Source organism: Lipotes vexillifer, unplaced genomic scaffold, assembly GCF_000442215.2.
Source record: "Lipotes vexillifer unplaced genomic scaffold, Lipotes_vexillifer_v1.1 scaffold283, whole genome shotgun sequence".
Lineage (NCBI taxonomy): Eukaryota > Metazoa > Chordata > Mammalia > Artiodactyla > Lipotidae > Lipotes > Lipotes vexillifer.
Window position 1 is genome coordinate 452,968 of NW_006789004.1, and position 128,856 is coordinate 581,823.

General features: G+C 38.5%; 2 protein-coding genes across 3 annotated transcripts in view; both read right to left on the reverse strand.

Moving 5' to 3' along the window:
* Positions 1–1,196, reverse strand: part of ARPP19 (cAMP regulated phosphoprotein 19) — a 15,149-nt gene extending 13,953 nt beyond the window's left edge. The window contains exons 1-2 of one of the 2 annotated variants that reach the window (XM_007461909.1): positions 1,111–1,196; positions 812–866 (exon numbers count right to left, since the gene is read on the reverse strand). In XM_007461909.1, the coding sequence (XP_007461971.1) occupies positions 812–856 (45 nt within the window). In that variant the 5' untranslated portion in view covers positions 857–866; positions 1,111–1,196. Of the gene's footprint in view, positions 1–811; positions 993–1,110 lie in introns of those variants that run through there. The other variant, XM_007461910.1, reaches the window with a different exon arrangement.
* A 7,031-nt stretch (positions 1,197–8,227) lies between these two features.
* Positions 8,228–95,384, reverse strand: ATOSA (atos homolog A; the record flags this gene model as incomplete). Its single annotated transcript, XM_007461913.1, is given in 13 exon segments — positions 8,228–8,381; positions 10,430–10,629; positions 12,950–13,018; positions 17,874–18,032; positions 21,564–21,672; positions 22,393–22,472; positions 25,660–25,776; positions 27,908–29,759; positions 30,538–30,663; positions 30,944–31,146; positions 32,314–32,498; positions 95,277–95,300; positions 95,303–95,384. Coding segments are annotated over 13 exon segments (3,360 nt in total), but the record flags the coding sequence as incomplete, so codon positions are not given.
* Positions 95,385–128,856: the final 33,472 nt, after the last annotated feature.

Below are 128,856 nucleotides of genomic sequence, written 5' to 3' on the forward strand. Positions count from 1 at the left end.
TCCCTACATCAGCAAGGTATTACAAGTGAGTTTACAAAATGTTCCCATGTTTCCACGAAACACGTGATCAAGTCAGCGGGCAAAAAAAAAATTTAAATTCCAACCTTTCGAGTTTTAGTCAAGCACCACAGGCGAATCCCACCGGCACACATTTCGGAGCACACGCTGCGCCAAAGCGGTAAGTTATCCACCACATTTAAGCCTCACAACAACTGTATCCAGCAAGGACTATTATTCTTATTTTACAGATGACAAGACTGAAGCTTGAACAGTTTAGTAGCTGACCAAAGTTACACGGCTAACAATGACTGGACCTGAAATTCCAACCCAGGTCTAAGTCACCGCCCCAACACGAGATACCGCCTTTAGAGTTAAGAACACGCAGACAATACAAGCAGTTGGACAGTTAGTTCTTCGAGGGAAAAATAAACGTTCATGAGCCAAGTGTAGCCCACGGAAAAACTTAGGCTCCACGCATAAGGACCAAGTCACGGGCTCTTGTGTACAGTTGAGTATTAAGGGAAACCCCGACACACCCAGGCGCTAAAGGAACGTTTCAGCCAGGACGCTGAGAACCTCCAACTCGCACCACGCCGGCGCTAACTACCCGAGCTCCTGCGGGCGGCCGATTCTGGAGTGTGTGGCCTTGCCAGGTGAGGAGGAGCGGCACACCGGCTCTGCACCGGCGCCGGGCTGGCTCCGGCTGCGCCCCTCGGCCCGCGGTGGGACCAGGCCGCCGCCAGGCCCAGCCACCGGCAGCGACGGCCCCGGGCCTTGCGGGCTCCCCGGCCCGCTCCACGGGCACACTCACCTTCTGCTCCTCCGCGGAGGCTGCCTCGGGGACTTCCGCGGACATACTGCTCCCTCTGCGGACAAGGGGCCGGGAAGAGAAGCAATTACCGTGTGACCAAGGCCGCCCGCCCGCCGCGCAGCCTCAAGCCCGCCCCGCTCCCCGAGCGCCCGCCCGGGCCGTCTCTGCCCGCAAAAATGGCCGCCGCCTTATGACGACACGTAGCCCCGCCGCGGCCGGAGGGCGGCCACCACTAGGGCCAGCCGCCGGCCCGCCGCCCCTTCGGCCCGCCGCCCCTTCCCCGCCGCACCCTCGCCTACCTTAGCCCGTTTCTCCCGCTCTGCGACGCCCAAGCACTTCCTTCTTTCCTTCAAAGGTCGCGGCTCGCGCCTCACCTCACATCCGTCCGCTGAATGCTTCCTGGGAATTGTAGTTTATGAGTGGAGCCGCCTCTCCCCTCCCTTACCTACCTAGTCTGGTCCCTTCGGTTCCAGGAGCGTTCCTATTTTCACTTCCCAGGCTCGCCTGGTTCCGCTCTCCTCCTGGCTCTCCGCGCTGCGGCCATACATACTTTCTTTTGGGCGCCCCATAGCTCTGTGCTCCACAAGTCTCTCCCCACTCTGCTTCGCCTTCTTAACCCTATTTTTCACATCCTCAATACTACGTCATCGCCTCGGGCTTTTACTGAGACCCTACTAGGTCAAATCCACCTCTTAAATGCTGTCACACCTCTGCATGGTTCGACAATGCACGCTTTATCATTAGACAGTATTTGTTGTGATTACTTTATTAATGTCACCTTTCCTGTTTAGATAAGCCACATCAGGGCAGGGACTTCGTCCATATTTGCTTATGTTTTGTTCCCAGAGCCCAGAAATTCCTAGATAGTTAATAAATATCTGATGAAGGAATTCAGCTTCTACTCATTTGTCAACTCCCAGGGGTCCACTCCCACAAATTTACTCAAACTGCTGGCACCAAACTCCTCCAATGATTTTTTTTTTAATAAATTTATTTTAGTTTTGGCTGCGTTGGGTCTTCATTGCTGCACACAGGCTTTCCCTAGTTTCAGTGAGCGGGGGCTACTCTTTGCTGCGGTGCACAGGCTTCTCATTGCAGTGGCTTCTCTTGTTGGGGAGCACAGGCTCTAGGCACGTGGGCCTCAGCAGTTGTAGCACACGGGCTCTAGAGTGCAGGCTCAGTAGTTGTGGCACATGGGCTTAGTTGCTCTGTGGCATGTGGGATCTTTCTGGACCAGGGCTCGAACCCATGGCCCCTGCATTGGCAGGTGGATTCTTAACCACTGTGCCACCGGGGAGGTCCCTCAATGACTTCCTTAATTGCCAAATCTGTTGGCTTTACATTGAATCCTTATTCTACTTGACATCTGAATAGATACAGGCAATATGCGGTGGTTCCAATGAAGCATCTCTCAGAAACTTGGAAATAAGATTGCCCTCTAAAAGTTAAACTAGTAAAAAGCAACAGATTATGAATGCAGTTCTGTGGGAATTTGGAAACCATAAAAACTCAACCAGGTTGTCCTACGTAGACTCTCAGGCAGGAAAAATTGCACTGGGATTGCAACTTGAAAAACAAAAAGTGCACTCCTTTTGGAGAAAGAAAAGAAGGGGTTTGTCAGGCAAGGGAGCATTTAAAATACAAGGGTTCAAGAGACTGAGCTCTTTCTTTGACAAGTATATCCCTTGGGAGTGACTTAAGCTGGGCCAGCTGAGAAACTTCATAAGATCAACTAAATATTTGCTCTCATTTCATACTCACAAAGTAACCTACTGAAAATTTGCCTTTCTTTTATGCAGACCTACAGGGAGAAGGCAGAATGCACTAGTCAGGCTAACTTAAGCATCTAATAGTTTTATTTTTATTGAGTTGACATTCTGGCATATATCCTACATCAATGTATTTGTGAGCTAAAATCTGATAGATGCACATATATAGAAAATCAGTATATGTAACCTTATATAAAGAGAATCTGTTCCTGAAAGATAGTGACACTCACATGAGGGCAAGTTTGGATTTCTGGGAGGCAGATTTTGGTCAATGGAGAATCCACAAAGGCCAATGTCCCACTGTGGGGACTGTCTGAGAAGCCATACTTCCCCAAGTAATATTCCTTTTTGCATCATCAACCATGTACCTTAATGTTTAAAATTACACAGCGATCACCAATTCCCTGTTCCTCAAAACTTTCTTCCCTTGACGTTTAGGATACCACTCCCTTATTCTCTCTTACTTCTCTGGTCATTGCTTCGCTGAGTCTTTACCTGCCTCTTAATGGGAGGATTTTAACAATTCTGTCCTTGGATCCCCTTCTCTTCCAGTTTTATACTTTCTGAGAAATCATTTCCATCCTCATAGCTTCAACTGCCATTTATATATCCTAGATCAGTGCTGTCCAAGAGAACCTTCTGTGATGATGGAATATTCTGCATCTGTGCTAGCCAATACAGTAGCCACTACCCATATATGAATAATGAGCATTTGAAATGTGACCGGCACAACTAAGTGAATTTTCAATTTTATTTAATTAAATTAAATTAGCTACAAGGATTAGAATCACTGAGAAACCCTAGTGACGGAGATTCACATTAAGTCTGGGGCAAAGTCAAAGAACTGATGTTTAACCAAAGCTCCCCCTGGTGATTCTGGTGCATACACGCACAAAACATTTTTCAGGCTTGGAACTAGGTAGGTATATAAAAGTTTTAAAAAGATCAGGGGTCTTTTTGAGGTTTAGGTGCCCTAGCTCAAGGGTTTGTAGGAGTGAGTAAAGGAGATGAGAAGTCACACCCCATCCATTCCTCAAACAGCTGAGCGAGGAAGTCTACCTGCATCATTGCTGATATTGTAGCAAATATCAAGAACTGAATATCAAGAACTGAATACCTTTCTTTTAATTGAATTATAGTTGATTTACAATGTTGTGTTAGTTTCAGGTGTACAGCAAAGTGATGCATATATATATATATATTTATATATATGTTCATTCATATATATATATATATGTTCTTTTTCAGATTCTTTTCCATTATAGGTTATTATAAGATATTGAATATAGTTCCCTGTGGTATACACTAGGTCCTTGTTGTTTATCTACTTTATATATAGTAGCTGGTATCTATTAATCCAAAACTCTTAATTTATCCCTATTCCCTTTCCCCTTTGGTAACAGTTTTTTTTCTAATTCTGTGAGTCTGTTTCTGTTTTGTAAATAAGTTCATTTGTATCGTTGTTTTTTTTTTTTAGGTTCCACATGTAAGTGATATCATATGATATTTGTCTTTCTAAAAACAGAATACATTTTTAATAAAAGGGAGAGACTGGAAGATCAATGCAGAGAAACCAAGTTAGATAACAGAGTGCCAAAAACCCTGAGTATAAATGGTGATGTCTGTGAGAAAATTCAGGGAACATTACCTGAATAAGTAGGTCAGAGAACTGTAAAAAAACAAAAAAAAGTTTTAACAACTTGAGTGTTGGAAGTGGAACTTAGAGAGTGGAGGATGCCACTTCTCTAGGGACTTAGTGAGACAAGAGAATGTTATACAAACTGGAAAGGCTGGAATAGGAAATTTTTGAATGAATTAAAAAGAATGATGAACAGTGGGGTCTAGAAGAGATGTTTAAAACTTTAAACATTTAAATCTCATAAAATATTTGCCACAATATGTTTCTAAAACTTCTCACAACCGTATTTGCATGCCTCCTGACAGTATACTAAGTTGAAGGGCCTCTGAGTTGCTTTAGGACATTCCTTCCTAAAGTCTTTTATTTTTTTAATCAAAATCTTTTCCCCCCTAATGATTAATAGGCATTGCCTCATTATATAATCTCATTACACAGCAAATTAACTTTTTTGCCAAGAATATTGATGAAAAGTATATTTTGATGCCAGGCCACAATTAGTAGTAGAAAAAAGAAAAAAGAAAAAGGGTGAAATGCCAGTGTAGTAGAGTGGAAAAGACAGAAGATTTAACCTAGATTTGAATCCTGGCTCTTCAACTTACTGACCATGGGACCTTGGGCAAGTACTTCAAGTGTCCTTTTTCTTTAATTGTAGACTATATCCATACTCTCTCTGAATCATGGCTTTAAGTATTAAATAACATATAAATTGTTTACAATGCCTGGCACACAGTAGGCATTCATATGTTCCCCGCCTCTTCCCAGTGTTCAAGTTTAAGACATATATCTCTCACAGATAATCCATGGTGGACTACAATGAGCTGATTCCAATGACTGTCTCACACAGTCTTAGGGATTGAGAGTGAATTCCTACCATGATGAAAAGCCTACTTCCCATCTAGACTGATACTGTGTTCCCAGGTCTAGTAGATCATGTGGAGTGTCATATACTAAAAATTTAAGAGCCACCACATCTGTAAAGTGATAGCTAGAAGGGTGGATCGAAGGAGGGACTTTCACATTTTCTTTATATAACTATGTACTGTAAAAAAATTTTATAGCCCTCAGATGCCTTTAAAAAAAGAAAAAAAAATTTTATAGTAAACATGTTATTGCATAAACTAAAAAAATTAAATTTAAAAAATCATTGCTTCACTCACAAACTGACTAGGGAGAGTGGGGATCCCAAGGATGAAGTTTTTGAAGGAGAAATTGCTTCCTTTCTCTAACCCTCTGGGAATGAGAGAGACCTGGTGGGGTAAAATGACAGGAGAGGGAAACTTCTGTTGGGTGCCTTGCAGCCAGTCCCCATTGTCACCACTTCTTATTAATATTTTTCATTCTCTTCTGATAAGAAAATATCCAAGGACTTTCCGGAGGTTACTTGTGTCCTGGAGTTCTTTTTAAAAAGAAGTTATCACTCATTTTGTTAGTCTGCCAAACTGCCAAGTGAGCCTGCAGTAGGTGAGGAGATCTCTATTATCTATCACAGGTAGCAGTGTTGGTTGTCTTTACCTGCAAGCCAACTCTCAGTGTAGTGACATAATCTGTGAGTACAAAGAGGAGCCACACAGGAAGTGTGGTAAAGTCTCGGCCTATGACAAAAGGAGGATAGAAAAAGAACCATTATGATAGAGATAGTGCCAGGGCAAGTGAGAGCAGACAGATGTTGGGTCACCATACCTCACTGGGAAAAAGAACACAGACAAAAAAGGCCTTAAGAAGTAGATGGACAAAATGTCAGCACTTGTTTCCCTTGCACAAACTTGCTAGGAAGAGCACAAGATGCATCCAGCTGCTTCAGTCATCTTCTGGAAATTTTCTTTAAAATGCCCAGAAAGGTGGAAAACCAGGTACTAGAAATAATTCTGGAAAGATTGCAGTGTCGTATCCACATAAAAAGACACCTGCAAACACATACATCATTAATTTTTGGATTACTAGAGAGGTTAAAGCAGCAATAACATTTTTAAAAATTAAATAAAGGCATTTTGATGTTTTAAATACTTGGTATTTTCCGAGTTTTATATAAAATTATCAATATTGACTTTTGTCAAATGTATATAAAAAGTCTATTGGGATTGACATATACACACTACTATATATAAAATAGATAACTAGTAAGGATTTACTGTATAGCACAGGGAATTCTACCATACTCTGTAATGGCCTGTATGGGAAAAGAATCTAGAAAGAGTGGATATATGTGTATGTATAACTGAATCACTTTGCTGTACACCTCAAACTAACATTGTAAATCAACCATATGTCAATAAAATTCTTTTTAAAAGTCTAGATACATGTATTGAAATACATATTCCAATAATTAGATGACACTTTAAGAAGAGAAGACACATTAATGATACTCTCACCCCATTTTCTCAATCACACAGAGCCAGAAAGTTCAGTTCCATCAGATACCATTAGAGCTACGACTATAATCCAAACCTTATGGGTCCTAATTCCATGTTGTTACCACACACCTAAAGATTAAAAACAAACCTTTATAAATTTGTGTCACTGAAAACTTTGTTATTTTTCGTGGAGCGTAAATAGACTTTTCTCTTTAAGTTGGTGTTTCAAAAGGGCTTTTAAGAGGCTTCTTGCTGACCACCCCCAGCCTGCAGGTACACACTCTCATATGCCTTGTATAGTCTATCCATTAGCTGAACGCCAAAATAAAGACCTTCCCATCTCCCAAATTCCAGACTGCTCACTTGGTTCTAGACTCCCAGGTCTCCTGGGTCTGGCCTACTTGAACGGTATGTATTTTCTAACCTGCGTTCACGGCTTTGTGTGAGCATTCCCAGTATTTGTGCCTTGTTAACTGATCTGCTGTTGCCCACTGTCCCTGTACAAAGATCTAAAACCACTCTTCTTTCTGAGAGGGATGGATGGAAGACTTTTGATGCGCTCAGTCATGTTCCTTTACTCAAGTGTTTTCCCAGTTGCCAAATGCCTTCCATGTGACCGTGAATGAGAAAGTGATAAATTGGTACAAGGCTCAAGATATCTCTCTCCTCTTATCAGCTGTAAAGCTACAATAGAAACTGTCTGATCAGTACCAGAAATTCACTCAATCATATAAATGTCTCATCTAAAAATAAAAGCCAAATACGCATTTCTTTGTTTCTTGCATATATTTACAATATAAATACTAATTTGTTTTCAAAGTACATATTCTTTTAACAATTTGCAAAAGTTATCTAGAATGGGACAGCAATTTAACATAAAGCCTTTGTAGTAGTGATTAAGGAAAAAATAGAACTGTTTTGGGGATAAGGGATTCTAGAAGGAATATGAATGGGCATGATGATCTGAACTTGCTAAGGGAATGTGAAGCAGCTTATTCCGCATTGCACTGCTGATACAGCATGTTAAAGGACTACTGTGTGAGACAGCAACCGGGATGGGGTGTTGTAAAAACTAAACCTGGGAGATATAAAAAGTACACATGCTTGCATAGTGCGTTAATCTTGAAAGAAGCTCAACATTTCATTCTCATTTTCAATAACTTAAATGAATAGTACTTAAAACACATCACACAAAATTAAAAGACTTGTGCATATATTTCAGATTTCAACATTAATGTCAAAAATACATAGTATGATTTTACATAGGATTTGTGCTACATTAGAACACTAAAGACAAACATCACTTGAGTAGTAAGGAAAACATTAAATATTAAATAACTGAGAAATGAAACGTGTAAACACTAATCTAACTGTGGCGGGGGGGGGGCGGGGGGGGGGCGTGGGTGGGGGGGGGTGGTTTGCTCTTGCAACAAGTCCAGTGAAGTGGTTTCGACAGTACAAAAAGGGTTAGGACATGAGTGTTTCCAGTCTCCTTGGAATATGTGGATCTCATCCCAGGAATCCTTTCATAAAAACTGGTCCAGGATGACAGGAGAGGACCCACTCTCCTGCTTGTGAATTTGGTACACTCCCTTCTACGCTATTTTTTACTTTCAAACTTGGGTACTGAGCAAATACTTTAAATTGTCACTCTTTATCAACATCTTGGTGAAAACTGAGGGTTTGTTGGCGATTCAGTGTAAGATTTGAGTTCATATGCAGCACCGCTATCAACTTCCATCGACTTTCTAGAGAACAGGAGCCGTACATCTCTATGGAGGTAGATCTTTCCAGATTTAGAACTCTGGAACCTAAACAAAGAAACACCAAAATTATGCTTCATTTCAGGGAATTAGTGTTTAAAACAAACAAACCTGAGTAATTAAATTTTGAAAGCAGGAAGGATTAGTCTTGCTACAATATTAACAGTGCCGCTTTAACAAGACATTTAAAGTCTTATATTGCCAAAGCACTTGCTGCTATTTCAGTGCCTCTCCCTCACTACCCCTAAACATTCCATACTCCCTTTCCCCTCTTACAATGACAGAGGTGCTTCTTTTTGCAAATCTGGGTTTCACATGCAATCTGACTTTACATCCCTGACACCACAGCACATGTACCTTTCCTTACCTGTAGTATGCACTTTCAGTTCACATCAGCCAATTACACTACGTTTGGGCATCTTCTAGCTACAAAGAATGACCCATTTCACACAACTTGCCCTCCTACAATTTTGAGTACATTAAAATGGATTCCACACTTAGAAAGTCACCACAGAAAACTATCAAGTTTTGAGACAATCACAGGATGAGAAAGGACTGCTACCACCAGTAATGGCTAGCTAAATATAGCCTAATCATCATTAGAAACCAAGAGGAAAGTTAGCAGTGAAATGAAAATGGTTATCAAAGCTGTATATGGAACTGTTTCTATCCTCTGCTAGCAGCTTATAGCATAATACAGGGGGTTGGAGGCTTTATCACATAAACTTAACTGGCAGATAGTCAAACATACCCTTTAGTGTTAATTTCTCTAGTTTTCCCTTTGCATAGCAGAAATATCTGGGTTTGTGGATTTTATTCCCAAATTAGCTGAAAAATCTGGTGGTCAGTTGTATATATTAAAGCAGACAGACCTCAGACTGGCTCACTCTTTGATTCTTTCTGCAGTTTTTCACCTTCTCAATCTGAAGAAGAACATGGTGAGCTTTGGGAATTACGTCATGCCTTCTAAAGCAGTTTCTTTACAGCATTTAAGGTATCTAATCATTATGTGGAGATGACAAAAGCTGGGATAGTTGACTTTTTGGCGAATGTTGGTTACATATGGCTAAGGCTGTTGTAACAGATTAAAGAGATGAAAGTTACCTCCTCCTGATGAATAGGGCTCCTTGGAGTAAGCAGTTAAGGTAAGATGAATTACTGTCACTGATGTGATTGAGGACTTCTTATGAACGACATCAGAAAATTATTAGGAATAGAGTTACAGGCAAAGAGCTACTGAGTTCTCTTCTAAGCAATACACTTGCTCATTGATCTTAAGAACTACACTAGGATTTCAGGGCTAAAAACCTTACCCTATGATGCTGGAAGCATGGACCTCAAGAGCAAACAAATGGTTTCTCACAACCTAGAGCTATTAGCTGGGTAGTAAAAATTTGAGGAAAATATATTTCTGATGGAATCACCAGAATATAAGCTGTGTAAGAACAGAGATTTTGTCCCTGCTGTTTCCAAGAGTCTAGAAGCATGCCGGACACATCAATGCTTGTTGAATGAATGAATGAATAAATGAAAGTTAAGAATTTCCCTGTCCAACTCAGCAGCCACAAGCCACATGTGGCTACTGAGCACCTGAAATGTGGCTAGTTCAAACTGAGTACAGCAAAGGAATGTAAATATCTCATTAATAATTTTTATATAGATTACATATTCCAATTATAACACTTGAATATGTTAGGTTAAATAAAATATATTAAGCCTCTGCTTCTTATTACTCTTTTTAATGTGGCTACTAGAAAATATAGAACTATATATATGGCTCATATTACAATTCTATTGGACAGCATTGGTTTAGACAACTGTGTTTCATTTCCCCCAGATATATTAGCATTGTTTTGCTATAACATAGTTTCCATTACACAGCTATAAATGAAAACTCCCCTAATTCAACAAGTAGTAATGACTGAAGGAAGATATGCCATGTGTTTTCTGCATCCTGGCATATCATAAAGACTGTCGAAGTTAAGCAAATTCCAAGGGGCACTCGTCTAGTTAGAATGACAGTTTTTAAAAATAAACTAAAAATTTTAGAGTTTTCTTCTAAAGTAACGTATTTTCATATTCATTTGAAACATTACCTCAGATGTATGAGGTAGCGTAATAACCGTTCTTCTGTATGTCGGATGTTCTCTTTATTAACACTTCTCTTCATTTCTTGTTTAACAGGTACAGAAAAAGTTCTTTGTCGTAGGAATGTCTGATGATTGGCTGGCATATCTCGTAAGTCATATATCACAACAAACATCTTCACCACAGTCTTATTAGGATTAAATAAGGTCTGAAGAAACAATATAGAAATTATTCTTTAAAAACAGTGATTTGTTCATTTGATTCAAAATGATTGTGCCAATAATAAAATAGGCTTTTCAATAATAAATTAATCCCAGTAGATATAATTCAGTTTGGGGGAATAAAGTTAATAAAATTTCAGAAGTTTATGAAATGATATTCAATATTTTTTAATGGTTCAATTAGATTTTTTATTTACAGAAAAAAAAGAAATAAAAGCTCCTGTAACAAATCAAAATCTTTAGTCACAAATCTCATATTAGTAATAGATAATACATAACATTTACCCTTGTTCATATTTTAAGAAATGGTTCCATTAGATTAAGCAAAATACACCTTCACTGAATTAAAACATTCCAGTTCAACTACTTCAAACCCTAGCTTTATTAAAATGAGTCAACTGAAAAATGCTCAAAATAGAATTTTAGTTTTCCTCACATTTTAATAGTGAATAAATAGATTTTTTTTAAATAAAAAATAAAATCTTGGTAAAACTAGACTTTGATATGATGTTTCAGGTACATATGGTTATTATAAAATTTAAAATATATTCTCAAAAAAGAGAATTTTTCTCATTTGGAAATTTTTCCAAGTTTAGAAAATAAAGTTCATTATTATTAGTTACAAAGTAGGCTAAGTAATACTTCATGTTCTCACAGTTGGATTCATTTCAAACACTGCAGTGACACTAGACTTTTTTTTTTAATCATCATCAATATCATAATAGACTGAAATTAAATTCAGTTGCTACTTGGCCATTAATAACTGAAGGAATATTATTTTTAAAGTACTAATTTTTAAACAAAATTCCAAGCTGCTGATTTGACTTTAACCAAATTACCAACACATCAATAGGTAACTTGGTGCCCATGCTTTCAGAAGCTCATCCGTGGCACTGGACATCACTCACTGAATCAAAATGAGAAATATATCAATATTATGATCCAATTTTTGAAATCTAGTGAGTCTTAAGATTAAGGCTAATAATACATTTAACAACCACAACAACTAGCAAGCCAGGAGTTCAAGCCATGTTTATACATAATTAAATTTATACAAGGAATGAAAGACATACCCAAATTTCAGATTTAAAATAGCCAGTAGAGTTGGTAGTCTTCAAACAAGGGGTAAATGTGCTGCCTCTGGGTTTATGCCTCATTATTATGACACCTGATAGCTAGCTTTCCAGTGACCCACACTTTCACAAGCGCTACAGAGCCAGAGGCAAGAGATCAGAAGATGATCACTCTTTTAGTTCAAGAAATCCATTCAACATAAAAATCTTACTTTAAAATGCAGTGATTTTTCCTTGGTAAAATTTATACATATGTACATACTGCAATACATACATGCATATATATTGCCTAGTACTATGTTTCATTCCTGTGTGATACGAAATAAACAAATGTACAGACTCTTCGCTATACTGGAACAATGAAGATGAGTAAAAGTGGTCCTTCGAAGCACTGATCACACTGAAGCCAAAGGTCATCAAAAGGCTTGCTGAATTCGAACAGATCCTTAGTGTGAGGAACTCAGCTAGACTCTTTTTTTTTTTTTTTTTAATTTCAGCTTTATTGAGGTACAGTTGACAAATATCACCTAGACTCCTTCCAAGAGTTGCAAGAGCCAACACTGTAATAGACTTGCGTGCTTACAGGATTATCCTGAGTCTGACTTGGAGATGAACTCAATCACAAACTGGCCTTGATATAAAATTACTCTTCTGAGAACCCTAGATCAAGGATGATGAAGGATTACTGCTCTGGGCTAGAAGAGTTCTCCTAAGCCAAAACTAGATCAACACCTAGACCAAAAGGAAAGAGGCATTCTTTGCCCTGACATCTGTCGGACTGCATTTCTGCTTTGTGTAACCGTCTCATTAAATCAATTTTAGAAATTATTACAGTAGGGATAATATAATTTTGCTTCCCATGTTTCCCTGACAAAGCAATACTAATATTTGGGGTCTCCTTTTACATAGGTCAATCCCAATCTGGCTTATTATATTAAGTAGAAGGTACTGGTAATCTAAATTCTAATTATATTGAAAATAGCTCTATTTAAATTATGTGAACTGTCATATACTATTTTTCTAAAGCATTCACCTTGATTAGCTTATTAATGCTTTCCTTTTATGGAGGTCCCCAAATGGTCATTCCTGAGGCAGAGCAGGGAAACTCCAAACAAAGCTGCAGCCCCACTGTTACTTACCAAAGTTGTTGCAGCAGCAGTAGCAGGAGAAAGGGCTAAGTTCTATATGTATGTGAGAGAATGATTATTGCAATTGTAGGCTATAAAACACATACCACTTGTATTGTTCCTGAAGGAGGTACTCGATAACCCCTTTTACCAAGGGACTCTAAAGTAATCACACCCTTGAAATAAAAGAAGACAAACTGAGTACAAACTGATGCATATATATACATAAAAGACTAAAATAAGAATAATAAATCATGTAATTACTAACATTTCAGAATTGTATTTGTATGGAAAAACATTCACATTGAATTAATAGAGATACATTCTATGAATATGAAATAGTGAGGATCCCACCTCACTAGGAAACAATTTACTGTTCTTCCTAGAGTTGCTTCAATACACAATATATAACATCAATGACCATACTGCTTGAAATTGATATTAAGATATAAGATATAGAAGTGAGAAGTTCTTTAACTAAAAAGGAAATAAAGGGAGATGACAGGATTATTCTCTTGTACCATGTGGGAGCAGGGAAATGAAGCAAAACAATTTACTGGTCTTTGGACATACAGAAACTCAGGAATGAGGACTGATCCTAAGTCTTTCCCAAAAATGAAGTCAATTCTTCAGTCAGAAAGTTGAACTGTTATATACATATATGGACTTCTGACTAGAGACAGACCAGCATCATCAGCATCATCTGTGAACGTGTTAGACATGCATAATTTCTGGCTTCTCCCCAGACCTACCAAATCAAATCTGCATTTTAACAAGATTCCCCAGATGATATCATATGTACATTAAAGTTTGAGAGGCACTGCCATATTATATAAAATAGTTTTCTGAGAAAGATGCTATAATCACTGCAGAAGTCCAAACAATGACAAACAGTATAAATTAAAACACGGGAAGCTAAGACTGAATGTGTGAAAGTTTCTAGATAACCAGGATGACCAAATTACTACAGGTAGTGACTGTGATACTTAATTCTTAGGTAGCTTTAAGAAACAAATGCTGATTCATTTAACTGGGTGAATAGTTTTCTTTTGAGTAGTTAAGTAGAATAATTGCATGCTCTACAACTCATATCCCATCATTTTACACTGTCCCTGCCAAAACGTTTCCACCTTATGTAAAAGTAAATATAAAACAGGACTGTCCCATCAGGCAACATCTCTGTTGGGTTTGAAAGACAGACTAGGGGAGGCGGTGGGGGGTAGAAAGCAGTGGACAAAGGTAAAAGGGAAGGCCAGACTCTAATATGTGAATACCTAATCTCCAAGTGAACAGCAATTGACAATCAGAATATTAAATTAATACGTTAATAATGGGAAATGTTCATGGAAATGGGCACTGAAAAGACATATGTGGTTCTTAACAAATATGATTACATGGTCATTTAAAGCATGAAAACAGCATATCAACAAACTGCATCCCTAACCAAAACAGTAATGAAGCTTTAATAATTTTTCTCTTACAATCTTCTCTACATGAAAAAGTGCTATGGTATATAATGCTCCCCTTCTTCCTAGTTCCAGAAAGAAAAAGCAGAATATATCTAAATAATAGCTACCTTTCCAATCACATTGCTCCAGGCAATATATTACTGTTTTTCCTTGCCATCCTCCACTAAATATATATAAGAAAACTGGTGAGGGAAAATCTACTACCAAGCCTACACTTACTTCCTTTAATACAATACAACTCTAATAGATTTTAGAACATAGTAACAGTAACTAAATCAATTTATAAAGAAAGAATATGGATATTTTTTAAACCCCTCAAAGTTTAAGGCAACACTTTACAACAATAATTTCTAAGCAATATAAGACTAGTATTGGGAATGGCAAGTTAGGAATTTTGAAGAGACTGGGAAAGTATTTGGAATTTTATTTGTATTATTATTAAATTTATTAAATTTATTATTATTTTAAAAATTTCATTATTTTAATTGGTTGGCATATTAATATTTCCACCTAGAAAGTTACATAAAGAAGAAAAATACATTTTCTTCTGGCATCTTAGGATGGAATAGGTAGATTTAGATGAACTACATTTGGTCAAAATCTTACACAAAAACTTCTCAAGTGACTGGGGAATAGAGAATATGCAAAGCTAAGTAAAACTGAAGGAGGTATATCTTAATTTGGTTAATTATAAATAGAAGAAAATATATAAAATATATAGTGCTGTTAATATGATCATAAAGCAAGTCATACCATGAATTTGCCACAGGCAAAACTGCTTTAGACCTTTCTGCCTGGTTCCACCATGCAATAGTTTCTAAACAGTGAAATGTTGCCATATTATGTAACACTTGGAGAACATTTTTACCACTGACGTAGGATCGGAGAGAGACATTTATATGGATTTGAGCTAGTCTAAAAGGAATTATTTAATGAAAAGCCCTGTACTATCTCTACTCCACAAAGACAGAATTCTCTGTGCTAAAATTTCACCCTTGCAAGTCATTTGTATAATTTGTCATGAGAGGTCCCAAGAGTAACAAATAGGGGTTTGGTGTCTCAGCTCCACTGCTCTGTGATATGTACTATCTTATCAAAACATGATCAGACCTTTGAAAACAGACTAAACTACCAAAATACAAATAACACTCCCTACCGAATAAGATGAATTTGATTAATTTACAGTAGGAAAGATCCGTGGTCTAAGATTTGGACTGGGTCATTTGTAAAGGGAACCCATTCCTAATGAGTAAAAAAAATTACATACTGGAAAATTTATTAAAGAATATTATCAGAGAAAAGTAAGAAAGAGATTCTTAAAGGATAGACTGACTTAACCTAATTTAGACTCTTTTCAATATTTATTCAAAATCTGTGATCATTTGTGTGGGCTTTCTGGAGACAGTGATAAAATCCTTTATCTCTCTTTTCAAAAAATTTAATTTAATTAATTTATTTTTTATACAGCAGGTTCTTATTAGCTATCTATTTTGTATATATTAGTGTATATATGTCAATCCCAATCTCCTAGTTCATCCCACCCCCTGACCCCCACTTTCCCCCTAAATCCTTTATCTCTTAATCCTTATTTTTTTAGATGTCAACCAAGGTCAAGAATTAATGTTATTTTGCTTTTTTAAAGCATAGTTCAAATTACCTCTTGCTCATGAATTTCACTCAAAGATAGTTTTTTGAGCTGACTTTCAGCCAATTCACTCTTTAACTTGTTTCTAACTCATCCTAATGGTCATCAGGGACTCTGTACACTAATGACCTCAGACCTTATCTTTCCATTCTTTATTACCATGTGCCAATAGAATACCTGAAACTAATGAGACTTCTTGATGTCCCAGTAAAGTAGAATGGCCATCTTTATAGCTATATTCTTTTTTTTTTTTGTGGTACACGGACCTCTCACTGTTGTGGCCTCTCCTGTTGTGGAGCACAGGCTCCAGACGTGCAGGCTCAGTGGCCATGGCTCACAGGCCCAGCCGCTCCGTGGCATGTGGGATCTTCCCGGACCGGGGCACGAACCCGTGTCCCCTGCATCGGCAGGCGGACTCTCAACCACTGCGCCACCAGGGAAGCCCTATAGCTATATTCTAATATTGTAAGCATTCCAATAAGATACACATTTTTTCTGGTATTGAGCTTATCTCAATGATATTTTCCATTTTATTAATTATCTAAAATTAACAGTTATTTTTTCAAAATTATACTGGAAAGTGGATACATCTTTCTATGGTAAATGAGTAACAAGTGGTATATGTGATAAATGGGTAGGCTTGTGAAGAACTGGGCCTCTGTTTTTTATAACAACCACTGTTATGCATCTTTACAATTATGACCCACAAGTGTTATTATTGAAAAAAGAAAACTTTGAATAAATGATACCACTGTGCTTTTTAGATCAAAGTATGAAACACCAATCAGACTCTTGATTAAAATTTTCACCCTTAGAATGGAATAAGGCTTAACAACCTTCCGTGAACAAACTACATCAAAAATGAGTAGACTGCATTTAGGTCCCTAAAAAATTATAACTTCCCTTCCTCTGTTGTTTCTCAATTATGCAGAATTTGCTTTTCATAGTTTTTATTAATAACAAAAGACATTATTGCTAATGTCCTTGAGGAACCTAAAAGGTGGGGGAGAGGGATATTAGAAAGGAAGCAATTGGGTCACAGGATAAGTTAGGAAATTCAAGTAGCAAGACCAGAGCTGTATATTTCTATGCCTACTGCAATTTGTATTTCTCAAAGTAAGACCTAACATAAAAACCCAGATCTGACTCTATGTTTTATACCATCAATGTAAACTTCTTACAGACTTGCACTGCTAGCCACTAACTTGTCTTTTGGAAAAGGGCTGATAGTAATCACACACCAGGACTTGGTATCATTTTTGCAGTTGAGGGCTTATTTCATCCTCAAATCCACTGGAATAAAAGATGGGAAAGATAAAATTATAGGATCCTAAGGCTCAAGACAGTGTTCTTATTCCTCTTAGCTATTTTACTCTCCACTAAAACATTGGCATGGAGTCAGAAATAGCTAGTATTCTAAAGAACCCTAGGATTGGAAAAAGAATGGTCCAAAGATAAACCAAACAGGAGAAAGGGGGTGAAAGGGCCTCACAGAAGCCGTAGGTCACCAAATCTTTACCTAAACTCTACTGAGATGAGGATCATAGTGAAGGCAACACTGATAGGACTAGAGTGCCCAGTAAGCACTTGAGAATCTGCGTGAACTCAGCAAGATATGGAATTACAGTGTCACTAATCAAAATTTTATCATTTTTTTCATATTACATAGAAACAAGAAAATTTTCAGCACAATCCTCAAATGTAATAGAGGATATCTGTTATTAGAGCTTGCTCAGAAAGAAGTTGTGAGGTGTTATTTTGGCATATTCATCTCTATGCAGCCTTCAATCCCCGCTTAGGAAATGCTTTATATTTTCAAGCATTGCACCAAAGTAGTACTAAGTCTCTTTAAACTTAAAGGTATTTGTCATTAAGATGGTTGATTTTAGCAGAAGAAGACAATTAAAAAATACTTGCCATATAAGGAGAGGGAGCATTATCATCAGAAACACTGTAGAATGACACTTCAACTGGAAGAGTCAAATGAGTTGGGCAGAAAACACCACTTGCCCCTACCTCGGCAGTAAAGCCATCAACAATGCCGAGAGGATCTAAACGATAGTTCAAGACAGACTCCTGGAAGGCAAAATAAAAGAATTTTTAAGAAATAAAATTTAAAAGTTAACACATTCATTCCTTCTTTCTATTTAAAGAAATATGTTAGTATGCTTTCTGGCACTAGAAAAGTGGTCGCTGCCATTGCCATGCCCTCATTTCAAATGTTCATCTGACCTGAAATCAACCCCCTCCCAAATCAATCTTCTACCATCTTACAAAGTTTGGCCTCCTTACTATTCCAACCCACACTGAACTATCTTTGAACTTCACCATTATTTTGATATAATCGTTTAATGAGTTATTCTTATCTCTGTAAAGAAAATATGCTCTACCAGAGCAGGTATAATATCAGAAATTTTCTTATTCCTCACAGAGTATATTCCTACTGTTAGCCACAGAGAAGCACTTGAGAACTTGTTAACAGGTCATATACAGAAGTTCCATCAAAACAGAAAGCCAAGTACTCATAACTTTAACTGAAAAACAACTGCCTCTTAAAAATTGTTGTTGGATGTGACATATGTTTTATTGTTTAATTTAAAAAACAGTAAGTACACATTGGGAAAAAATTTAAAAGTACATAAATACAAACAGTAGAGAAGCTCCTTATCCATCTCTCCCAAGCTCATTTGCTGAGGAAACCACTTTTAACAATTTAGTGTTTACCTGTCCAGGTATGAGAAACATGCTAAACCTTTCACAAGCTCTCTTTCCTATACATATATCAACACATATATGCATACATCAAGAAATGTGAGTAGCATTTCTTTGATTCAGTAATTCTTTGAAAAGAAACACTCCAAGCCCTCATGAGTCTAAATTTGAAAGTGGCATCAGCAATTCTCAAGTCCTGTGTCAAAAAGACCAGACCAAGAGACCTACATTACAACGATCCTTCTATATCTCCCTCCTGCCCTGCAATCAATCCAATCCATATCCTGCTGATGGGACCTCTCAGTCTCACAGCCTCAGCTCTCTCAACACCAGTAACCTAGCTCAGACCCTCATAACCTCTCCTCTGAACAAATGCAATACCCTCTAATTAGTTATTCCATCTTTAGTGTATCATCCGTATTACTGCCAGAGTTTTTCTTTAAAAAAAAGTCTTATGTTACCCACCAGGTTAAAAACTTTGTGTTTCTTGATGTCCACAGGATGAAGTCAAATATTCACAGCATGGTATGTAAGGCCCACCCTACATCTCTTACCACAGCTCTCCTCACTTGCACACAGTCTTATACTCCAGTTCTGGATGATGCTTTTCAATATCACCATGCTCTTTTACTACTTTTACACATATGCCTTTGTACATGTAGCTCCCTTTGTCTAGAATCCCTTGACACTTCTCACACAATTTACTTGGCAAATTCCTACTCATCTTTTGTAACTAAGCTCAAATGACAGCTCCTTAGTAAAACTTTCCCAGTCCCTTAGCAGAGAGAACAAATATATGGAGACTGAGAAAATTTCTATTACAGTGCTAATTACTTCGGTTTATAGATTATTTATATGTCCAACTTCTCCAGCAGACTGTAAACTTCTCTAAGGCAGGAAGTTTATTATTTAGCTTTATATTCCTAGCATACAACATGACACATAGTAGGTACTCAATAAATGTTTCTTAAATAAGAAAAATGTTCTAAGGATGTATGAAAATTCCAGAAAAAGAGCACAAAAATGCTAATGGATAAGGCCAACGATGCAATGTAGTCTATGACTTTATTCAGATTTTTGTGACTTTAAACGAATATATTGTACTAGCATACATGTTACGCCCTACTGAGTGCGAAACTACAAGAAAAGGAAATAAAAGGCATACAAATTACAAAGTAAGAAATAAAACTGTCCCTGTTTGTAGATGATGTGGGAATCTACATACAAAAATCCACCCCCTCCAAATCAATAAAATTAATAAGCAAGTTGAGCAAGGTCATAGGTGATTATATATGTTTATACATGCATATATATACATACAGACACATATATATATATATATACACACACACACACACACACACACACCCATACATATAAAATCACTTATATATATATGTATATTTTTAGCCCCAACTCTCAGCATGCAGGATCTTAGTTCCCCAATCAGGGATCCAACCCATGCCCCCTACAGTGGAAGCATGGAGTCCTAACCACTGCGCTGCCAGGGAATTCCCTAAAATCACTGTTGGGAATGTAAATTGGTACAACTGCTATGGAGAACAGTATGGAGGTTCCTTAAAAAACAAAAAATAGAAGTACCATATGCCCCAGCAATCCTACTCCTAGGCATACACCCAGAGAAAACCATAATTCAAAAAGATAAGTGCACCCCAATGTTCATTGCAGCACCACTTACAATAGCCAGGACATGGAAGCAACCTAAATGTCCATTGACAGGGGAATGGATAAAAAAGATGTGGTACATATGTACAATGGAATATTACTCAGCCATTAAAAAGAATGAAATAATGCCATTTGCAGTGACATGGATGGACCTAGAGATTGTCACACTGAGTGAAGTAAGTCAGACAGAGAAAGATAAATATCGTGATATCGCTTATGTGTGGATTCTAAAAACAGGGTACAAATGAACTTATCTACAAAACAGAAGTTGAGTTACAGATGTCAAAAACAAACTTATGGTTACTGGGGGGTAAAGGGGGGGAGGGATAAATTGGGAGACTGGGATTGACATATACACACTACTATATATAAAACAGATAAAACAGATAACTAATTAGGACCTACTGTGTAACAGAGGGAATTCTACTCAATACTCTGTAATGGCCTATATGGGAAAAGAATCTAAAAAAGAGTGCATATATGTATATATATAACTGATTCACTTTGCTGTACACCTGAAACTAACACAACATTGTAAATCAACTATACTCCAATAAAAATTTTTTTTAAAATGTCATTTACAGGTTCATGTTTAAGATTGTTTTCTAATTCAAGACAACTAAACCCTTGATATACTTGATCCCAAGTAGAAAAGTCATTAAATAAAGCAGCACATGTATCAGAGACCTTGAACCATTTGATTTTTTAAAAATAATCTTATTTTATAATAAATTTAGATTTACAGAGAAGTTGCAAATATAGCACAAAGAACTATTTGATTTTGAAAATCAGCCTCCTTGATCATGAATCAGCTGCTATCAGCCCACCATCACCCTTCCTGGGTCCCAGAGCCAGTTTTACCAGGTAAGAAGGTGTGGTCAAGTCTATTTTCCAGCTCGAGCAACGGATACCTCCATCCAACCTGATTTCACCTAAGTCCTGCATCTCCTCCACCAGCTACCCAATTCTAAAATGTCACTGCCAACAATTCTCCCAACTTTACTTCTCATGAAAAGGAAAGGAAAAATGGAAATCAAAAAAGGGAAAAGGGATAGGAAAAAAGAAAAAGGGAAAGGAAAGGAAAGGAGGTGATTTCAAGGCTTTAGAAAAATATCCATTTATTTCCTTTTTAAGAACAAATGACATAAATGACACCATGAGTCTAGGATAGGAAACTTCAACTCTTAAAATAGTTTCAAAAAACATTACCTCAAAATTTCCTAAGAGACTAAGACTTGTTATAGGTGGAGCACTAGAACTCAGAAATGGTTTTTCATGAATATCTGGATCATCTTCAATGTTTAAACATGGTCGAGGACTATTTAAAAAAAGAACAAATCAGCAAATGGACATATTAACAACAGTATTTTCTAATTCACTTTTGTACAAATTAAATTAGGAGGATCTGATCAATTTTACTTAAACTACCATAATAAAAAATTAATGTAACCAAATTTTAAGATATGAAATATCTCATTTTAAATTCCTGATTAGATTTTATAATCTTTGTTATAATATTTGATAAAGAATATAAATAACATCCTAGGTTTCAAGGTGGAATTTATAACATATCACATAGCAGCATCTACTGGAAATATATAATATTGTAATGCAGTCTTCTATATCAATCTTCATTTTAAGTTAAAAATTAGAATACAAAGGCAAACTTATGTGACTAAGGAATATAATGAGAGTATTATTTGTCAACATGGAACAAATTGCCAAGGCTTTTTTGCAAAGGAGTATAAGACAAAGGAGGAGGTGAATGACCAGAAACAGACAAACCCACTTAAATGTTAAAACCAATGTAAGTGTTTGTTTATCATAATGACCACTGTATAGTTAGTTACTCATCATCTTAATTTCTCCATCACTCATCCTTAATAACTGTATGTGTGAAATCATCTTGAAAATGATAAACTGAAAAATGGGATTCCTGTTCAAATTTTGATTTTCAGAGTCAACATTATTTACTGTGAAAGGCTAGAATTTTGTGCAAGATTATTTCATATACACTAATGAATTTTAAGATAAATACCTTCTAGATGATAAGCTTTTCAGATGCAGTAATGAAGAATCCAGATTAAAGCAACCTGATTGTGCCTTTCTTTGAGGAACCTAAGGTTGAAATAATCACTTGTTAGGTTTCAAAAGAATTTCAGAAGACTATAATTTTTTTCTTGAATTGATAGAACAATTTTCAAATGAAAGCTAAGCATATCTTAAAAAATAATAAAACTCTCCTAACAGCTTATTAAAATCATGCTCTTTATTACATATTGTCCCTATGTCCTCATTTTATTAACAGTTTGGAAAAAAGATGATTAATAAAAGCACTTTTACTAGGTTTTGATTTTTTTCTTTTTTTGGCCAACCGCACTTTGGGATATTAGTTCCCCAACCAGGGATTGAACCCTGGCCACAGCAGTGAAAGCGCTGAGTCTAAACCACTGGACTGCCAGGGAATTCCCTCAGTTTTGATTTTTTAAGAACCAGAACCAATTTTTTCTAAAACCAAATCTTACATGTAATCCCACTATATAATATAATAAGACTTCTACTTTATATACTTCTATATTGAGGGGGTAGGAATAAATGATTAACAGCTTTACAATAAAAGGGGGAAAAAAAGAATTAAATGGCGAAGGGAGTCTGCAGTCCTGCCAACTCTACTGTTCTTTTAACCATCCCTACCCAACTGCGCATTTCCAAGAACCCTGGCTGGGGCTTCACAGAGAATAGGTTTGAAAAATACTACTGTGGATTTTTAACCACTATTTTATACCAAATTACATTTAAGACAAACCACCAACTAGCTAAAAATAATCTAAAAATGAAAGACCCAAGTGTAAATTAAAGGTAAAATCACATACAACGTACAAGTTAGACGGATTTGTCTCTAGAATTAATGTTAAATATGTATAAAGTATCTGAGTGATTGGTCTAATTTGTGACTAAGAAACAGATGATACTGAAAGTCTAAACAACCTCAATATTTTTGAGAGTTGTACAAGCGCACCATTCTATATTTTGGAGTTAGAACTTAATGTGAAATCTTCAATCCAAATTCTCATGTCTTCAATTCAGGAAAGTTTTCTACTTTAATTTCTTCCAATACTGCATTTTCCTCATTCCATCTAGTCTTCCTTTTGGAATTTCTACTAGGCTTATACTGAACATCTCATTTTATCCTCCAGGGCTCTTTCATATTTTACCATCTCTCTTCCCTTCTGCACTTTATTCTAGGTGCTTTCTTAATAAGTGTCTATCCATTGACTAAATCTCTATTCAGCTGACTCCAGTCCACCATTTAATCCATGTGTATGTGTATGCGCACGTGTGTGTACACTTCAATTATATTTTTCATATTTTTCATTTCTATTTTTCCAATCCCACATGTTCTCTTATCTCAGTCCCCTGTCCTTATCTTCATTTATCTCTTGGAACATACATTCATTCATTCATTCATTCATTCTTTATGTTAACAACTTTATTGGAGTAATTGCTTTACAATGCTGTGTTAGTTTTTGCTGCATAACAAAGTGAATCAGCTATACATAAACATATAACTCCATATCTCCTCCCTCTTGTATCTCCCTCCCTCCCACCCTCCCCATCCCACCCCTCTAGGTGGACACAAAGCACCAAGATGATCTCCCTGTCTTGAAACATTTCAAAAAGAATTATTCCTGATTCTCTTTCAAGTTGCTCTGATAACAGGATTCCTAAATATGAATTTTCCCACTTCTTCTTCTTGTTGATTCTTTTAAGGTGCTTTGTAATTTTAATTCCCCTGAGATCATCCTCAGTAAGAGTTATCTTCCATGAAAATAAATCCTTGGTGCCATGGGTAATAGATGTGGGATAGTTTCATGTTTTCTCATAGACAGCACAAATTCAGAACCCCCTAACCATGGGTGACTTAGGCTTAGGTCCAAATTCTTTTGGGGATTTCTTTTCCCATCTACTCTATCCCTCCTATTGCACCCCTTAAGTAAATAGGTGATTTCTTTTCTCTTCTCCCATTTCTAGAATGGCAGTCCTCACCTGTTTCTGGCTTTATGGAGTTTGGTTTTAGGTCCCAGCTATGACCGGTGTAGACCTGACTCCTGATCCAGCAGGAGCATTAAACCCTAGCGCTATATTAGATTTAGATATCCTAGAGGGTCATAATTTGCACCTAGTTTCAGAGATTTATCTTTCTTGCTCTTACACTATATTATGTATTTAAAAGTTGTGTTATATTTTGTCCAGGATTTTTGTGTTTGGGAAGGAGGAAGGATCTTCTCGTATTAACTCAGTCCACCATATCGAACAGAAGTCTGTAGTACTTTTTACACCAGCATGATGCTGTAAGTTTTTCCCTCATCACTTGGGCATTTTGAAAGCACCTCATACGTAGGTCAAACATTTGGGGTTATTTTAAATTGTTTAGAATTCAACTTCCCTAAAATAAACACCTAAGGTCCAAGTTACAAATTTAAAACTAAATCTCTTATTCAAGAATTAATTTTTGAAAATATGCCAGATATTGCATGCTTTGAGTTTACTTAAAAAAACTCACATAAAAACAAAAATTATGTCAATAGCAAAATAAACATGTTTTTAGTTTACTAGGATATTGACTGCTTACCTCTGGTTTAACTGAAATGGCAGCTTTAGCAACTATCAAATGCTTACCAGGAATGATACTAATCATCTTCCCAACACTAAGGTAGACATTATCACCCCTTTTTCAGATGAGGAAACTGAGGCTCAGAGACACAATATTTCTCACCTAATGTCACACAGCTAGGGTGAAGTCAGCGTGATGCCAAAGCGAGGTTCTTAACCATCACACTCAGATCTATAAATTTATTAGTAAATGTAGAGTGGGGAAACTTATATGTCTCAAAATAAGACGATTAACTGTACAGGTTGCAAGTCAAAGACAGCCACAAATTTGATTCCCAGATGATTCAACTGGTGGTGTCAACCAGCCACAGTACTATGATACAAATCTATTTAGAGAAAATCTATTTTACACTAAGTATTTTCTTTACATTAGTGAGAATTAATATGCTGGACAAAAGAATTTCAGAGAAATTTTATAATCCTAATACAATAAATTCATTTTTATTCATTTTTTCTGCCTTTTTCCATATTAACATTTAGCTATTAAATGTATCAAAAAATAAAATGTTTTCCCACTAGAAATTTATTTTGAAGGTATTTAAATTTTTTCAATTAAAATTTGGATAAAGTGATTTGCAAACATTTTACATGTTTTGCAAGTCTAAACATAAAATAAGAGAAAAACACTTACAGGACTGGAAAGAAGAGGCAATCCAGTTCGAGGATGAAAGGCTCTGGTTGAGGTTCCATCCAAGGAATGAAAATTATGTTTCTGCCAGACACTTGAGTGTTTAAGTGGTATAGTTCTCTGCTAGGAAAAGATTTAGATTTTAATGGCAATATTTAATATTTTTTTGTTTTTTCATTTATTCTTAACATGTACTGAGGTATTACATCCTTGGTGGTAAAGCTAACAAACTATATAACTATCTATACACACATATATATACACTTTAATCAAAAAACAGTGTTTAAGAGTTTTTTCTAAGATGCTGAATAAACTCAAATATTCTAAAAAAAGTATGTCCAAACACAATTGCCTTATCAACATATTTATAAAAACTCAGTCTGGGCTTCCCTGGTGGTGCAGTGGTTAAGAATCCGCCTGCCAATGCAGAGGACAGGGGGTTCAATCCCTGGCCCGGGAAGATCCCACATACTGCGGAGCAACTAAGCCCGTGCACCACAACCACTGAGCCTGCGCTGTAGAGCCCACGAACCACAACTACTGAAGCCCCTGCGCCTAGAGCCCGTGCTCCGCAACAAGAGAAGCCACTGCAATAAGAAGCCCTCGCACCTCAACCAAGAGTAGCTTCCGCTCACCACAGCTAGGAAAAGCTCACGCACAGCAATGAAGACCCAATACAGCCAAAAATAAAAACAAATAAATAAATAAGTTTATTTAAAAAAAAAAACAACTCAGTCTATCATCTAGTAAGCTAATATTCAATTCTTTTAATCTGTGGGAAAAAAAATTCACAGAAAAAATTAGTAAAATATTCTAAAATATAAAACTATGTCAGTAGCAAGAGCCATTCTCAGAAAATATAATTTGGTACAGCATGATACAAAAATTTAAATGTGAATTTTAAAATATACTTAACACAGTCACAGTATCATGTTTTTGAAGTGATATAAGAAATCGACTAATTCTTAAGAATTTAAAATGGCAAGTTTATACCCAGAAATAAAAAATGCATAAAAACACATGAATAAAAATCAGAGAAGAATAATTGGGGTCCTGGCTCTACCATTTACTAGCTTTATGACCTTGGGCAAGTTACTTAACCTCTCTGGGCCTAGAGTTCTCATTTGTAAACTGGAGTTAGTAATAGCACCTCACCTCAGAGCGTAGTGAAAGGATTTAGTAAGCCAGCATGTATAAAACATTCAGAAGAGTGCCTGGGCACCCAGTAAATGCTATATAATTATATTTAAAATGAGTGTATGAAAAAACAAATCTTAGTGGCTTGAAAAATACCATGGTCAAAGTAAGTCTCCCTATTAGGTACCAGAAAGGATCATGAAAAGCTAGTATTCTTAAGGCCAGGGTAGGTTTTTGTGACAATTATAGTTTTAGGAAATTGGAAACTGTCATTTGATTAAAACCATGTGTTAGAAAGAGACTGTCTGTTGAAAAATATTAATTGGAAACATGGCATACTTTTAAGACTCTAATGTCCGGCAAAACTAATTTGTATGATAAAGAAGATGAATCAAGGGCATTCAGATTTGGATCGAGGCAGTTAAGTAGTTTTCCATATAACTGAGATATAAATTTGTGATACTTCTTGGAGAAATAAAGGAAATTTAAGCCTAATAATAATTTTCTAAAGTTAAAAAGTGATTTGGTGGACAAATAAAATGGAACTAACTTAAATATCTTTGATTTAGGTAGTGCATTAAAAGCTTACAAAATGTTTAAAGATCTATAATTTGATTATCACCACAACTATAAGCAAAAGATATTCATCGTTCTTATTTTAAAATCGAGGAGACTGAGGGTTTTACAAGTTACGTGATTTATTCAGCTTCACTCAAGGACCAAATTGTCAGGACTGAAACTTGGGTATTCTGACCAACAGCCCAGTGATTTCACTATAGATATTCCTAGGCATAACACAATGGGCACACTGCTTGTACTAGGCCAGAGCTGCTATCAAACAATACCTTAAGCTAATGAAACAAGTTTCATTTCTGACTCTTATTTACTCTCCAGCAACTGTTCACAGTATTAAAATAAACAAAAAAAGGCAAAAGGAAGAATTTACCTAGCATTTGCTCTGAAGTGGGTGCGTTATTTACAAGGATGTTTATTATATCAGACAGTGAGTTCTATAGATAATGGGCATCTTGGGCCTAACAAGATATCCTGTAAACAAAGTTCAAACCATAACAAATGTTTGAGGATTATATTTGAAATGTTAGATATTACCTACCAATACCTCTTTATTTTTCAATCGTTCACGTTCACACGTAAACAAACAGTCTTTTATATTCTTCTTCTGAGAACAGTTTTGAGATTTTTCATCAACTGGATCTTCTTTCTTATCCTGTTCATTGTTTAATTGGTTTGGCTTTTTGCATTTGAAACCTTCACTATCTTTATTGAGATAATTTTCTATACTATTAAGTTGAGTATTTTGTTCGCATGACTTAGGCTTTTTTGAGTCTTTATCTGAGCACTCATTTGCATGTTTGTTCAAATATCCAGACATTTCCAACACCGTAACATTTATTTTCGAGTCATTTTTTTTTGAATGATCAAACTGGTGATTGTTAAAAGATTCTGGATTATAATTTTCATTTATTATTATTTTGTCCTTATACTTATTTGTGCAAATCTGTTTGTCAATACTGTTACATTTTGAATACTGTTTATTGATTTCATTGTCAATTTCTTGTTCCTTAAATTGACACTCAGAAAGTGTGTTTTCCAATCTGATTGGGAAATCTAAGTTATCTTCTTTGCACTGAGACATATTTGAAGGATTCATTAAACCAGTGGCTTTGTTCTGTGTCTCTTGAAATGTACTCTGGATTTCATTAGGATTGTTCTGATGCAGATTTCTTCTTCTTTGAGGTTTCAAAGAAGGCTTGACATTACTATTGCATTTAAAAGAACTAAAATGTTTATTAGGTGTTAAGTGTTTCCCTTCACTGATGTTATCTAACAAGGAAAATTTTGTATCAGAAATGGAAACAGAGGTGTCATCCTTGTTTTTCTTCAACAAATTTCTGCCTTCATAGGAACTCCTAAACACTTTAGAAGGAACTGAACTGGAGTCCTGCGTGTTGAATGATTGCCGGGGCATGGGAGGTGCTGTTGGATCAATGTGCTCCAAGTGCTGAGCAATCCTTGCAATGACATCTTGCCGCTCCTGGAGTAAAGAGCTTATCAAAGGATTAATCTCACCAACAGACTGATCAGAATGAAGACCATTAGAAATGCAAGTGTCACTTCGAGGAGTTTCTGGTTTTACTTGAATTTTCCCTTCATTGGTATCTTCTGAGGAGGTGAGCTCTGGATTACCAAAAATGGAGAACGTTTCTTTACATTTTCTCACATTTTCATTTTCTTGTGAAACCCGGAAAAGCTTTGAATTAAGTGAACTAGATTCTTGTGTATTAAGTGGATGTCCAGAAACATGTGAAGTGCTTGGATCACAATGAATCAAATGCTGAGCTATTCTTGCAATAACTTCTTGTCGCTCCTGAATTAAAGAGCCTATTAAAGGATTAGTCTCACCAACTGACTGCCAGGAACTCTGGTGGCTAGATTCACTAGAATCAATCACTGAAAATGATTTTAAAGTTCTCACTGATGTTTCATGTGACTTTTTATCTCCTATACCACTGAGGCCCAGAATATTGCCTTGAGATGTTCCATAGTCAGATTTACCACTAGTGCCCGGATATAGTTTGACATTTTTGACAGCTGCAGTATATTCTGGAGTTGTGCCATTTTTTGCATGTAATATTATGCTTTCAGGTGCCATAGTCCAAGTTTGTTTGCTACACAGACGCTGTGAACTGTTTGTACTACATTGCTCTGCTTCAGTAGAATTTCGGTGCTGATGGGTTTTAAGTTCATGGTCTTGAGCTCTTTTCTCATAAAGGCCAATATTAGTGTGAATACTACAGGTCAAAACTGGATAACTAGATTGTCTGGGCAAGGACTGAACACTGACTTTCAAGGCCACATTGTGAGACACATTGGGAACAGGAAACACATGTTCAGTTGGAGTTTGTGAAAAATTCCACTGTAGGTCTACATCAGCAGCACTGATTCTAGAATCACACAGAAAAAAATGGAATCAATGGATTATAAAACATAACATTATTATATGTTATTTAAAAAATTTTAAACAGTCATATACTTACCTTTGTTTGCATTAATTACTATTGAGATTTTATTTTAACCTACTTTACCATGCATGTCATTCTAACAAAACCAACATAAATAGATTATACCTGGAATAGAGACCATCTTCTTTTTAAGAACACTATTCTATTAAAGCATTAAAGCTCAAAAATACTATAATTTAAAATTAGTTGTCAAAACAGAAAAAAGGACTTTCCATTTATTACTAAATAAATGGATTCAGCTAATTCTGTTGCACATGGTGATTAAGAGATACTCTCTATCTCATGGCCACCTACCTAAAGAGGGAGTTAAGACAGTTGTTCAGCAGCCTGTGTGTTTATAGTTTTCAGGATCTAAAAATTAAGTCTACCATTATGGAAATTCAGCAACCCAGAAAGTTTTTCCACTTTATTTATAATGGTGGTACATTCTCATTGTTAGTTCTGTAAAGTAAGCTAAAAAGTTCTCTGAAAACTATTCTACACCAGATTTAACCCAAGAAGCAAAATTCATATTGAGTCATATCTAAATTTCTCTAACTTGTTTTGAAAAACAAGTAAATTTTTTAATTTTTAATTTCAGTAAATTTTGTCCACTTATATTTAGAAATGAAGGAAATAAACTGCCTAAAAGGTAAAATGTCATTCAGTAGCTAACCACTGTAGCTGAATACACATTGTCCTTTTTCTGCCCTAGACATACCTGTAAAGAATATTTCGTGGAATAGCACCATGAGAAACACTCAGCCAAGCACTTAACTGAGAAAAAAACACAAATGAGCGGACAGCCAATAGGAGAGTCTTCTCTTCAATAAATCGATCGCCACTCCTAAGGGAAGTAAAAAAGCATCATCTAAATGTCAGCAAGTACAAAATGACTAAATTTTAGAAAGATAAAAGCTGAAATAAACATATCACTCAGGACATGTGCTTTCAAGAGTATAGGAGTGCATTTACCAGGGTCACTTGAAGTCACATAAGTACTAAATATGTAAATTTTACTACATAAATAGAGGGACTCAAAGATATTATATATTATTAAAATAATTTATAGAAAGTAATGGAAAACCTGATTTACAAAGGACAACTTCAAACTCAGTTCAACTTACTGTCGAGGAACTGGCTCCAATATCCATCTTTCTAATAATAACGCATCTTGCTTAATTGCAGGATCATTTAGATCAATCCCTTCTGTGGTGGGCCCATCATCACTGTAGCAGCAATCTGGTAGTAGCATCACTTCCACCATGATTGGAAGGTTATTCTTCCACAATAATGCGACCTCAGACCTAGTTCGTCGGGCTTGGCGACACTTGGAGAAGATGGAGATAAGCAAAATGGCTCAAGAGCCCACCCAATTTTATATTTAAATTTGAAAATTATAATTGTAAAGCAGACATCTGTATGAAAATGAGTTGCCTATTGCAGGGCTCAGCTCAGACTTGTCTGCCTATTTAGGTTTCCTCATTAAACAATGCATCAGCACTAGTAGCTCTAGAGTGTGGGGATTAGTAGCAAACAGCAATTATGATGCAAATTTTCTCGGGGAGGATATCTTTGCTCTATTTTGTGGAAAAAGAACTGCCATGCCCAATGTCTGACAGGCCTCAAGATGGCCCAGCCTCACCTCGTTTGTTAATTACATCATCATTAATTAGAGGAAAGACTCATTCTAAGAGCAAAATATTAAAAACTCATTTTCATTAAACACTCAAAGTAGACAACATTTTTAGAAGTTTAAAACTTTGGACTACAGTTAAGAGGCTAACTGGGAGAAAAATCCTTACAGCAAATAATATGCTACATACCAAAATAAATATTTTTAACAGTATTCTACAAAAACATTAATGATAGCAAAAAGTATCCTCCCATTAAAAAGGGGAGGGATGGGCTTCCCTAGTGGCGCAGTGGTTGAGAGTCCGCCTGCCGATGCAGGGGACACGGGTTCGTGCCCCGGTCCAGGAAGATCCCACATGCTGCGGGAGTGGCTGGGTCCGTGAGCCATGGCCGCTGAGCCTGCGCATCCGGAGCCTGTGCTCCGCAACGGGAGAGGCCACAACAGTGTGTGTGGGGGGGGTAGGGATATAAGAGGGAAAGTGATTAATGTGGGGAAAATAATTATGAATATCAATCTATTAAATAAACAAGAACACAAAGTTGATGAACCAGGGCTGAGACTAAAACTAAAGAAAATCTAATTCATAGTAACAAAGATAATCTTAAATCTGGTGTGTGTGGAGGCAGGTATGAAACTGGCTGCCCACCTGCCTGCTGATGGAAAAGCTACCTACTGTGGCCTTTTGGAGCCTTGTTTACAGCCAAAATTATTAGCTGCAGTTCAGGATTAGTACTTTTTCTTTATGTTGTGACCAATCTTATACTTAAATGTGAACATTATAATTGAGATTTAACAAAGTCAATGACAGAATTTAAACAGGTTTATATAAAAGATAAAAAACATTCAAAACACAATTCTCACCTGGGCCAGCTTATCACTACATTCATGTTTGCTAGTTACTGGGTAACAGGACTGTGCTGGAGGGCAATGGAAACTTTCCGTCCGACCTTTAACAGAACATTCAGGTGTTCGTCCTTCTGTTATTAACAAGGCCAGAGAGACCAAGAACTCCTCTGCATCATATTCAAAATATTCATCGAGACTATCTGGTATCAAAAAAAAGAAAGAAAGAAAGATGGGTCCTTGCTTTAAGGTATTCTTGACAAGAACTCATTTTTTTTTTTAACATCTGTATTGGAATATAATTGCTTTACAAGAACTCATTTTTTTATGTCTAAAATAACTAATGCCATAGCCCAAATTCAAGTATATTCACTAACAAAGAGTGAAAAGAGAATAAAAGTGAGGCAATTAAAATACAATAAACTCTTGGTACTTCCCTGGTGGCGCAGTGGTTAAGAATCCGCCTGCCAGTGCAGGGGACACGGGTTCGAGCCTTGGTGTGGGAAGATCCCACATGCCACGGAGCAACGAAGCCCGTGCGCCACAACTACTGAGCCTGTGCTCTAGAGCCCATAAGCCACAACTATTGAGACCGTGAGCCACAACTACTGAAGCCCATGCTCCTACAGCCTGTGCTCTGCCATAAGAGAAGCCACTGTAATGAGAAGCCCGCGCACCGCAATGAAGAGTAGCCCCCCCCACCACAACTAGAGAAAGCCCGTACACAGAAACGAAGACCCAACGCAGCCAAAATAAATAAATAAACAAACTTATTTAAAAAAACCAATAAACTCTTAATTCACAAGGTACAGAAGTCAGATGATGATGGATAATTCAAAACTTCATTTAAGACAAAGCCGGTTAAAATTATGGCATAAAATTGTTTTTACGTAAACTTCAATTAAAATGTTTAAGATTTAGGAATACATTTATAATCTTTTAGATAATGATATTTTTGGACATCAAATACAATAGTTTTCACACACAAAACTTCGCCAGTTGCCAAAAGGTCAAAATGTCTTATTAGGTCATATAAATATTTTCAGCTAAGATGTTTTATTACTGTTATTAAATATTAGAAAAAGAGGCAGATACAAATGTATGTTTCTCCCTTTCTCTCCCTCTCCCTTCCTTAACTAGTTCCTTGTTCTTACAGCCCTAATTCTGAGATGTGGACACTCACAGCCACAGGGTCCTTCTCTTTCCTTGCTATGCAGTGGTAGTAGTTTCAGAGGAAGAAATTTTATAATTATCCAACAGGAGATGCAGGCCTGTATTGCAATATATGAAGTGTGATATTTTTTGGTTACTAGGCAGTTCCAAACAATCTAACCTGCAGATGTTTCACTTAGATATATTAAATTAAAAATTTTTCACAAGTCCTCCAATTTTAAAAGCACGGTTAGTCTTTAAAACTGCTAACCTGCTATGCAGGTTGGACATGCATGCATGTGTAAATGCACACACGAAATTCAATTTATAGTGCAAACTTGAAAAGGTTGATTTCTCTTATCTCTGCCAGCTAAGCAACACATATTTTAAGTGCCTAGCACACTGTAGTAGCTGACAAGGGGACACAAAGTTGTACTGCACATAGCTAACAGTTTCAAAGGATTTGATTCAGAGATGATTTTTTAAAACAATAGAACACTGAAGCATATAATAAATTCCAAAGAAGTTCAGATAACAGTGGTAAAATTTTGCCAAAGAGGTAGATGTTAAGCTGAACCATGAGAGAGAAAGTGCAACTTGAGTGGAGCATTTGTACAAAAAAAGTGTAGAAAAGGCAGGACTGGAGCCTGATTGTGAATAGCCTTGAAGAGTATGACGACGAGTGCCTATTTCTAGCCTCAGGAAGGCCTTATCAGGAAAAGAAGGAGTCTTGAGAGCCAACTTGATTGAGCTGGTATTTTAAGACCATTCAGTCCCTAAAATGACCATTTGCAATATATAAAATAACAGCCAGCATTTAGTAATGTTGTTAGGCATTGCCAGTTCTCACTACTTTCTATACATTAACTCATTTAACTCCTCAAAGCAGCTCTAGAAGGGACTATTACCACCATTTTTATAGATAACCAAAGCATAGAGAGGTTAAATAACTTGCCCAAGATCATCCAGCTAGGAAGTTGCAAAGTTGAAATTTGAACCTACACAAGTCTGGTTCTAGAATCTGAGTCCCTAACTACCCCACGCATGCTTCCTTTCACTGTGGCTACAAAATTTGCCTTTAAATACTTTAATAGACGTTTGTAAAAATATAAGTAATATATATTCAACATATATTTTGGAATATTGTGGTACAGGATTTGTTTCCAGGAAAAGGACCATAATTTATAATAATGTGCCAAACTGGGGAAAAAAAAGAGGTCTCAACTTTCAACTTTCCTCCAGGAACCAATTAGGTCATAAGCCAAGGGTCTCCTGTGGTCTCCTGGGACTCACTGAGTTAAATCATGGTGTCCTTCAGAGGGAAGCAAAAGACATAAAAAGAAATCCATTCAGACCTTTCTCTGATGGTTCTGTGGGTTTTCAAGGCTAGCTCAGGCTTGCCATGGGCTGGCTACATGGGATAATTTTAGCTCCCGGGAGATTTCTCTGGGCTCATCCTTTTCCCTCTCTCGGACTGTCGGGTAATCCTGCAAAGCTAAAAATTGTGGCAGAGCAGTGGCTCTTACACTATGGAAAGCTGAATGATGTCAAGATGTCAGTTACCCCATGTGAGTACCAAGGATGGTTCACAGCCTAAGTAATGTCTCATATATATTTGGCAGTATTTTTTTAAATTATAATTTATCTCCAAAACCCTAGCAGGATATCCATTGACAGATGAATGGATAAAGAAGACGTGGTACATATATAATACAATGGAATATTACTGAGCCATTAAAAAGAAAGAAATGCCTCCTGCAGCAACATGGATGGACCTGGAGATATCATACCAAGTGAAGTTAAGTCAGAGAGAGAAAGACAAATATCATATGATATCACTTATATGTGGAATCTAAGAAAAAAATGATACAAATGAACTTACTTACAAAACAGAAACAGACTTAGAGAATGAATTTATGGTTACCTGGGGGAAGGGTGGGAAGGGGGAATGTATTTATGGTTACTGGGAAAAGGGTGGGGAGGGGGATAGATTGGGAGTTTGGAATTGACATGTACACACTGTTATATTTAAAATAGATAATTAACAAGGAGCTACTGTAAAAAAACAAAAAATAACCCTATCAGGAAATGGCTTACTCATATACTAGAAATTACCAAGTTTAAAGTGATAAAAGTAAACTGTTATACACTGTAAAGCAACTATACGCCAATAAAAATTTTAAAAAACTGTTACGTGATGACAACCTTTAGGAACTTGTCAGGAAAAATTTATGAGTGTCTGAATTTTAATAAATGAGAATACTAAATCACAGTAGTCATTAGAAAATTTGAATTATTAAAATTTTGATAATTTCAATCTCTAAAACCTCTGCCATAGCGCAGAGTTTACTGTAGTAAAGAATATGACTAAGGAACTGGGAAATTTTATGTCATACTAAAGAAAATTCATTAGATCTGACGATACTTTGAGGACATAGCTTACTCAAGAAATAAGCTATAATTTTTGGGTCTCTGAAAACAATTTACTCTTTACAAAAACAAAAAGTATTGCAAATCTAGACAAATATGGGCTGCTAAGGCTTACCTACTAGCTATACATTTTAAAAGAGATAAATTATTTGATGTAAAACATAACTTTGAAAAGAACAGAAAGGATGTTATAAATTCTCACAGGCTATCAATGACAAATCATTACAGAGTGGGAATTAATCAATCAAAGCATAGTCCCTCTGCCCCCAAACCTCAATGAGGATAGTGCTTACACCACAGTCTGACTAGAAGCCATGACCAGACTAGCTCCTTTTTTGTGGCACACTCTTCTGGCTCCGGAGTTCAGCCATCTTAAAGTTCTTCATCTGTTCTCTCCAACAAAAGAGGTTAATAATTTGGCCACTGGGAAAACCTTAAACAATCAGAATGACCCATAGGTGAAACAGACTAACTTAGGAAGTAAATTCTTCATCACCAAGGGTGTTCACAAACAGACTGATAAACAATTGCCAGGGGTGTGGTTGAAGGGATTTAGCTGTCAAGTGGAAACTGAATTAGACTTGCAGTGGTTCTTTCAACCTTGAGAGTCTATGAATCTCTGTTCTTCAGAAGTACTTCATAAAAAACCTAGGGGAGAGACCAGAACCACCACTTCCTTCTTGGGAGGCCCTAACCAGGAGCCCCTCTGAATCAGAACTCATCATAAACACTTAATGGTGGTGTCTCTGGATCCTTGATTTAAAACAAAAACCTAGGATACTTCAAAGCTCTGTCTCAAGGAAACAGAAGAAGGTCCTTCCTACCATTGGGCTGCTGTATATATACTGTTCAATTTACTTCTAAAGCCTGCCAAGGTAGTAGATTTCACTCCCCTCATATATGGAATAAAATGGCAAGAGAAGCATGAGAACACCTGGGGGATTGCCAAAAGGAAAGTTTCTCTAAAAATAATGTCCTTTCAAACTTATGATGGACAATCTAATAATATGAATAAAAATTATTCTATGAATTTATTCCAATGAAATAATAGAACAAGTACACAGAGATGAATGTTGAAGGATATTTATTAAAATGTTTATACCAGTCAAAAAAAATTGTAATCAATCTAAATGTCCAACAAAAAGGGACTGGTTAAATATACTGTGGTACAGTTTTATCTAAAATAATAATATAGATCTACTTTTGACAAGGAAAGATTATCTACATCATAAGTGAAACACAACTCTCAAAAGAATGTTATGATCATGTGTTTGTGGAATTACACATGCATAGAAAGATATACATGCAACAAAATATTATCAGTCCTATAAAGCAAACAAACACATAAACTAAATTTTAAATAAATTACTATTCTCTGACTGGCATTAGATAAATGATAAAGCCTATTAACTGAAAAATAATATATAAATAAAAGAATTACATAGTGTCATATATTTTAATTAGAGTTATTGTTTTGTAAAACCCCTGCTAAGGAGATCATAGTCTGGTTACTCAGTAGAGGAATTTGTGAAGACACACATAGGTAACAGCACACTGGTTCTGGTGCTGGAAAAATTAGAACTCAGCAGTTTGAAACACGTTTCTGCTTTGCTTTCTTTCTTTTTTTTCTCTTTATAAATAATCTTTTAAAAATAATTAGGTAGGGCTTCCCTGGTGGCGCAGTGGTTGAGAGTCCGCCTGCCAATGCAGGGGACACGGGTTCGTGCCCTGGTCTGGGAAGATCCCACATGCCGTGGAGCGGATAGGCCCGTGAGCCATGGCCGCTGAGCCTGCGCGTCCTGAGCCTGTTGCTCCGCGGCGGGAGAGGCCACGACAGTGAGAGGCCCGCGTACCACAAAAAAAAAAAAAAAATTAGGTAAGAACTAGCATCTCATACTGATAATATGAGAAACATATGGATGAATCTGAAAAAAGGTGTTAAGAATTAGTAGAAGAGGTTATGCTCAGAGAATTGGACTCTCAGTTGGTATTACCAGTATGTAGGTATGAAGATGGTGCTAAGTGCCATGCTATAATTGCAAAAATTGAGAATAATTATGTAAATGCTTTATACTAACTGTTGAGGGATGGCTTTTCTGAGCAGATAACATTTAAGCCAAGGTCTGAACAAGGAACAAGCAATTCAAAAATCAGAGGAAAGAGCATTCTGAGCAGAGGGTCTAAGGTGACAATAAAGGAGTAATGTCCCAGGAACTGAAAGGTGAGTAAGGCTGGAATGGCAGTAGCAGAGAGGGAAAGTGGTAAGAACTATAGTTTAGAATGGTGGGCAGGGACTACATCACACAGGATTTTGAAGCTAGGGCAAGGAGTTCAGATTTTATCCTAAATGCAATGGGAAGTCACTGGAGGGTTTTAACTAGAGAAGTGACACGATCTGATTTACATTTTTAAATGATCGCTCTGACTGCTATGTTGATAACAGAATAGGGGAAAAAGAATCAGAGTAGGTATACTAGTTAGGAGGTTGTTGTTTTCCAGGGCTGGGGATATAGTTTTGGGAATCATTGGCATTTGGATAGTATTTAGAGTGAAGAGTTACCTAGAAGCATGTAGAGGACATTCATGACAAAGGCCAGAGGCACTCTGAGAAGTAGAGATCTGTTAGAAGATGATGAACCAGCATAAGGAGCTGTTATATGTCAAGTATGGTATCATGGAAGCTGAGAGAAAAAAAATGTTTCATGGAGGGCATGGCCAATGGTCTCAAACACTAGTGAGGTTTAATAAAATATAAACAAAGAAATGACTACTGTATTTGACAATAAGGAAGTCACTGGTGACTTTGACAATAGCGATCTCAGTAGGTGGTGATGATGGAAGATTAGATGTGACATACATTGTCAATTATTCTGAAGGGTACAGATGATAAATACAAAAGCCTACTTTCCTAGTCCTCTCTTAACACAATGGCAATTCATGTATCACAATATAAGTATTACACATGCAAAATCATCACTCATACAAAATTGTCTCCAAATCTCAAAAGGGAATAAGAGAAGTTCCCTTCTAAGTCTATGGTACAGGGGCAGGAGATTCTCCCTCTTTATGGTCCAAAAATCCAGTGACTGAACAAGTCACTAACTTGTTCTTCAAATTTCTCTTGAAATTAAACCTTCCTTTTTAACCTCAAAACAGTTACCAAGTTAGATTCCTATTACTTTACACATAAATTACTACACCAGTCTCCTAGCTATGGTCTAGGACTCTAGGCCCTTTCTTATTCATCTTGCACCCTGATGCAGATTAATCTTCCCGAAAGCCACTCCATCACATTCCTCAAAGTTTTTCTGTTTGTTGTTTGTTTGTTTTACTGGCTCCCTAACTGCCTATTAAACCCAGTGTAAACTCTTAAGCCTGACATTAGGGCCAGCGCCACTGTACAGAGGTAGCTACTCTGGCTGGGCATTGCCAGATTCTGATGTGAACACTGCCTCTTGAAGTTATACACTGAGATGACCCTGCTTAAGACTCCACCCACCTCTGGTTCTTAATCTCATCTTTTACTGCTCTCTGTGTTCTACCCAAACTGCTGTCTATACCACACTCTGCTCATTTCTCACCCTGTACCACTGCTTTTTCTTTCTGTACTGCTAACTTTAGCCAACCCTCTCCCAACTGCAGGCACTTCCACAGTTACACTAACCCATCCATTTCTTTATAAAAATATTCTTAATATTTCATAGATGTTTATCTCCTAATGGGTTAAGTTCTACATACATTGAAATATTTTTGGTTTCTCATTTATATGTTCCAATCTCATAGGTATGTGTTGAGTGTTTCTGTTTTAAGTGAGAATTGTAAAGGACCTTAGAAATCACGTGGCCTAATCTACCTTACTTCCAGATGAAGAGAGTAAGGTAAAAAGACATTAACTTTCTTGCTTAAAGTTGTCTGCAGTATGCATACTGGAGAAATCCAGGTTTCTTCATTCCTAGTGCAACTTAATTTACACACCATGAGAAGTCTTTAAGCAGAGAATAAAAGACAAAGTTGACTTTAATGACAAGTGCAAAAAATAGTGGCTGTGGCTATAAATGAAAGCAACTTTATATCTGTACTATTATTTTATTAATACTAGTGACATAAATATTTCCACTGTCAGAAGAATACCTTCAAACACAAAAATATTCTTTGTTTTTGTTAGGCAACAACAAAGCTTAAACTGAATTTTAAAAAAATCCTCAGCACTCTATTATGAAAAAGGCAAGTGATCTGTAAACAAACTTATCACGGACTTTTAAAAGCAGCTTTCTAGACGTGTGTGGTTTAAATTCAACCAAGTATTTCTGCGGTACATCTACATTATACAGTAACCACCAAAATTCAAAATTATGATTAAAACAATGAATATTCTGAGGTTCTATCTGAAAAACAAAGTCATGTGTATGTTTTTATAATAATCTAGCTCTTTGAAAATTGGCTATAAATTTTAATTGTCACATAATACAAACAATCAGTTAAACAAAGATGATCATTATCACCTTGAGTTGTGGAGTGTTTTATCAAGTGCTTCCTCATCTTAATTCTCATGATGTAGCATAAAGTAATAGTTAAGAACATGAACTCTGAGGTCAGGCAAACAGTTCTGCTACTTGCTAGTTGTTTGGCTTTGTACAAGTTATAGCGAAACAACCTCTCTTTGCCTTAGTTTTTAAAAAATCTATTAAATGGCAATAATAGTAGTATTGACCTTCAGAGGGTAGTTAATAGGCTGTTATTTGTAAAATATTTAGAATATTGCCTGGCACATAGTGAGCACCATACTGTTTCTTTTTTCTTTTATTTTCCATCTAACGTTTCTTAAATTTAAAATAAAAATAGGGACTTCCCTGGTGGTGCAGTGGTTAAGAATCCTCCTGCCAATGCAGGGGACACGGGTTCGAGCCCTGGTCCAGGAACACCCCACTTGCTGTGGATCAACTGAGCCCGCAAGCCACAACTACTGAAGCCCACACACCTAGAGGCCATGCTCCACAACAAGAGAAGCCACCACAATGAGAAGGCTGCACACTGCAAGGAAGACCCAACACAGCCATAAATAAATAAATTTATTTAAAAAATGAAATAAAACAAAAATAAATGCGATGGCATAGGTTTTTCTTTCATTTTACAGATGAGAAAACTAAATTTGTAAAATCATTTGCCCAAGGTCACAAACAGTATCAGTAAGTAGAGAACCATCTGTAGGAGCCCACTTTCCACTACCAATAGTTCTTAATAATTCTCAATTATGAAAGTTCATTCTTATTTTTCATTGCACACAAAAAAGACTCATTTTTAGGGTAGAGGTTACCCTACCAACTCAGGGCATAGGTTCTAGAAAGATCCTCAGATAGACATATCTTCAAGGATTCCTGGTATTAAAAGAATTTGGACAGCTATTCCTTTCCTTATGTCTCCCAAGTTTAAAGGTTTCTCAATTTAGATATCATGGAAAAGGTCTGGACCATGCAGTTCCAGAAAGAGCAAGAAGATATCCCACTTAGAAACATTATCCTTATAATGCTTGGCAAAACTGTACAATTACATCTGCTTATAAATAAAATGTTTCAATGTTCTGTTTTGTGCATTCAAAACCACTTAGAGTTAATTAAAACCAAACTTGGCCCCTTTGTCATCAAAGAAAAATAAGCAGCTTCTGTGGACAAAACTACAGGGGATAAGTTAAAAAGTGGGGCGAGGTGGGGGGAGTCTTGGCTTTTGTATAGAATTCAGCAATAAGAACTCAAAGGAACCTTCAAGAGTATGTATTTTCATGAATCTATAGATGAAGAAACTGGACTTCAGAGAGTAAAGTGACAGCTCAAACACACAGAGCAATATAATGGTAAAGTGAGGGCTTAAATCAAGATCTCCTATGTATATAAAATGTTAAGAATCCGAGGACTTATTTCCAAGTCTCATCCAGTGTGCCTACCTAAACTCTACTCCCCAATTAGTCATTCTTACAGCTCATCCCCAATTAGATCATTCTTACAGCTCATTCTGTATTGGTTATCTAGCCTGTGAATGTTGATTCTGGTCCTCACTGTAAAACATCTTGATGTTTAATTCCCAATCTCTGTTTTCCTTTGAATTCTAACTGGACTTTCCAGTTTACATGGTTACTATTCTGCAATCCTGACAAAATTTTCTTTGTTTCTCTGCTCATGCAACCACTCTGAACCCTATTTTTCACCACTGAGACATGAGGTGCTTACCTATCTCAGGACTGTTTCCTCAATATCTATTATATCTGATAGGGATTCCTATATGCCATGGCTACCCAAACTAAACCTGACACTTTGAAAGCTGCAAAAGAAGAGTTGTGAATGAGCTGGAAAACCAAAGGGGGAAGGGAAACAGGGGTTAAAAACCTTAACTAAGGAGTACATTGTTAAAACTGTGTATTTTCCAATGGAGAAATTGAAAATCTGCCAACTTTTTTCTAGTCCCTGATTTCAGTTAAATTTCAACTCAGGTGGGAAGCAGACACAGAGGGAAATCCTCTCATAAGCTTCATGTGTTCCTACTGCAATTATTACTCTACTCTAATGGCCGAGTGTCTCTAATTAGATTATAAACTCTAGGCATGCAGGAGCCAGGTCTAACACATCCATCATTCTATTACCAGTGCCTAGGATAGTGCCTGGCGTATAGGAGATGCTCAATGAATACATAAGCAAAATGAAAGAGTGGTTAAAGTGTAGTTATTTAACTAATTAATAAGATCTCAGTTGCAGATCAACTTGAGATCTATGTTAAAGTATGACCAAATCTGAAGAATTCAGGTATTATAGGACAAGTGACCTCAGATTATTAGCCCTATAACAAATGGCAGATTGAAGGTGCCAGGACATCAGGCAATGCACAAGAAGTTCTTTTAGCTTTTATTTTACTACATATTTTTAAAAACAGAATTTAACTTATTCACACTGACATTTTAATAAAGAGTTGTTAAAACACAAACACACACACACACACACACACCACTAAAATGATTATATTCATGTATGTTCCTGGGCCTCAATCATCAGTATCTCAAGAGAATTTGTCTCCTACATTCCAATTTGACAGCCAGTTCTGCCATCTGATAGTGTATTCTCTAAAATGTTGAAAGCGGGTAATTTTTGAGGGTCAGATCTTACAGATATCTTCACACTAAATCTCAGAGAAACCAAAGGAAAAGCCTTGGCTAATTCTCTAATCACTAATTCTCTATCGTTAACAATTAGCACAACTAGTATAACCAATGGAAACGGACTAAAGGAAGGCAGGCTTAGTGATTTGACAGGTGATAATTAGGACTTTCAATTATTTTCAATGCTCCAAAATGTTTCTTAAATTTTTCTAAAACTGCTCGTTTGTAGACATTCTATCAGGCTCAGAACTGGTGTTTTGAAATTTTCATATATATACACAAAAATTTAATTATTGTGAACAAAATCAATACAAAATATTCATTCCATCATTCTTAGATATTTTAAGATTAATAGTATTTTCTAAAGCACTTTGAACTTCTTGAAACAAGGATCTAAATAACGTTAAAAGACAAACGTTCTAGTTCTAAAACTAAAAAAGAACATAAGAGAATTCTGGAAGCATAGAAGGTGCTCCTTTGATATGAGCTATGACAAGCCTGTGTACTCAGAACTCAGCCCATACTGAGTTCCTATGTTCCCTAAATTACTTACAGTTAAGTAATAAGTACTAACCCTTTCCCCAGCTTTGCAAATATTGCATAATAAAAAACAGCAATCACCTACCAATTTGAATTTGTTTACCACAACTATTAAATAAATTACAGTAACAAAAAATACAATGCTATGTAGTTTTTTAAAACACTATCGTAGACTATATTAAAACTTTTAAAAAGGCATATAATTTATGCCATTTAAACTGCTCAGATGATTATATTATAGGTTAAAAGCTTGCATAACAAAGAAATATGGCATTTATGATTAGTATTTACATATCTTCCATCAAAATAATTTTTAACTAAAAGTGCTACATAGGCATAACACAAAAGAAACAACTCTTTATAGTAGTAAAACAATTGGTGAATTCATTTAAAAAAAATTCAATCTAATTTATGCAATACTTACTACTGAATTTTTCACCCAATTGTTAGCAGATAGATATTTTCTAGGCACAGAAGAGTAAATAGAGTTCACCAGAAGCCAAGGAAGGTAAAGCTTGTACTTCACACAATTCTGCAAGGCGACTCTCTTCCCAGAGGACTGTAATTGGCTGCCTTAACAGACATCTCCTTTTCCTCTACAATCCGAATTCCCAACTACACAAAGCCTCTAATACGTAAGTGCCATCCACATTCCCCTCCTGGCTCCTTACCAATTCAACCACAGTAATTTGTGTGGAGATAAGGAAATTTTTAAAGAAAACAATCAGAAAAGAAAAGAAGGATAAGTAACTAAGAATTGTGATCAAAATAAAGAGAAAAAAAGGAGGAAAGGGACAGGGAGAAACAAAATAGACAAAGAAGAAAGAACAAACAGGAAAATAAGACGGGGCGGGGAGGGGGGAAATGTAAAAGGAAAAATAAAGTATACAGAATAAGAGTAGAGTTAGAGGAAGCTGAACAGATGAGGGAGGGAAAAACTTTTCAGGGGAGCCATCACTTTCTGTCCTAATTGTTCCTTAGGCTCTTTTCCTAAACTCCCATCTTTCAAACATTGCAAAGTAGGCTTCCCTGTCTTCTCACACATGTTCTACTAGCACCCCTAAAAGGAGCCCCAAATTTGTTAGGTAGTTGTATACCCATTGATTAAAAACATTTTAAAGTAGAAAAGGCCAATTCAATCTGGATTTTAGTTCACAATAGTGTTCAAAAGGTACAGAGCTTCAATTTAGTGAGCATAAACTATTAACTGTAACCTAGGCAAGTTGCTCTTAATTATTTCTCTGGTAACTAAGAGATGATTTATTGTTTGATAACCATATTGCTTATAATAATTTTTCTGTTGGTTTTAGATAAATGATCTTAAAGATTAATTTTTCTAAAGGACACATAATATGCCAAAATTATAACTGTGAATTTTAAACTTGAAATATTAAAATTTTATGTTCTTCTATAGAACTGTGATGTCTAAACTGTGGCCTAACTTCGAGGAAAAAACTGGCTTTATGATCAAGTAGATGTAAATTCAAATACTGAGTGAATCTAGGCAACTTAAAATAATTCTTTGAGAAATTTCTGAGAAAAAAAAGACTGCCCTTTGATCTTTGGCATACACTGCTATGGTAGGAATTATCAAATTAAATTTCAGTTATTATTTAACCTTAAACAGCAAACCTCATGTGGTTGACAAATATTTATTTATTTATTGACAAATATTTAAAAACCCACTATAAATTCACTGCTCTTTATGATCAGAAGACATTCTTAGTAAAGTTTTCATACAAAGGGCCAGAATATAAATTAAGTAATTATTGATTTCAGGCTGTATTTCCTTCATAATGTATTTGATTCAAGGAATGTCATGAAGCATAAAACCTTCCCATCTCCAGAAATGAAATGAGGTTATATACAACATAACTGATGGTCAAAGTGAAAATTAAAATTCATGTAAAGATCTGAAAATAAAATTAACCTTTAATAACTATTTCATAACTGCAATATGTAAAACATTCACTGCAGAATTTGATTTTACTGTTTTCACAAAGACAGTAGGATCCAGTGAGGACAGTCCTGGGCAAGTTCAGGCATGTCACTTAATTTCTTCTTTATACAATGATAATGGTTAAGTGTCAGGGGAGAAAGGAACTTCTTCCCTTTACCTGGGTTGGGTCTCTGTACACAGGGAGAGCAGGACTTTACCACAACTCTTATCTTCCACCAAGGAACATACTGGGGAGAAATGCATGATTTCTATATTCATCCATTTTATGAATTCTTCCACAAGGCCAGTAGGATGGTTGACATGACTGGTTTGATTTTGGTAGTCACCGTGCTATTTCCAGTCAAAATGGAGTAACAGGGACTTGATTTACCCACACACCTAAACCACAACAAAATACAAACAACTGTTTCCAGACACTGGACAACAGACAGTGTAAGACAGTGATCTCTGAGAGAAAAATAAACAGGTGAGCTCTAAACTGCCCAACTTTAATGCCTGGAGAAAGTTTCCAGGCTGAAGGACAGGGAAGAAGAAGGCAGATGGAATCCAGCAGTCTCCCTGAATCAAGCACAAAAGAACTAAGGGAAAGGGAAGTTAGGTGGCTAGAGTCACAGGGCAGAGTACCAGACAAGGGAGAGTAGCACAAAGAAGGTAAGCTCAGGAGAAATAGAGAAGGAGTGAAAGAAAGAAACTGTCAACCTGGAATTTCTGAAAAACAAACAAACAAACAAAAACCTTAGACCCAGAAAAGCTGAAACAAGTTCATCACCAACAGACCCTCACTACCAAAAATGATAAAGGAAATCCTGTTGTCAGAAAGAAAATTAAATCATTTGGAAATCTGGATCTACACAAAGAGAACTGGAAATCATAAATAAGCAGGTAAATAAAAAATAATTCATTATTTGTTTTTAAATCACTTTTAAATAGAACTATTTAAAGGAAATGTTGAAGTATTTGAAGGTAAACTGTGACAAAGTAATTATTGCATACTTTAAACTACTGAAAAAACAAACAAAACATACCCCCATAAAACTAATTATAATTAATAAGTTAACAAAGGAGATAAAATGAAATTATTCCAAAAAAACCCCCAAACTATCAATCCAAAAGAAGACAGAAAAAGAAGGATAAAGGAACAAAGACCAGATGGGACAAATAGATAGCAAATAATAAGATGACAGATTTAATCTCATCCATATCAACAATAACCTAAAAAGTGAATGGTCTAATTAAAAAGCAAGGATTGGGCTTCCCTGGTGGCACAGTGGTTGAGAGAGTCTGCCTGCCGATGCAGGGGACACGGGTTCGTGCCCTGGTCCGAGAGGATCCCGCACGCCACGGAGCGGCTGGGCCCGTAAGTCATGGCTGCTGAGCCTGCGCATCTGGAGCCTGCGCATCCGGAGCCTGTGCTCCGCAGCGGGAGAGGCCACAGCAGTGAGAGGCCCGTGTACCGCAAAAAAAAAAAAAAAAAAAAAAAAGTAAGGATTATCAGATTGGTTAAAAAAGCAAGACACAACTGCATACTACCTATAAGAAATCCATTTTGAATATAAAGACACAAATAAGCTAAAAGTGAGTGCTAACACTAGCCAAAAGAAAGTTGGAGTGGCTACAGTAATCAGATGAAACAGATTCCAGAGCAAATGAACTTGCAAGTGATAATGGTGGCCATTTCATAATGATAATGAGGCCAATCCATCAAGTACCTAAGAAAATAGCTTCAACAAGTATAAAGTAAAAATGATAGAACTGTAAGAAGAAACAGACACATCCACAATTATATTTGAGATTTCAACATCTGCTTTTTCAATAATCAATAGAACAAGTATCAGAAAATCAGTAAGAACATAAAAATCTTGAACAGTACCATCAACTTGACCTAACTGCATTTACATAACACTCCACTCAACAAAAGAAGAATACACACCTTTACTAGGTACACCTACAACATTTACCAAGACAGACCATATTCTAGGCCACAAAACAAGTCTCAATAAATTTAAATAGTTTTAAATCATCCAAAGTGTATTCTCCAACCATAATGGGATTAAATTAGAAGTCAGTAAGAGAAAGATAGCTGGAAAATCTCTAAATATTTTGGAAGTAAATAACTGGTGTGATTTCAACAGTCACTGGACCACCTCTTTACTCCGAAGTGAGGTTTCCAAGTTTATGGACTGAATTGTGTCCCACACACCTCCCCCCACCCCCAAACTCATATGATGAAGCCCTAACCTCCAATGTGACTGTATTAAGAGACACGGCTTTTAGAAGGCAATTAATGTTAAATGAGGTCATCAGGGTGGGGCCGTAAACCAATAGGATTGGTGGCCTTACAGGAAGCGGAAAAGAGAAATCTCTCTACCTCTCTTCCTTCCCCTCCCACCTCCCCTCTTTCCAAGCACATGCACCAAGGAAAGACCATAAGGGCTTCCCTGGTGGCACAGTGGTTAAGAATCCGCCTGCCAATTCAGGGTACATGGGTTCAAGCCCTGGTCCAGGAAGATCCCATATGCTGTGGAGCAACTAAGCCTGCACTGCACAACTACTGAGCCTGTGCTCCAGAGCCCAAGAGCCACAACTACTGAAGCCTGTGCGCCTAAAGCCTATGCTCTTCAACAAGAGAAGCCACCGCAATGAGAAGCCTGTGCACCACAACGAAGGGTAGCCCCCACTCTCTGCAACTAGAGAAAGCCTGCATGCAACAACAAAGACCCAATGCAGCCAAAAATAAATTAATTAATTAATTTTAAAAAAAGGGAAGACCATATGACCACACATCAAGAAGGCATCCATCTACAAGCCAGGAAGAGAACACTTACCAGAAACCAAGTCGGCTGGCACCTTGATCTTAATACTTTCCAGCCTCCTTAACTGTGTGAAAATGAAATTCTGTTGATTAAGCCACTCAGCCTATGGTATTTTGTTATGGCAGCCCAACGTGACTAACACATCAAGGATAAAAGCCAGGAATCTGCCTCTATATTTCCTGTTCTTTGCTGAAACTCAGAGGGTGTAGTCCTGCACCTTGTTCCAGATTTCTAGATAAGGCATGCTGGAGCCAGTGCTTAAAGCCTACATGTTCTCAATTAATAAAAGAGGGAGTAAAAAATACCAGGCATAAATGGGTTTCCAGAATCCTTGCACTTGGAGAACCATAGGATGCATGCCTGGTTTAATAAAGTGATACTCTATTTCTCATCCATTGATACCATCAATCATGTGTGTATATACTTGCAGTTGGAAAGGAGAAATGGTAATTAGTACTATGAATCCCTAGCAATTATAACTATCCAACCATCTTACATAATTGTGATGATCAGAAGTGAGGTATGCCAAACACTGATTCATTAAATTAATCTTACTCAAAGGAAAAGAAACCCCTTCTGTTCGAGGGCATGGCTACTTAATGAAGTCAAGGTGGGGGCAAGGGGAGAAAACTGAGAAAAGAGTGAGGAATAAGGGGAAAAGAAAAACAAAAGTAATGATAAATACATGTAGAATTCACTAAGTCCAACATCATATTCTACTCCCCCCTACTACCTATACATCTCCAAACCCAAATCTGCTCTTTCTCTTGAGTTCCCTATATAGTCTAACATTATCAATGCTTAACTGCCCAAGCCAAAAATTTGGCAATGGAGTCCTATAAACGGCACCTCCTAAACAGCTCTAGCCACTTTTCTCCCTCACTCTATAGCCCCTACCTATACTACCAATGGCCATATGGGGACTTCCCTGGTGGTCCAGTGGTTAAGACTCTGCATTTCCACTGCAAGGAGCATGGGTTAGAACCCTGGTCAGGGAAATAAGATCCTGCATGCTGCATGGCGTGCCCCCAAAAACTAATAAATAAAAAAATAAAATAAAGAAACCATTAAAAAATACATACTTAAAAAAAATGGTCATATGTTACACACTAGTGTGTATAAAATAGATAACCAACAAGGACCTACTGTACAGCACAGGGAACTATACCCAATATTATGTAATAACCTATAAGGGAAAAGAATCTGAAAAAGAATATACATATATATATATATGTATAACTGAATCACTGTGCTGTACACCTGAAACTTACATGATATTGTAAACTATACTTCAATAAAAATTTTTTAAAAAATAGCCATATGTTAAAAAATACCTCCTGTAAAATGTTGTAAAAATAAATATATATGTATTTCACCAAGAGTGAACCCTAATGTAAACTATAGACTTTTGGTGACGATGTGTCAATATAGATTCATCGATTGTAACAAATGTACCACTGTGTCATGGGGTATTGATAGTGGGGGAAGTTGTGCATGTGTGGGGAACAGGGTGTACATGGTACTCTGTACTTTGTGCTGAGTCTTGCTGTGAATCTAAAACTTCTCTCTAGGGACTTCCCTGGTGGTCCAGTGGGTAAGACTCTGAGCTCCCGATTCAGGGGTCCTGGGTTCGATCCCTGGTCTGGGAACTAAATCCCACATGCATGCCGCAACTAAGAAGTCTGCATGCCGCCACTAAGAAGTCCACATGCTGCAACTAAAAAAGATTCCGCATGACGCAACTTACACCCAGGGCAGCCAAAATAAATAAATGAATATTAAAAAAAAATAAAACTTCTCTCTAAAAAAAGTTTATTAATTAAAAAATATTTCCCTTCTATAAAATGCCAGAAAAATATTCTTGGTGTTTTTGTTTTTACTTTCTGCAGATTTAAAAAATAAAAATCAATACTGAAAATAATCTATTCACTTATCCCAAAATTGTACTTAAGAAGTTTCCCTCAGGAAGCATGAACTATGAAGACAAAAACAAAAATTACAGGGGCTTCCCTGGTGGCGCAGCGGTTGAGAGTCCGCCTGCCGATGCAGGGGACGCGGGTCCCTGGTGGCACGGTGGTTGAGAGTCCACCTGCTGATGCAGGGGACGCGGGTTCGTTTCCCGGTCCGGGAAGATCCCACATGCCGCGGAGAGGCTGGGCCCGTGAGCCATGGCCGCTGAGCCTGTGCGTCCGGAGACTGTGCTCCGCAACGGGAGAGGCCACAACAGTGAGAGGCCCGCATACCGCAAAAAAAAAAAAAAAATTATAGTAGAAAGCAACATAAGAAGCACAAAAGAAAATTATCAAAGCTCAGATGAGCTATCACTGTCCCAGGATCAAAAAAAAAAAAGACGTTCTGTACAAACTTAAATTAACATAGTTTATGTTTTATATTAAAGCATTTTAATGCCTGATAAGTATGAATATATTTAAGTCTTCAGGGTCTAAAAAAATGTGTAAGTTACTGAAAGAAGGGAGAAACACTACTTCTGCAACATTATTTGCTATTTAACTTGTATTACAGGTAAAAAGTTAAGTGACTGAGGGAAGCACAGTTCTTATTATAACTGATATTCTCAAAGTCTACTGACAATAATATTGTTTCTCATATAACCTCTGGTGCTGAGCTTCTTGGACAAAATTCCCCTGGACTAGACTACTGAATACCTATGTTGAATTCTGTATTTTGAGAATGTGCCAGAGTAAGAGTCCTTAATGAACAGTACAGTGCAGTATATTGTATAATGATGGCTTTCAGCATTCTATAAATACAGCAGTCTTGGAAATATCAATTTAATGCCAGTCAGATTTGTTTATAAAAGAACCCACCTACAGGAAATAAATAAGTTTCACTTACAAACTGAAGACTGCTTGGACACCTTTCTCTGGTCTGTGGTTGTGGATCCATCATGCAACTATAACACTACTATTTACAATGCTATAATAACAGCTGACACTTCCTAAGCACTTACTATATGCCAGATACTGTGATGATTATTTTATCTTATTTAATCTTCACAACGATACTGAGAATACATCACACTGTTTTACCTCCAAAAATAGCCTGATTATATATGGGATGGTCATTCATATATAACCACTATTGTTCATTCATCAAATCTAAGATATCATTAATTTTAAGATACATGACTATTTTATCTTTCATTAAGAAAGAAAAATCTGCCAATTTAACTACAGTGTGCATCAAAGTGTAAGAAACAAATTTCTTTCTGATTTCAAAGACTTAAAATATAGAAAATGTGCATGCTAAAATCAACTAAATATGGTAATCCTAAAATTATAAGTTTAATCAGAATCTGATTTAAATGCAGTATTTCTTAATAGACCTGAAAACAAAGTAAGCTAACTAACTGAAAGCTTTTCAGCCTCTTTTGAGAAGAAATCCAACCTTGGAGAATGAAATCATTTCGCCAACAAACTTCTTAACTGAATGGGAAAAAAAGAGAGAGAGCTACAGCTGCAGGTGTTCATATGAACTGCATTCATACTTTATGCTTATATATTTTTAGTCAAACTATGTACATTCATTATTCAAAGTAAAAACGCCTTCATCAAAGTGTGTGTTTAACAGTGACTGGTTAATCTATATTGTAATAAAAGGGTGAAATAAGACTGGATATTTATAGTTTCGTGGTTAAGATCATGATTAACAGACAATCTGAATCCTGGTTCTGCTGCTAATAACGATGTAGCCCAAAGGAACTTATTAAGTCTCTCTAAACTTTACTTTCCTGAAAAATGGAGGTAATACCTATTTCATAGCATCAATGATTTCATGAGGTAACAGTATGTTGTATTGGACAACATGGCATACAGTAAGCAGTTTTATATAATACATAGTCTTACTGTTCCTTATAACTTTTTTTTTTTTTTTTTTTTGCCGTACGCAGGCCTCTCACTGTTGTGGCCTCTCCCGTTGCAGAGCACAGGCTCTGGACGCGCAGGCTCAGCGGCCATGGCTCACGGGCCCAGCCACTCTGCAGCATGTGGGATCTTCCCGGACCGGGGCACGAACCCGTATTCCCTGCATCGGCAGGCGGACTCTCAACCACTGCGCCACCAGGGAAGCCCCTTACTGTTCCTTAATAAGCCAAAGTATCTGGATAGAAATTTTCAATAGTTCTAGAATCTTGTGGTTTGGAATCCCAGCTGCACATTGAACAAACTGGAGAGTTTTAAAAACAAAGTATAAGACAAAACAAAAAAACAGAAACAAAACCCAGGGACACATCCAAGACTGGATATTATATTCTTATAAAAGCTCCCTATGTAATTCTAATGTCATTTTAATGCAACAAGGATTGAGAACCACTGTTCTAATTGGAAGCTTGAGGCTAAGCAAGGGGAGAAAATGAGGATATTAGGTAAGGTGGTACATGGAGAAAATAGTGGTGACATACGAAAAGAAAGAGACCCGCTTTAACATATGTACACTGGAGTTACATTTTCAGTTATAGCTGTGAATTTTCAAATATCCATTTATAATATGTAACTGAGGTAGAAGTGGTTCTCAGACTGGGGTCTGTGGACATTCTGGGGATCTGACAGCTCTTTCTCCAAATTTAACACGTGATTTATTTTCAATGAAAATCTCAAAAAATGAGCAGAAACCTAGCCTGGAACGTCGTGGACAATGATAATCAAGGATTGCCTTATAATGTCAGTGCTATATTCATATGTACTATTATGATTTACATTTACAGTTTTGCTGGTGTTTAAATAACACGACTTTAACAGCTCTAGGCTAGTGAGAGAGGTGGACTTAACACAGATGATGTTTCTGTATTGTGTGCAAAATGGTGGCCTGGGGTACCAACAAAAGTTGACAATGAGTCAGATGGGACAAGCAAATATCAAGCCATAGTACGGTAGGCATGTTCATCTCAGAAGGACTTGGCCCATAATACCAATCATGATAGTCACATTTTGACCAGTAACTTTGTAACACATCATAATGACTTAAAGTTTACTGGTTCTACAGTTTTATTTGCACTTAGTTTTTAATTTTTTAAACTTTTTTAATATTTTAATTTTATTGGAGTATAGTTGATTTACAATGTTGTGTTAGTTTCAGGTGTACAGAAAAGTGATTCAGTTATACAGATACATATATTCATTGTTTTTTAGATTCTTTTCTCATATAGGTTATCACAGAATATTGGATAGAGTTCCCTGTGCTATACAGTAGGTCCTTGTTGGTTATCTACCTTATATATAGTAGTGTGCGTGTGTTCATCCCAAGCTCCTGATTTAACCCTCTCCCCCATGTTTCCCCTCTGGTAACCATAAGTTGTTTTCAATATCTATAGGTCAGCTTCTGTTTTGTAAATAAGTTCATTTGTATCTTTTTTTAAATTAAATTCCATATATGAGCGATATTGTATGATATTTGTCTTTCTCTGACTTACTACACTTAGTATGATAATCTCTATGTTGCTGCAAATGGCATGATTTCATTCTTTTTTATGGTTAAGTAATATTCCATTATATATATGTACCACACCTTTTTTATCCATTTCTCTGTTGATGGACATTTAGGTTTCTTCCATGTCTTGGCTATTGTAAAAAGTGCTGCAATGAACATTGGGGTGCATGTATCCTTTCGGATTATGGTTTTCTCTAGATATGTGCCCAGGAGTGGGATTGCTGGATCACGTGGTAGCTGTTTTTTTTTTTTTTTTTTTTTAACATCTTTATTGGGGTATAATTGCTTTACAATGGTGTGTTAGTTTCTGCTTTATAACAGAGTGAGTCAGTTATACATATATATATGTTCCCATATCTCTTCCCTCTTTGTCTCCCTCCCTCCCACCCTCCCTATCCCACCCCTCCAGACAGCCACAAAGAACCGAGCCGGTTTCCCTGTGCCATGCGGCTGCTTCCCACTGGCTATCTACCTTACGTTTGTTAGTATATATATGTCCATGTCTCTCTCTCGCCCTAACACACCTCACCCTTCCCCCTCCCCATATCCTCAAGTCTGTTCTCCAGTAGGTCTCTGTCTTTATTCCTGTTTTACCCCTAGGTTCTTCATAACATTTTTTTTTCTTAAATTCCATATATATGTGTTAGCATACGGTATTTGTCCTTCTCTTTCTGACTTACTTCACTCCGTATGACAGACTCTAGATCTATCCACCTCATTACAAATAGCTCAATTTCGTTTCTTTTTATGGCTGAGTAATATTCCATTGTATATATGTGCCACATCTTCTTTATCCATTCATCCGACGGCGGGCACTTAGGTTGTTTCCATCTCCGGGCTATTGTAAATAGAGCTGCAATGAACATTTTGGTACATGACTCTTTCTGAATTGGTAGCTGTTTTTTAAGGAACCTCCATACTGTTCTCCATAGTGGTTGTACCAATCTACATTCCCAACAACAGTGTAGGGAGGTTCCCTTTTCTCCACATCCTCTCCAGCATTTATTGTTTGTAGACTTTTTGATGATGGCCTGCATTTAGGTTTTAAAAATCATTTTGGTTTTATAGTTGCATGAGGTCTCTAAGAAAATTATACTGAGTTCATTTTTCTACAATGTAATTAAAAAATAACTTATGTCAGCTGGTTCAAAAAAATTTTTTCCCCTTAATTAGTTGTGGGGAGTCCTGGAAGAAAGACTGAATGGATTCAAATCTCAGTTCCATTATATAAGGAGGAGGCTTTCAACTTTTCATAAAATCTTTAAGATCTCTTTCTCTCTCTCAGGTATTATTCTGAAGTTGGCAAAAAGTCATACTTGGCACACCTGTCAGAATGGCTATTATCAAAAAGACAACAAATAACAAGTGTTGGTGAGGATATGGAGAAAAGGGGACCCTCGGGCACTGTTGGTGGGAATGTAAATTGGTACAGCCACTATGGAAAACAGTATGGAGGTTCCTCAAAAAACTAAAAATAGAACTGCCATATGATCCAACAACTCCACTCCTGGGTATTTATCCAAAGAAAACAAACACACTAATTGGAAAAGATATATGCACCCCTATGTTCACTGCAGCATTATTTACTATAGACTAGATATGGAAGCAACCCAAGTGCCCAGAGGAATGGATAAAGAAGCTATGGTTTATATATACAATGCAATATTACTCACAAAAAAGAATGAAATTTTGCCATTGTAACAACATGGATGGACCTAGAGGGTATCATGCTAAATGAAATAAATCAGAGAAAGACAAATACTGTATGATCTCAGTTACATATGGAATCTAAAAAACAAAACAAATGAGCGAACATAACAAAACAGAGTCATAGATATAGAGAACAAATTGCCAGAGTGGAAGGGGGTTGGTTGCCAAAGTGGAAGGAGGTGGGGGGAGAAAAGAAATAGGTCATGGGTATGAAATATACAGTGTGGGGAATATAGCCAGTAACTATATAATATCTTTGGTATGGTGACATATCATAACTAGACTTATCATGGTGATTATTTTGAAATGTATAAATACCAAATCACTATGTTGGTGCAACAGGAACTAATATAGTGTTGGATGTCAACTGTACTTCAAAAACAAAAAACTAATGCACTCATAGAAAAAGAGATCATTGTGGTTACCAGAGGCAAGGGGTGGGTGAAGGGGGAATTGGAAGATGGTGGTCAAAAGCTACAAACTTCCAGTTATAAGGTAAATAAGTACTAGGGATGTAATGTACAACATGATAAATATAATGAACACTGCTGTATGTTACATATGAAAGTTGTTAAGACAGTAAATCCTAAGAGTTCTCATCACACAAATAAAGGTTTTTTTCCCCTGTTCTTTAATTTTGAGATGATGGATGTTCACTAAAGTTATTGTGATAATCATTTCATGATGCAGGTAAGTCAAATTATTATGCTGTACACCTTAAACTTATACAGTGCTGTGTGTCAATTATATAGAGAGAGTATGATCCTATTTTTGTTTAAAAAGAGTTTTAAGGGCTTCCCTGGTGGTGCAGTGGTTGAGAGTCCGCCTGCCGATGCAGGGGACATGGGTTTGTGCCCCGGTCTGGGAAGATCCCACATGCTGCGGAGCGATTGGGCCCATGAGCCATGGTCGCTGAGCCTGCGAGAGTTTTAAGACATCTAATATTATATATACTTATATGAGGACAGGAGAAACAGTAAAGATACATGCACAAAACTATAGATACTGTTTATCCCTGGGAAAGTAGGCATAGGAAGAGGTAAGGAGTTTTCCCTATTTGTTTATACACTTTTTGTTTGTTTGAATTTTGTTTCAAACACCATGTACTATTACTGTAATTTTTTAATCAAATTTTTCAAAACTGGGGGAGGGGGCAGTGAGAATCTAATAAAGATACATGCCTTTAAAGGCTTTTAAAATCACAGAAAAGAAATACCTACCATAAAAACTAGAGCATTACCAACTTTTTACTTTGCTAGATATTTTTTAAAAGACTATTGAAATAGAGAACTCCTAAAATGACTAATTATATATAAAACTTTAAGACCTCTATCTTGTATAAACTTTCCAAGACAGAACAATATTATTTAATAACAGCTCAAATATATATACAGTGATTAAGGGAAAAATATTGAGTATCTACCATACACCAGTGTTTCTCAAATTTTAATTTTTCTAAGTATTATGGTAGACAGAGTAATGACCCCCCCAAAAATGTCCATGTCCCAATCTCTGGAACCTGTGTATGTAACTTTACATTGAAAAGGAACTTTGAGAATGTGATTAAGTTAATCTTGAGATGGTGGGGGAGGGGGTCCCTGAATTATCCTGGTATGCCCAACAGACACAAATCCTTATAAAAAAGAGGCAGGAGGTAGAGGTGAAAGATGATGCTACATTGCTACCTCTGAAGACTGGTGAAGGGGCCATGAGCCAAGGAAAATAGGAGGCCTCTAGAAAGCTATAAAAGTCAAAGAGACAGACTTTCCCCTAAAGCCTCCAGGAGGAAGACAGCCCTCTGGACCCATTGTAAACTTCTGACCCCAGAACTGTGAGACCATGAATGTATGTTGTTTTAAGCCATAAAGTTGTGGCAATTTCTTACAGCAGAAATAGGATCCTCATACAAGTATCATCTTAGGAGCTTGCAGAAAATGTATATTCCCAGGTCCTACTCCCAGAGATTCTGACTCAGGAGGTCTGCATGTTTAAAAAGAAAGCTCTATGCCTCTGATGCAGGTGATCTCTGAATCATACTCTGAGAAACAGCACTTTAGATCATACATTAAAATAAATACCTCACAGGTAAAAAGAATCACATCTAAATTTTAATGGGGAAAACTAGCAGAATATTCAAAATGTATTTATTTGACCTGTGGAATAATGAGACCTTTCTCAGCTTGAAAAGAGAAAAAATACACACAAAGGAAAATATTGGCAGATTAAAATGTTTTAAATCTAAATTTTATATATTTCTTTTTATATTTCTTAAAGGTAAAAAGTAGAAGGGGACTTCCCTGGTGGTGCAGTTATTAAGAATCCACCTGCCAACGCAGGGAACACGGGTTCGAGCCCTGGTCCGGGAAGATCCCACATGCCATGGAGCAACTAAGCCTGCGAGTCACAACTACTGAGTCTGCGTGCCACAACTACTGAAGCCTATGAGCCTAGAGTGCGTGCTCTGCAACAAGAGAAGCCACCACAATGAGAAGCCCGTGCACCGCAACGAAGAGTAGCCCCCCACTCGCCGCAACCAGAGAAAGCCCATGCACAGCAACGAAGACCCAATGCAGCCAAAAATTAATAAATAAAATAAATTTATAAAAAAAGGGAAAATATTTCTATACTATATGGTTGACAAAGTGTTCCTATTTATATTATATTATTCTATATGCTATTTTAATTAAACTTACTATTTCAAAAGTTGAAAAGAGAAAGAATTCACATAAGGTGAAATAAAAAGAGTAAACACATAGAGAGGAATGTTTACTCTCTCTAGAGAGGATGTTTAATCAAAGAAATACCAATTAAAACCATGTTGAAAATCCATGTTTTATCTACTATAATAGTAAAGTTAAAAAAAAATTTTTTAAATTATCTATTAAAAATGGTTTGAGTGATGTTATGTCAACATGATGGAATATCCAACAGCCATTAAAATAATATTTAGAAAAATGCAAAATCCATTAAGTTAAACAGCAATACATACAATTTTATATTTAAGACTTTTTTCAATAATGTATAAACTGATATAAAGATGATCTGAAACAATGACAATATAAAAAACTATAATAAGTTTGCTAAAGTTTGCTAAAATAAGCTCTCTAAAGCTTCTGAAGATTTTCAAATACTTTACTTCTTAAAAGCAAAATTAGAAAGAAAAATAGTACTATCTATCTATCTTTTTACTTTCACCGTCATTTCATAAAAGAAATAACAAAAATTTAACATGATCCAGAAAAAGGAGTCTCTCTTGAGAAAGGCTGCCATCTTTGCCATGGACAAATGAAAAGCTTATGTTAGACTAGCACAGGTCTGAGGACCAGTCTTTGGGAACCACTACTACTACCCTGAAAACTACTGGACTTCAGGCCCTGTGTGAATAGTATCCAAGAGCCCAACTACAGTTCTCTGGGGGTTCTTCCTCTTTCTCTCTCTACTGCTCCCACTTCAATCAGCCTGAGAAGCTTATCTATCATTTGAAGGAGCAATGATAGGGAGGGTAGAGACCATGTTCCACAAAAGTGGAAAACTGCCAATTCTAAAAAAAAGGGGGCAATGGACCAGAAGTCAATGAGAAAGATAGCTTGCCAAAAAGAAAATGAGATGATGTAATAGCACCAAGAAAGAATACCCACTGGTTCCTTCAGTGATCCAACCAGTTGAAGCAGGGAGACAATGCCACCCTTTTAACCATTTGTTTGTTCAAGTGGATTCAATTCATTAACCTCTGTGCAAATGTGGGGAGATCAATTATTTTGAATGGAAGTTGCAGTTTAGTTGTAAATGACTATTGTAAAGATATCACCTTGCTATACATAAGGTTGGTAAGAAAAGAAACAATACTTTTTTCTCTCTAATTTTTTTCCTCAAAGGCATTTCATATTGCTCTATTTCCCCTTTAAAATGGGTAACTCTGCCAAAGACAGTATCCTTTGATAAAGATAATGATCAAGCAGGGGGATTTAATGCTAATGTAATGCTTTTAATTAACGTTTTATTGGATAACTCTGTGGTCATTATCGTCAACTTCAATCAGCCAAGTACAGGATATTTCCTAGAACCAGATTAAACTGGTTTTAGTTCAGCCAGTATACACACAATTAGCACTATCGTCAGTTGAGCATAGCTATAATCATCAAGCAATTATTTACTGTTATATTATTTCAAAATCATCTGTTTAGAAGATAAACTTGCCAACATGCTTTAATTCCATATTTAACTTAGATCTTTTACCTAAATTTTGATAGCTAAATAAATCTTAACACTAACATTTATACTTGTAACAGATCTTGAAATTGACAGATCTCTCAATAAAACACAGAACAAATGAAAAAAACTTTATAGTAACTTGCAAAAAGTATGACAATGCTATACTCGAAGTCAGAAGATCTGGATTCTAATTTCAGCTTTGTCATGAACTGGTTCCAAGACTTTGGGAAAGGTCAATTAAACACAAACTCATTTGTAAAATGAAGGAATGTGAAACTAGATGGCCCCTTCTAATTTAAATAATATCTGATTCTACATGTGCCAATTTTTGGAGTTATAAAATACTATCATCCTATTTACTGTCAGTACCACTTTGTCCACAAGCACAGACTGATCCTGGTACATCTAGCCTACCACAAACTAAAAATAATCATGGGGGTGCTGGTCAGAGTACAAAACTTGTCCCAACTACAGTTGTTTTTGCTTTCTGTGACTCAAAATCTTAGAATTATCTATGCCTCCTCCCTTTCTCCCGCCTCCAATAAGTAAGTCTGACTGCTTCTATTAACAATCTCCCATATCTGATCCCTCACCATTCCCAGTTTGGCCAGAGCGTTGGTTGCATAAAGAGAAGCAATGAGAGATGAGGTAAAATAAGGACGCTATCTGTCATTAATGCCCTTCATGCATCCAATGGTCTGGCTCACCTGATCTTATTCTCTCCCAGAGCCACCTCAAGATATCCCACTCCTTTGTATTCCACTGAATCACTATAATTTTCTTGTTTCCAGCACTCCCCTCCTGGCAAGCCTCATAGCCCCACCTCAGTTGTTTTAATCATTCTCTCCAACTATTCCAGTACTCTTAAAGCCACACCATGGAAAAACTTTGTGGTAAGGAGGTGATTCATCCTTTGTGCTCCAACTCTCCTAATACTCTTACTGCTTTTCCATTCTTGATACCCCACTAATTTACCAATGAGTCCCAAAAATTATAGCTAGTGACTCAAAAATCACTTCAACTAACATTTTTTTTTTTTTTTTTTTTTTTTCAGTACGCAGGCCTCTCACTGTTGTGGCCTCTCCCGTAGCGGAGCACAGGCTCTGGACGCACAGGCTCAGCGGTCATGGCTCACGGGCCCAGCTGCTCTGCAGCATGTGGGATCTTCCCGGACCGGGGCACGAACCCGCGTCCCCTGCATCGACAGGCGGACTCTCAACCACCGCGCCACCAGGAAAGCCCTCAACTAACTTTTTTAAAACTGCATTTTAAAGGTTCAAATCTCACCATTTATACAAGGCTTCTCAAATATTCTTTGGAAGAGTTTTAAAATTTTCTTCATAAAGAATTTGCTATTAAGTTCATTCAAAATTAGATTTGTTTTTACACTTGTGCATGGGTTTTTAAAATTACATTTTCTAACAATCTCTACTCTTATGAAGTTAAAAATTTAACTTTACCACTTGATCAAAGTTCTACAGATTAAAAGAACAGGGTATGATATGATCCGGCAATCCCACTACTGGGCATATACCCTGAGAAAACCATAATTCAAAAAGAGTCATGTACCACAATGTTCATTGCAGATCTATTTACAATAGCCAGGACATGGAAGCAACCTAAGTGTCCATCGACAGATGAATGGGTAAAGAAGATGTGGCACATATATACAATAGAATATTACTCAGCCATAAAAAGAAACGAAATTGAGTTATTTGTAGTGAGGTGGATGGACCTAGAGTCTGTCATACAGAGTGAAGTAAGCCAGAAAGAGGAAAACAAATACCATATGCTAACTCATACAGATGGAATCTTAAAAAAAAAATGGTCCTGAAGAACGTAGGGGCAGGACAGGAATAAAGATGCAGACGTAGAGAATGGACCTGAGGACACAGGGAGGGGGAATGGTAAGCTGGGATGAAGTGAGAGAGTGGCATGGACTTATAAATACTACCAAATGTAAAATAGATAGCTAGTGGGAAGCAGCCGAATAGCACAGGGAGATCAGCTCGGTGCTTTTTGACCACCTAGAGGGGTGGGATAGGGAGGGTGGGAGGGAGATGCAAGAGGGAGGAGATATAGGGATATATGTATATGTATGGCTGATTCACTTTGTTATAAAGCAGAAACTAACACACTACTGCAAAGCAATTATACTCCAATAAAGATGTTAAAAAAAAAAAAAAAGAACAGGGTATGAAATAATGCAATGAGCTCTAGTTCAGCTTAAATACACAATTCTTCCCTAGGTCTTATCCCAGCTCATCTGGTCCTATTATACCCTCCCATGATGTTTTATTGTTTTTAGGAGAAGAGCTCATTGTACCTTATGCTTTTCCTTGCTAAAACTTAGCACAGATAAAAATCGATCACTATTTGCCTCTCTTCTCTAACCCACTAAGCTACATGAGAACAAGGACCAACTCTCTTACAAGTTACCCAGCACAGCACTTAGCATGAAGAAGCTCTCAAACACTTGTTGAAATACTGAATGGTTAATGTTCCATCATATTTTGTTTTCTGCCTATTTCAGCTTATTTCTGGTTAAAGTGATAAAGGCTTGCTGTTACCCTTTCCAGGTAATTATCATTTTATTCTTCTCTTGGATTTGACATTTTGCACTGAAATAGTTTCTGTGAGTTTTTTTTTTAATGCCCTTATCTATATAATTTTCTTAAATGGGACAAGGAAATATTTGTTTTTAAAATAAAGAAATTGCATTAGGTAATCACCACATCTCTAGCCCAGGACAAAAACATTTTCATTTTAAAAAATAAAAAAGAGAGGGGCTTCCCTGGTGGCACAGTGGTTGGGAGTCCACCTGCCGATGCGGGGGACGCGGGTTTGTGCCCTGATCCGGGAGGATCCCATGTGCCGAGGAGAGGCTGGGCCCGTGAGCCATGGTCGCTGAGCCTGCGTGTCCGGAGCCCATGCCCCATGACGGGAGAGGCCACAGCAGTGACGGGCCCGCGTACTGCAAAAAAAAATAATAATAATAAAATAAAATAAATAAAAAAGAGAGAGTACTTTCTGAGTTCTAATTTCCATATTGGTTATTGGAATTTCTAGGCCTCAACAGTCTTTTAAGGGATAACAGAGAATTCATCATACCAACCTATTGACTGCTTATGTGATGAGTTGGGGGCAACTTAAACTCTAGAAAGAAAACTGTATTTTAAGTAATTTAAGGACTGGCTATAAGGTAAGAGTGGAAAAAAGAGGTATCTGCATGTCAAAAAATTCAAGTGAAATCCAGCTCTTCTGCAGAAGGCAATGGGAGAATGCCTTCAAGTAGAGGACAGTTTTATGGAGCATATTCAGATAAGTCTAATTCAGGGTGATGCCTGATAGATAATAAAGGTGTTACTAGAATGCTTAGGTGGGAACTCAATCTTAGATATCAGAAAAAGCTCGCAGAAGGCCTGATATTTAAAATGAAAGAATTAGGGAACTCCTTGGTGTTCCAGTGGTTAGGGCTCGGCGCTTCTATTGCAGGGGGCACAGGTTCAATCCCTGGTGGGGGAACTAAGATCCCGCATGCTGTGTGGCACGGCCAAAAAATAAAAAAAGAAAGAAAGAATTAGACCTAGTCAGTGTTACTGAGGTGTTCTTTTGTTTTGCCTCCTTAAGTTCAGGCTGCCAGAACTGTGCTTTTAGCCACGTATCATAGATGCACAGGCACAAACTTAGAGCTACACAGATTTTATTCATTTCCTTTTTACTTGCACTGACCCTATTTTTTAATTTCTCTGTGCTCTGTATAAACCATGAAGCCTAATTCACCACTTTTTCAGGGCCTGAAAATCCTCAAGTAGAAAATATTGTCCTTTCCACTTTTGTAGGAATATTCCTGATTATATGGGTGTTATCACTCCATACCACATGCAGAAAGAACCATGGGACAAAAAGCTGAGAAAATGCTGCCACAAAAGGAAACAAAATCCTGGGCTTCCCTGGTGGCACAGTGGTTAGGAATCTGCCTGCCAAGGCAGGGGGTCATGGGTTCAAGCCCTGATCCAGGAAGATCCCACATGCCACGAAGCAACTAAGCTCGTGCGCCACAAATACTGAGCCTGTGTGCCACAACTGTGAAGCCCGTGTGCCTAGAGCCCGTGCTGCACAACTACAGAAACCACGGCAATGAGAAGCCTGCACACTGCAACGAAGAGCAGCCCCTGCTCGCTGCAACCAGAGAAAAGCCCACACGCAGCAACGAATACCCAACGCAGCCAAAAATAAAATAAATAAATTTATTTTAAAAAAAAAGGAAACAAAGTCCTGTCTCTCAAAACCACAAGTTCTAGATTTAGCTATACACTCAAAAGATGACCCTGTGCTAAAAAAGCAACAATCCACTATTCTAGTTCTGTTTTGTTTTGTTCCCGCTTTCCTAATCCCAGATAACTGGCACATAACTTTCCAAAATTACTCTCAAGCTTAACCTAATTTAGTCTTTCTTACATTTTTATCTCATGGGAATATGGTTACAACATAGGCTGGTCCCCAAAAATACATTCTGTCCTTTCAACCTCCTTCCCTCTACCACATGCATGACTCCTACTTTTAAGTACTCTTAACATTCATATTTTCCACTGACTGTGTGTTGGTATGTGTGAACCCTAAAACTCCAGCACAAATAAAAAGTGGATAGAGAGTTGTTTTTAGTTAAGAGTTGAAAACTTGCACATACACACTAAGATCAGTTCTGCTCAGTTCTCTTGAACAAAGATGGAATTAGGTAACATCCATTGCAGCGGACCTGTCATCTCTAGTGCAGAGCAATTTCTGGAAGAGCATCCAGGTAAAAGCCTAAGGCCATAGGAGGTGTCTTCTAGGTCTCCTCTTATCTCAGTCTACAACTCAGAGATGATATGTAGGTGCTGGGGACCTAGATATTACATTCCAGGCCTGGTCCTTCTGTACTAGGTTCTTTACCAGGAGCCCATCCAGAATATAGGAGTCAGCGCAGGAATATGGGGTACTCCCTAGGACAAATCCATTTGCAAGAGTATTAATGTACGGAGTACATGTTAGAACATTTTCCCTCTCCTCAGAAGTTACAAAACAGCATTCCATGTCCACTACTTAACACTTTGCTTGTATACATATCCTGAAGTTCTTACCCAGTTTGTTTTAAACCTCAGTTCTCTAAAATTAATGCTTTTATTCTCTGACTAAAGGCAAATTATGTTTAACAAGATTTCTTAAGAGAATTTATGAACCTCTGGATATTTTCCAAAAATTATGTATGTATATACACAGATGCATTTTTTTTCCTAGCCAGAGGGTTGATATTTTTCAGCAGATTCTCAAAAGGGTTAGTACCCTAAATGAGAAACAATGACATAGAGCAATCTTTTTTTCTTTTTCTGTGTGGATATTTTTCAGAAAAAAATGATTTAAGGAAAACAAATACACCAGTGCAATGCAATCAGGTAAAATCAGGATACTTATTTCTAAAAACGTTCTCCTACCCTTTTTGTTAGATGTGAAACAGTCTCTGGATCCAATGCAGAAGCCACTTGGGCAGTACCACTGAATGCATTGACAGTGAAAAAATGGAGTACACTTGCAAGAGGCTGTCTTTTCTTTACATTTGCTTGTTCTCTAATCCTCAGTAAGCTAAACTTTATTTTCAGCAAATTGGAAGACTAAATATGTTTATGTGGGCTTCCCTGGTGGCGCAGTGGTTAAGAATCTGCCTGCTAATGCAGGGGACACAGGTTCGAGCCCTGGTCCGGGAAGATCCCACATGCCGCGGAGCAACTAAGAGCCTGTGTTGCGCACCTAGAGCTGTTTCTCCGCAACAAGAGAAGCCACGGCAATGAGAAGCTTGTGCACTGCAACAGAGTAGCCCCTGCTCGCTGCAACTAGAGAAAGCCCATGTGCAGCAACAAAAACCCAACAGAGCCAAAAATAAATAAATAAAATAAATAAATTTATTAAAAAAACAATAGTTTACATAAGAATCACAAAATCTTAGCACTTGATGAAAATATGAAAACCAGGATGGGAACCCAGATTAACCCTCTCTCCCAAAATAACTTAAAATTATCACCACCCAAAGCAATGAAAATACTGCGCTCAGGTGAAAAGAATCTGAAATTTTGTGTACTTATTAAAATGACAAAAGAGCATTTTCTGAACATTTTGGCTTAGAAGTTTGAGTTTTCAAATTTTAGCCCTACACCACCAGATTTTTGTTCTGTAAGTTCGTATATTTCAAAACAGTTACATTCATCATGTATGTGACAATATTTACTCTCTGGCTTCCAGACAGCTGGCTTGTCCCTTGTCATTAATGAGTGGTAAATACAAGGTCACTCTTAGCCCAATCCTAGTTGAGGAATTCAAAAGAAAAGTCAGAAATGAGTTACTTCCCAGTAAACAAATCCCCAGTGGATTTACCAACTCTAGTCAGTCAGCCCAGCACTTGTGGGCACTTGTATGCACACACAGGTGCGCACACACACACACACACACCAAAAATAACACTACATCAAACAAATTTTTTTCTGCCTTCTCTTCTTCATTTATCTTCCCATTTACTCATTATTTCCTTGCCATTATTGACTATTATCTTTCTTCAGAGGTTTAGTCGCATACTTCCCTATCAGCCTTGCCCTTTCTTCTGCCCAAATCCCCAAACTTCCACGACTTTCTGGGTCATAAAGTAAATTGAGACACCTGCATAAAAGTATATCTGCATATGTGAAATTTAGAGGAAAAATATAAAAAACTATACTTAAAATTCTCAGAATTTAAAAATGTAGAATAATTTTAAAGAAAAGAGAATGGTTAATATTTAGCAAAAAAATATTATGTAAATAACAGGGATTGTAAATAACTGGCGGAGTTCCCCTTTCATACTCTGGATGACAAGAAGCCTACAGCAAAATCTGAGGTCCAACTATGTATGACCCTTAGGGCCCAGCTATTTTTTCTACCCTATCTTGACTACTTCCTGTAATTTATAATTTTAATGTCCCTGTGCTTATCATAAACCTTATAATTCAAATCCTTTGATGTTCAGAAGTCTTTAAATGAGTAAAATAGAGACCAGTGAAGAACAAGGCAACATTTCCAGCTTCTCAAGTAACAGTCATCATACTACCACTTATAACTCAGCCTCACCACAAAGGACTATATAATCAGATTCAAGCAATACAGTAAACGACTGTTTTTAAAACTTGGGTCTTTGATTTTAGATACAACGGCATCTGAAGATTTAAAAAAAAAAGATTCACTATGCTCTTGCAAAAGCAATATAGGCTATGCAATAGCACTGTTGCTACATGAAAATGCTTGAAAAAATGTTAAGAGGCATCTGGTGGCAGGGTCTGGGGAAGAGGCGGCAGGCGCCATGTTGGGCCACGAAAGTGGCAAGAAGAAGCCCCTGAAGCAGCCCAAGATGCAAACCAAGGAGATGGATAAGGAAGATAAGGCATTCAAGCAGAAACAGAAGGAGGAGCAAAAGAAACTCGAGGAGCTAAAAGCAAAGGCCGCGAGGAAAGGCCCCCTGGGCACAGGTGGAATTAAGAAATCTGGTAAAAAGTAAGCTGTTTCTAGACTCCACGTATTGTGTCCAGGCAAGTTAATGAACAACACACACACACATACACATGTGCACACAGCAGCAGCAACAACAACCTATGGGGTGGGGGGCAGGGGTAAGCAATAAGAATCTAGATTTGCTACCATATATTATCAAATATGTCTACTTATCAAAAAAAAAAAAAAGTAAGCTGTTCCTTGTGCCTGAGGCAATGATGATCCTTAATTCCATTCCTGTTTAAATATCTGGATTAAACATCTGGATTCCCTGCCATAACATCTGTTGCCACCTATAGCTAGAATGAAGTGTTGTCTTGAAACCTACTGTACATTTAAGAATAAACTTTTGTAAAAAAAAAAAAAAAACATTAAAAAAGAAAGTGTTGTTAAGACAAAACTTCCCTGCCTAGCTGACTATAATAATCAAATCTTTTCTGGATTCGGAACATGAACAAGTGATGGAATTTCTGCAAGAAGGAGTCAAAGAAACATTGTGTCATAGAGCACTTAGAGCATACATGTAGGAATCAAACGTTTGGGATAATACTTGCTGTAGGAATGATTTTTCACAAAAGACCAAAAGAAAAAGAAATACTCAGATTGTTACCCCTTCCCAGCCTGAAATTTTAAATTACAGAATTTTTTTTTGAAGAACTATAAATGAAATACTATTTTCATATTATTGCCTGGTGATTTAAGAATAAACAAAAAAAATTATTTTATTTAAAATAAAATCTGTTACAGCAATCACACTGCATCTGATAAATATAAGAACTTCTATTTGCTATTGTATCAAGTGGCTAAGAGAAAAAAGAAATCACTATTTTTGAGAACTGAAGTATTTTTCTATTTTCAAGTACAAAGAAGTATAGTTAATTTAAAGATTTGGCACAGAATAAGACAATTAAAATTCTATTGTCAATGTTGTTAAGAAAACTTCCCTGCCTAGCTGACTATAATAATCAAATCTTTTCTGGATTCGGAACATGAACAAGTGATGGAATTTCTGCAAGAAGGAGTCAAAGAAACATTGTGTCATAGAGCACTTAGAGCATACATGTAGGAATCAAACGTTTGGGATAATACTTGCTGTAGGAATGATTTTTCACAAAAGACCAAAAGAAAAAGAAATACTCAGATTGTTACCCCTTCCCAGCCTGAAATTTTAAATTACAGAATTTTTTTTTGAAGAACTATAAATGAAATACTATTTTCATATTATTGCCTGGTGATTTAAGAATAAACAAAAAAAATTATTTTATTTAAAATAAAATCTGTTACAGCAATCACACTGCATCTGATAAATATAAGAACTTCTATTTGCTATTGTATCAAGTGGCTAAGAGAAAAAAGAAATCACTATTTTTGAGAACTGAAGTATTTTTCTATTTTCAAGTACAAAGAAGTATAGTTAATTTAAAGATTTGGCACAGAATAAGACAATTAAAATTCTATTGTCAAATAATAGATAAATTCAAAGAGTTGAAATATGCTAGCAGTGTCACTAGCCTTGACCAGAGGAACTTTCAGATGTGTTAAGACGTGTAAGAACCATCTTTAGGGGCTGAGCCCAGGAATAAAATCTGGGATTCTGCCAAGACTATTCCTCCTGCAACACAAGGCAAAGCTTTTGTGTGACACGACAGTAGATCCAAATTTCTTGCCAATATCATGTACCTTTATTTTTGCAGCATATGAATGAAATCACCCGGCTGTTGGAAAGTCTGTTAATTCTTAAGAAATAAACCAAGGAGAAGGGAGTAGTAAACCAGATCAAGCAACATTTTGGTTTTTGTGGTTGTATATTCAAAAATAAAATAGTAATTGAATAGAGTGATAGCTAAAAAAAAATGGAAATAACTAGATTGACTTCCATGTGGTTAGAGCTACATTTGACGAACTTGGGTCTACTCAGCATACCTCTGCCTCCCATCCCTGCCCTTCTCATAGCTCCTCTTCTGCAAATGAGTGATTTATATTGCAAAGGCCACCAAATCCAAAAACTATAATAGCTTTCCTTATTTTGCCATAATTTTTATAACTCCTATCAAGTTCAAGTTTGGGGGTACACGTAACGAACTGAAAAAACTTAGAAATGCCAGTCTTTTAAAGTTTAGCAACATGTAGGTTCACATAAAACACTTTTTTAACGTTTAAGGCCAATTTATTTTGTAAATTTTCATCTCCTATTTGAAATCCTTAACTTACTATAAATATATATGTATCTTTAAAAATGATCAGTAATGGGCGCAAAAGCATGAAATGTATTTTGAGTTCTTTTCAAGAAAAGATATATCTCTCCTCTCTTATCAAATAATGCTACCCCTTCCTAATGACAAGCACTTCTTGAAGAGAACAACAATATCAAAACCAATCCTATTCCAAAATATATCATTTGTAGAGATAAAAAATAAAGTTTGAATATTAACTTGGAATTTATATTATATTAATTTTATTCAGACATAAATTACCTAGTGAATTAAAAAGGAGCCACTTACACAACTGGATGAAACTGGATAAGCAAAAGAAAATTGTTCATAAATGGGCAATATACTAATTAGTATTCTGTTCTGCTTTAATTTAAGAGAATCATTAGCTAAATCAACTATGTAAAATATAATTTCACAGTATTTGAAATTATGTAAAACTTTTCTTTATATCTAAGATATTTTAAAACTTGCCTATAATTAGTTGGATAAACTGGTTTTTCCAGATCTCATAAACTGTAACTCATATACTGTTCAATTATTACAAATATTGAATTAGGTTCAATTTAATAAGACTGTACTATATTTGCAGTATTAACTAAGTCAGATATGGAATTATTATATTTAATTAAGGTTTACTTTAATTTTAAAATATTATCTTAAACATTTCTGGTTTGTCTTCAAAATCCTTTATATTTTCAGTTTTCTATACGGACATTTAATAGAACACGCCACTACCTTTGCAGTTGGATTTTACTACTATCCTTTATCTGAACTGAGAAGTACTAGCCAACAGATCGAATAATTAAGAGGTTATACAATTTGAGGTAGCATCTTCACAAATCCTTTATAGAAAGACACCATGTCAAAAGTATGTCAAAATTCTCACTAAGCTAAATTCTAACAATCTCTGTCAAATTCAGAAACAATGAATTTCAGTTAAAAATACGTAACTTATATTATATTCTCCTTAACAGCTTTTATTTTAAAAACACCTCCTACCCCCAAGTACAGTTAATACTTCTGTCTAAACCTCATTCTCTTCCCAGTTTTCTCATTTTTATCATATTTTTTCCCCCATTACAGTAAGCATATTGTATTTTGGTTTCTTTTCTCCCTACTCATTGTTCAGATCAGCATTTTAAAAATCTTTTAAGCAATGCTGTTCAAAGAAAACAGGCTATATGAAGCTAAAGAAAATTCCCTAAGTTCAATGTTTTTCAACCTGAGATCATTTTCCTGAACCTATTTATTAAAAATCCACGCAAAGCAAACACTACAACTGTAAACAGCTACAGAAAATTGGAAGCTTAAAAATAAAGCCGTTGAAAACACTTCATTACACACCTTCTCTGTGAAGCCCTTTGTTTCCACTGAAAACCATACTGGATTCCTTGTGTAAAATAAGTTGCCTTCTGGCTGTCAATAGCTATACAGTCAGTAACTGAAGGATCCAGATGTCTGCAGTGGTTAAAACAAATGTTCAGCAGTGGGTGCTGATTCCGCTTCCCTCTGTGTAAGGTTTTTCACAAAGGCAGCAGAGTAAGAGCTCACATAGCAACAGCACTCACAGCTGATTGGATGGAGGATACGCACTGCCGCCCCTGCTTGCTAGGTCCACTACAGCTTCCTGTCTGCTTGGCAGCGGTATCTTGTTGTCTTTGCTCCTCTTACCAACTCAGCTGTGTTTAGGCAACGTGAAAGGAAAGATCAGTAGAACGATAATGACAAAGTATTCTAGCATGAGCCCCTAAAATGTGCGTCTCTGGGTGCTTTTAAAAAGGAGAGAAATTCATAGGGCAAACATTTACTTCAGTCAGTGTTTCACATAAAACTGAGGACAAAGAGGGGTAGTGGAGGGAATCAATTTATTACTTCGCATTTCAAGTAAATCAGGCTCTACCAAGTGAAACCCTCTGAAAACAAAGAATACAAAAATTTTCGACAATTAGGATAAAGCATCAACCTCCATCTACCTAGAACTATGAATTACTTTATAACAAAGTTCACAAATTCCAAGAAAATCACGCAGGACCAGTTAGATAGTTAAAATGAGACAGGGCCTAAAAATAGTCCTCCCTCAAATTTATGCAGTGCCTTTTAAGAGGGCAAGAAAAATTGAGGTTAACAGATTGCTTAGAAAAAGATTTTAAAAGGAAAAAATAATTGCTTAGTAAACTCTGACAACAATAAAAGATTTAACTAGATATCTGCATTAATAATATCTCTACTTACATAAACGACAATGACATAAAATATAAAACAACGACACTGAGCCTGGATTAATTTATTTTCTCTATCATAAAAGTATCTGGAGACAGGAAGGCATAGGAATTTTTTTACCCCTAGGTTTCAAGTACTGGGCTTCAATGTACCAATCTACACTATCTCCACAAGCTTTAAGAACAAAAACAAAAATCCATCCCCAATTTACGAAGATGTTTGGGGGAGTCAATGCAAGTGCAGTAGGAGATAAACAGATATGAAGAATCAGAAAAATTCCTCATTTAGGAAATATTTCCCTTGAACTTCACACAAGCTAGGATAGTGTTTTTCAAATTTTTAAAGCAATGGAACCCTTTTAATTTGCATTCTTCCAATAAAATGCATTATTAGTGGTGGCATTAGGATTTCTATACAGGAGGGGTTTGTGGGAATAGGCAGAGGCAACAGCAGAAGCATACTATTTATTACTCAGATCTTTGTTTATGTGGAGTGTCTTGTGGGTAGGGCAGAGAGGCTGATGGAAATGTTGGCACTATTAAAGCACCCCATGAGCACCATGAGGCCTATTTTTAAATGAGAGGCTACAAACAACACTGCAGTTTCATATCAGCCCCAGAATCTACAAAATTCCTACCGTTGAAAAAGCTTTTAGGATCTCTGGAGTTCTACAGTATACAAACAAGAGATATAACCTGTAAGAGTTAAATCTTATTATTACCTTAGTGTAAGAAAAGAACCTGATCCTTGGCTCCCCAATTAGCCAGAGGGAGAGCTGCTAAGCCCTCTGAGAAATAACAAGAGAGAAGATGTGTTTAGGAGCACAATAACGGCTGAGCTAAGTGACTCGGAGAAAGAATGGCACAGGAGAGAGAACAAGGACGCTGGAGTCAGGCTGAACAACCTGGGTTCAAAATATGAATCTGCCATTTTCAAACAGTAAGACACTATACAAATTACTAAACCACTCTGAGCTTCAGTTTTTTTATCTATAAAATGGAGTTAACTCACAGGACTATTGTGAAGGCTAAAAGGTGCTCTTTGCCAGCCAGACTGCTTTTTTGGTTACTAAGTCTCTTCAAAACTTAGGGTCTTTGCAAATACTATTCTTCTTTTGCTAGGACTGGTCTCCCACAATCCCTTCCATTGATAAGTCTCCATTAAATTTCTCTTCCCCGGGGCAGCTTTCTGTGAGCCAAGACTAGTCTCAGGCTCCCTGTACTTTTTTCTTAGTACTTAGCTCACAGAATGTTAAATAATTATTTGCAAAAAGACTGGCTGGATATTCTCCTCCTTTAAAGCACTGCAAGTGCTTTAAAGGGAGGTATTACATCTGTCTACATTATTGCTTACCTAACACCATGCCTGATTTATATTCCACATACTATTTTATTTGATTTCATAACCTTGGGAGGTAAATACAAGTATCATTATCTGCATTGTTCAAATAAGAAAATCAGCTCTAAATGTTTATTTACTCAAGTCATACAACTAGAAGTCAAAGGAAATAAATTTTTAAAAATTTTTGGATGAATAACTTTATAATTCAAAATTAACTTCTGGGCTTCCCTGGTGGCACAGTGGTTGAGAGTCTGCCTGCCGATGTAGGGGACACGGGTTCGTGCCCCGGTCTAGGAAGATCCCACATGCCGCGGAGCAGCTGGGCCCGTGAGCCATGGCTGCTGAGCCTGCGCGTCCGGAGCCTGTGCTCCGCAACGGGAGAGGCCACAACAGTGAGAGGACCACATACCACAAAAACAAAAAAACAAAAACAAAAACAAAATTAACTTATTCCTATATCTTTGAAAAAAAGAATATATAATCTCTAAACTGTTTTAGAATACTTCCTTTCAGTTACAATTCTTAAACTTTTTAATTAAAGGCTAATGATAGCCTGTTTCTATAATCTAAAACTACTGATTAACATATACAAAGAGAACTTATTGAAAAAATATTAACTTTAATCAGAAATATGTAATTATAAGTGAATAAAATGAACTCCAAGAGACATGCCACCTTAAAAAGTAAAATCCAACCAAGACATTTATTTAGTGAAATGCTTCCTCTGCTACCAGTTTTCTAAATGGTAAATAAATTTCAAAATGGCACTTTATATAACTGAAGAATGCTTGCTTTTTTTCCTGGTTCATCTTGGTACACAAAGCTATAAATAATCTCAACAGTCTCCAAGTTAAGAACCTGAATAGGACTTCCCTGGAGGCGCAGTGGTTAAGAATTTGCCTGCCAAGGCAGGGGACACGGGTTCGAGCCCTGTTCTGGGAGGATCCCACATGACGCGGAGCAACGAAGCCCGTGTGTGACAACTACGGAGCCTGCACTCTAGAGCCTGCGAGCCACAACTGCTGAGCCCACATGTCACAACTGCTGAGGCCTGCGTGCCTAGATCCTGTGCTCCACAACAAGAGAAGCCACCGCAATAAAGAGTAGCCCCCGCTCGCCACAACTAGAGAAAGGCTGCACGCAGCAACAAAGACCTAGCACAGACAAAAAAAAAAAAATCTGAATAATATAAAATGCTATACTAAGTGCTAGTCTCAGGTTCTCAATTCTCAACACTTAACCATGAAAAACCCCCTTTTTGCCCAGCATGGTCATAACTGTACTCTCCATAGAGCAGTTCAAGAAATATAAATTATTTATATTATACTAATGTAAGGAAATAAATAGGAAAGCAGATCTTCCATAAGAGTTTTCTAAGGTACATATTCCAAATATAAAATGGAAAAATTTGAATTATCAACGGTTTCAGATCATTTGTGCCCTCTGTTAGCAGAAATAACTGGGAACTATCTACTTTTAAGATACCTTAGCTATAACCATGCTAGCTTGGACAGTTTTTAAACAAAAAGATATACTTCTAGAAGGAAAAAAAGAACCCTTCAAAGGTAATGATTACATAGCTGCTATATATGTAGGCCCACGGGCCAGGCATGGTGCTAATTTCTTTACATGCCCATCTCCTCTGACTCTATGGTAGTTAACTATCCTGAGAGATAAGGAAACCGGCTTGTAACCTGCCCAAGTAAGCAGAACTAAGTGGGCAAAGCCAGGAAGTAGGTCTTCCTAAATCTAATATGCGTGCTCCTAACAATTCCTTTCATAATTACATTTCCATAAGATAAATATGGCATCACATAAGAATAAAGTTTAAATACAGAAATCTCAAGTTAACATTTTCCACTTATTACTCATTCAATAACCACCACTACAGCCCCATTACACCTCAGACCTGTCATTGATACACTACTTATAATACAGAAAAACAGGATTTGACTGCTAAACAGGGAGCCAGGCTGTAGCAATAGTGAAGGCACAATAAAAGATTCAATCTGTAAAACTTCACTACTTTATGGTCACAGAACACATACCTGATTCAGAGAAAGTATAAAGGGAGTATTATAGAAATGAACATTGAACCAGGAACCACAGATCTGGGCTCTAGTCTAAACTCTACCACTAATGAGCTTTGTGATCTTAAGCACTTCTCTGAAATTGCTCACGTCTAAGTCAGGAATCTGTTTTTTTTCCCTTTTCCTTTTTTTTTTTTGCCTGCAATATTGGTATGTTGTAAGGATCAAATAGGACAAAAAACAATTATTTTGAAAATGCTACACAAATAGGATATTGTCATCCCTGGTTGTCAGTCTTCTAGGGGTTGGCACAGTAAACATGTTTGCACAAAATCCAGTGTAATTACTGAAAAGATCCCTTAAAGCAGCAAGACATAATGGAGAAGAGCCAGACAGTCTAGGGTTCAAGTTCTTTCCACTTAAGCTGTGCTATCAAATTATTTAACCTACCTCAGTCTATTTCTTCATCTGTAAAGTGGGAGTAATAATTTCTCTAAGAGTTATGAACCATCTAGCCCAATACTTGCTCTCAAGCAATTTAAGTGTCCTCTTTTCTTTTGCAAACATCAGTTCTATAAGATGTTACTAAAGAGCAAATGTACATGCATACACACATACACATACCAACAAATAAAGGGCAATACATCAGTAGTATCCCATATTAATAACAGTGGGGATAAAATTTAAATCTTGACTACCAAAGAAAGATTTTTATGACACTGATTTTTTTTTTTTTTTTTGCGGTACATGGGCCTCTTACTGTTGTGGCCTCTCCCGCTGCGGAGCACAGGCTCCGGACGCGCAGGCCCAGTGGCCATGGCTCATGGACCCAGCCATTCCACGGCACATGAGATCTTCCCGGACCGGGGCACGAACACATGTCGCCTGCATCGGCAGGCGGACTCTCAACCACTGCGCCACCAGGGAAGCCCGACACTGATATTTTTTAAGTTCGTTAAATGATGTCACTTTGACAACACGTTTCACAGCTCACTAACTTATTTGCAAGAAAGACTAAACAAAACTAAATTTTACCGTTTGGGGAATTAGGGAAATTTATGGTTTTTCTAATTAAATCAGAGTTTTTATTCAAAAATTATGCTGTCAGGTCACTACTGGGATAAATTAAGCCATAAAAAGCTATATTAATTTCCACTCACATGGAGATTCCTAGTGATCATTATTGCTGAAATGATTATCCAGTGATTTGTATTTATTATGACATGGTACCAATAAGCCAAGTGGCCAAACAACAATACAAACATACTGTGTTTTTAAGAGCTAAAACACTTCTTAAATTTAAAATATTAAAATGTACCTAAGAGACTTAATTGGGATTCTCATCTTTCAAAAGATTTGGGGTTATGATGACCTACATTAGTTCTAGGAGCAGAGCCTTGTTTACAAAATCTAAGATCTTGGAGAGAAGAAAATGTTCTAGCCTGTTTTTTGGCATCACTCATACTACATTGTTTAAAATGAGCTAGAACAGGGATTATTTATAATCTAAGCTACTGGACAAACACTCTAATAATATCCACACACTAGTCAGATTTAATAAGTATCAAGATCAGGTATAAGAATCCATTTTTAATATCCCATAGTACTTGGTCTTAATAAAAATATTATCTATTTTCTTTTTAAAATAATTAATTAATTAATTAATTAATTTTTGGCTGCATTGGATCTTCATTGCTACACCCGAGCTTTCTCTAGTTGTGGCAAGCAGGGGCTACTCTTGGTTGCGGTGCGCAGCTTCTCATTGCAGTGGCTTCTCTCCTGTTGCGGAGCACAGGCTCTAGGTGTGTGGACTTCAGTAGTTGTGGCACGTGGGTTCAGTAGTTGTGGCTCGTGGGCTTTAGAGCGCAGGCTCAGTAGTTGTGGCGCACGGGCTTCATTGCTCCACGGCATGTGGGATCTTGCCGGGCCAGTGCTCGAACCTGTGTCCCCTGCATTGGCAGGCAGATTCTTAACCACTGCGCCACTAGCGAAGTCCCCTATCATCATTATTAAATATGTGCCAGGATGCACATGGGTTCCTCTTTACCTATACCCATATTTCTTTAAAGATATGATCTAGGATGTTGTTAATCTTCTGCTATTATAAAGAATGGTATGTTTGATTTAGTTTTAAAAATCTAGAACCAATCAAGGGTTTTTTATTATGATAAAATGATATTTTAGTAAAAGTATTTCCATACAGATAATGTATCTTACATTTACTTGTCCCTGAGATGATCACAACTTTGTGAAATAAGAATGAAGAAACTGAATCACCTAACCCAGGTTTAATTCCAAGTCCTGGTTTGTTTTGTTGGGGTTTTTTTCCCCACAACTAGCCATCACTGGTAATGTAATTACCTCTACTAATTATGCCAATAGTCATACAAATGACAGATTCTGCATTTTAAATTTTGGAGAATGTTAACAAAAATCTAGTAAAGTAAATTAGTTATGTGGAATTAAGACAACCTCATGTAGCTTTAAGACTCAATTGCTAAGCCCTCAAAGTTTTAATAATTTACTTGCATTTTAAAAAATTTTGCTAATTTCAGACTATTTCATATAGTCTTGTTTCCAAATGATATAACAACTCTTCTGGCTACCTGTATCACTGCAAACTCTAATGTATCTAAAACTGAATTACTTTTCCTCTGATTAGGATTCACCATTATTATCACTCCCAATTTCCTAAGCTAACAAACTTCGGAGAGAATAAAAATAGCCACTGATTATGTGTTTATTTAGTGCCTGATACAAGCACTTTACTCAAGTTATGTCATTACAACAAACCTATAAAATGAATACCATTATTATCTCAATTTTAACCAATGAAGAAACTGAAGCTCAGAGAAGTTAGGTAATTTGATCAAGCTTACATAGGGCAGGTGACAAAATCAGAATTTTAACCCAGGTCTTTCTAGTTCTTCATCCCCCCTAAAACAATCTGCAGGATTAAATGTGAAATTAATTTAACGGGCTGGGACTATCATTTTCTTTTTAAATGAAACAGGAAAAAGAAAAGATGAGCCACCATTGCATGAGCAAGATTGAGTAATGAGTTTTGCTTAGGAGGAGGGAATGTTGTTATAGGGCAGCAACTTCAGCTGTCTTTGTGGGCAGTCAAAAAAATGTTTAACCTACTGCTCCGTTTGATACTGCCTTTCACTTACCACCACCCCCTTAATTTTCCCAAATAGGTGTTTGGTTCTACCTTATCACATTCAACCAACATGGACTTTGGAAGCATATATTAAAGGCTGATATTAAGTTTTACCTAGTTTGAGAAAGAAGTAGTTGCTAGAGATTTACCACCAGAATGCATGAATTCTGTAACTACTAAATACACTTTTTTTGTGTAGAGGGAGAGTTTTTTCTTAACACAAATGTCACAGTCAACCTCTCAAAGCTTTCCATTTTCAATACAATTGCAGTTTACACAATTATTTTACCCAGCAAGCCAGTGCAAAGTACTTACACTTTGCATACCTTAATAGTTTCTAATCTTTTAGACCAGGAAGGTTTTAGTTGCATCGCCTAGAGGGGAAAATCAACAAGGCCTCATGAACTAAGCACCTCTATTGAAACCTGTACTTACTGAGAATAAATTTCCATTCCTTATTCTCAAAAACGAAATAAAACAGAACAACCAACACATACATATATACCCTATATTCAAACCAAAAATATTTGAGACAACCACAAATAGAAAAGGGTAGTGGAACGTCAAAGTTCTACAAGTCTGTGCAGGCCATCTGATACTCTCTTCCTCTGAGCCAGTGCCCCTACTCCCCACCTGCGCCTCTTCCAAAACAGCACAGGGTACCCTCCAGTCCTGATTTGTCTGTTGACTCAGGGAAAAAAAGTCAGGGAAGACTACATTTGACAACAGGTTCCACAGGGCAAAGATCATGTTAGTTCTTGCTCATGATTGTATTTCCACCACATATGTGCCAGGCACATAGCAGGTGCTCAATGAATATTTGTTTCAGGAGAAGAGAGGGAAAGGAATCTAACTGTCCAAAGTTTTATCATATTTAAAAGTAAATTCTAAAAGTGATAAGTCATTTTATCCATATACTATGTAATCACTAATTTAAAGTTTATTACAGAAGGCACTGTTCATAAGAATTCAGATGACTTTGAATAAAAATTTTTTTTTGCTAAAATATGTGCATTTTGGTAGAAACATTTTAGAAATCAAGAATTTCTGAAACAAAGTCCAGGTGTTTTGTACCAAATCAAAGCAAACATGCCATGTTGTCAATCCCTTGATTTAGTACAAGAGTCCACATGAATTATAAAATATTAGATGCAATATCCTACAGAACACAGCTGGGGCAAGTTGTCTGCCTTGAGCTATATTTAAGCTAGCCAAATACAGAATAAAATACAAGTTAATGGAAGACAAGATTTGAGTGCACTAGCAGGACAACAAAATGGCTAATAACTAGGGTGAACATAAAATTCTTTGTCCAAACAATGACACATTTAGAGTGAAAGGAGACAACTGTGAAATAGGATTGAACACAAGCGCAACAGGCATAAAACCAGGACCATCCCAGGTAGCATTTAATCCATCCCATCCCCCAAGAAAATGTGAATTTCATGGTTAAAACAGATATATAAAATGGTTTAAAAAAATAGATACACAAAATGGTTAACTTAATTTTTAATGTAAATTTTTTATTCCATGAAACTCACGGATCTGAGTCAAAATATAAAATTTATGATATTTTATGATATCTGAAATACTTTACAACTGTGCATTAGGTTTTTCAAATGTCCTTAAAAAAAAAAAGTTACCATATGCAACTCACTAGTCGTAGCTTTCTTGTCTGAAGGGAAGGGAAAGAAAGATCAAGTCTTCACCCACAAAGCACTGACAGTGATTAAGCACCCAATAGGCACTTAAATGTTTTCTCAAACATCTTAATAAATGCCAGCTCTGAGCCAAGCACCATAACAGGTGTGAGGGAAGAAGTCAGATGCTGTGCTGCCCTTGGAGAACAAATACTCTAGTGAAGGAAGCCCAAATTGTGGTATGTGTCCTAGTCTTCTTTCATTTCCTAAAGCATGCCAGTCTCTTTCTGAATTCAGGACCTTTGCACATACTACTCCCTTGGCCTGCAATGTTCTCCTCACTCGTTACACAGCTAGCTCCTGTTCTCACCTCACTTTCTCAGAGAGGCCCTAGCTAATCATCCCAACCAAAGGGGTCTTCTCCCTGCCCTAAGTTGTCACCCTCTTAACCTTTGTATATTTCCTTCAGAGCACTTAGAACATGTACTTACCTTACTTGTTGAAGAAATGTTAATGTATTAACAATAATAGGTAACATTTATTGAATATTTCTTCAGAATCAAATACTATTCTAAGCACTTTACATGGATTACTTCATTTAACCACTATGACAGTCCTTTATTTAGGCACTATTACTAGCCCTGCTTTTCACATGACAAAACTAAAGATGGATTTCCTCTATAATTCTTAATAATAAGCTTACACTATTTCTTGACTTTTAAATTTTAGGTGTTATGTCTAATTTCTTTATATTCCTTTCTCTTTTTAGCAACCCAGTTTCAAGGATTAAATATTTCTTTCACTTTGAGTCTATGTATTACCATTTGACTTTCTTTTAAAAGTATGTATACATTACTTGAGAAGAATGCTAAAATATAATCACCTAGCCTTTGTTTCTTTCAAGTTCCTTGAGGAAGGCTGAATGATCATGATGTCATTTCTGATGCCAGAACCTAGAGGCAACTGTGATCTTGCTAGAGGTAATAAAGTACAGAGAAATACTCAACTGGCTAGCAGGTAATTTAAGTTTTACTTTTGTAGTTAGACAGGTTACTTCTTTTTGCGGGGGGGCCTTATGTTTTCTCAACTGTAAAAATGAAAGAGATTCACACTGTCTAAGGACCTTTCCAAATCTGATGTCTAGCAATAGCATAACTTTTAATTTCAGAATAACAAAAGCATTTTCATGTCCTGACCTCTTCATAATGGAATTTAATCTATACCACGATGTAACCTGATGATTTTTTTTTCATTGTTACTCATTCAGAGTCCCCTGGCAGATCCCTGAACTCTGCAACATAAGCTACAAGAAACAGCACAGGCCAGGGTTGTTATATGCTGGACTACAGAAACATGTCTCCAGGACTAGCATTCAACCAACAGAATAATTACCAAGATTTGAGTATACTTCCTCAAAGGCATAGGTATGTTCCTTATTCCAACTTCTGAAGAGCAAGTATACCAACTTAAGAAGAACATACATGCCCAGAGAAACAATTTTTAAGAAAGGAGTTATGAACGATGGAAAAGATTTCCTGCTGTGCTCTTTCTACCACAATACACTGCTGAACAAACCCCTCTTACGACCAAAATTTTTTTCTTGAAGCTTTGGTGTGAAAAGTGTTTATTTGGTTGGGTAGTGGAGAAGATATATGTTCATCCTCTCTTTAACACAGCTAGAAAAGCTTATCAGTATTGTGGGGAATCTCCTTACTCTTAAGGCTCACATGCAGTTGGGAGGTACAAGGGCTTCTAATCCTACAGAGTTCATTAAGTTTCTGCCAGCAATTGTCTGGAATGAGAGAAGGAATCTCCAACTTCATCCTGTTCTTTTCCCCTTTATTTGTTCTAACACACAGCTACTTTAAAATAAACTGTGCAGTTTACTACTCTGACCAAAGAATATCATAAAACAATAGCCATGGTATTGTGTGCCATCTTAATATTCCCAAGAATTTTCATAAAAGGCAATACATACTAATCCCTCATATATTACAATGAATGGTGGTGAAGGGAAAAACGTATAGAGAAGAAAACAGCCAACAGTAGACATGAGTGTCAGGTAATTTTTATAATACCAGGTAATAATGTAATTTTGAGGGCTAAAAAACTGAATTTAAGACTGTCAGACATTCAATAATCTCTGTTCTGGTTTATAATGAAATTATATAAATGTACTGCCAAATTATTCTTCCAAAAAGTTCTCTTAATCATACAAAACAGTAATTAATGGTGCCCCACTATCGAATGAATGAAGCTCAAAGTCCTTAGCTTGACATTCAAAACCCGAATCCCCTCATTACTAAGTAACCCTTCCAATTCACATTAGTCTACCTGCTAGCCCTCAAACATCTTTATTGCTCATGTCCTCTCTTCCAATCTTCACCCTCTTAATCTCTGTAAAATTTCCATCTATCCAAATCATACTTTTAAGGCTCAATACAGCTGCTGTCTCTGCCAAGACAGGCTTTGCCCTGAAATTAATCATCCCAGCTGAAATTAATCATTCTCTACAAACTCTGATAGTAGACATTAATTTTACCATTTACTATACTCAGTTACGAATATCTTGTATTATGTTTGTTTGTTTGTTTGTAGTTATCTCGTTTGATCCTTCCAATGACCCTGAGAAGTGGGAATAAATATTCTCATTTAGAAACAAAAATGGACACTGTAGAATTAATTCTTAGTTATAAAACTAACAAATCACAGAAAAATAATGCAAAAAGTTTTCCAGTAATAAGTTTTATGCTGCACCACAAAGATATTAAAATGCATGCAAGCATTCATTCAATGACAAATATTTATTGAGTAGCTACTAAATGCCAGGCACCAGTCCATGCATGGGGAAATACAGCAGTGGACAAACGCCAGTAAGTCCCTGCCCTCTTGAAGTTTATGTTCCTATTGGGAGAAAAACAAAAAAAGCAAATAAACAAACATAGAACAGCAGGTCAAGTAGTGGTAAGGACTATGAAGAGTAATGCAGAGTCAACAGACAATGAAAGAACTGTACTCTTTTGATAGGATGATCTAGGAAGGCTTCTTTGAGGAGCTGACAACTGAGCAGAAAGTCAAATGAAGTAAAAGACAGTCATGAGACTTATATTCCAAAAGGGAACGGCAAATGCCAAGTCTCCATGGTGCCAATGTGCTTGTGGTGACTGAAGAACAGCAAGATTGATGTGCCTAGAGTACAGGGAACCTTAGAAGAGTACCAAAAAATGAGGTCAGATAGGTAGCATGAAGCTTCAGGATTAAAAATGGAATTCTTGGGCTTCCCTGGTGGCGCAGTGGTTGAGAATCCGCCTGCCGATGCAGGGGACACGGGTTCGTGCGCCGGTCTGGGAAGATCCCACATGCCGCGGAGCGGCTAGGCCCGTGAGCCATGGCCGCTGAGCCTGCGCGTCCGGAGCCTGTGCTCCGCAACGGGAGAGGCCACAACAGTGAGAGGCCTGCGTACCGCAAAAAAAAAAAAAAAAAAAAAAAAATGGAATTCTTCCCAGTGCAAAAATAATTTAAAATATAATTCATTTTCAATCCAAAGTCTTAGAATTTCACCAATACTCATTTTCCTCTTAGATCTACTTAGTCCAGGTAATTTTTTTAAAAAGCTAAATAAAATAAGGAAAAATCTGCTAAAATCCTAATTAACTATCCTATTTACATGACCTAATTTTTTTTTCCAGAAGCCAATCATTTTATTTACTTGTACCTTTACATATTCTTATGGTGTACTCCAAAAGCTTTCTAAATGTTGTTCAAACATCAGGGTCTAATTCCTTTTCTGTAACAGAAAGCAACTTACTTCCTTAAAAGGCAGTATGACTATAGACAATACCAGGACAACTAGAGAAATATGAATATAAATAGTAAATTAGATATTAGCATTGTGCTAATAGATTTCTTGGGTGGGATAACTATATTGCAGGTATGTAGGAGAATGTTTTTATTTTTAGGAGACACACAGTGGTATGATGGTAAATGTTTAACGACTGGCTCTGCAAAGGAAAAAAAAAAAAAGCCCTGGTTTGTAGCACTGCCAATTTCCATGGTGTAAATGCTGGTACTATTGCTGATTTCAAGCAACCAACTTGATGCACAGCTGGGAAGAAATGTACACAATCAGCTTTCACATGCTGTTACCAGCCAGTTCCATACTGAAGTACACAGGGTTGAAGTGTCATGACGTCTGCCACTTACTCTCAATTTATAGAAACAAAAAACAAAACAAAACAAAAAAGCCCCTATGTCTGTCTAACCACTTACCTATCTACTGACCTCCCACTCAAGAGAGATAAAACAAAAGTGGTAAGATGTTCACAATCCACGAAAAGTATTTGGATGTTAACTGTATGATTCCAACTTTTCTTGTGGGTTTGAAGTAGAGCAAGCAATGTACGGAAGTTTAAAGAAATCCTATGGCCAACTCTTTTGTATACCAAAAAATTTGTTTGTATATCAAAAATTTTTTTGTACATCAAAAAAATTTGGGCAAGTATACCAAATATGATATAGAGCTTTAACTTAAAGTTATTTTTAAGATCAAAACATTGGAATTCCCTAGCGGTCCAGTGGTTAGGATTCAACATTTTCACTGCCGAGGGCTCAGGGTCAATCCCTGGTCAGGGAGCTAAGATCCTGCAAGCCGCACAGCGCAGCCAAAAAAAAAAAAAAAGATCAAAACGTTTTTAAAAAAAGCAATTTGCCAATACTGAATGCTAAAGTTATACATTCTCCTACTATTATGAATTTAAGTAGAAGTGACCCACTGGATAATGCAACAAACCATGATATGTCTTCACAAAAGAAAATGGCTGATTTGGTTAAAAAATGTAAAGAATTCTCTAGATGTCAGAGTAAAGTTTTATCAATATAAATGGCCCGATTTCAGCTATTGTTATCAAATTTTAATTCCATTCAGAATATATAAGTTTAATAAGTGGGAAAATAAAAAATGGAAACTTCATATTAATTTAAAATGTTAATTCCTAACTATAAACTAGTTGTGCTCTCAAAAAGGATAAGTTTTAAAGTCCAAATAAAAGTCATACTTTGAATAAATATTATTTATAAATAATAAATAAATAACAATTATAAAAAGTTATGACTAGATTCCCAGGCTAGCCTACCAAAGGTTTCTTAACCTATAATATTAGCCCATTTCTTACAGCATCATGGAACAAGTGTAAATTCTGGGTCACAGATGCAGAAGGGCCATGCTCCAAGCACTGAAATCAATCCTAGCTTATATTCTAAAATAAAGAAAAAAGCAATTTGGGGCACCATCTGACCATTCTAATAATTTCCATCAACCTCCTTCTAGTGTCCACCCCCACCCGAATCTCTCTGCCTTAATGCTGCTCTAGATGCTCTTAATGGTGTATGATCACCCAGAAATAGTTGGTGTGCTCCAATTACCTACTTTCCCTCTCCCCTTGCATGCACGGTACAGATGTGTAGTTCAGTACTTGTTTCGAGTTCCTCTAGTTGTATATTCCAGAATACAAGGTTCAGAGTGACAAAACAATAAGGGTCTATTGATCTCTTATGCCTTTTATGATTAACTTTCACAACAGAGTACTGAAACATTCATTTCCTCAGTGCAGCTGATCCAAGTTGTGTATCCTTAGAAATAAAACACTCACCAATCTCTATCCTGTGCCAGGCACAAGCTAGGAGCTGAACCATAGGTTCTCAGTTTGTCTTTCCCACAATCCTTAAGGTTGATGTTATTAAAACAAAAAGAACTGAAGTTCTGACAGGTTATGTAATTTGCTCAAGGTCATTTGGCTGATAAGTACTGAAGTTAGAATTTCTAAGTTTGACCCTAAAGCCTTAGGGTCTTAACTCTTCCTTTTTAGCATGCTGAAATTTGAGCTAATTTTATAACAAAATATGCCCATTATTTCAATAATCCTAAAAAATGTATAATTATACATTTATTAATCTAAATGGATCTCATGTTGGTGTAATTTCAACCAGAATAACAAGGGGAAACTTCAAAAACAGTAAAAACCAGGCACTGTGTGAATGGATAATTTTAGACAGAATGAACCCACCTAAGATACACTTGGGAGCACCTGGCCCTTTGCTCATCTATATGGACGATCCTGTCCATAGGGCAAACCAGTCAACATATATAGCATTTCACACCTTATAAAGTTCTTTGACACATTATCTTACCTGAAACTCAGAAGCAACACTTTGAGCCCAGTACAATTTACAGATGAGAAAACAGGCTTGGAAGCTGACCCAAGTCACAGAACCTATAAGTGACAGAATGAGCCCCAAATCTAAACTCTAAATCCTTTGAGTTTTCCTTTTTTTTTGTGGTACGTGGGCCTCTCATTGTTGTGGCCTCTCCCGTTGCGGAGCACAGGCTCTGGACGCGCAGGCTCAGCGGCCATGGCTCACGGGCCCAACCGCTCTGCGGCATGTGGGATCTTCCCGGACCGGGGCACGAACCCGTGTCCCCTGCATCGGCAGGTGGACTCGCAACCACTGCGCCACCAGGGAAGCCCAATCCTTTGAGTCTTTATCCTACTTATACTCATAAATCTGAAGTTATCCAACAAATTTAATCTCTCTTTCTTTAAAGAAATAGTAACAGGAACAAATTCAGCATTGTGGTTGGAGAGCAGAGAGCTACCAGAAGATGTCTGTGTGTGGATCATTTGTTAAGTAGATGTATATAAACTGGGGACCACTTATACTAAACAGCTTTTGCCTACTTCTTATTTTACAGCATTTTATTTCAATTTAATCAATTTTAAAATATAACCCTTTTTTAACTTTTTATTTTACATGATAATTTATTAACAATGTTGTGATAGTTTCAGGTGCACAACAAAGTGATTCAGTTATACATATACATGTATCTATTCTTTTTCAACTTCTTTTCCCATTTAGGTTGTTACATAATATTGAGCAGAGTTCCCTGTGCTATACAGTAGGTCCTTGTTGGTTAAATATAACCTTCTTTTAAGGTAAGTTATGGGCAAATATATCTTAAATCTATTTTTTTAATTAGGTATAAAGTTGTGATAATACACTAACAGTCAATAATGCAAACAAATTCCTAAAGTGAGAGAATTTCAGGTGATGACACTAAAACAATCAATGATTGCTAATCATCTGCGTCTACTCCTATTTTCTCCACAAATATTGGGATATACTAGTGATTCATTCTTTCAGCAAATATATATTAAGCACCCCCTATGCACCTACCATGTATAAGGCTATCTGCTAGGTGATGGAAATATAGTTGTGAACAAGAGATAAGGCTCTTGTTCTCATGGAACTTAAAATCAAGTTGTGGAGACAGACAATAAGCAAAGAAAAAAATCACAAAATGTGGTAAATGCGGGACTTCCCTGGTGGCGCAGTGGTTAAGAATCCACTTGTCAATGCAGGGGACATGGGTTCGAGCCCTGGTCTGGGAAGATCCCACATGCCGCGGAGCAACTAAGCCCGTGTGCCACAACTACTGAGCCTGTGCTCTAGAGCCCGCAAGCCACACTACTGAAGCCCACGTGCCTAGAGCCCTCGCTCCACAACAATAGAAGCCACCGCAACGAGAAGCCCACACACCACAACAAAGAGTATCCCCTGCTCGCCACAACTAGAGAAAGCCTGCACGCAGCAACGAAGACCCAACGCAGCCAAAGATTTAAAAAAAAAAAAAAAAGTGGTAAATGCTATGAAGGAAACAGACTGCGGAGACACAGAACAACATAGGACACTAATTTAATAAATAATAATAACAGCTAGCATAAACTGAGCACTTTATAAATAGAGTAGTCAGAGAACATCTCTCTGAAAAGTGATATTTAAACCAAGGTCAGAAGAATGACAAAGAGCTACCCATGTGATAACTAGGGAGAAAGGCTTTTTAGGCAGAGGAAATAGTGCACACAAGGCTGTGAATGGTCATCAAAAACCTAAAAGGTGGCCAATGGCACTGGGCATGCTGAACAAGGGGAAGAGATGCAAAAAGCCTTATTGTAATTTTACTGGATGAGTTTCTTTTATATGAAAAGGAATATATGAGAAATCTCAACTCAGGTTATTGCTAGGTCTGTCTTTGGTATTACACATGGATTAATGTCTAATATTTTGACTAGCTACTGGCATTTTTAGCCAGTCCATCCTGTTTCAGTTTAAAAAGAAAGTCTGACATAATCAACGCCAGATTTTTCAACCATTTGAGCAAAGACAGAATTAAGTATTGACAAATTGACTTTGGTTTACCTACTAAGAAAGAAATACTGTTTCCTGGTACTACAATTTTGCTTTTTCATTTAAAAAAAAAAGTCAGTATTAAGTTAGAATTTCTAAGTTTAACATTCCCTCAGTTTTTAAAAACTTCAGCCTTAAATGGGGGAAAAATACTACCATAATTAGGTGCAAAGTTGAGAAGGACAAAAGAATTAATGAATATAAATATTCTTCATTCAACAACTAATTTTTTTCTATACTTGTTCATAATACAGAATGCTTAGGCCCCATGGGTTTCTTCACTTTTTGAAAAGGAAATCAGCTTTTGAGTCACTCTCCCTATGTACACATTAGGCTCTCAATTCTGCCTTCCAATTATCTTTTTTCTCATCCTTCAAAGAAATGACAGTGTTCCACCCACTGAATCACTTCCTTCTTACTGAATGACAGGCAAAAACATAGGGAACCTCTATGTCAAGCCCTTTAGTATTGAATCTCAGAAGTTGTATCAAGCCAGCAATTATTTGACAGCTACTGATGTGTCAAGACCCATCAATGTAAATGGATGAAAGATCAACAGTAGTCACTTTTGGACTTGAGATCACAGGGAGTATACAAAACATATACAGCTTAATTAGCCCCTTGCTTTTGTCCTCCCCAGCTTTCCCTAAATGATTGACTTCTTAATTAGAATATGTCCAATTGTAGCAAGAGCAGTTCACATTTGAATGTCTACTATATCCCAGTCATAGTTCTAAGCACATTACATGCACTAACTTATTTACTCAAAGTAACCCTAAGGCAAGGTACTATTACTTCCTCCACTGTAAAGATGAAGAAGGTGAGGCACAAATAAGATATACAGTTTTCCAAAATCACAGTAATTAGTAAATCTGTTTTTCATTTTCCTCAGGCCTATTTTAAAACAAATTTGGTCCCAATATCTTATAATACTTTAATATAACATACTCCTACCAGTCAGAGGGTTAAGAGCATGTACCCAAGCTTATTTCAAATCTGGGCTGGCCCTCTTATTAGCTGCGTAACCTTGGGTAAGTTACCAAACCTCTCTCTCTGACTCAATTTCATTTATCTATAAAATGGAGATGACAATAGCATCTAATTCCTTGAACAATTGTGATGTTTAAATGAGTTACATATAGGGCTTCCCTGGTGGCGCAGTGGTTGAGAGTCCGCCTGCCAAGGCAGGGGACACGGGTTCGTGCCCCGGTCTGGGAGCGGCTGGGCCCGTGAGCCATGGCCACTGAGCCTGCGCGTCCGGAGCCTGTGCTCCACAACGGGAGAGGCCACAACAGTGAGAGGCCCACGTACCGCAAAAATAAATAAATAAATAAATAAATAAATGAGTTACATATATAAACTACTTGGAATAGTGCCTGGCACATAGTATGTAGAAGAGTTAGCTGTTATTAGTAATAGTACCACCACCTCCACCCAGGGAATTTAGCAAAAGCCCGATCTATTTAATCTAGTCAACACTTCTTTTCCTCTAACATCTGTCATTTGTATTGTCTGACTTACATTGGCTAACAATGAACTATTCTTAGCAAGTAAGCAACACATCTAACTCCCATGCTATTTTTTTCTAGTTCTTACCACTTCTTTCCTCCTATTTCAGTTGCCCAGGAAGAACTGTTTGAGATTAAAATGGTTTGCATTATACTCTAGGCAAGTTCATAAGCCATCGCAATACTAAAGCTAAAGCCTAAATTTGTAATACAATCAAAAAGGGGGTTTCTTAGTCTATTCAGCCTGCTATAACAAAATACCATAAACTAGGTGGCTTATAAACAACAGAAATTTCTTTCTCACAGTTATGAAGGCTGAAAAGTCCAAGATCAAGACACTAACAGATCTCGGTGTCTGGTGAGGACCAGCTTTCTCATTAGGCAGTTGTCTTTTCATTATAACCTCAGATGGTGGAAGGGGTAAGGACACTTTCTTGGGTCTCTTTCATAAGGGCACTAATGCCATTCATGAGGTCTTCACCCTCATGACCTCATCACCTACCAAAGGCCCCTACCTCCTACTACTATCGTTTTAGGGCTTAGGATTTCAACACATGGATTTTGGGGGCACACAAGTATTCAATCTACAGCAGAGGGAAAAAACTAAGCATTCCTCTCAGTTTTAACCTCAAAAAATCAAACTGATTGGTATTTTATTCGTGGAACAGGTTTTGCACTAATAGTTTTTACTTAAGAATTATAAATGACTTACAATATGTGTTCAAATATGAATTGAAACAAAGTATGTTTAAATTATTAATGCCTTGATGATTTCCTAGATGTTATAGGCCTTAACCTTTCATAACAGTTGATAAGCTCAGACAACATTCTTAGAAATGTCTGATGAAGAAACTGTTTCTAACCAAAGCATAAAGCATAGCAAAATTGACATTTATCTTTTAAATTTAAAAGGTGTTGATTCTACTTAAATTGTTGAACAATACCATGAACTTGGGACTTCTGAAACCTTGGGACTTTTTTTTTTTTTTTTTTTTGCGGTACACGGGTCTCTCACCGCTGCAGCCTCTCCCACCGCGGAGCACAGGCGCTGGACGCACAGGCTCAGCGGCCATGGCTCACGGGCCCAGCCACTCTGCTGAACGTGGGATCCTCCAGGACCGGAGCACAAACCCGCGCCTCACGAATTGGCAGGCGGACTCCCAAACACTGCGCCACCAGGGAAGCCCGCCTTGGGACTTTTGAAATCAAAACATAAGCTTATATTCTATTATTTTGAAAAATATTTTTATAGAAAAAATATGCATTCAAAAACATACAAAATTATAAATACCATACATTTATACCATAAATAAATATTAAATGTTAAAAACATAAAATGCTTTAATTGCTTCTATGCAAACACCATACTTTAGACATCTCTTGAAACACTGGGCATTCAATATCTAACTAGGATCAGATCCAAACTTTACATCCTTGAGTACAAGGTGAAGTAACATTGTTTAACCTCTCCAGCTGCCCAGATCTAGTCAGAATTTAACACCGTTTAAAAATATATTTCCAGGAAGCTTGGTCCACCCATGCCACCCCCTAAATATAGAGGTTAAGATGTAACTGTAATAACATATGACACAGAAATAAATTACACATACATCAAGCATCCTTTCATAGCTTTTGTATCTTCTCAGATAACTATACATTAAAATTAAAAGCCTACTAAATCTGCTTGAGCCTTAGCAGGTTACAGGCTATGAATGCAAAACAAAACAAGATACTATTAGGTTATTGCACATTTGACTATTTCTTTACCTCTGTTGAACATATTTTATAACTGACCAACATATAACCATCTGTAATATCTTGTTTAACATGGTAATGATCATTTATTTAAAACCTACTATGTGCCAACCACTGTCGTATTTCATTCTAACAACTATGAGAAGTTGGAATTATCCCCATTTTACAGACAAAGAACCTGAGACTCTCAGAGATAAAGGAAATTAATGAAGATTACACAGCTAGCAAGTAATGGAACAAGGATACAAATACAGGTCTGATTCCAAAACCTGTGCTAATGATAACATCAAAGACTCATCTTTGGCAGCATTGCACAAGTAATGTTATATAACTGCTTAAAAATTTAGAAAAAGAAAAAGGAGGAAAAAAAAGATTTACCTCAGACTATAGTAAAATTCTATTGACTACTGAGAAACGTGGCCATTGTACAGTAACCTCTTAATTATCTGGAAGTACAGTAGAAGGTCTTTTAATTTTCACTTAATCAACTAGCAAGATTGTCCAATGCTTTCCATATCTTCCATAGAAGCAAACTGACAGACATGAGCAAGCTAATAAGTTACTTGCCAGTTGCCTGCACACTTCTACTACTACTAGTTGAGTTGTATGCTTAAGTAGTATCTGGTGTTTCTTCCCAAACCTGCTTATGCGAATTTATTTTAAAACTATATAAATCAATGAAATGAATGCACAAAAAGGTTATTTCTGTGAAAACTACGTTGAATGTTTTGGAAAGCACATATTTTGATGAACATAATTTTGATGAATATATATTCCCTCTCCTCCCAAAACAAATTTCTGTTGACTACACAAATATCCTTGTAATTCCTGGTGTACACAGACACCTATAAAATTGTGTGAAACATTAAAAAAGAATTTAACACTTTTTAAATGTAAAATATTCCACCCTTGGATTTTTTTGCAGTCTTATTCCACTTTAAAGAAATCGAAAGTAGAAATCTTAGGTGTACATTTTTGGTGTGGTTTACATAGGAAAGATCATATCTAACTCTGAAAAACAGACCCCAGTTCACCCCCAAAAAAGGGCCTTGAGCCTACACCAAAAGACAAGTGAAATAATTAAGGCTGTTATTTTTTCTGATTCCTCATTTAAACTTTTTAAATTAGCCAACCAACTACCACATGCAACCATGTAGGATAAGAGGGTCCTTTTGTACTTAGAAACTTTCTGAAGCACAGCTGTATACCACTAAGCAAATATCTCAGAGTTTCTACACTAGAATTCGTATACTTTCTTAGCTTCTGAATGAATATCTGAAGGTTCTCTTATTTATTCTCATTTTTTAGAGAACTCAGTGCTAAGCATTGTTATCTAGTTCTTTATCCCTAAAAGCAGTAAAATTAAAAGGAGACAAGAATAAGCATATTGACAACAAAGACTGTTGACAGCATGGGAATTCAAAAATCAGATCTTAAAAAAAATAGGCTGAAGTGGTTTAAGCTAGAGGAAAAAAAAAAAAAATCTGTGTCCACATATCATGATTACAACTGAAAATATTTTTGGCATTTAAAGAGTAAAGTTTCAGTTATCCAGAAAATTAACTCATATAGAATAGCTTCTTAGATACCAATGTAGAAAAAGTGAAGTATTACTGTTGTCAAGCTCTCCCATAATTGTGCCTTGCCAACCACAGGTCAAGAAATCAATTCAATGGGTTATGCAAGCAATTTTTAACAAGAGAAATAGAACAGAAAGTACAAGACCACACTGCACATAGTAAGAGTAAGTATATTTTGTGAAAAGTTTATTTCAGTATTTCTATAATACTTTGTAAAGTAAAAGATACTACTTACTCTAGGTCCTGGTCAAAAGAAAGCCATGGGCCTAAAGACTCATATTATAAAATATAGTGACAATACTAAACTTTCAATCACCTCATCTTTACATCATAATGCTAAAGATAGCTACAATTTTAACGAGAAAAAAGTCTCTTTTTTAGGAGTCTTGATGCATAAATGTATTTACTTTTCCTAGTAGTCTACATTAATATATAACATTTTATTGTGTTTAGTACTAGTTTTGGCTAAAATAGAGATTGTGTGCAAATACTATTTTTTTAACTGCTTAGGGGACTTCCCTGGTGGTCCAGTGAGTAAGTCTCTGCCCTCCCAATGCAGGGGGTCCAGGTTCCATCCCTGGTCAGGAAACTAAATCCCACGTGCGTGAGGCAACTAAAAGATCCCGCATGCGTCAACAAAGACCTGGTACAGCCAAAATTTTAAAAATAAACAAACAAACAAACAAACCTGCGTAGGACCTTAAAGCAACTTTTGCAACAACCACCAAAACAAAAACAAAAAACAAATAGCAACTCTGATTTTCTCTGCTTGTTTACTTTGAGATGCAATTACCGACCTTGGTGCCATCTTTCCAAAGTCACAGATGAAATCTAAAAGTCTAAACTTGGCATTCTACACAAGCAACCTGCTTAGTAACAATATTCTTGCTAATACTTAATTCATACAAAGCTGATTTTAAGAAACAACCAAACACTTAAAACTAATCCACTAAATTAAGTATGGCTTTCTCCACTTCTTTCTAGTGCATTTTAAGACAGTATTACCAAAGATGTATTTTAATAGAAAAGAAAATTTGACTTTCTAATCCAGTTTGAAAAAATATATGGAAAAAATAACCAGTTTAATACATATCTTTAAAAATTATTTTATTTTATTCTTTTAAATTATCATTTACTGATTGATCGATTGACTGCCATGTTGAGGCCTGCGGGATCTTAGTTGCCCCACCAAGGATCAAACCTGTGCCCCCTGCAGAGGGAGCACGGAGTCCTAACCACTGGACCGCCAGGGAATTTCCCATTATCTTTTTTTTTTTTTTTGCGGTACGCGGGCCTCTCACTGTTGTGGCCTCTCCTGTTGCGGAGCACAGGCTCCGGATGCGCAGGCTCAGCGGCCATGGCTCACGGAACCAGCCACTCCGTGGCATGTGGCATCTTCCCGGACCGGGGCACGAACCCGTGTCCCCTGCATCGGCAGGCAGACTCTCAACCACTGCGCCACCAGGGAAGCCCTCCCATATCTTTTTTTAAATGAGCATCTAATTCATAAAGATAAATTAACATTTCCAATCCGAAAGTCTCAGATTTGGAAGGAACTCTGTCATCCAGTCCAACTCCCTACCAAATACATTAATCCTCTTCCTACAATGTTCCTTGGACTCAAATTCCCATATGACAAACTCCTACTACCACTATATTAAAACCTTCTAAAGTTGATCTTTGCAATGGCCAATCAAAAGTAATTGATAAATGAGTTTTCAATTCCTTTGAAGTCCTTGAGAAACACAGTGTATGCATTATTCCCATAAGTCCTGAAAATACAGGTTTAGAAAGGAAATGGCACATTTACAGTACTTATTATAGGGATTTCAGTAGCCCTGTGTATATATTGATATACTGGACAAAGCCCTGGAGTACTTTGCAAACTTTTAGAGTTTGCCTAAAGCACAAAAATCAGCAATGACAAATAATATTTGTGAACTCAATCTTAAATTCTCTCAGTTTATCAAGATCAAATTCTCAAGTTGAAAAAACTTTTAAACTTCTTTAAAATCGAAGTTAGATTGAACCTAAAAATGAGTAATGTAACTCAAATGATACCAAGTATTGTGGCAACAGATACAAGTGCTCTTCTTGGCAATTTCACTTTTAGTATCTCTTGAAACTAATACTTTGAAGACATTTTTGAAGAATGTATTCTCCCATCTAGTTCCTAACTCTTCCATGCACCCTTCTCTACCTTACCAGCTGGAATCTGTAACAGAAAACAAATAATCATATGTAATTCACAAAGAGTTGATCCTGCCGCAGAATTAGGTTAACGTTTCTAAAATGGGGCACAGAAAAAAAAAATCCTACTTAAATCAATTATTTACCTCGGTCTGGCTTCATTTTCACGCCAATTTCCACCCAAGGTGCTGTGAAATACACGTGTGGGTTCTTTCAACAGGCTTGCCGCCGATTCTCTGGCTACTGCTCCGTTTTCAAAATGCTAAAAGAGATCAAAATAAAATTAATCTGGTCTTGCCCTCAACACTCGATCTTGCAAGAAAACTACTGCTAACAGGCCTCTCCCTGGCACTAAGCGCGGTGACAGCACCATCCATAAGTCTGAAAAAAGCAAAACTCTGCACCGCCCTCCGCCATCTCCTCCGGACCGAGCACCCCTCTTCCCCGCCCCTGTGCTCTCCAGGCCAACGTGTCCTTCTTTGACACAGTGTTTCGGAACCAAAAGGAAGATCTATTTATAACCTGAAGGTACAGGCAGGGAAAAAAAAAAAAAGGATTCAAGCAACACAAGCTAACTAACCCCTTTGTAAGAAAAATACCGCTGGGAACTGTGGCACCTCCGCAGTGGCTGGTATAGAAATGCTCCGACCTGGTGACTTGGGCGCAGGAAACTCTTCAAGACCCCAAGCGCCTCGCCTACAGCTCCGCCCGCCCCGCCGGGCCTCACCTGTGTAGTTACACTCTGGCTAGTCTTCCTGCCTCAACCGCGGCCAAGTTGACACAATGAGAGGGTCAGAAAGAAACGCGAGTCATCTCCTCGTGCCCAGCCTCCAGTCCCAAACGAACTCTACTGGGCTGTCCCGGGTCGTCCCTGCCACCCCCCGGCCCTGAGAGGTCTTCCCCGGGAAGGTGTTTACGGCCGGGCGCTCGCCCCTACTCGGCGCAGCCTGACCCGTGCGGCCCCCTTCCGTCCCGCCGCGGCCCTGATTTCCTTCAGCCACGCCGTCCGGAGCGCCGCGCCAGCCCTTTTCCCCGCCGGAGAGTTGTTTTCATGGCTCCCTCGGCCGACCTCTGCTGACTAACTCGCTCTCCTCTCCCGTCCCAGTCCCTCCTCCTCTTGGCACTTCTCTCCGCCGCTCGCCCAGCGGCTCACATCACACTCCCACCTCAGACGTCAGGCTCCGAGAGGCGCAGGGCCGGCGAGAGCGTAATGTGGCGCGCAGCGGCCCCCGGGGCTGCGTTAGAGGACCATGGGGGCCCGAGACAACAAGCCCGACGCGGCTCCCCGGCGCCCCTGTGGCCATCCACCCCCGCCTCGGCCGCCGCCTCGCTCCGCTCCCGGCGCTCAGCCCCTCGCCCTGCCTGCCCGACTCGCACCCGAGCCCCGCTGCCCCCGGGCTTCGCCTGCCCGTCGCCCCGGCCGGCCCGCTCGCCCCGCGCCTCTGCCAGCTCTTCGCCCGCCCGCTGCCTCTAGCTCTGGAGTCCCAGCTCCCGGTCCCCCTCGCTCGCCCAGTTCTTTCTCTTCAGTTTGCCCTGTCAAAACACTGTCCGGGTCACGTGTCCCAACAACAGCCAACCCACCGCTCGTCACTTCCTCCCCGGCGGCCTCCGCGGCGGGCGCCCGGTTGTTATGGCAACGCTCCCCGCGCCCCGGGGCGTTAGCCTGGGGGCCTGTGTTCCCTTGCTGGTGCTGCCGGCTGCGAAGGGCCGGCGGAGCCCGGGAAGCCCGAGAGGCGCCCGGCGCTTTGGCCGCGCTCCCCGCCGGCCTGCGCTCCGAGCTGGCTGCGGCGCTTCTGGGACCAGGAACTGGAGCTGCGCTATTAGAGCACAGGGTAACTGGGGAGATGTCATCCGAGGGCCTGCCCTAGACGTGGAGGATAATTATAGTCTCCTCCTCCTCCTCCACACTGGATGCTGGCGCAGAGTTGTGACCCAGCCCCGAGGGGCTTGCAGTGCTCGGTGGAAGTCGGGTCTAATTAATGTGGCCAAGACAGGAGAGTGGGCAGCCATACGCTGCAGGGATTGGGGAGTTTAAGAGCAAGAACCCTCCCCAACCAGATTTTTTTCAAATCACCAGGGATTTTAGTAGCATTCGGAACCCAAGCTCTAGAGGCCTTCACTGTGCTAAAAATAACTTTTATAACCTCTAAAACACTGACTCATGGCAGGAGGACACTTTTGACACCGTGTTATTGTTAGGGAGCTGTAATTTTGTTGTGCTATAACAACGTGACATGATGACATTTCGTGTTGCGATGTTGTATCATCATTTCAACACAAACAGATGACAAGGATCTGCTGTAATTAAAACAAGCAATCCTAACAAGGGCTGAAGCTATTAGCTACTCTATAGACAAAGTACACATGGGGTTGTGAGCTCAAAACAGAGACAGAGAAGTACAAAATTTGCAATCCTCTTTGGTTTCATTTAGAAAAAGCCTTTTTTTTAAAGAAATAATTTTGCATACAAGAATCACAACAGGCAAGTACTAGGTTAGGTTTAAAGGTGATTTACTTTAGTCTTTGTACACTTCTGAGGTTTCCAAAGTTTTATAGGAAGTATGTTTACTTCTACATCAGAAAAGTTTTTGTAAATTACAAGATTGGGATTGCATTTTTTTTTTGCCTCACATCTATTAAATACATGAAATTTTTATTATGAAGAAAACAATATTTTCTGGATGTTTTCATATGCACAGTAAAATTACATATGCACCTGCAATTAAAAACCTTAACTCTAAGATTGCAACTAATCAAAACAGGACAGAACATTCAGGAAGGTAACATTCATCTTCATGGGAAATGTTCTGGCATCGTGAAGATGAAACTTCTGACAAATGGCAACAGTTCCTTTATGTAATAGCTGCAAATGTTAACTCCCAGTGGATTTGACTTTGATATTACAGAACACTGTAGTATGTAGTTTCTTTTATGAACTGAAGCTTTACTTGTTCTAACATCACTTCTCAATTAACCTTGGTAATGGGAGACAGAAAGAGCAGTTAAAGATAATCCAAAATCCTAAATTTAGCACAACAGCTGGGACCAGATAACAGCTATTGTAAAGGCTTACTGGGTGAACAGGCAGCAAGATCTGTGATTTAGCTCCTCTTCTTCTGCCGAATTTGCAAGAGGTATAAAGACCAGAAAAATGTTGAGAGTAGAAGCTGAGAATATTGGATAATCTGGAAAACAATTCTCTTTTAAACAATTAAGCTTTTTTTTTTTTTTTTTTTTTTTTTGTGCCTCTAACCGCTGTGGCCTCTCCCGTTGCGGAGCACAGGCTCCGAACGCGCAGTCTCAGCGGCTATGGCCCACGGGCCTAGCTGCTCTGCGGCATGTGGGATCTTCCCAGACCGGGGCACGAACCCGTATCCCCCGCATCGGCAGGCGGACTCCCAACCACCAGGCCACCAGGGAAGCCCTAAACAATTAAGTTTTAACAGCACGTGGATTAGTGATGCTGTCTGAACATTTGTTAGACTACCTCGAAGCTCTTTATTGAGAATCTTAAATTTGTTGAAAAGTTGGAGATCATTATGGCAGTGGAAAAATATTTTAAAAGAGGTGTATTTTTGACTCATTCATTCATTTTTCAAATTATTTTTTCACTTAGCCTACATTTATGGAGCACTCACTCTCTGCTAGGCATATGCTAGTTTTTGAGAGCACAAAAGTCACCAAAAACAGGGTCGTTACTCTCATGGAGCTTACAGTATTGATTACTACATTTGCATAGCCTAGGTCAAGTCACATTCTACAGCCTCTTTTAACCTATAAAAATGAGGGGTTTGGACTCAGGCAGTAAATAATCTCTTTCCTTTTTAATTCTGAAACAATCCTGTAATTGTATAAAGCATTTGTAGAATGGTTGGAAATAAGGACCTACCTACCATGGCAACTCTAAGTGTTGGTGATAAAGTGTCTTTGCACCTTGGAGCACTCAAGCAAAACAAACATCTCTGGTTTCTGCTTGGTGAGGTGTGAAAGTGGGTGAAGAAAGTAAGTCAAAACAGCTGGCAGGGTGCTTCCCTGGTGGCGCAGTGGTTAAGAATCTGCCTGCCAATGCAGGGGACATGATCTCGGTCCCTGGTCCAGGAAGATCCCGCATGCCGGGGAGCAACTAAGCCTGTGTGCCACAACTACTGAGCCTGCGCTCTAGAGCCCGTGAGCCACAAGTACTGAAGCGCGCATGCCTAAAGCCCATGCTCCGCAACAAGAGAAACCACTGCAATGCGCAGCCTGCGCACCGCAACAAAGAGTAACCCCCTCTCGCCGTGACTTGAGAAAGCCCGCGCGCAGCAACGAAGACCCAACGCAGCCAAAAATTAAATAAATAAATATTTTTAAAAAAACAGCTGGCAGGAACCTTTCCCCTTTTACATCTGATTTGCTCTCCATTTTGCTTTCCCCTAGTGTTGCAAAGACTTGAGTAATTAACTTCAAAAAAGTTAGCTCATCTTCAGCTAGGAGGTAATCCCCTCGATTTTGATATGTTTTGCTGACATGGGCAGTGTATAACAAAACTGTGTGTTTAATGGAGGTGTTTTTACTAACTAAGGTGATGAGGATTACTGGTTTGCTCACTTTATTAGTACAAGGCTGTTACTGTTATTAAGGTCATGGAACCAGTCCAGGCTACCAGAATGAGCTCCACCAAAGCAGGGACTAGTGCATTTTTCTTCTTGTATCTCTAACACCAAGCATAGGACCTGGTACAGAGTAGGAGCTCAATACATGTCAACCTTTGTATTCACCAATAAAATATTCTTGTACATGCCCACAAACTGTACCTCTAATACCAGTTGGCATTTACTCCCTAGTGGGATAAAGCTAGATAGAGAGCTGGGAAATCAGTGGGTGGCACAAACTTCATACATGAAGGATAAGTTTTCATTATACTTTTGGTATTGTCTTATAATAGTAGGAGCTCATTGTGGGTTGAATTGTGCCTTCCAAAATGATATATTGATGTCCTAACCCTGATACCTGTGAATGTGACCTTATTTGGAATTAGGGTCTTTGCAGATGTAATCAAGTTAAGATGTAGTCATGCTGGAGTGGGGTGGGCCCTAAATCCAATTACAAGTGTCCTTATAAAGTGAGAGAGATTTGACGACAGAGGAGAGACAAGGAAGATGGCCATGTGACGGGGCCATCCAGAGATTGGAATGATGCAGCTGCAAGCCAAAGAATGCAGAAGATTACCACAAGCCACCAGAGTCTAGTAAGAGACAAGGAAGGATTCTTCTCCAGAAATTTCAGTGGGAGCATGTCCCTGCCAGTATCTTGCTTTTGTCCTTTGCATCTTCAGAACTGTGAGGGAATAAATTTCTGTTGTCTTAAGCCACTCAAGTTTGTTGTATTTTGTTACTGTAGCCCTAGGAAACTAATATAAAACTCCAGCAAAGAATATTGCCATAATTTTTTCTTGACCTGTAAGTTGCATTGCTGATATGGCAAGTTTTCTAAAATTTCCAGATTCTGAATGGTCACCAAATCATGGAGATCTTTAATTCTATAAAAATTACTGTAAATAGTTGGAAATGTGAAGAAAATCTCTCTAGTGTCACAAAAGAACAACTTTATGATCATGAATAATAAGTGGTTGAGAATCATCACATGAAAATACACTGTTTTACATATGGTGATTGGTAGATCTGTTTTCATAATATTGTGGAAATAAAGACTAGTAGAATTAACTGGAATGTATAGATAAATCTTCTAAGGTAAGTAAAAAAATATCAAATTGTGTACTTTAATTCTTGAAGCAACAAGAGGAAAGTCACGCTATCTTTTCTGTACCGAAATATTTCTGATTGTTCAGTCATATTTATTACAGTTCATTTCTTCCTAAGGGAGAAGGGTCATGGAGTCGTTGCTAAGGTATTGTTCTCATGTAAACAACCCTCCACCTTCTTTTAAATCGGTTGGCTGATTTGTCCTTTTTTGAGACTCCTGTTTGTCCACCTTCTTTAACCACGGGTATAAGGAAGTGAAAAATGATTCTTTCTGGTTCCTGCTTGCAGAAGTGACTGTAGTACTCAGAAATATGAAAGCTTCTAAACTTCAAGCCATGGGAACCTTTCATCTGAAGGTTTGCTGAGCTGCTAGAGGTCTCTGAGCCATCAAGACTTAAGATCTTTTCAAAAGTTAAAAATAATTGTTCATTTTTGTGACAGTAATTGTGCTCAGCACTTCACATATATTATACATTTGATCCTGAGAGGGTGATATTATCTTGTAGATTAGGAAACTGGGGCTCTGAGTTGAGTAAGTTTCCCAAGGCTGCAGTTAATAAGTAGAAGCAGCCTGCTTCCTAAGTGGGCTCATTTAATTTCCATAACAACATGATAAAGTAGGTTAAATTATTCCAAATTTTTCAAACGGGGAAACTAATACTCAGAAACATTTGAGAATGGTTGCACATTTGGAATGTAAATTGGTTTATATAAACTTAAGCTCAGTGCTTTGAGATATAAGTTCTAAATAGAATGGCTGTGGTTGGTTTGTTATATGTAAACTCCAAAGAGCAAATAGTCACACTTAGTTAATAACAGCAGCTAATATTTCTTGAGCATTTAAGTAGTAAGCACTATACTGAGTGCTTTATAGGTATTAGTTCATTTAATCCTCACAATACCCCATGAAGTATTATTATCCCTATTTTATAATCAGATAAACAGGAAAAAGGAAGTTAAAAAACATGCCAAAAGTCAAGCAATTAGGAAGTGTCAGAGCCAGGATTCACACCCAAGGAGCATGACTGTGGAGCTTATGTCCTTAACTACCACCTAGTACTGGTCCCATATAGTTTGGTTTTCCTCCTAAACCCTGTATCTTCCTGCCACTGGGCTTTTGCCATTTCCCCCACAAAATGTTCCTCCCCAGTTCCTATCTAAACCCTTGTGGACTTTCAGGGCCCAAAATCTTACTTCACAATGCCTTCTAACGCCCACACTCACACACACCCATCTGTCTTTTCTATGAACTCATGTTTTATTTATGATCTTAAAACTACATACTATATATTTTTTTATCTTTTTATGGGCAGAGATGAACTGTGACCTCGGGTTCCTTTTTATTTCTTGTGATGACTGACACCAAACTGGGCACAAAGCCTGAAGTAACTACTGAAGACTTGAGGCCATCACTATTCTCTAGAACTACTCCAGCCAATACAGTAGCCACTGGTCACATGTGGCTACTGAGCACTTGTAATGTGACTAGTGAAACTGAGAAACTGCGTTTTCCATTTTAATTTAAATATAAACTGAATGACTGGTTCTTGATTCCATGATTAGAAAATTAAGTATGTTTGGAACAACTTAGGTATATGAATCTACTTTTTCCAACTGCAAATTGTAGGAAATATAAATATAGATCAATTATTTCTTTTTTTTCAACCAAATTTTTTATTGTAGCAAAATTCACATAACATAAAATTCACCATTTTAACCATTTTAAACTGTACAGTTTAGTGGCAATTAGAACATTCACAATGTTGTGCAACCATCACCACTATCAGTTCCAGAACATTTCCAACGCCCTAAAAAAACCCTTGTACCCACCATTCAGCAGTTACTCTTCATCCTCCCTCCCCCAAGTCCCTGGTACCCACAACTCTGCTTCCTGTCTGTATGGATTTGCCTCTGTTGCACATTTCACATAAATAGATCAACCAACATTTTTCAGGCTCAGCACCTGCTAGGCACCAAGGGTATGCAGATAAATATGACAATCTGCTCTTAATGAGATCACTTTCAACTGGGATGAAACAGATTTAAAAAAATCATAGTAGAATGTGATGTGACGATTACTGTAATAAAAATATGAACATTGTGAGAAAACAGATGAGGGAGATAAGGGATGCTGCAAGAAGTAAGATTTGAATTTGGGCATGGGGGCAGAAGTTTGCTAGACCAATGAGGGCTGGGCAGGAGAGTGGTGTAGAAAAGAGGGAGCTGGAGTAGGACAGGGAGAGTGTGACCAAGGCACTATATCAATTATTTCTAATGAAAATTTAGCATCCAAATTCAAATGTGCTGAAAGTCTGAAATATACACCAGATTTCAAAGACTTAGTAAAAGTATAAAAAAAGGAATATAAAATATTAATACTCTAAAAATGTTGATTATGTATTGAAATGATCCTGTTTTAGATAGATTTGGCTTCTTTAAAAAAAATTTTTAATGTGGCTACTGGGAAATGTAAAGTTACATATGTAATTCACATAATACTTCTATTAGACAACACTGCTCTAGGACTTGGTGGCTTAGTAGCAGCAACACAAAAGACATTTGAAAATCAGCTATGCTCCCCAACCAAGTGATGCCTTCTAGCAGTTCAAATTTAGGGCTAAGGGAACTTACTGCTTGCTCTAGTCCTATCAAGAGTTCTATGCATCCTAAGCAGAAATAGAGACACAGATGTAGAGAACAAACATATGGATACAAAGGGGGAAGGGGAGGTGAATTGGGAGATGGGGATTGACATATATACACTATTGATACTATGTATAAAATAGGCAACTGATGGGAACATACTGAAAGCACAGGGAACTCTACTCAATGCCCTTCAGTAACCTAAATGGGAAGGAAATTGAAAAAAGAGGGGATGTATGTATACATATAGCTGATTCACTTTGCTGTACAGTAGAAACTAACACATTTTAAAGCAACTATACTCCAATGAAAATTAAAAAAAAAAAAAAAGACTTCTATGCATCCTATGGGAATTCCCTGGTGGTCCAGTGGTTAGGACTTGGTGCTTTCACTGCAGAGGGCATGGGTTCAATCCCTGGTCAGGGAAATAAGATCCTGCAAACATAGCGGTGAGGCCACACACACACACACAAAATTTCTATGCATCGTAATGAGACTTGAACACACCACAAAATGGTGACAGCATACCTTAGATATAGTAGACACTGTAGAGAATGACCCTTCCAAACACACACGTTAAATTCAGTAGTGTTTTCATAGAAATTATTTTCCCTTTTGTGCCTGTTAAAGGATCACACACAGAACTATCTTGCCGCCAAACAGTGTGAGCTATTTTCAGAAGCAGTGATGTGTGGACTTCAGTTAAACTCTCCATGAGCTGGTAGAGACATTAAGTCTAATATAAATCAAGTTACTGGTCCTTTAAATCTTTTCATCAGAATATATCAGTTCATTGCATCCTAATCCGAATTCTGTGACAGTGTTTTTCACTGTAAAAAAAAAAAATCCATACCATTTGACTTGAATGTAGATATAAACAACAACAGTGACCTCTGTTTCAAAATGTGTATGATAAGACACAGCAGTATAAAGCAACTATACTCCAATAAAAAAAATGTATGTGATAAACTAAATGATTAGATATTTCAGAAAAAATATTTTGAGCAGAGTCTTATTCTTCCAAAAGTTTTTAAAGAAGCAATCTTAGGTTATTATGCTATTAGGTTTTTAAGAAAGAAAAAAAAGTGTAAGACTGTACAAAAATAATGCAGAAAATCTCCAACTCCTTTTTACAAATGGGAAAACTCATAACTGAAACTAAATTCTTCACATGCAATTGATAGAGCATGATAGAACAATCTGTAATATAATTTTTCAAATCAAATTTCTGCTGCTTCTGCCAGAACCAAAAAGCTCAATGCAGCATAAAAAGAATTCTAGAAGTGATTCTTTTATTTGCCTGCTGTGTATATCTCAATAATTTCATTCTGCCATGCTTCAGAGAGAAGAGCACATTAGCTGCCTTCTTATTCCAAATTTCACAGGCAAAATTCTGTACTTGCAACTCAGTGTAATTGGTCTTTATTTCCAAAACGTCATTTCTGTCTAACATAAGATTAATTCAATTTGGCATTCATTGAATTTTGAATGCCAAATACTTTGCTGGGCTCTAGAGAAAAAGAGGCCAGAAAAGCAAGTACTTACCCTCCAAAAGCTTTATTAATCTAAAAAGGAGGTGGCAATGTAAATAAATAACTGCAATTTATTTGATAGCAGCAAAAAATTCATGCATAAAGAAAACAGCTGGCACAAAGAAGGAAAGTTGCTTCTCTCTAGAGGAAGGAGTTGCTTAGGAAGGAAAAGGAACATATTAGCTATGCTTTGGAGCATGAAGGAGTCATCATCAGACAAACAAAATGGGGTGGGATGCAGATGGGGGGAGTTGTTCCTAGCATGTCACTCCAGCATGTTACTGAGGCATGATAGAACATATTTTGTTCAAGATGCCATATTAGGTCAGATTCAAAAAAGTTAAATGAAAGTGATAGGTACAATATCAGACAGCCCCCGCCCCTTTTGCCATCGGCCGCAGTTCTCCATCCCTCCACGTATCCATGCTTTTCCCTTGTAACTTGCAGTCTCTCCCAGTAATAGGTCAGAATACATTGCCCAGATCCTGGTTCAGCCACACGACTTACCCTGACAAATAGAATGAGGCTAACATGATAGTTTTGAGCTAGACCTTAAGAGGCCTTAGCTGTTTGCTCTCTTGTGCCTCTACCATTTACGTGAAAAACAGATACCAGGGCTAACCTGCAGGTCCCTAGAAGATGAGAGACAAATGGAAGGAAATTTAGCCACCTCACATGACCCACAGATCATTCCAGCTTTGATTAGCAGTACCACCATAGCCAACTCATATACCCAAGAATATGAATTGTTGTTTTAAGCCACTAAGGTTTGGAGTGGTTTGTTACACAGCATTTTTGAGGCATTAGCAAACCAATACAGCCATAGCAATGAATTTGGGTTTTATCTTGTGGATGACAGAAAACTATAAAGGATTTTTAAATGAATAGTTAGATTGTTTCAGAAAGATGGCTTCAGCAACAAAGTGGAAGATGGAGACGGAAAGAGATGGTGGCAAAAAAGCTACTACAGGGCTTCCCTGGTGGCGCAGTGGTTGAGAGTCCGCCTGCTGATGCAGGGGACACAGGTTCGTGCCCCGGTCCGGGAAGATCCCCCATGCCGTGGAGCGGCTGGGTCCATGAGACATGGCCCCTGAGCCTGCGTGTCTGGAGCCTCTGCTCCACAGCGGGAGAGGCGACACCGGTGAAAGGCCCGCATACCGCAAAAAACAAAAAAGCTACTACAGGGCTTCCCTGGTGGCGCAGTGGTTGAGAGCCCCCCTGCTGATGCAGGGGACACAGGTTCGTGCCCCGGTCCGGGAAGATCCCCCATGCCGTGGAGCGGCTGGGTCCATGAGACATGGCCCCTGAGCCTGCGTGTCTGGAGCCTCTGCTCCACAGCGGGAGAGGCGACACCGGTGAAAGGCCCGCATACCGCAAAAAACAAAAAAGCTACTACAGGGCTTCCCTGGTGGCGCAGTGGTTGAGAGCCCCCCTGCTGATGCAGGGGACACAGGTTCGTGCCCCGGTCCGGGAAGATCCCCCATGCCGTGGAGCGGCTGGGTCCATGAGACATGGCCCCTGAGCCTGCGTGTCTGGAGCCTCTGCTCCACAGCGGGAGAGGCGACACCGGTGAAAGGCCCGCATACCGCAAAAAACAAAAAAGCTACTACAGGGCTTCCCTGGTGGCGCAGTGGTTGAGAGCCCCCCTGCTGATGCAGGGGACACAGGTTCGTGCCCCGGTCCGGGAAGATCCCCCATGCCGTGGAGCGGCTGGGTCCATGAGACATGGCCCCTGAGCCTGCGTGTCTGGAGCCTCTGCTCCACAGCGGGAGAGGCGACACCGGTGAAAGGCCCGCATACCGCAAAAAACAAAAAAGCTACTACAGGGCTTCCCTGGTGGCGCAGTGGTTGAGAGCCCCCCTGCTGATGCAGGGGACACAGGTTCGTGCCCCGGTCCGGGAAGATCCCCCATGCCGTGGAGCGGCTGGGTCCATGAGACATGGCCCCTGAGCCTGCGTGTCTGGAGCCTCTGCTCCACAGCGGGAGAGGCGACACCGGTGAAAGGCCCGCATACCGCAAAAAACAAAAAAGCTACTACAGGGCTTCCCTGGTGGCGCAGTGGTTGAGAGCCCCCCTGCTGATGCAGGGGACACAGGTTCGTGCCCCGGTCCGGGAAGATCCCCCATGCCGTGGAGCGGCTGGGTCCATGAGACATGGCCCCTGAGCCTGCGTGTCTGGAGCCTCTGCTCCACAGCGGGAGAGGCGACACCGGTGAAAGGCCCGCATACCGCAAAAAACAAAAAAGCTACTACAGGGCTTCCCTGGTGGCGCAGTGGTTGAGAGCCCCCCTGCTGATGCAGGGGACACAGGTTCGTGCCCCGGTCCGGGAAGATCCCCCATGCCGTGGAGCGGCTGGGTCCATGAGACATGGCCCCTGAGCCTGCGTGTCTGGAGCCTCTGCTCCACAGCGGGAGAGGCGACACCGGTGAAAGGCCCGCATACCGCAAAAAACAAAAAAGCTACTACAGGGCTTCCCTGGTGGCGCAGTGGTTGAGAGCCCCCCTGCTGATGCAGGGGACACAGGTTCGTGCCCCGGTCCGGGAAGATCCCCCATGCCGTGGAGCGGCTGGGTCCATGAGACATGGCCCCTGAGCCTGCGTGTCTGGAGCCTCTGCTCCACAGCGGGAGAGGCGACACCGGTGAAAGGCCCGCATACCGCAAAAAACAAAAAAGCTACTACAGGGCTTCCCTGGTGGCGCAGTGGTTGAGAGCCCCCCTGCTGATGCAGGGGACACAGGTTCGTGCCCCGGTCCGGGAAGATCCCCCATGCCGTGGAGCGGCTGGGTCCATGAGACATGGCCCCTGAGCCTGCGTGTCTGGAGCCTCTGCTCCACAGCGGGAGAGGCGACACCGGTGAAAGGCCCGCATACCGCAAAAAACAAAAAAGCTACTACAGGGCTTCCCTGGTGGCGCAGTGGTTGAGAGCCCCCCTGCTGATGCAGGGGACACAGGTTCGTGCCCCGGTCCGGGAAGATCCCCCATGCCGTGGAGCGGCTGGGTCCATGAGACATGGCCCCTGAGCCTGCGTGTCTGGAGCCTCTGCTCCACAGCGGGAGAGGCGACACCGGTGAAAGGCCCGCATACCGCAAAAAACAAAAAAGCTACTACAGGGCTTCCCTGGTGGCGCAGTGGTTGAGAGCCCCCCTGCTGATGCAGGGGACACAGGTTCGTGCCCCGGTCCGGGAAGATCCCCCATGCCGTGGAGCGGCTGGGTCCATGAGACATGGCCCCTGAGCCTGCGTGTCTGGAGCCTCTGCTCCACAGCGGGAGAGGCGACACCGGTGAAAGGCCCGCATACCGCAAAAAACAAAAAAGCTACTACAGGGCTTCCCTGGTGGCGCAGTGGTTGAGAGCCCCCCTGCTGATGCAGGGGACACAGGTTCGTGCCCCGGTCCGGGAAGATCCCCCATGCCGTGGAGCGGCTGGGTCCATGAGACATGGCCCCTGAGCCTGCGTGTCTGGAGCCTCTGCTCCACAGCGGGAGAGGCGACACCGGTGAAAGGCCCGCATACCGCAAAAAACAAAAAAGCTACTACAGGGCTTCCCTGGTGGCGCAGTGGTTGAGAGCCCCCCTGCTGATGCAGGGGACACAGGTTCGTGCCCCGGTCCGGGAAGATCCCCCATGCCGTGGAGCGGCTGGGTCCATGAGACATGGCCCCTGAGCCTGCGTGTCTGGAGCCTCTGCTCCACAGCGGGAGAGGCGACACCGGTGAAAGGCCCGCATACCGCAAAAAACAAAAAAGCTACTACAGGGCTTCCCTGGTGGCGCAGTGGTTGAGAGCCCCCCTGCTGATGCAGGGGACACAGGTTCGTGCCCCGGTCCGGGAAGATCCCCCATGCCGTGGAGCGGCTGGGTCCATGAGACATGGCCCCTGAGCCTGCGTGTCTGGAGCCTCTGCTCCACAGCGGGAGAGGCGACACCGGTGAAAGGCCCGCATACCGCAAAAAACAAAAAAGCTACTACAGGGCTTCCCTGGTGGCGCAGTGGTTGAGAGCCCCCCTGCTGATGCAGGGGACACAGGTTCGTGCCCCGGTCCGGGAAGATCCCCCATGCCGTGGAGCGGCTGGGTCCATGAGACATGGCCCCTGAGCCTGCGTGTCTGGAGCCTCTGCTCCACAGCGGGAGAGGCGACACCGGTGAAAGGCCCGCATACCGCAAAAAACAAAAAAGCTACTACAGGGCTTCCCTGGTGGCGCAGTGGTTGAGAGCCCCCCTGCTGATGCAGGGGACACAGGTTCGTGCCCCGGTCCGGGAAGATCCCCCATGCCGTGGAGCGGCTGGGTCCATGAGACATGGCCCCTGAGCCTGCGTGTCTGGAGCCTCTGCTCCACAGCGGGAGAGGCGACACCGGTGAAAGGCCCGCATACCGCAAAAAACAAAAAAGCTACTACAGGGCTTCCCTGGTGGCGCAGTGGTTGAGAGCCCCCCTGCTGATGCAGGGGACACAGGTTCGTGCCCCGGTCCGGGAAGATCCCCCATGCCGTGGAGCGGCTGGGTCCATGAGACATGGCCCCTGAGCCTGCGTGTCTGGAGCCTCTGCTCCACAGCGGGAGAGGCGACACCGGTGAAAGGCCCGCATACCGCAAAAAACAAAAAAGCTACTACAGGGCTTCCCTGGTGGCGCAGTGGTTGAGAGCCCCCCTGCTGATGCAGGGGACACAGGTTCGTGCCCCGGTCCGGGAAGATCCCCCATGCCGTGGAGCGGCTGGGTCCATGAGACATGGCCCCTGAGCCTGCGTGTCTGGAGCCTCTGCTCCACAGCGGGAGAGGCGACACCGGTGAAAGGCCCGCATACCGCAAAAAACAAAAAAGCTACTACAGGGCTTCCCTGGTGGCGCAGTGGTTGAGAGCCCCCCTGCTGATGCAGGGGACACAGGTTCGTGCCCCGGTCCGGGAGGATCCCACATGCCGCGGAGCGGCTGGGCCCGTGAGCCATGGCCGCGGAGCCTGCGTGTCCGGAGCCTGTGCTCCGCAACGGGAGAGGCCACAACAGTGAGAGGCCTGCGTACCGCAAAAAATAAAAAAAATAAAAAAAAAAAAAACAGGAAGAAAGACATAAGATACAAGTAAATGGAAAGGTTGAAACAAAACTATTTCAGAGGTTATGGCTAAACTAGTAGAACAAAGAAGGGAATTTAGTACCATGTTCAAATATGTTATCAACATTTGAAAAATTAATAGCTTCTAACACTCCAACTATAATCTATTAGAAAATGTTAGGGGAAAGGGAGCCATTCATTTCAGCAACAAAACCATTACATCACTTAGAAATAAACCCAATGAAAAATGTTGAAGATTTACATGGGAAAACAACAACAACAAAACCAAAATGACATAAAATATTTAAATAGCTGGAAAGACAGACCATGTTCCTGGGTAGGAAGACTCAATGTTTAAAGATAAAATACCTCAATCAATCTAGGTGATTTTTACTTTCTTTATGTTTATAGTATGTATTTTCTGATTTTTCTATAATTGTTACAAATTACCTGTAAAATAAACATGAAAACAAACACATACACACACATGCACAAAATTTCTCAATCTATAAGTTAAATACAACCTCAATCAAAATCTCTACAAGATTTTTAAATGGAATTTGACAAGTTGATTACAAAAGTTTACATGAAACCCTAGAATTATACTTAATACACTGAAATGCTTACACTAAGAGCATGTGAAAACTAATACCAGCTAATGGAATCACCTCTTCAAGCCTTACCTCTCATGCTCACATAGAAAAAGATATTAGTTGAGGGGGATGGTAGATAGCAGTGCCTGCACTCTTCTCTCTTATACCTAACTCTCCTTTCTCTTATTCAAAGACTCTAGGTGAGTTCTCTAAATTAAGTGCACTATATGATGTGACTACTCGTCACTTTGATACATTTTCTAAAGAAATACTATCTAGAATTTTGCAACGTTTCACATCAGTCTCTTTGCATTTTACACTTAAACCTCCAACTGAGTACATTTTAAATATGTGATTGCTTAGAATTAAAGCATATAATTACCAATTCTCATCTGAGACTTAAGAATTCATAGAAATTTGATATGGCACCTTTGTGTTAGGTCAGGTAGAAAATACAAAATACAAACAATACTGAAATAAAACATTTGTAACATACACAAAACCCCACTGTTTCACAGAATTAGAAAAACCCATTACACGTTTTTAAAATCTAATTTTGAAATATATTTTGTCCTGCCTATTTCCCTGGATTACCATACTTTTCCACTGTTAAATTTAATAATTACTGTATGTTTTCTGATAGCTCTTTCTAGTGTTCTTTGTTTTGCTATCACATTTTTTCTGACTACTTTTTAAGTGTTACTTTTCCTCCCAAATTCCTTCTGTCATTAGTCAAGAGGTACTCTATGAACAAGCCCAAGTTTCAGCTATCTCCCACATGCTGATCAACTTCCAAATCTAAAATTCTGTACCAATAGTCCTTTCCCTCGAGCTCCAGACCACCCAGGTATCCACCAGGATGACCCACGGATCCTTCCTTAAAATATTAAATCAATAACATTCTCTTTGTTTCCTGAAAGCTTCTACTTCTCTCCTGCCTTTCCTTTTTTGGAGCTACATCACCATCCCCTATTCATTCATACAGTATCTATTGAGCACCTGCTATGTACCAACCACTATTCTTGATATTTGGGACCACAGTGACCAAATCAAAGATCTCTGTTCTCATGGAGCTTACATTCTAGTGAGAGAAGATAGACAAGAAATTGAATAAGTGATACAGTATGTAAAAGGCAGGAAAAAAATAAATCAGAGTAAGTGGGATTTGAGGAAATGTTACTAAACCAAACTTGGGTCCACTCACGCACATGGAGTAAAGCCTATCTACTGACACTGGGTTATGGTGAAGGAAAGTGCAGCGTTTACTGTAATGGTGCCAGACAAAGAGAACAGGTGGCTCATGCTCAAAACCCTCGAACTCTCCAAAGGGTTTCAAGAAGGCATTTTTAAAGGCAAGGTGAGGGAGGGGTGTCCCAGTGTATGTGATCAGCTTGTGCACAATTCTCTGATTGGTTGATGGTGAGGTAACAAAGTGGTTTCACAGGGGTTAACATTATCAATTCTTAGGCGCCAGTAGGCCTGGGGGCTACATTCTTATGATCATCAAGTAGTTAATTTCTTCCATGAGGTAGTGGTTTTATCATCTGAAAAACTCAGGAAATATGTATTAGATACTATTATCTAGGAATTTCAGAGAGGAGCTAAAGCAGAGGACATGGGGAAGGGGTCTGTCCCAGGAAGACCCCATAGGGTCCTTCTTGGTTACAGAGATGCTATTTCAAATAGGGTTGTAAAGGTAGGCCTCACTAGTGTGATTTGAAGGAGGTTAAGGAAGAAAGAACTTGAAGAGATTTGAGCAAAGACTTGAAGGAGTTAAGGGAATTAGCATGTGGTTAAAGAAGACTGTCCCAGACTGAAAAAGAGTCAGTGCAAAGGCCCAAGGCAGTAACATTCCCTTGTTTGTTTGAGAAGAGGAGCTGTATCTGAAACAGTGAATGGGGAGGGAGGGAGAGGAGAGGAAGTGGAGACAGTAGGAGATTAAGTCAGAAACAGGTCGGAGGTTCAGACCATGTGGGGCCCTAAGGACTATTGTGAGGACTTTGGTTGTTGCAGGGCTTTGAGCAGAGACGTTATATAATCCTACTTACATTTTAAAAGTCCACTTTGACTGTTCTGTTGAAATCAAACTGGGGGATAAAGACAGACACTACTAACCAGTTAGTAGGCTATTACTGCAATCTAGGTAAGAGTTAGAGTGGCTTGGGCTGCCAACAGCCCTCTTACCCAGTCTCTGAACCTCAGTGAACTCCTCTAGCCAGGGCTCTCTCCTGCTTTCCCAGTCATCGCCCCACGTACTCTGAACACGCACACACCTCAGTTTTATTTCCGAATAGTAGACACTGCCTTTAACCCCACTACAATGGCCTTCATTCAAACTTGTCTGGACCATTGAAATGGTCTCCCTGCCTCTAGCTTATCCCTTCTTCTAGGCTATCCTATCAGCAATGGTATCCTTCTGATCACAGAGAATCTTCATCTGAGATGCACACATAGAACTCACTGGGTCTGTGAGCTTGGTGAGAAAAGAACATTTTAATTTTTACTAGCATCTAACTGAAATTTAGTATTTCTTTCAGTTATGAATGTAAGCAACAAACCATAGTAATGGTAGAACCCATGACTATTGTCAATAGAAATTATAGATATTTTCGTATCACATTAAAGCTGAAACATGTATCTCAAGACATCATTTATAGCCATTCCTACTTTGAAATTATGATAATTATTAGATCTACCACTAGATCTTTTTATGTGCCAATAATGGAACAAATGGGACTTCACTGGTGCCGCAGTGGTTAAGAATCCGCCTGCCAATGCAAGGGACGTGGGTTCGAGCCCTGGTCCGGGAAGATCCCACATGCTGCGGAGCAACTAAGCCCATGCGCCACAACTACTGAGCCTGAGCTCTAGAGCCTTTGTGCCACAGCTACTTTAGTCCGCGTGCCTAGAGCCCGTGCTCCACAACAAGAGAAGCCACCTCAATGAGAAGCCCGCGCACAGCAATGAAGACCCAACGCAGCCATAAATAAATAAATAAATAAATAAATAAATAAATAAATGGAACAAATGCCATAACTTAGAAATATTTTGTATTTCAAGATTATTGGATTCCTTTGAATTCTTATGTAGTTTCATTTATACATTTTAAATTATTATTCTTAGGAATTTATTCTTAGGAATTCATAGGCTTCATAGGCAGACTTCCAAAGGCATTCAAGGCCAGAAAAGATTAAAAAGATTAAACCTACTGTTCTAATCATATCATAAATCCATTTGCTTATAAATAAATTTGCTTGCAAGTCACAGAGTAGAAGATATTTGCAATACACACATCTGGCAAAGGATTCAGACCACCTTAAAAAAAAAAAAGACTCCTATAAAGCAATAAGAAAAAAGGCAACCAACTCAATAAAAAAAAAAAAAAGGGGCAAAAGACTTGAACAGGAATTTGGAAAACAAGGATATCTACGTGGGCAATAAACACAAGTAAAGCTCAACAGGGATTTATATGCCTCATCAGGGAAATTCAGATTAAAACCACAACAAGATTACCACGGGGGAAGGGTGGTAGGGAGGGATAGATTGGGAGTTTGAGATTGACATGTACACACTGTTATATTTAAAATAGATAGGCAACAAGCACCTACTGTATAGCACAGGGAACTCTGCTCAGTATTCTGTAATAACCTAAATGGGAAAAGAATTTGAAAAAGATGCACATATATGTATATATAACTGAATCACTTTGTTGTACACCTGAAACTAACACAACATAGTTAATCAACTACATTGCAATATAAAAAATAAAAATAAAAATAGAAAACCACAGTGAGAGACCACTATTCCCTCCCCAGAAAGGCTAAGATTTAGAAGACTGACAGTATCAAGGGTTTTCAAGGATGTAAACCTCATATACTGTCGGTGGGAGCTGCAAAATGATGCAACCTCTTTGGAAAACCATTTGTTAGTTTCTACTAGAGTTAAATATGTATTTGGTTTAGGATATAGCAATTCCTTTTTTTTTTTTTTTTTTCTATTTTGTGGTATGTGGGCCTCTCACTGTTGTGGCCTCTCTCACTGCGGAGCACAGGCTCCGGATGCGCAGGCTCAGCGGCCATGGCTCACAAGCCCAGCGACTCTGCAGCATGTGAGATCCTCCCGGACCGGGGCACAAACCCATGTCCCCTGCATCGGCAAGTGGACTCTCAACCACTGCGCCACCACAGAAGCCCTAGCAATTCCATTTTTTATCCCCCAAAAAAATGCCTATGCTCTCTAATTTGTACATTATATTCAAAGCAGCTTTATTTATAATATCCAAAATATGAAACAATGCAAATATTCATCACACAGATAAATAAATTATAATAATTTATGTAATGGAATACTACCCATCAATTAAAAATGAAAGTCTCCAACACAAGATGGAGAAATCTCATAGATACTATGTTGCATGAAAGAAGCCAGACACAAAAAAAATTCTAGTATGTCATTCAATTTACATACAGTTTAAGAGCAAGCTAAACTAAAGGATGTTTTTAGTAGTCAGAATAGTGATTAACCCTTCAAGGAAAAGAATGAAAAGTACACAAAAGAATCTCATAGGGTGCAGGAAGTATTCTACAGTTTTACCTCAATGGTGGTTATTCAGATGTATACGTATGTAAAAACTCAAACTATATGCTTAAGATTGTGTACTTTATGCACTTTGCTGCATGTATGTTATTACTCACTAAGTAAAATAAAGTTGGTCAGATCTGCAGAAGTGGTAGTGTTTAGGGAAACTCAAACCATGGCAAAGCCATTTGGAAAATGGTTTTAATATAGTCCAAAACAAACTGCCAGTTGACCCAGTGGAAAAAATAAGAAAGTTATTCTTGGATGAGTAAAAAGGAGAATGAAAATAGAAGTTTTTGGGTTTTTTTTATGTTGAGCCTTCTTTTACTTAATTAATTTATTTTTATTTTTGGCTGTGTTGGGTCTTCGTTTCTGGGCAAATGTTCATAGCAACTTTAATCGTGGTAATTCTAAACTGGAAAAACCCAATGCCCATTATCATGTGAATAGATAAACAGCTTTCCTTTTGTTATTTATTCCTAACTTCATCCCATTTGTAGTCAAAGAAGATACTTTGTATGATATCTTAATTTTAAATCTATCGAGACTTGAGTTGTGGCCTAACGTGTGGTCTACCCTAGAAGATGTCCATGTGCACTTGAGAAGAATATGTGTTCTGCTGTTTTGGGGTAGTGTTCTGTGTAAGTCTGTTAGATCAAGTTGGTTTATTGTGTTGTTTAAATCCTCTACTTCTTAAGGAGGAGAGGAAAGGGTAATGGATGAAGAATTGGAAATGGAGGAGAGGTGGAAGGAATATGACTGGAGGGCGAGCATGGGTGGAGGGAGTATGACTGAAGGGGGTGGAGCATTTAGAGAAAAGCAAGTAATTTCATGGCTTGTCATGATTAACTATTATTTGGTGTTGTTACTACTAATCACAACTATTAATAATATAATGCAGTTAGCATAAGTCTGGTCCAAAGTAGAAATCTGATACACAATATTTAGTATTTTCTTTTAAATTGACATGATGACTTCTCTACACAATGAATGTACTCATTCACTGGTTCATCTAATTTGTCATACTGTGCTGGGTGATGCTGAGGGCAAGGTGGTAACAGAGACAGCTCAGGCCTTTCCCTCATGGGGTTCATCTTCCAGTGGGGAGACAGACCTTATCCCCAGATAGGATGACCCAGGGTAGGCAGAGCAGGATTGGGGAGCCCAGGAGGGTGAAACAGGAGAAAAATCCCATAACATAGAGAAAATGATACAATGTACACTCAGTTACCTACCAGCCAGATTCAGAACTTGCAAGATTTTGACACCAGAGGCACAGGTTACAAAAGAAAAAATAGACAAATTAGACTTCATGAAAATTTTTAAAATTTTGTGTATCAAAAGACACTACCCACAGAGGAAAAAGGTGACCCACAGAGTAGGAGAAAATATTTGTAAATCACATATCTGATAAGGGATTAATATCCCAAATATATAGAAAGCCCCTAAAACTCAACAAGAAAAAAACCAAACAACCCAGTTCAATAATGGGCAAAGATCTGAGTAGATATTTTTCCAAAGAAAATATGCAAATGGCCAATAAGCACATGAAAAGATGCTCAACATCACAAATAATTAGGGAAACGCAAATCAAAACTATGAGGAGATACCACCTCACACGCAATAGGATGGCTGCTACCAAAGAAAGAGAAAACAACAGGTGTTTGTGAGGATGTGGAGAAATTGAAAGCTTGTGCACTGTTGGTGGGAATGTAAAATGGCATAGTCACTGTGAAAAACAGTAAGGCAGTTCCTCAAACAATTAAAAATAGAATTATCATATGATTCAGGAATTCCACTTCTGGGTGTATAGTCAAGAGAATTGAAAGCAGGGTTTGGAAAATATATTTGTATACTCATGTGCATGGCAGCATTGTTCACAATAGCTAAAACTTGAAAGCAACCCAGTGTCCATCAATGGGTGAATAGATAAGGAAAATGTGGTATGTATAAGTTGTAAATACACACACACACACAGGAATATTATTCAGCCTTAAAAAGGAAAGAAATTCTGCAATATGAGACAACATGGATGATCCTTGAGGACGTTATGCTAAGTTAAATAAGCCAGTCACAAAAAGATAAATACCATATGATTCCACTGAGAGTACTTACAGTAGACGAAATCATAAAGTCAGAGAGTATTAGTGGTCGTTGCCAAGTGGTCAGGGGAGGGGAGAAGGGTGTTATTGTTTAATGGGCATAGGGTTTCAGTTTTATAAGATGAAAGAGTTATGGAGACGGATGATGGTGCTGGTTGCACAACAATGTGAATGTATTTAATACTGCTGAACTATAATTTAAAAATGGTTAAGATGGTAAATTTTATATTATGTATATTTTACCATAATTTTAAAAAAGCAGAAAACCCACTGAATTGTATACTTCAAAAGGGTGAATTATATCACTAAAGCTGTAAACAAACAAAGTGTCATAGAAGGGAAAGCTCTTTCTTACAACAAATGTCATTTAATAAATGTAGAGTCAGTGGTGGTATAACTGGGAAATTACTATTTTGCAACCATCATGGAAAAGAGTGGATGCTAAATCTAGTGGGAAAATTTGATGAGGAGCAGGGTATTTGTATGGTCTTATTGTCTCCAAAGATTGTTGATTGGCTGCAAGGGTACAAGCAATGAATATATAGTGAAGAAATGAACGATGACTGGGTGGTTGAAATTAACATACCCAATAGATGCTGACAGATATCATGTTGTCTCCAGATGTGATAGTCTGGGGAGACCACAAAATCACCAAGTAATGATCTAGCTGGGGATACATAATTTGAATTCTAGTGAGGAAACACTAGATAAACCAATTGAAGAACGAATAACATAATTGGCCTACATTCTTCAAAAAGGTCAGTGTCATGAAAGACAAAGACTGAAGAACTATTCCAGATTAAAGGAGACTACAGACATGGTATGATCTTATATGGTAAAGGAAATATTATTTGGACAACTGACAAAACTGGAATATAGACCATAGATTAGATTAAATTATTTTATCAATATTAACTTTCTGGAATTTGTTAATTATATTGTTGTTATGTAAAAGAATATCCTTGTTCTTAGGAAATATACACTGAAAGCCCATGATATTTGCCACTTGCTCTCCAATGGGTGAAAAAAAAAATTGCAAAATAGTGGTGGGGCTTTGTGAGGGAGGGAGAGAAGAGAGAGAGAGAATGATAAAACAAATGTTGAAACCCTGGTAAATTTGGGTACAGAGTACACAGAAGTTCTCTGCACTATTCTTACAATGTTTCAGTAAAAAAAAAAAAGTTTAATAAAAGTCTGTTTAATATTGTTAAATTCATTTGCTTTTCATATGTGAGCCCCTGAGAGCAGTTTTTTTTTTAGATTAATTTTTATTGGAGTATAGTTGATTTACAATGTTGTGCTAGTTTCTTCTGTATAGCAAAGTGAATCAGTTATACATATACATATATCCACTCTTTTTTAGATTCTATTCCCATATAGGTATTGAGTAGAGTTTCCTGTGCTATACAGTAGGTTATTATTAGTTATCTATTTTAAATACAGTAGTGTGTATATGAGATTGGAATTGACATATACTCCTGAGAGCAGTTTTGCTTTGGATAGCCAGGAAAGTCCTAGTCCCATCTCTACACTAGCTCTATGTCATAGAAAACTTGTCGACAGCGGGTGGAACCACAGGAGGCCTAGGGATGTTTTCTGGGACTTCAAGAAAGGGGGCAGAAAGAGAACGACAAATACCATAGATATCACAGATATATGGAATCTAATATATGATACAAATGAATGTAACTATGAAACTGAAACAGACTCACGGACATAGAGGACAGACTTGTGGTTGCCAAGGGAAAAGGGGTTGAGGGAGGGGTAGAATGGGAGTTTGGGGTTAGCAGATGTAAGCTATTACGTATAGAATGGATAAACAACAAGGCCCTACTGTACAGCACAAAGAACTGTATTCAATATCCTATGATAAACCATAATGGAAAAGAATATTACAAAAGAATGTATATGTAAATATATCTGAATCACTTTGTTGTACAGCAGAACTTAACTCAACATTGTAAATCAACTATACTTCAAAAAAAATTTTTTTTTAAAAAAGGAGTGTAGTTACCCTCGGGAAATTCTAGTGAATGTTAATTTAGGAGAAATGTTAAATAGGAGAAAATGAAAAATGAACAAAATGAAGGGAAGGCTAATGCCTCTCAGTCCTGTTCAGCAGCTCGGGGTACTATGACTCTTCAACCAGAACAGCATACCCCTTCCGGAAACTTCTCTTCTCACTTACATGTCCTAACCGGCCTCTTCTCAACAGAAAAGGGAGGGAAGGGAGGAAGGGGAGTTTCTTTCAGGTTCCAAATAGTGAATCAAATACATTTTCAGATAGACTTGAGAGTAAAGGCCGCTTCCTGATTCCTACTCCTCACCCAAAATAAACTTCTTACCTGAGTCTTAACCCTTTAAATAGAGAACAAATCTTCTCTTTGAAATAAAGTGTTCAAAGGCAAAAAATTGGCCAGAGTAACACAAACATGGAAATGCACTCATGTTACTGTATAATCAGTTAATGAATCAGTACAATCCACAACTGTAAAGGACTAAGAAAAAACTAGGAATAGATTTTCTTGTTTTGGAAAAGACAGGCATTGAGAAAAAGAAAAAGAAAGAAAGAAATTCCTGAGATGTAAAGAGAGGGAAGAAACAGGAGAGAAGAGATCTTTACTACCTTTATAATTTGCTGGAAAATTAATCCTGGGATTCCCAGGACCAAAACACTTGACGGGGTCATTGCTATTAAAGTGCAGGACACTAACTTTCCTGCTTGCATGGTTTACGAAGCTTGCTTATCAGACTGACTTTATAACAGATCTCAGGTTTTGGAGGATTTTCTGAATCAAGATATGGGTATTAAATTAAGGCATTTTGCCTCCATTTTTTTTTTTTTTTTGCGGTACGCGGGCCTCTTACTGTTGTGGCCTCTCCCGTTGCGGAGCACAGGCTCCGGACGCGCAGGCTCAGCGGCCATGGCTCATGGGCCCAGCCGCTCCACGGCATGTGGGATCCTCCCGGACCGGGGCACAAACCCGTGTCCCCTGCATCGGCAGGTAGACTCTCAACCACTGCACCACCAGGGAAGCCCTGCCTCCATTTTTTAATCTGTAAAGTGGCTATAGTTATATTTGTAAAATCTACCTCACAAAAGAGTTGGGACTGAAGAGAGAGTTTCTGTTAAACTGCTTTAGGAAAGAAAGACTAGCACTGATTTAAAACTGTATAATTTTTTCCTATTCCAATTGGTCTGAACAAATTCTCCTCAAGTCTCTTACCTTAAAATTAACCCTTAGGTCATTCACCCCCATATTATCCATTGTTCACAGATAGCTAATTGTTTCACTGACATATTACTGGAGACTTCTCCCTTCCTCCCTAGTAACAGGAGTTTTCTTAGTTGACCAGTGTCACAACCTCAAATCCTCCAGGGCCCAACCAAGTACCACAATTCCTGAAGCTGGCTCATGTGAGGTGAGCATTAGGGAGCTGTGAGGACTGGGCCAATGGAGACAGCGTGCCTGCCTGAACCCCTTCACATGCAAAACATGTTCAGGCAAGTGGGTCAGTTTTGTTCCCTCTAGATTAAAGGATGTCTAAATTCCCTTTTAACTCCCAAATCTCATGATTGATTATTTTGAAATCTCACATTTGGCATGGTAACTGGCCTGGAACCCCTTTCCCAGTATGTATTAAACTGCATGGCTCTTGCTGGTCATCTATCATTGCAAAATCATTGGCCTTTGCACAGTAGCGTGGTTACCATCAAATAAAAAGTTCACATAAAATGTTTCACGAATTTGTGAAACTTTGCCCCAAAACTCGAATTTGGCTGTCTCTCTCTCTCTCTTTCTCTCTTTTTTTTTTTTTTTTTTTGCAGTACGCAGGCCTCTCACTGCCGTGGCCTCTCTCGTTGCGGAGCACAGGCTCTGGACGCGCAGTCTCAGCGGCCATGGCTCACGGGCCTAGCCGCTCCGCGGCATGTGGGATCCTCCCGGCCCGGGGCACGAACCCGTGTCCCCTGCATCAGCAGGCGGACTCTCAACCACTGTGCCACCAGGGAAGCCCTGGCTGTCTCTCTTAAGGGACCAAGCTATTATAACATGACAAGTTACGGATTATTTTTCACATTGACCTTTTAACATAAAATGTATACAGGTCCCTTTCACCCTTCCAAAGATTGTACCCAATTTCTACTTTATCCCCCTTGAATATTCCAGATAACTCTAACCTTATCTGATTACAAATCCCTTCACCTTGCCTAGTCTCTTCAACCACATCGCCGCAACCACAACCTCCCATCTCTTATCTTTTTACACCCATTCCCCCTTTCCTGTTCCCCCCTTTCTCCAGACACATACCCACTAGGTCTTGTTCACAGAGGCCAGAGTGTTCCCTGCCACAGAAGATAAGATGAGGATCTAGGAGTCTGGAGACAGGAGCAGCCGCCTAGGTTGCTGTTTCAGCTGTAAATAGGCAGAGGGTGGAGCGTGTAGGAGGGGGAGACCCGTTCGTTAGAGAGGCTGGGAGCTCTGGCTTGAGGGAGGAGGGGGCTCTTGGACTGTCGCAGCCTGCTAACCCCAAGTAGTTTTGTTGTTAATGCCTAGTTCCTGATATTTCAGCCTGATTCGTTCAACCTACAATAAATCAGCTCAGGATGCTTTTTATTGTTGTAATGGTAATGACAATTATGCCCCCACAAGAACTCAGACCTCTAAATTTCTGGAGCTAGTGAGTTGTATTGCTGGCAGCTGATCCCAAAGAAAGGCAGCAGCGAGGTCAGGTGTCTTAAAGTTCAGAGGCCTGGTGTGAGAGGTTGCAACCTGGGAGATTTTAGCTGTAACTAGTGTAGTTTCTGTTCCTGTTGTATGTGTATCTATATGTTATTTTAGGTCCACGAGGGACAGGCCTGGGCCGACCAGCTCCTTTGACTCTTGTTAACAGCTTGCTGTTCTGCAGCCCCTGGAGCCAAACTCTATCATGGCCTCCAAGGTCCTTCCTGCTCTGCCTCTGCCAACATCTCAACTTGATGCCCTACCATGTGACCCTCTTCCACTGTGCTCTGGCTACACTGTGTTCTCAATGAACCATATCCCATAAATAAACCAAGTGAGTTCTGCCTCAGGACCTTTGCACTGGCTATTTCTGTGCCTGGAACATTCATCCCACTGCTACTGTTCTTCCCTTTGCATAAACATCTGGTTCCCCCTCATTCATTAGTCAGCTCATTGAGTAACAGTCTTTCTAAGGGTTTCCCTTGACTTTCCCCTCAGCCACAGGACACTGTTTGATTTTCTTCATAGTTATTAGCACTACCTGAAAGTATCGAGTTTCTTTGTTTACTTGGGTATTTCTCCAGTCCCCTCCCCTCACTAGATGGTTAAGTGCCATGAGGGCAGAGCTGGGCCTGTATTGCTCATAATATTATCCCCACCTCCAAGCTTAATACCTGACACAGTAGGTGTTTAATGTATCTTCATTGGCTAAATGAATGGGACACTGTTCATTCATTGACTGAGTATTGGTGTGTACTTGGTGTGTGCCAGGTGCTGTGCTGAGCACAGGAGATATAACAGCAAACAAGACTGGTAAAAGTTCCCCCAAGGAGGCTTCAGGTCTAGAAGGAAAGACAACTATTAAAATAATAATCAATTAATTGAAACTGTGTCTTTTTTTAGATTTTATTGAAGTATAGTTGATTTACAATATTGTGTTAATTTCTTCTATACAGCAAAGAGACTCAGTTATACATATATATATTCTTTTTCATAGTCCCATATTCCTTTCCGTTATGGTTTGTCACAGGATATTGAATATAGTTCCCTGTGTGATACAGCAGGACCTTGTTGCTTATCCATCCTATATAAAATAGTTTGCCCCTGCTAATCCCAAACTCCCATTCCTTCTCTCCCCTCCCCGCTTCCCCCTCAGCAACCACAAGTCTGTTCTCTATGTGTGTGAGTCTCTTTTTGTTTCATAGATATGTTGATTTGTATCAAATTTTAGATTCCACATATAAGTGATATCGTATGATATTTGTCTTTCTGTTTCTGACTTACTTCACTTAGTATGATAATTTCTAGGTCCATCCGTGTTGCTGCAAAGGCATTATTTCATTCTTTTTGATGGCTGAGTAATATTCCATTGTGTGTGTGTGTGTGTGTGTGTGTGTGTGTGTGTGTGTATGTACCATATTGTCTTTATTCATTTATCTGTCATGGACATTTAGGGTGTTTCCATGTCTTGACCATTGTAAATAGTGCTGAAACTGTATCTTTTTTTTTTAACGTCTTTATTGGAGTATAATTGCTTTACAATGGTGTGTTAGTTTCTGCTTTATGACAAAGTGAATGAGCTACACATATACATATATCCCCATATCTCCTCCCTCTTGTGTCTCCCTCCCATCCTCCCTATCGCACCCCTCTAGGTGGTCACAAAGCACTGAGCTTATCTCCCTGTGCTATGCAGCTGCTTCCCACTAGCTGTCTATTTTACATTTGGTAGTGTATATAGGTCCATACCACTCTCTCACTTTGTCCCAGCTTACCCTTCCCCCTCCCCGTGTCCTCAAGTCCATTCTCTATGTCTGCATCTTTATACCTGTCCTGCCCCTAGGCTCTTCAGAACCTTTATTATTTTTTTTTTTTTGATTCCATATATATGTGTTAGCATACAGTATTTGTTTTTCTCTTTCTGACTTACTTCACTCTGTATGACAGTCAGAATGGCCATCATCAAGAAATCTACAAACAATAAATGCTGGAGAGGGTGTGGAGAAAAGGGAACCCTCTTGCACTGTTGGTGGGAATGTAAAGTGATACAGCCACTGTGGAGAACAGTATGGAGGTTCCTTATAAAACTAAAAATAGAACTACCATATGATCCAGCAATCCCACTACTGGGCATATACCCTGAGAAAACCATAATTCAAAAAGAGTCATGTACCACAATGTTCATTGCAGCTCTATTTACAATAGCCAGGACATGGAAGCAACCTAAGTGTCCATCGACAGATGAATGGATAAAGAAGATGTGGCACATATATACAATGGAATATTACTCAGCCATAAAAAGAAACGAAATTGACCATAAAAGGAAACAAAACTGAGTTATTTGTAGTGAGGTGGATGGACCTAGAGACTGTCATACAGAGTGAAGTAAGTCAGAAAGAGTGAAACTGTATCTTAAAACAATAAGCAAGAAATTGCTTGTTTGTTCACAGATTGCTATAAATGTACATACCAGACGTGTTGATAGAGGAGGTAAGCTGTCAGTCACAGAGCCCAGAATTCTCAGGAACCTGAGTCACATTTATGAATTGATAAAAGGATTTTATTCCTGGAAACTTGATGAAATTCCATGGAGCACAATCCATTTCTAGTTCTCAGACTAATATTCTGCTGAGGTGTCTGATCAAGACTGCCCTGTGGCACCAGCATATTTATCAGTCTCGGGGAGTTTAATTTGACAATAACCTTTGAATCCATGCTTCAACATCCAAAGAATTCAGATCCTGGGGACGACCCAGGGCTCTGAGTGTCCTTTGGAGACTGTAAAAGAGATCTGGCATAAGGCAGGCATTGCAATAGGTAAACTTTAAAGTTTTAGAAGGGAAGTTGGGAACAGGTCACTTTCCTCTAGGAGAAGTTACAACCAATAATTTTGTTGGAACTCTCTAGTTTCCCCCAGGCTCCTGAGTCTCTACTGGACTCATTTCTTTCAGCTGTCAGGCCCCTGAAGGCATTTGATTTTATGAGCCCTGCTTCTAGACATTGAATTGGACGTGCTACGAGTTTTAGTATTCTGAAATCCCTGGAAATTTTCTGTTAGACAAATAAACTATGATTTGGGGACAGTCAAATGCTAAAATGCTGGTGATTTGAGCACCAATCCAAAAATCCTCAATATAAAGGGGTCTAAGATACTAGGATGATAAATCTCAAATCCTAAAGATTCATAAAATAAAACTTTTTTTAGCACATTCTATTTTTTTTTGTGGTATGTGGGCCTCTCACTGTTGTGGCCTCTCCCATTGCGGAGCACAGGCTCTGGACGCGCAGGCTCAGCGGCCATGGGTCATGGGCCCAGCCTCTCCGCGGCATGTGGGATGTTCCCGGACCGGGGCACGAACCTGCGTCCCCTGCATCGGCAGGAGGACTCTCAACGACTGCGCCACCAGGGAAGCCCTAGCACCTTCTTTTGAATTTCCTTGGGAGGAACAAATTTTATCCTTTGGGAGTTGTTTAGTTACTGTTACTGTCAAACAAACCACCCTGAACCTTAGGGACCTAAAATATAGTTGTTCTTTGTTATCCAAGGGGGGATTGATCCCAGGACCCCTCAGGGTACCAGAATTCGTGGATGCTCAAGTCCCTTACATAAAATGGCATAGTATTTGGCATAATGGCATTACTTACACACATCTTCTGTATATTTTATTTTATTTTATTTTTGCGGTATGCAGGCCTCTCACTGTTGTGGCCTCTCCTGTTGCGGAGCACAGGCTCCGGACGCGCAGGCTCAGCAGCCACGGCTCACGGGCCCAGCCGCTCCGCGGCATGTGGGATCTTCCCGGACCGGGGCACGAACCTGTGTCCCCTGCATCAGCAGGCGGACTTTCAACCACTGCGCCACCAGAGAAGCCCTGTATATTTTAAATTATCTCTATATTACCTACTATACCTAATACAATGTAAATGCTGTGCTAATAGTTAACCAGCATGTGGCAAATTCAAGTTTTGCTTTTTGGAACTTTCTGGAAAATTTTTTTAATATTTCGACCTGTGGTTGGTTGCATCTGCAGAAGCAGATTTTATTATGCTCGTGGATTCTGTGGGTTAGGGCTTCTGACAGGGCAGAGCGGGGACAACTTGTCTTTGTTCTGTGATTCTGGGAAGAAGGCCCAGGTGATTCAATGGCTGGAGGCTGGAATCAGATGGAGACATCATCACTCATATGTCTGGCAGTTGATGTGGGCCATTGGCTAGGCACACCTACACGTGGTCTCTCAGTGTGGTCTCTCTGCAGGGCTTGTTTGTCCCCAGAGAGCAAGGCAGAAGTGTATGACATTTTTATGATCTGGCTCAAGGTCTCATGGCAGGAAAAGCACGTGGGATGGGATTATTGCAGGCATCTTTGGAAAATACAATCTGCCACAGTGGTAGATTTGACTTCAAAAATAGCTAAGAGTCATAAGAGGTTAAGTTTGATGAAAAACGTCCACAAGTGAAGCTGTTTTTGGATTCAGAAAATGAGGAGTATGACCATCAAATAATAATAGATGAATAATTTCCTTCTGTGGCTCACATCCCATCCAGAATTCATTTTCAAAAGACCACTCGTAGAACTTTAAAACAACCAGCATCATTCTACCACTTACCATGGTGAATTTGATTGGATGTTGCATAAGGAAATCATCTCCTAGGGGAGTACTTGAAGAACTGCTGTGTAGACATTCTTGCATTTAGGTTTATCAGAAAACAAATGGCCTGGTCATCTTCTATCACGTTTAGTACATACAGCCATCACCAAAAGCTACACTTTGCTTTGGGGGTAAATTCTGAGGTGCTGAAAACAATCAGTAGATCCCAAATGCTTTAGAAAGATGTTTTCCAAAACTGCGTTCTGAGCACTAGTTCCTGGAGATGAGAAATCTTCCCAGATATTAATAGCTAAAAACATATGTAAGTATTAGAAGATTTCCACAAAAGAAACCTGTTTGACATTGTTTAACACAGTGACCAAAAAACTCATTTTTCAAGGAGATCCTATTAATATCCCTTGGAACTAGTACACTGTGGTAATACTGTAACACTGTTGTCTTGTCCTTAAAGGTGTTTGGGAACAGCAAAAAAAAAAGTACTGTTGGTTTGTCATTTTGTCTTCAATGTTCATTTTTAACTTCTGATTAAACTGGTGCCAGCTGATCTGATTCACTTGGGGGCATGGAGGACAACTGGGGCCATTTGATAAAGATTCATTAATATAACACAACCTTGTTGCCTGGGTTTCAGGGCCACTTTCACAAATGTGAAAAGCAATCTGGGGTATAGATTGTAAAAGAACCACAGAGCTGGAAGAAACCTTAGCGATTATCTACTTTAACTCCTTTATCTCAAAGATGGAAACTGAGGCCTACCTCTGTTGGATGACTTTCCCAAGAGACATTTGTCCGTGCCAAACCAGAACTGGAAGCCAAATGTACTTTCCTAGGCTAGTTTCTCCAAATATAAAAAGTGCAACTGTATGTCTTAGAGTAAGTCTGGATCCTGTACCCCTTAGAAGCAAGAGTTTGGAATCAGGCCTTAGGAGACTCTGCCATTTATTAGCCGTATGATTTTAGGCAACTTACTAACTCACTCACCTTCTCCAAGCCTGTTTTCTCATCCACAAATGGGACTGATATAGTACCCTAGCTGCAGTTATGGGGGTTAAATGAGGTAAGGTACTATACGGAGGCTTATGCAAATGTGGTTGGTTGATTGGTTTACTTGCCCTCTGCTCACATGTAGCTTTCTGGACTCCTTAGTAATTGGATTGGTTTGAGATGCTGATGGACTCACCAATGCAATTAGTCATTTAAAGTAGCTGCTTTCTTTTTACGTCTTTGTAAATGACACAAAATGAATAATTGAGAGCAAAACCTCAAAGCACATTTCCAAAGATTCTTAGAGGTAAAACCTAACACACCAATGATGCCTCACCATTGTGCTTAGGAGTTGGAGGATCTATCGTTTGTCTTGAAAAATTCTGGGTGGCATTGCAGCACTATTTACAACAGCTAAGACGTGGAAGCAACCTAAATGTCCATAGAAAGATGAATGGATAAAGAAGACGTGGTACATGTATACAATGGAATATTACTCAGCCATCTAAAAGAATGAAATAATGCCATTTGCAGCAACATGGATGGACATAGAGATTATCATACTAAGTGAAGTAAGTCAGACAGAGAAAGACAAATATCTATCATATGATATCACATATATGTGTAATCTAAAAAAATGATGCAAATGAACTTACTTACAAAACAGAATCAGACTCACAGACATAGAAAATAAAATTACGGTTACCAAAGGGGAAAGGTGGGGGAGGGGGAGGGATAAATTAGGAGGTTGGGATTAACAGATACACAAGTGTATATAAAATAGATAATCAACAAGGACCCACTATAGAGCACAAGGAACTCTACTCAATACTCTGTAATAACCTGTGTGGGAAAAGAATCTGAAAAAGAATAGATATATGTATATATATTTATATAACTAAAATCACTTTGCTGTACACCTGAAACTTACACAACATTATAAATCAACTATACTGCAATATAAATAAAAAATTTTAATTCTAAAAAGAAACCAAGACAAAAACAAAAACCAAAAAAAAAAAAGAAAAAAAATTCTGGATGTAGGGAGACCAGTTAGGCCTGTTGCTAATACTGGTAGAACTGGGGCAAGAGTCCAGAGGGCCATACACCGTATGTCAAAATATTTAAAATTTGCAGATAAAACTGATTGATTGTTAAATAAATTATGTTTTATCTTCC